Source organism: Eutrigla gurnardus, assembly GCF_963514095.1.
Source record: "Eutrigla gurnardus genome assembly, chromosome: 12".
Lineage (NCBI taxonomy): Eukaryota > Metazoa > Chordata > Actinopteri > Perciformes > Triglidae > Eutrigla > Eutrigla gurnardus.
The window spans coordinates 20,257,784-20,374,744 of NC_139926.1; the positions used below are offsets into that span (position 1 = coordinate 20,257,784).

At 41.5% G+C, this 116,961-nt stretch overlaps 7 protein-coding genes across 9 annotated transcripts; 1 reads left to right on the top strand and 6 right to left on the bottom strand.

Moving 5' to 3' along the window:
* Positions 1–2,504: 2,504 nt before the first annotated feature.
* On the bottom strand, positions 2,505–54,639 carry hs6st3b (heparan sulfate 6-O-sulfotransferase 3b). The gene is made up of 2 exons (XM_084022172.1): positions 54,038–54,639; positions 2,505–5,132 (listed from the first exon to the last, which is right to left on the bottom strand). The coding sequence occupies exons 1-2, from the start codon at positions 54,580–54,582 to the stop codon at positions 4,370–4,372; spliced, it is 1,308 nt and encodes a 435-aa protein (XP_083878298.1). The 5' UTR covers positions 54,583–54,639; the 3' UTR covers positions 2,505–4,369.
* A 2,075-nt stretch (positions 54,640–56,714) lies between these two features.
* On the top strand, positions 56,715–89,983 carry uggt2 (UDP-glucose glycoprotein glucosyltransferase 2). Of its 2 annotated transcripts, none has more exons than XM_084022156.1 (40): positions 56,715–57,055; positions 57,186–57,367; positions 57,936–58,018; positions 58,126–58,256; positions 59,055–59,167; positions 59,355–59,532; positions 61,326–61,422; positions 61,505–61,571; positions 61,707–61,807; positions 62,400–62,499; positions 62,918–62,978; positions 63,258–63,349; positions 63,495–63,645; positions 64,084–64,203; positions 64,515–64,600; positions 64,737–64,872; positions 65,151–65,282; positions 65,405–65,569; positions 66,071–66,194; positions 66,285–66,383; positions 67,149–67,243; positions 67,889–68,095; positions 70,160–70,291; positions 71,322–71,452; positions 71,835–71,930; positions 72,143–72,245; positions 73,974–74,053; positions 75,557–75,746; positions 75,851–76,009; positions 76,168–76,253; positions 78,931–79,015; positions 79,143–79,225; positions 85,018–85,122; positions 85,212–85,296; positions 85,805–85,987; positions 86,146–86,306; positions 86,995–87,109; positions 87,197–87,313; positions 87,831–87,996; positions 88,143–89,983. In XM_084022156.1, exons 2-40 carry the CDS (start codon positions 57,243–57,245, stop codon positions 88,166–88,168), a joined length of 4,566 nt encoding a protein of 1,521 aa, XP_083878282.1. In that variant the 5' UTR covers positions 56,715–57,055; positions 57,186–57,242; the 3' UTR covers positions 88,169–89,983. The 2 variants fall into 2 exon arrangements, with proteins under 2 accessions (XP_083878282.1, XP_083878281.1); XM_084022155.1 differs by having other exon boundaries at positions 57,217–57,367.
* A 199-nt stretch (positions 89,984–90,182) lies between these two features.
* dnajc3a (DnaJ (Hsp40) homolog, subfamily C, member 3a) lies at positions 90,183–99,251 on the bottom strand. Its single transcript, XM_084022171.1, has 12 exons — positions 99,018–99,251; positions 98,438–98,548; positions 98,229–98,353; positions 97,948–98,022; positions 96,719–96,871; positions 96,389–96,570; positions 95,273–95,392; positions 94,945–95,050; positions 94,728–94,848; positions 91,707–91,839; positions 91,329–91,477; positions 90,183–90,732 (listed from the first exon to the last, which is right to left on the bottom strand). Exons 1-12 carry the CDS (start codon positions 99,097–99,099, stop codon positions 90,575–90,577), a joined length of 1,515 nt encoding a protein of 504 aa, XP_083878297.1. The 5' UTR covers positions 99,100–99,251; the 3' UTR covers positions 90,183–90,574.
* Positions 99,252–100,371: 1,120 nt separating this feature from the next.
* Positions 100,372–102,562, bottom strand: LOC311021562 (claudin-10-like). Its single transcript, XM_084022178.1, has 5 exons — positions 102,231–102,562; positions 101,970–102,131; positions 101,799–101,880; positions 101,592–101,699; positions 100,372–101,506 (listed from the first exon to the last, which is right to left on the bottom strand). The coding sequence occupies exons 1-5, from the start codon at positions 102,460–102,462 to the stop codon at positions 101,296–101,298; spliced, it is 795 nt and encodes a 264-aa protein (XP_083878304.1). The 5' UTR covers positions 102,463–102,562; the 3' UTR covers positions 100,372–101,295.
* A 1,272-nt stretch (positions 102,563–103,834) lies between these two features.
* Positions 103,835–105,703, bottom strand: LOC311021566 (claudin-10-like; the record flags this gene model as incomplete). Its single annotated transcript, XM_084022183.1, has 5 exons — positions 103,835–104,031; positions 104,128–104,232; positions 104,319–104,400; positions 104,488–104,649; positions 105,493–105,703. The coding sequence occupies 5 exons, from the start codon at positions 105,701–105,703 to the stop codon at positions 103,899–103,901; spliced, it is 693 nt and encodes a 230-aa protein (XP_083878309.1). The 3' UTR covers positions 103,835–103,898.
* Positions 105,704–106,602: 899 nt separating this feature from the next.
* LOC311021563 (claudin-10-like) lies at positions 106,603–110,004 on the bottom strand. The gene is made up of 5 exons (XM_084022179.1): positions 109,611–110,004; positions 108,432–108,593; positions 108,191–108,278; positions 107,986–108,093; positions 106,603–107,896 (listed from the first exon to the last, which is right to left on the bottom strand). Exons 1-5 carry the CDS (start codon positions 109,840–109,842, stop codon positions 107,701–107,703), a joined length of 786 nt encoding a protein of 261 aa, XP_083878305.1. The 5' UTR covers positions 109,843–110,004; the 3' UTR covers positions 106,603–107,700.
* A 329-nt stretch (positions 110,005–110,333) lies between these two features.
* Positions 110,334–114,943, bottom strand: LOC311021565 (claudin-10-like). 2 transcript variants are annotated; one of them, XM_084022181.1, is made up of 5 exons: positions 114,671–114,943; positions 111,603–111,764; positions 111,437–111,518; positions 111,250–111,354; positions 110,334–111,147 (listed from the first exon to the last, which is right to left on the bottom strand). In XM_084022181.1, the coding sequence occupies exons 1-5, from the start codon at positions 114,882–114,884 to the stop codon at positions 110,991–110,993; spliced, it is 720 nt and encodes a 239-aa protein (XP_083878307.1). In that variant the 5' UTR covers positions 114,885–114,943; the 3' UTR covers positions 110,334–110,990. The 2 variants fall into 2 exon arrangements, with proteins under 2 accessions (XP_083878307.1, XP_083878308.1); XM_084022182.1 differs by lacking the exon at positions 114,671–114,943 and adding an exon at positions 112,358–112,851 and having other exon boundaries at positions 110,337–111,147.
* Between the last annotated feature and the right edge of the window lie 2,018 nt (positions 114,944–116,961).

Genomic DNA, 116,961 nt, shown 5'->3' on the forward strand with positions numbered 1-116,961 from the left:
GTGTTCAAATGTGAAGGGTGCCTTGGAAAACACCAAGTCAACTCAGTTACACTAAATCACTGATCTAATAACAATAAAATAACACATTTATCACATTTCATCTGCTTTTTCAGAGCGCCATTTATCAAAAACATGCCTGAATTTAACAACTCAACGCTTGCATGTTGTCAAGGTATCTGGAGATATATTCTCCACATAATTAATTGTTGTCTGCCCTATAAGTTATATAAATGTCTGTTGCTGATATGAGATGAAATACATTGAAATATCCAACAAGTTTCTAAAACAATAGATGTGTTTATCCTATGATTATTAGGCCTGAAAGCACCTACTTACCTTGTTATTGGCTATTTCTGGATGTGAACAGTTCTTTGTAAGATGGAAAAATGTCAGCAAAGCCATCTTACAGGTGGTTTTGTCTGCATAAGACACTTTTCTAAATGTTTCTCGTTAATTACAGTCTTCTTCTTAATTACAGTCAACACAATTAGGGAATACATCTCACCATGTATACGCCACACATGGTCTAAAAATAGAGTTGAACTGTGAATTTCACACTCTCACTGAAACACCTGTCGGTTTGTGATTTGTATCTGTGTCGAGGAAATAAAAGCAACACACATCATAATGCCACGGCCATTTAATGCATTTATTTCTGATGTCTTAAGCAGAATTTACTTTTTTTTTTTCAGGTCTGACAAAAAAAATGGCAGATTAAATATTACACGCCAAAAGGCTTTTAGACTGTTCATTTCATCACAAGACTTTAACATTGTACATAGAAATTCTTACACTAAGAAAGCGCTCGTTCGTTATCACTGAGGTGTGAGGGAATACTGGTATTCTGGTAAGCCATTCTTTAGCAACAGAAATGATATAAATGAACAAATAAATACACATGGATCAGCGTCTTGGAGATATGAAGTGGTAGTACGAGTTCACACGAATACTCCTTTGACAAAGCAGCATGTCACACTTTTAATGGGAAGATGGGTAAAATTCAAGAGCGAGAATCCGTGTCGGATCACTTTATTTACACCGTGGTCTGCGAGCTCACTTTTACAATTTCAAAAATTGGTAGAAAGTCTTATCGGATCATCATTTGATGCAAACAAATATTAAAAAGTCACAGAAATAATGAGCCTAAAACAATTTATGTATAATTATTCAACATTTGAGATGTCCTAGAGCCTTCATTTTCAGTGTTACAGACCAAGAGGGCTGACAGAAAAGGGGAGTGAGAAAGAAATGAACTCTGACCTCTGTTCAAGATTTGTTTATGAGATAAATAAATGTGAGTTTTCTCTCATATTGTATTTGCTGGTTATGCTAAGGCAATGGATGCACAGAAATTATTTTTCATTTAGTTATTTGGCACCCAACTACATCAGCACCATTCCAAGTAGAAACTTCATTTTCCACGTTTAAAACGTTCAGGTCAAATAGATCTTTTGTACTTTGTCCACATTCAACATCCTACAAATCTAGAATGCAGGAATGAATGTAGAAACCAGAGTTTCAGTCGTGCCTCTGAGCTGTTTCTCCATTAAAAGAACTGTCTGAGCCAGGAGTCGCTCAGCGTGTTATCATCTCCATGGCAACGGATTGCAGGTGGGAACACACAGCTGATTGAGATTGTTAATAAGACCTCTTCTCTGACCTCTGATGTGTCACACTAGATGTATAACACATAACTGCGTGTTTTTTTACATCTTTCAGTTCATTTGGTTGCTCTCTGCCTCTCAAGTGCGAGGCAGAGAGCAACACAGGCGTTAATGAGGACAACAACACGGACACGTGATGAAGGACACACTTAGGGCGCGCTCGCACCAGGGCCAGTTGATCCGTAAAGCATGTCGAAGCACGTTGTCCCCCCTCCTCCTGTCCCCCCGCCTGGACACACCTCAGCGTCAGCTTCCCTGCAGCCAGGAATCCCACCAATATGTTCTTTAGTTTACACACACACACACACACACACACACATAGAATATAATAGAATATAACTTGGGTATATAGCACATTTACAACAAGTGTTTCATCAGGGTTTCACTAATAGCTACACAGCACTTCCCCGCTCATGCAGTGCTTATGCCATCTGTCACTGTGGAACATTGTAGCTCCTGCAGCTCGTCACACAGCAGTGAAGCATGTTGGTTTATAGAAAGAAATGTCCAAACGAGACGCTCTTTTGGCAGTTACTGTTTCAAAAAGATATTCTACGGTAGCCATTGTGACTTAGTCGTGAAAGTACAGGCGTTACTAATATCAACAGTGACCCCAGTGAGAATACCAGGACCCTGGACTGAAGCTAAATGGAATTCAGCCATCATTTGTTGTATTATTTATGTTATGTCCAACATTTTACTGAAAAATGTTCTATTAAATATTCAAATAATGCGTTCACTTTTTATGTAAAGGCCCCTATTGTGAGTGATGGGGCCCCTTCATGAAAACACACTTTTATTTATAAAGTTTACTTACATCTGACCCAAAATCAGAGTGTTAAATTAAGATCAAAATGTGTGTTTGGCTCATATAAATAGAGCAAATTTAGCATTGAGCAGATTATATCAAATGTATTTTATATAATCGGATTCTTGTTAATGATACGTCAACATATAAGCAACTTTTTTATGTTGCAAAGTGCCTTTAAAATGTATAAAGTAGCATAAGATGGGGACAGAAATAATTCAAAATGGCCTTTTATCACTCATTTGACATGGAATAAACTTGATGCTATTTCACCGCTACATCTAGCTGAAGCTCCACTTGAAACACTTGGTGTCATCAACGTGCTTTACACCCAGTCTTTGTTCTTATTCAACCATCCACACGCTCACTGAAACCAGACGTACAGACAAACACAGCCATACGACTCCTGGCAGCTCAAACCTGTATCCCCTCAACGCATCCATGAGCTGGATGAATCATCGAATACAGGCTCTTAAAAAATCAAACAAAACTGTGCCAACTGAGGTATTTTATAAGTAACTGCAATCGCTGAAGAAACATGAGAAATTACTGTTTAAATAGCAGCAGACGCACCACTTCAGCGTTGACATTTAGTGAAACATTTAATTTGATAACCAGGGATTTTTGAGTGAATATGAGATAAGAGGCGTATCGTTGAAGCCTATTTAAGCAGATAAAAAAAACAAGCCTTCTCTTTCATCTTCATGTGTCGCCTCGCTGATTGGATTTGAGATGCTGGAAGGAAGTAATGACGGACATTTTTGTTTTTTATTTGTTGTATTTCCTCGCCTATATCTGCTTTGAGGCCGCTCATCGAGGGGCTGGCATTAAAGCGCCCTCGCTGCCCACAGTGCAGTCGGCGTCAGCTCTACAAACATGTAAAAGCAGCCAGTGTGACGGGGAGGGGCGTGAGAGCTGAATACTGATCAGCTCATTCACAGTCGGGGCCACACACCAGCCACGCCGACACATTTCATCACCCCGACTATTTACCAACTTTTTATCTCTGTGGCCCACTACTTCAAAAAATGAATTACTCACAGACTTGTTTTTTTTTTCTCATGTAAAAAAAAAACAAAAATGTTTTATGTGAATATCTGAAGGGATTTTGCTCGGCAGGATGCCCTCTTTGTGTGACTGCGTGATTGGCTTTGTGTGCACATGTTTTCTTTGGGAGACGTGCTGCAAAGTATTGCACTCATATGAATAGAAAATAATAAATATTGGACTGTAACCGAAATAGAAACACCAGATGGAGTCTATGATTTGGTTTAAAACATGGGTATTGCATGCATACAGCGTGGTCTTTAGAGATTAAAAAATAAAAATACAATAAATACATTGTGTGTGTTTGATTCACTTTGGCTTACATTACTGTATATCTTTTGGAAATCAGTGGGAAACCCCAATTGTCAGTATAATGTGGACGTGTGACATGCAACCATCACTTCCTCTACAGCTACTTCTTTCAAATGGTTTTCTCCAAAGACGTCAATGACATTCATCAAGCTTCAAAAATCAGTATGACAGCTTCTTTTGATTGTTTTTTTCTTCTTCTTCTTCTTCTTCAGTTTGTCGTCTTATTCAACACATGAGAAAATAATGTAGGCAAAAAAAAAAATCAAGTGACAAAAAATAAAAATATACTTATAAACAGCATTTAAAGATTTAAGACACCAAAGGGCACTCCAAGGCAGAGCTGCTGTCACACTCACAGATTTGGCAGTTTTCATAAAGACACAGCAAAGCGCTCGGATCACAAGGAAGCTGAGAAAACAGACAGATGCAAGGAGACGATTCATGGTGAGGCAAAACAAGAGAGAGAGACATAAGATGTGTGAGAGAGAGGTCAAAGGTCAAGTCTGTGAGGAATCTCTCTCTCTTCAGAACCAAAGCCTCACCAACGGGCCACTTGGCTTGTGTAGTCCTCCGTGGTGGCGGGAAAGTCACCTTTCTGCAGCCCTCCCCCCCTCCTCCCCCCTCCGCCGCTTCCTCCCCCTCTGTGTTTCGGCGGCCACGGCCTGCCCTGCTCCTTCTGCTCCCGGAGCCAGCGCCTCTCCTCGCGCCTCTTCAAGCGCACCTCCTGGTGCTCCCTCTGGCGCGTGAACTGGAACCGCTGGAGGAACAGGTCCTTCGCGTACTCGTACAGCTGCACGTCCAAGTAGTTGAGCTCCTCGATGCGGCGGCGCACGGCCTCGCTCAGGTCCACGTTGGCGGCGCGCGTGCTGTTGATTTGCGTGAACGCGGCGATGAAGCGCAGGCTGAACGTCCGCTCGAACAGGTACTGCGTCTTGCGCTGGAACTCGGTCAGGCCGTAGAACGCCATGTTCTTCAGGTTGCTCATGGCGCTGCTCAGGAGGATGTGGTTGCGCTGGCTCTCGTTCATGGAGGACAGGTTGTAGCAGCCCACCAGGCTCAGGTCGGCGAGCATGCGCACCTGCCGGTTGTTGGCCAGGTTGGACGGGCAGTTCATGAACTCCGTCAGGGTCACGCCGGACCAGTCGTCGCCGCTGTAGCAGAAGGGCAGCTCGTCCTGGGTGGGCGAGCGTCCGTCGCACATGTGGAGGGCGGTCTTCCACGTGGCGCCGCGCTGGACGTGCTTCCACTCGCTCAGGTAGCGGGAGACGGGGTCGCGCAGCATGGTGATGTAGTAGAAGTTCCTGCAGCCAAAAACAATCACAGTTAGAGAGCTGTGAGCACATCATCATCACCATCATCGTCATCATCGCCGCCGCCACAGAGGTCTGCCCTGCATCGTGCTGACAGATGGCGACTCTTGTCTGTGTATGAAACTCCAAGGTTGAGTCTCACTAATGACATTAGCAGAGTTTCTATGTATTGCCCTTGATAATTGCACTAGTTATGATTTTTACAAAAGTGAGCTAGAAGCATGTCTGTTCCATAGATCCACACACACACACACACACACACACACACACACACACACACACACACACACACACACACACACACACACACACCTGCCAACACGGAGAATAATTGGGAATCAAGACATAATCCACGGACATAAAGAAAGTGAGTCAAACTGACCCGACTAAATCCCTGAAACGTCACCATGACAACATAACGAGGATTCAGCCTTTGCCCCAATAAACTGGGAACACTGCCAATTATTTGTGACCCAACCACAGCAGAAGAACACACATACAGCTGGTATTTTGGTTGGCGAAGAACTGGTAAATGAGTGCCATTTACAAGCCTCTTCCCCCGGGAGAGACTTTGTCCTCCATCAAAGGACAAAGAAGCTTCACACAGATTCATACGTTTTCCTCTGCAGTGTCAACAGATCTTTGGTTGAAGGAGCAAAACAGTTCTATCTTTCTTCGTGGGTACAATCGCATTGTGAAGCTGGCGTTTTCATTGAAAGTAACAGCACACACACATACAGGGAGGTTTCTGCCCTTAATGCCAAGGTTGAAGACCTCCAAGGAGATCTACTCTGCTGAGACCGAGGCACGTCAACGCTCACTCTGATGGAAAACAACGATTGGGGCAGGTGTCGGCGAGGTAAACCTCCTGGTAGGGTGATGTCCTTGTGAATATTTAATAATGAACCCTCCCCAGAGAACAGTCATGGGGCAGATAAAGTGGAGCGCACCGCTGAGAGGTTTCAGGCTTCCTCCAAAAGCTGCTGTCGGTGCTGCTTCGCTTCTTTATACACAAACAAACAGTCTCATCCAGGAGTGGAAATAAAAAAGGGTACACTTTCTTGTCCTTCAGGGTCGGATTCACTCTGGAATAGTTATTCTTTGTTTGTTATCACGAACTTCACATATCACAACTATCACAACTTCACTGATGAGGACAGAAAGGCCTGTAGGAGTCCGTATCAGAGCTGAAACAACCTTTTTGATAATGGATTCGTAATTTTTTTTTCTTCCAAAAATGATTTAATTCCATCTTCTCCAAAACAAGGATTTCCTCTGAATATGTTATTGGTCTGAAACTGATCAGTCTATCACCTTCCAAATCATCCCGGTATTCACTCTCACTTAAAAATCAAGCAAATGTGTGTTTGATCGCTGCCGTGTCAGGTGATGACGGGCTGTGAGACGTCAACAAGGACACTTCCTCCCCGCAGAAATCACGCCGAGTGTGGTGTGAATTGCTAAAGAGTGAACCTCCTGATTGTGTTCATAACGAAAACGCTATTTTATACATTCTCGAGTGAAACAGAACAACAACGAGGTGTAAAGTAACGCTGTGGGTGGAAAGTTGAGGTGAAATGTGGAAACTTGCTTTGAAATCTGGCAAAAAAAACGGGTTCAATTCCTAACATTTGAGACGTTGTGATCATAATATTTTTCTGCCAGTGTATGGTAATAAAACATCACACAAACATGGCTGGAGATGATTGCACACTGAAAAATGTATTCAAGTTCACAAATACCAACAAGTATCTGTCTGAAGATGTCTTGGGTTTATCTGGGTGAACATCTGTCCTTCCAGGGGGCGTAGGAATGCTGCAGAGTTACCCGATATGAGTCAGGCAAGAGGCTGTGATTACAGCCCTGGTGGCAGCAGCTGCATCCTGGCACTATGCTCCTGGAGTTGGCTGTGCTGCAGCTACATCCTCATTAGACCGTCTCTGGGACATAAACACATGCAGCAAGTGTTGTCTGAGTGCACTCGACATCCCAAAGGTCAGCTGTGTGCACCATCAGTGTCAAAATGCATCAGCATCAGCGGGTCCGCGGAGCTGTCTTGAGGAGTCTTTCCCTGAGTGATACAGATGGCTGTCGAGGAGGGGGGGGGGGGTATCAGGCTTCTCTTACCTCTGGCCTGTGTTATCATCAATACCGCTCTTACAGTCAATTCACAGGCACCGGGAAAAAGTTTATGCGTACAAACAAAGCAGAGAAAACAAACGATAGGATCCTGGAGAATTAGACATCTTAATAATATAGTTTACATGCTTCAATTGGAGGTTACAGAAGCAAAAATGTCAGCTTGAGACGCACAAAGACCCCCCCGACACGGCAATTACGTGCTTGGTTGGAGTCAAGAACCTTCTTGAACTCTGGCTGATCACGGATCAATAAAGAATAGGACACATATCGCAACTCCCTCGCACACTCATCTCTAAAGCATCGGCATCGGAGCACAAACTCAACTCGCCATCGAGCAGAAATCGAAGAGGAAATCAAAAGTGGGGCTAAAAATGGAAACCGAAGGGAGAATTGATGAGGGGAAGCAGAGGGAACGGAGCCGCTGCAGACTGAAGCCGAAGACTGAAGGTTAGTGATATGGTTAGGAAATTGGCCAAAAGAAAAGTGTACTAGCTTTTCCTTAAAATACTGCTGGTTCTGTGGCGTTGGCATTTCTAATCAGATGCCTGCAATGCACCAGAGGAACATCGATCCAGGCTTTCAGTGCGTTTGGGCCACAGATGTGTTTTTTGTTGCTTTTGTCTTGAATTCACAATGTTAATCACGTGTTTGGTGTAATCAGAATGTGTCATAGATGTTGAAGAGAAAGAAAGTGACGGTGAAGGGTTGTCAAGACTTTTCCCCAAAAAATTTCTCATCAATGAAGAGCCTCAATCTGACCTCGGATGTCCATTTCATGACAGTCCATCCAGTGTATCGATGGACAGATGAACGGCCAGAGTGGCGTCTCCATCCCTCCGAGCCACGCCTTGTATGGCTGAAATAAAACAGCCAGCTCCCTTTGAATATCATCATTAAAAAAAAGAAGCCTCTAAACCACAGAGAGGACCGTTTCAACCTCCGCCAATGTCAGAGGAACAGACAACTGGCTTTTAATTGCACCGTAATTAGCCTCAATGACACAATCTCAGCCCATTGCTTCTCTCCCTTGATTGCAGGCTGCTAAGGGACACGTCACACGTTCAGGCCCGGGCGCACGGCGTTTGGAAGCAGATGCGCTGAATTCATGCGCGTGGAAGTTGGATCTCCTTGCTTTCGGGTGGGCAAGAAGACGATGGGGAGAAGCAAAAACAACACGTTTCTGTGAAACGGGCGGAAAGTTGTCGAGAGCAAAAGGCTAACACAGTCGGCGGTAAATAAGTAAAGATAGACGTGTGCGGAGTTTGAAGCAGCTGCTTTTCGTATGGTGTAAAACTTCTACCTGTTTACAGTCTGCTGACTTCTCTGATTTATACTCACAACGTAACAGCCTTGATCTCCCTCCGCTGCTCCTCTGCAGCCCAGGAGCATTGAGAACCTTTTTTTTTTAACATCGTTTTACTGTCATCCTCTGGGCTTTAGTGCCTTTGTACGGTGCATGACAGACATGACTGTGGACGCACATGACATGCTGCTAAACCTGATTTATACATAATATATTCATGTGCATCTGTTCAAAGAAAGCTGTTAGGACTATACACAAGTGTGTAACATTTATAGACTATTTAATTATGTTCTTTCGTTGCTGTTTATTTTGTGTATTTATGCTCATAGTTTTACCGCTTTCCCTCCAGTACACAATGTATTGTTTATTTCCCCAGTGGCATTTGGCTCTAATTATTACAAATTCCTCTGTTTTTCTTCTTTTTTAAATTGTTTTTTTTATTATATTACCATTTTTTTTTGTGGTGTAACATGTAAACCTCGACCAGATTCAAATTAAGAGACATTACAGTTTGGTGTTATGCATCTCAGACCACCCCAACGCCCCAGGATTGTACTTTTAATTCAATTTAGAATCATTAAACGCCGCTGAAAAACAAAGCTTCTCAGTCAGCTTCCTACTAATGGCAAGGGAGTGCTACGGGAACTATTATCAACTTTGAGTATTTTTACATGAGTGTGCAGTTTTTTTGTGTGTGCTCATCTCTCCGCATTGACAAGTTCAGCTTGTAAAGACCAAATAGGTTTGGTGTTTGTTTTCACTGGTTACAGACTGTCAATAGATTATAATAACAACAGAAAGACAAGGATGAGATTGATGCATTTGTCCATTTCTTCAAGATATGTGAAAAATGGGAACTGATCGATCCCCTACCATATTTTCCAGGTCAGCTGATGATGAAATCAGCAGGATGAATATGAAACCTGCTTGTTAAACAAGGGCTAAACAAAACAAGAGCCACTCCCCAACACGTAGTCAACTGACATGGACACAATGTCAGGCTAAACAAATTAGATTAAATGACAATTCAGGTTGATTATCAGGCTATAAACTATAAAATACCTTAATAATGAATATCAAAGGATGTTTTTGTGTTTGTGATAAATATTAAACGTTATAGAGAAATACTTTATATGTTTTCAGGGGCTTTAAGGAGGAAAAAAACGCCACACATATCATGTGTTAAAGCTATGGTCTACATTCTGAAAATCAGTTGAGCCTCTGAGACAGATTTGAAAAAAGCATCCCAACCAAACCCCTCCCCTCAGTGTTCAACGATTGGACGAGGCGGGAGTGGGAGGGGACAAGGCGGGATGATGAGGAGCAGGAGGGTACGAGCCAATGGGAGCCTTCCGGAGCAATGGCTCCCATTGGTCTATTTCTATGAAGGCCTACGGCTGATTGCTGAATGGATTTTTTTTATTCCAAATCGTAGACCATAGCTTTAAATAAGTCCACCTTAACAAGCTTTACTTCCAGGGCCACTTTACTGTCATGTCTAATGTAGAAGTTGTTGCAGAATCCCATGTATATGATGGGCCCAACATACCACAGAATGTTCTCTAAATTAATTATAGTTACATGCAGCATTCAGCATCGGTGTCACTAAAGAGGCAGAAAGGTCGGGATGAATGTTAGGAGAACTCGGTGACGTACCAGAACGGGGTATTCCTGTCATTTTCGCACCTCGCTTGACTCCTGACCTTTTCTCCACTCTGCTTCTCCTCAACGTCCTACATTAGCGTTTGACATTAGTGTTCCCTCCGGATCCATAACCTTTTCTTAAAGGTTGTCACATTAATCATGCTGCTGATTTCACTCGTCAATCTCCCTCTGAATCTTTCCCGTGTTTGTGTCTTGCTATGCTGCGCCTCACCTCTCCTCGCTGCCCTCCGCTCGAGACGCCGCATATAAACAAGCGTCGCTCTCCTTCTCTGCTCTTTGGTGTTGTGTTCTTTAACCGCCCTTTTTTCCGACAGACTCCCACATTCAAGGTAAATCACGGTAATGATGAAATTTATGAGAGCGGAAGGCAACGTGGTGATTTTATCTCAACAAACAATTTCAGGCTGGTATAGTTTTCGTATTTTAAGATGTAAAATCAAAGAGTGGAACACGTTGCAAGCTGTTCCTGAGGAAAACAGTTTGTTTTATTAAAAACCATGGCGACTGTGAAGTATTACAAAACGGGGCTACTGAGTGCACAGAGACAGCGGTATGAACCCAAGGTTTGATCACGATTTCTCAAAACAAAATGAAGATAAGATAACAATTAATTAATAAATATTGTTAATTAACATATATGACATTTATGGCAAGATGCAAAAACATTCATACTCACTGACTATATATTTGATTTGTTTTCAAACAAAATATCTGCTCTTGGAATTCAATATCAGCTACAACATTCTGATGATTATGTTCATGTTTTTAATGGTTTAGGCCCTCGCAGAACTTTGGTAATACTAAGGATAAAATGTGGTCCTGTTTAATTAGGAAAAAGTCTGCAATGAATTGGCTCATGAAACACAAAGCTTTCACTAAAGATACTACAAGGAATTTTTAGTACTTTTTACTGCAGCAGGGTCTGACAGGATGCCCTGTCCCGGTTCTGGTTCTCCTTCCTCCCATCCCTCTAGTGGGCGGAGTCTGTCTGCAGGAGGTTGGAGCTGAAGGAGGTTTTATGAACCTGTGTAATTTCGTCTGATTTCGCCTGGAATCTGACCTGGTGGCACCGAAGACGATCATCATGAATGACGACCAGTGTTACTGCTGACACTGCAGTTTACCTGTGCAGGTCGTATGGCGGCATGGTGGTGTAACGGTCAGTGCCATGCAGCACAGGGGTTCAGGTTTGAATCTGGGTTTGGGTTTGTTCTCTGCTGATTCTCCAACAGTTCGATGTCAGCATGAATGGTTGTCTGTCTCTACGTGTCAGATCCTGTGATAGACCGACGACCTGTCCTGTCGTACCCTATCTTTGCCCCAATGTCAGCTGGGATCGGCTCCAGCTCATTCGTGACCCTGAGCAGGATGAGCGCTTACAGATGATAGATGGACGGTCGTATAAAGACATCAGTATGATGTTTCATAACCAGTGAAAAGTTCCTACCAGTATCCTCTCTCTCTCTCTAGAGAAATCTTTCCACAGCAGGTGTGACTTACCTGTATTCAGCTTTATGTAAGAAGAACAGAACAAATACTAAGCTGGGCTTTCTTTATTCCAAACCTGAGGATGCTGGTAAAGGGCTTTCTACTCTGCCAGCATTCAAGGATTTAACCATTAGTGTGGCCATGTAGCCCGGGGTAAGGCACTGTGAATGCACTCTCCTGCTCCTATTCAGACCCTGTAAGTGAGAAAGTGCAAATACTAAGCGGACTGAGGATAATGGTTCCAAACAGCCGTAACCATTTCTTGTATTCAAATGGCTGAAAAGCCTTTCCAAAAAATGTGTGTGCCAACATCTGATTGTGTACTTTGAGATATAATAGGCCTATGGCACTGGGCCCTTTGTTAGGTTGGGGAAAGCGGGAGTCAGACAAAAGGAGACAAAGGATCGTGGGTCTCTAGAGGAAGTTTCAATTTACAGCCTTCTGAGAAAGAATGAATAACCTTTAAAAGTAAGACGTCGCCTACCAGATGCAGCAATGCTTTATTGTATTGTATGTATTGTTCATTCCTGCCCATTGTAGTTCCCGGGATAAATGATCAGACTTTGGCTGCTTATCTGTTTAGCTTTGCATCAGTGATTGTCAACTTCACCTTTAAAAGAATTCCGCACACAAAACATATTTTTCTTTGGATGCATTTAACAATATTAGAGGTCTTGGAAAACTTGTTAGAAAAGATGCAACACACTGCATATTCAAGTGTACAGCTCATTCAATGCAAGCGCCTGATCCGCACAAGCATCTAATCCAGTCAATCAAATGACAAGAATGCTGCTGTATTGATATACAACTGATCAATCAAGACACTTAAAATAAAGAGACACCAATTTCCCCTCATTTAATGAGGATGAAACATGAAATTCTGCCAAACAGTGCCCCATACAGCTGAGGTCTCGGCATTTAATTAATTTTGAAAATGTCTGCTTGCATATAAACCTCACCCCCCTTGGTAATTTCCTTCCACTCCCATTTTCCATACTCAGCATGTTTTACTGTAAATTAACTGAAAGCCCTACACACCATGACGCTTACAGTATTGTTGCAAATATGGCAAATGGAAGTACAGTAAACCTTGTGGTGATTATGAGCGCTGACAATGATTGACCTTGGTTTCTTTAGTAAGTCAGTGACAGAAGCGCCTACATGTAGAAGAGAAAGGAAACACTTGGATGGACAAATGTTTATTTAGAAGCTAATTATAACACCCAGTGCTGCTTTGTTCATACCAGCTGCATACAATAAGATGATCCTGCATTTTGTCATGTATTTTAAACCAGGCAGATGGAGTACTATGCCCCCCCCCACCATAGGGTTAGGGGTTTGGGTCAGGTTTGGGGTTATTGTTGGGGTTGCTTCCTTTTTTTTATTTTGGCTGTATCTCTGGAACGGTAAGTCGTAGAGACACAGGCTGACGACTGGTGCGTTCAGAAGGGTCTCCTTTCCCGAGATATAAGAAAATGTGAAAATTAAGCTTGGTGTTAGGTTTAGGGTTAGGGTTGAGGTTTGGGTAAGGTTTAGGGTTGTTGTTAGGGTTGGGGTTTGGGTTAGGTTGAGGGTTGTTGTTAGGGTTGAGGTTTGGGTTAGGTTTAGGGTTGTTGTTAGGGTTGAGGTTGGGGTTAGGTGTAGGGTTGTTGTTAGGGTTAGGGTTATTCCCTTTTTTAGGCTTTTTTGGCTGTATCTCCAGAATGGTAAGTCGTAAAGACATGGTCCACTCCCGAATCTCTACAACCCTCCGTTCCCGAGATATAAGCAGAAATGTAGTAAGGGTTAATTCCTGTTATATTTTGGCTGTATCTATGGAACAGTAAGTCATAGAGACATTTTTTAAGAGGGTGATGATATACCCGATCACTGGATGTCAATGTTGGTCAGCGATTTTAGCAATTTTGCTATTGCTGAGTTGTGGATAAAAGCTGTGCTCAGTATTTTTTTTAATCACCCAACTGATGAGTCCCAGATAATAGATCTTAATATCAGCACATGAATGCAGCATAACAGTTATTATGCTTTAAAAGCCACATGGAAAATGATCCGAGGGTTCATGTCCACTAAATTATATCCTAATTGTTTCCTTTCCACATTTAGATAATTCATGCCGGTGAAAACATTATTTCTTGTAGCTTTATTGGCAGAAGAAAAACAACAGAACACTCCAATTATGTTTATTCTTTATATGTTTCTCACAATCTCCCATTAGTTTTACTCCGTTGTCACAGAGGCTGTAGATAGAAGACGTTCCACACTTTGGCCATCTCCATGACAACGGAACAAACTCCATTCACTCGTGATTATTTTGTCAGATAACAGAATCTGTTTGCATCATGACAAGGAGAAGATGCGTCGCTGCCATCAGACAAATAGAGCAGCATGTAGCTGTGAGGAGAACTCAGACTAGAGAGGTGATGTGAGGATCCGTGCGAGTACTAAATAACTGCTAGCCCGCGCTGTATCTGTCAAAACCGCGTCTTAAGAAGTTCTGCTGGTACGACTCGCACCAAAGGAATCCTCCGCCGTGTCTAGTCATTCTTGATCAAAGACTACAGTGGTATGAATATGTGCTACTTGCCTGACTGTTGCAAAGAGGCAAAAATACTTGTCATACAGATAACTTTTGTGGCACGCACTTTTGCATCTGGCTCATTACATTTTAAATAATTTCCAGCAGAGAGTACTGCTGGGCTCTGTCACGTGGTCACCGGCGTGGATCCTGCTGCTGCTGCAATGTGACGATTTGCATTTAGTCGTCTGCTTGACATTCATAGTCGTCTTTCATTTGCACAAAAACCACTGCGTACGAAGTCAATTTAGCTCCCTCATTAAAAAGACATAAACACCTCAGAAGTTAATGGGCAGCTCCAGTGGAAGAGCGAGAGTTTTGACATCACAGTCTTGAGATTGTGGCATCGCCTCTCATCGCTGTTTAAGTGAATACGTCCATCAATACGAGCGTGCTGTCATCCCACTTTTCAGCTGTCAAATTCTGCAGCACTAAGTACTTTTTTTTTTTATTATTGTGTCTGCACAGATATCATGTTAAAGCAATAAGGGGTGATCTTAATCAACCACAAACCATGTAACGTCTGGTTGTCTCCACCTTTCATCCTAAGATCAATCACAAGAAGATAAAGCAGTTTAGTGCGAGCTTCACGAGAATGACTTTGCTTCTCGCCGTGCACGGGAAGCATTAACATACACATTTGATTATAATTCATCTTGATTAGCACATCTTTTTACCACCATGGAGAGTAAGTGCTATGTGCCTAACCATGTGAAAAAAAAAAAAGATCCTGGTGAGAGCTGCTCCAACACCGTGTGATAAAATGTTTAAAGAGAAATGTCTTCTCCAGGTAATGACTTCCTCCCTCCCCGCGGTCTTTAATTTCACGAAAAAAGGAGACGTTGACATTACCGGCGGCAAGGTGATGGAGACTCGCGGTGACGCGCCTTCATCAGTCCGCTTTATGAACTGTGACGTTCCCAAAGCAGAACAATAAACGGTGTGCATTCAACGGCGACACCGTGGGTTTGTTTCAGCTTTAGAGGGAGATTACGAGGCCAGTCCTCGTCTGAACGCTCCACTCGCCATCCGGCGAGGCGATGTCCTTGGTCTGCCAGAGCAAGTGCCTTATTTCGGCACGTGAGGTCTCTGCGGTGCATCTGTACATCCCGGCGCTGTCCCAGACAAGATGAGAATGAGACCGGAGACATGCATTATTTGTAACCGATACCATCCCTTAATGGCGTCTGCGCTCCCCCCGGCAGCCCATAATGGACCGTTTTTGAGGTTCTCGGCGTCTTGTTCGACTTTTTGATGGTGACGGAATGGGGACAGTGGGTGTCACCTGGGAAGAAACGAGAAGAACGATGGGACCTTTCACTTACTTGTCAGGAAGCCCGCCATCGCTATCGCTTGACACGATGTGCATACAAAGAGCGCTTGTACCGGCAGTGGCAGATTACAACGAGGGGGAGAAATTGCCCTTCAAAAGGGGGGAACATTTCTGCCTGTCTTTTAAACAACGGAATAAAAAGGGAAATGTCACATATCTAAGGGAATGGCTCGTTTGTAAAAAAAAAAACTGTAAACATTTCTCACATTTGTAGTCATAAAAGACCCTTAAACACTCTACAAGGAGGAAATGTGCTGATTTTGCACATCGGTCTAAAGGTTTGAGGGACTGCTGTGAGCTTTCTCTGGCTCCAGAGGGAGCTGTGCAAAGTGACGTCGGTCAGAGCTAAAGACTTTGAGTTCCTCATGCCCCTGCTTGAGGACCAGGAGCGAGTTCAGTAGGGAGACGAGGGGGGGCACAGCCGTAAAGAAGTTGGACATATTTGTAAAAATGTTTAAGTCATTACTAGTTGTTATTCGGTGTAATAAATGATGTGGAATAAACAACATTAGAGACTAGCGACTGTGAGCTAGCAGCTAGCATATCACACCATAGTCTGTGGTGGTTCACTGTAATTCAGCCACCAGGAAAGAAGAAAGTGTAAAAGTGCAATATCTTCAATAACCTGTTTCTATATCTGAGACAACAATGCAGCAGCTCTCAGGAGAATCCCCCCCCTGATCTGAGACACCAGAAACCACTCCATGGATGATGAGCGTGGAGTGAAGTTTCAGGTAACCGACCCACTTCACGAAATGAAATGTCGTCGGAGGCGAAATCAGCACGCCCTGTTCAGATATTAAGTCGAGTCGGGTCACCGCAGGCCTCCCTGCTTTTTACGCTCTACCCCCCTTCCTCCCCCCCCGGCCTGCCACAAAGTTCTGACTCAAAATGTGACCTTGCTGCCATGAGCAGCAGCATAGGAGAGCAGGGAGGGGGGGGAAAGAAAATCTTTACCAGGGGCAAGACCTAAATTACAAGCTGCATGCTTTGGGGAGGATGAATGCACCTTGAGAGGAAAATCAGCTGAGGATGCGACTCCGGGACCCAAATCTGGCTGTCTGTGTATCTTTAATGAGATCTGTTGTCTCATTTCAGCTCCTGGGATGGCACCTGTTTGACCTCCTCTCAGGCAGCAGGGAACAAAGGTTTAAATCGGACTCGAGCTGGTATAGTTGAAATGCACACACGTAACTATTCCTGTGAAGCAAGCGTTTCTACGGGGGCGAAAAAATGGGCGCACCATAACCGGACAAGAAGTATAGGTTGGAGATGAAATCCGAACGTCCCTTTACATTGATAAGTGACTCCCCGCTGTCATAATGTGCTTTTATGTAATTTGAGACCAATTAGGCATTGTAATATGACAGCACAGCTTCAATTACAATTGAGAGTGAAAGTCCTCCTGTCTAATTATGTCCTTCCTTTTAATCTTTTTCTCTTTCAGAGATCTCTCCGAGAGACGGGCGGAGGAGGAGACAAGGCGTGTACTCGCGTTGGTCTATGAATTAATAATAGAGCCAGAGCAGAGACGCAAGTACACAGGGTGGCAGTGGAAACCACGGTACGTGTCACATCACATAACACACAGCCGGAGACACTGAGAGCTTCGCATGCCGCCACGGGAGCCTTAAGTCTCTCCCGATACTCTCCGACACACAACTTCAGTCCGGTCATTTAACCGTCCCATTCAAATTCCGCAGTAATAGCTTTCATCCTCAGTATGGAATTGTCATCACCAACATCATAATCGTTGGAGCAATACAATAAATGCTGACATAGCCGTTTCCCTTCTGGGTGAGTGAGAAGAAGGAGAGATGGGGAATTATTAATGGCAAATACAATGTTGTGATGCTACTTCTATTTCTAACTTCTCGTTAGCTCCCGTTAGCATATCGCTACGCACCATTTTTGAGGTTATTTGATCTCGTGACATCGGGAGACTCCAGCTGCTTTGCAAAGTAAGAAATTCGGTACCGGCCCAACGAGGACTTTGGCTATCCGTTGACTTTTCCTCGAGGTTGACATTTTAGTTTTTCTAGTGAAATGACACGATGGATAGGACAGTCATGTCAGCACGGATTCAAATCACTTTTGATGATTCTCTGATTTTTAATGAGTCCACAATCTGAAGCACTTTTTCACTTTTTCATTTAACCAGAACAAAGGATTGATTGCATGGCTGTATTATTTCACCAGAAGTGACCGGGCGTTCGTCTTTATTGAGCTGCGCTGGCCGAGAGCTGCCGATGAGGAGGAGACTGACTAATGAATACTTTCATTGTTATTCTCACATGTTACGATCAATAAAACACGTCTTTGAATAATTGCTTTTATGTGTTTTTTTCCCATATTATAGAATGGCTGTAATCACGATACATAACATTTTTTAATTTCCTTTAATGCACATTTCTAATTAACCGACTCCTCCGCCAGTTTAGCTGTCGGACATGTTGAGAAAATGGGAGGAAAATGAATATGGAAAGATTTACCAGCTAAGAGGCCTGATATTGAATTGAACACATTTTCCAGCGATGGATATTTGCATACCACTCTGTTGGACCGCGGACGTTTGAATACAGATTTTCACTGTTTGTCCTCAATTGTCTCCAAACATCCAGCCCGAAGTGATTCCTTAAGTTTTTCTGTGTAATGAAGTGAGTGGCTTTTAAATATGAGTGTAGCTGAGAGAGAGAGAGAGAGAGAGAGAGAGAGAGAGTCATGTAGATGAGGCTGATTGTGTCACTTTCTGAAGCTCATTTTACTCTCTGCTTGGCACAGAGGATTAAGCCAGCAGCACTGAAAAAGGTTTTAACCATGGCTGTAATTCCTGCCCTTCTGTGTGTGTGTGTGTGTGTGTGTGTGTGTGTGTGTGTGTGTGTGTGTGTGTGTGTGTGTGTGTGTGTGTGTGTGTGTGTGTGTGAATGACTGAGAAACAGGGAGGGCTTGTGTGGAAATACATGCCGGGAACAAAAAAAGATGGGAAAATATAAATTAGATGAGAAGATGAAGTGAACGTTCTGGTTCTGTGGCCAATTTATATAGAATTAGTTGAAAAATGTTGTGTTGTTTATTTATCTAATGATTATTTGTATAGCGACAAGAAATTATAAGGCAGTTGACAGTGCACGATGCTAAAAAAAAATTGAACAAAACTCAATAAGAAAAAAATATAAAAAACTCCAAATCATATTTAGCCTTTATGAGCAGTATATACACATTTAAATGGTTTATAACACACTACCATCTAGTTGTAAGCAGATATACATAAAAATGAATAAAACTGATAAAAAGTGACATTATGGTAAAACACAGTATAAAATGATATAAAATGTAGTTGTAAATGTCTGCACACAAATACTTTTTAACGAGCATTGTTCCATCATATTGTGGACTCTGTGTTTAGTCTGGTGGTTCATATCTTGCCTTTATCACTAATATGATAACTGCAGAGTAAATTATTCATAAGCGTTCGCTGCCCTTGTGTTTAAGGGACCATCGCTACGATAGTGACGGTTTTCTGTCAGCCAACTCTGTAAAAAGCCTTTGATCACTGCAACGAGGAAACTCGTGTCAACACGTTTGTTCCATGCGGCGAGCCATCATCTCAACGAAAAATAGTCTTTTTATGCCGTGAAAATGTGAACTAAAGAAAACTGCATGTGCAGATTTGGTCCTCCTTCACTGAGCGTATAAACGACTGAAATACATAAGAAGATGTAATTGATTTGTAAATTGGGGGCAAACCTTAAAAAAACTCAAGTTTTCATAACATCATTGCAATGTTAACACGTGCATTTGTAAAATATTCCTTGAGGGTTGAATTCCAACAAACAGGATCGATGTCGTCGCATGAAAACATAAATAATTACTCATTACACCCTTCCCATTAAAAGGTAATTACTAATATTCATTGGCAAAAACTAATTAGCCACATTACTCATCAAAGGTGTTTTTAAACATCCTATAGGCTCATGCTGTATGTGTAGAAACAGAAAAGGAGACATTGTGTTTGATCAAGCAAGTCTAAAGGATCCATCCATCGTCTACCGCTTATCCTGTATTCAGGGTCACGGGGGGGCTGGAGCCGATCCCAGCTGTCATTGGGCGAAGGCAGGGTTCACCTGGACAGGACGCCAGTCTATCACAGGGCCGACATGAAGAGACAAACAACCATTCACACTCACATTCACACCTACAGACAATTTAGAGTCACCAATCAAGCTATCTCCATCCTGCATGTCTTTGGACTGTGGGAGGAAGCCGGAGAACCCGGAGAGAACCAACGCTTACACGGGGAGAACATGAAGACTCCACACAGAAGGAACAGAATTAATATTATGTAACAGAAAAAAAATTGCCAATCAATCATTACACGTGTTCCTAATTGATATAATAGGTTTTATCAACCATGTTTGTGGTTATAAGTCCATTTTCAATCTCTTTTCTGACTCCAACCAGTAATTAATTAAATGAGTTTCGTACAGTGGCTCTCCAGAAGCTCGGTCATGGCTTCGTGCCCAGATGCCCTCCTGAGTTCATCCCGGCACTGAGCGAGCAGCGAGCAGCGAGCAGCGAGCTGGGACTCCCGTTGTGTGCAAAGCAGCGACCTGAGGTCTGAATTTACAGACGGCGAACTCCTTCAAGCCGTCAGATCGGCGGGTTAATCAAACAACAGACAGTTATTTGGATCTGAGATAGGGAAGAATGAATTATTCACAAACTGTGACAGTGACGGGCTTTCTGCAGAGAGCTGGCGGTGTGTTAGATCAAGGTGGCGGTATGGTGTGTGTGTGTGTCTGCAAGTTGCTATGTGTCTCTTCAATGGAAGCAAATTGGCTCTTTTCTTTGGTCAGAATTAAGTAATTTTTAATCATTATACTTCCTCAAGAATACTCTTGAGTTATCCGCCAAAGGGGCTCCAGCAGCTCCGAGTGTGATTGGCTGAAGTAGATAAGCGAAGCATTTCCAAAAGGGCAAGGCCTTTTTGTGAGAAGAAAGGCAGAGAATCACAGACTTTCCTGTAACGCACATAATTATTTAAAAAAAAGCTTTCTTTTGATGAATACTTTCCTTTTAAACCAAACGCAAAAAAAATATTATAATTACAAGCTCAAGATGTCTGAAGACGCCCGCGGGGCTTATTTAGCACTCTACTCTATAGAAAGTAGACTTTTGTAACGCACAATATGAACACTGATGAGAATAAATTGACTACCACTGTCACTGCAATGTGCGACGCACTTAATGAAAATGGAAAAGCAAGAGTCTGTTATCTAATGAAATATTTAACAGGTTGATTTCAGTGAGAGGGGTTTTTTAGACACTTGGCCTCCGACTAGGAGAAACATAATAACCACATCAGCATTATTCTCACAGGGAAACAACTGTTTGGCGGTGCAGTGAAAGTACTGGTTTTGACTACTTCTGTGGTTGATTTGTTTATAATGAAATGATACCAGTTAAAGACAGAAAACAGCGATTTCTTCTGGAAGACGGCGTGTTTGTTTCTGCCACATTAGACGATTATTCATACGGGCTTTGAAGCGTCAAGACTGACGGCCAGCCAGACTTCTACGCTCCTCTTTGCTCCGCTGAGTCCATCAGCCAGAAACCTGCAAGCTTCAGTGGACCATATAGCTCTGCACAAGTTCACCACCCGTCTTACTGTCAATCCTTTACAGCCCACAGGTAGAATACGTTCCCACGTAAGAAACCCAAATGTTGCACTTTCTTTGTCACGCGGGAAACACATGCAAATCATTCAAACCATCGGGGAGATTGCCATGAATTTTGCTACACAGTCAAGTTCTCGTTAGGATGCTCTGACATCATCAGGGTGAAACTGAAAGGTTGAGTAGGGGATTCTAGTTCTGAGGGAGCGGCTTTGAACGGATGTCTGAACGAAGGGGGCGGGGTCTTTTGGGTTTCTGCGCGATGCGTTCAAAGTCAAAGTCTCTGTGGTTTTTCCAAATTACCTACTCTGCCTTTAATTTAACAACATTTTTGGCTCTGACTAGGGGTGTGAATCTTTGGCTTCACAGCAATTCGATTAACGATATAGTAGTTGGCGATTCAATTCAAGGACAATTTTTTTTTAACGATTCGATTCTGTAACCAAAATTCTATATCCATGAAATAAACATGCAACAATGCGAGTGAGACTATCTGTATTCTTCTGAAAGGTGAAAAAATAAACAGACCACAGAATTACTTATTTAACATGTTTATTCTATAAAAAAAGTAGTCCTGCATAATATTTTATGCTGAATACAAAAATGTGATGCTCAGTTATTTTTCAATAGACTACATGCTGGTAGGGGAGAGAGTGTCTTAAACGTATTAAAACATTAATCATAAGTAAGAATCACGATTCATACGGTTAAACGCATTTATGTCGATTATTGGTGAAGCCAAAACGATTAATTCTATTTATTTATTTTAACAGATTGATTTAGTTGAATCTGTAGGACTGACAATCGATTCATCGATTAATCGAATGAATCGTTACACCTCTAGCTCTGACCAAATACCTGCAGAATAATGACTTTATTTAACAGGTACAACAATGACATCCGTGACATTTTCATAATCACCTCCAAAGAGTTACATTTGAGACGACGTCAGCAAAAGATTTCAGTATTAATTAAACAGGCAAACATATTTTTCAGTCACACAAAAAAGAGGTTAAAGAAGCAAATTGAAAACCATATCAACGTGCAAAATATATATATATTTTTGCTGTTGCAATAATGCTGAGTGAGTTTCTACTCATCTAAAAAACCTTTGCAAAGGCAAAAAATATTTCTGGCCTGCAGACAGTGTGTTTTTAATGAGTCTCGTCCCCCCCGCTTTGGCGTTGCGGCGGGTGTGATCCCATCGCAAGATGGTATCTAGTTTGGGTTTTTAATTAATATTACATGAATAAACATGACCAGGATGATCAGCGGTACTAGTGTGACTGCACAATTTTTTATTTTATTTTACACACAGGATTGAGGAAAGCGTGGTGGTGTAGCGGTTAGAGCTGTCACCTCACAGCAACAGGGGGCCGCGGTTCGAGTCCGGGGGTCCGGGTTCCTTCTGTGTTTGGAACATTATTTTTAGGCCGTATTGTGCGTGTAATCCTGTGTGTTAAGTTCAGGTATTATTACACCAATCACACAGGTTGATCTCGTTAAATTGAACAACAACTGAAGATGGTGATTTCATGATTCATTTCACAGCACCACCAATCTCTTGTGTTGTAAATAGACTTGTATTGATCGTAAGAGAAGTGTTATCAGGGCTTTAAATGGCTTCTCTATCTGTTCCTCTTGCCTTGAGTCTTTTTTCCAAACAGTGTGCGATTGTGAAATGAAGCCTCTGGAATCAATATTGCCACAGTCAATTTTTACTCATTATAATCAAGATCCTGGGTATTATTAGGAGTCAATAGCAGGGAAATGGCTTCATCAACAAAGAAGAGGAGTGGCACATTGTAGCTCGTGTTCAACCCATAATTAACAAGCTCTGTTCGTGTGAGTGCCCATGGTCAAATGAGAGCAAATGAGAGGAATTAATCTCAGTCTGTCATATAAACATTGCCAAAGACAGGAACTTCATCTGCACTAACAGCTTCATTGCGTTTCCAATGTGTGTGTGTGTGTGTGCAAATATGGAATTTCTATGCCAATGGATTTAAGAACAGGAATAAAGATGCAAGAGAATGATTTCAAATTGAAATGAGAAAGAAAAATGCTTTCCCCCCATTAGACTGGATAATAAACAGAACGTGCTGTCAACACTCAACACAACTGTCTCTTCAGGAGAAAGGAGTTCCAATTAAAATAATTTTATTCCTAAATATTGTTTTTTCAACGCTGCGAGCACCACAAAAGAAATTCCACTCGCCGCTTTTATGTTGGCGGTGGAAGCAGAGCAGCCACATCTGGTAGAACAAATACAGCCAAAACTATCTGCACGCCGCAGGACGCCACCGGGGGTGCCGTACGTGAGGTAATAGGTTTTTTTAAAATTTGTCTTAACTCATCTGGAGAGTTAAATGCAGATGAGACGAGCTATATATACTTAAAGGCAGAGTAGGTCATTTGGAAAGACCACATAGACTTTGAACGCATCGCAGAACAGAAAAAGTCTTTCCCAGAATCCTAAAGAGTGCTCCAGACCGACAAAGTGCGCAATCAGGAAGTAAACATTGCCAGACATGGCAGGCCGTCCAATTATTTTCTCCGGCCCAAATTTATTGATTGGACGGGATTTTTACAGTCCTGCCACGGCCACAGATTAAAAAATTTCTTTTTTTTTTTATGTAGGAGCATTTAATTTATTCATAGCTATTGATATGTTATAAAGTATAGTACATACATAATATATAACAGAAAGTGTTTCTGAATAGAATCACCTACTCAACCTTTAAGTCACCCACAGAAAGAGTCATGTTTGAGTGAGTCGTTGCCAGCTCCTGACTCGTTCTTTACTGTAAAGTGTAACGCTATTCTTTGTGGGCTGCTGTCCTGTGGGTTGACTCAGTTGTCACAACAGCCAAACACAGCCAAAGGATCGACCTCTAGGTCCCGCCTGTTATTTTCTTCCAGCGGCATCAGCTTGGGTCGGGGTGCAGAGGAACATGGCCTCAGTATGTTCAGATGCTGCAGGGGTGGAACACCTATCAAACTGCTCTGGTTTTGAGAGTTTCAACAGCATATTGACACGCTGGTCTCGGACACACTGGAGGTCAGAGAGGAAGCGCTTACAGAAACTATTAGAGGAGCTACCTGCAGCCCATATAGAGGTGCAGAGACAAGTCATGACTGGAGTCCAACAGCATAACTAAAGCTCAGTTTAACAGAAATAAGAAGACATCATCCAATCTGCATAAAAAGCATCACCTAAACAAAATCTTGAAATGACTTAGAAACTTTGGAAACGGTGTGTCTCCACCAAATCCAATGTGACAGCAGGTACGTCGAAATAAGAATTTAAGAGCAATCTCGGTACAAGATTTTCCATTACATACAAACATCAAAGTTAATGAGTCCAATAAGCCTGTGAAGACCTGTTTCTAGCTGCATCGTCGATGTTACGGATCTAGTTCTGCCATGCTCTCGGTTAACAAGAGATGTGAGTCACACGTCTGTCACAGCACATTTCCCAGAGTTAAATTGAGAAGGTAGAGGCCAGACTGATACAAATAAGTACCGCTTCAATTATTTAGGCCCATCGCGGTGAAATGAAGATTGTTCCGCCTTTATTGCATCGCGGGGAGACTGACGAGCTTGGATGAATGACTGACTGCATATTTAATGTCCGCATATTAGCTTCCAGCTCTTTACCTTAAATTGCATTCAAGGATATTTCCCCCCTCTGCTCAGTGAAATGGAATACATAATAACATGACAAACAGATTATTATTAAAGGGTGGATTCTATACCAGGAAATATGCTTCTGGTGAATCCGCGTAACTTATTTTTCACACGGTTCCCTTTTTTCATTTCACAGAAATGATCGCACCGAGTGCACCGATTGGGACATTTAAAGTGAGTCATCTGGAGACAAAATTCTCAAGTTTTTATCACAACGGTGAAACGCTTGGATAAACAGTATGAAGTCTTACATGAACCTGGTTGACTGGTTTTAACTCGGTTCAGAGAATCAATGGTTTATCTTCTGACGTGCTAGCAATTCAATGTTCCCCAGTAATGTAGAGAGTGGTGTCTAACCAGGGAGAATAATACCTGTCTGTCTCTACATGTCAGCCCTGTGATAGACTGGTTACCTGTCTGTATCTACATGTCTCCCTGTGATAGACTGGTTACCTGTCTGTCTCTACATGTCAGCCCTGTGATAGACTGGTTACCTGTCTGTATCTACATGTCTCCCTGTGATAGACTGGTTACCTGTCTGTCTCTACATGTCAGCCCTGTGATAGACTGGTTACCTGTCTGTCTCTACATGTCTCCCAGTGATAGACTGGTTACCTGTCTGTCTCTACATGTCAGCCCTGTGATAGACTGGTTACCTGTCTGTCTCTACATGTCTCCCTGTGATAGACTGGTTACCTGTCTGTCACTACATGTCTCCCTGTGATAGACTGGTTACCTGTCTGTCTCTACATGTCTCCCTGTGATAGACTGGTTACCTGTCTGTCTCTACATGTCTCCCTGTGATAGACTGGTTACCTGTCTGTCTCTACATGTTGGCCCTATGATAGACTGGTTACCTGTCTGTCTCTACATGTCTCCCTATGATAGACTGGTTACCTGTCTGTCTCTACATGTCTCCCTGTGATAGACTGGTTACCTGTCTGTCTCTACATGTCTCCCTATGATAGACTGGTTACCTGTCTGTCTCTACATGTCAGCCCTGTGATAGACTGGTTACCTGTCTGTCTCTACATGTCAGCCCTGTGATAGACTGGTTACCTGTCTGTCTCTACATGTCAGCCTTGTGATAGACTGGTTACCTGTCTGTCTCTACATGTCAGCCCTGTGATAGACTGGTTACCTGTCTGTCTCTACATGTCTCCCTGTGATAGACTGGTTACCTGTCTGTCTCTACATGTCTCCCTGTGATGGACTGGTTACCTGTCTGTCTCTACATGTCTCCCTGTGATGGACTGGTTACCTGTCTGTCTCTACATGTCTCCCTGTGATAGACTGGTTACCTGTCTGTCTCTACATGTCAGCCCTGTGATAGACTGGTTACCTGTCTGTCTCTACATGTCAGCCCTGTGATAGACTGGTTACCTGTCTGTCTCTACATGTCGGCCCTGTGATAGACTGGTTACCTGTCTGTCTCTACATGTCTCCCTGTGGAAGACTGGTTACCTGTCTGTCTCTACATGTCGGCCCTGTGATAGACTGGTTACCTGTCTGTCTCTACATGTCAGCCCTGTGATAGACTGGTTACCTGTCTGTCTCTACATGTCAGCCCTGTGATAGACTGGTTACCTGTCTGTCTCTACATGTCAGCCCTGTGATAGACTGGTTACCTGTCTGTCTCTACATGTCTCCCTGTGATAGACTGGTTACCTGTCTGTCTCTACATGTCAGCCCTGTGATAGACTGGTTACCTGTCTGTCTCTACATGTCTCCCTGTGATAGACTGGTTACCTGTCTGTCTCTACATGTCTCCCTGTGATAGACTGGTTACCTGTCTGTCTCTACATGTCTCCCTGTGATAGACTGGTTACCTGTCTGTCTCTACATGTCAGCCCTGTGATAGACTGGTTACCTGTCTGTCTCTACATGTCAGCCCTGTGATAGACTGGTTATCTGTCTGTCTCTACATGTCTCCCTGTGGAAGACTGGTTACCTGTCTGTCTCTACATGTCTCCCTGTGGAAGACTGGTTACCTGTCTGTCTCTACATGTCGGCCCTGTGATAGACTGGTTACCTGTCTGTCTCTACATGTCAGCCCTGTGATAGACTGGTTACCTGTCTGTCTCTACATGTCTCCCTGTGATAGACTGGTTACCTGTCTGTCTCTACATGTCAGCCCTGTGATAGACTGGTTACCTGTCTGTCTCTACATGTCTCCCTGTGATAGACTGGTTACCTGTCTGTCTCTACATGTCTCCCTGTGATAGACTGGTTACCTGTCTGTCTCTACATGTCTCCCTGTGATAGACTGGTTACCTGTCTGTCTCTACATGTCTCCCTGTGATAGACTGGTTACCTGTCTGTCTCTACATGTCTCCCTGTGATAGACTGGTTACCTGTCTGTCTCTACATGTCTCCCTGTGATAGACTGGTTACCTGTCTGTCTCTACATGTCAGCCCTGTGATAGACTGGTTACCTGTCTGTCTCTACATGTCTCCCTGTGATAGACTGGTTACCTGTCTGTCTCTACATGTCAGCCCTGTGATAGACTGGTTACCTGTCTGTCTCTACATGTCAGCCCTGTGATAGACTGGTTACCTGTCTGTCTCTACATGTCAGCCCTGTGATAGACTGGTTACCTGTCTGTCTCTACATGTCAGCCCTGTGATAGACTGGTTACCTGTCTGTCTCTACATGTCAGCCCTGTGATAGACTGGTTACCTGTCTAGGGTGTACCCTGCCTTCACCCGATGTCAGCTGATTTGTGGATGCGTCTCCTGAGCGGCCTCCATGAAACTTCACGTTGTCCAATTTAAACCGGTCACAAAGTTATGTACATGTCTTCACAGTCACTGCCCAGATGACACGTCCTCCTGATTATGCAGTACCTCTGCATATTTCCATACAGTGGATGGAGCCAACAGAGCAGGTCGGGCAGATTTCTCTTCATTAGGAACGAGCTGGTGGACATCGGGAGCAGAAGGATAGTGCACCCGGTGCCTTCACTTGTCCTTAAATGTTTTGAGGAAAACCAGAAACCATTAGATGTGTGAAACCATTTGAAGTTTCACTGTATTTGCAGAGTTAGAGCACACTTTTTTGGACCACCAGACCTTACTTGCTTTCTCCAATAAATCCACATAATTATTCCAGGTAAGGTGAAAACAGAATTTTTTATGTCTTGAGTGAACTTTTTGTTACATGATCCTAAACACACAAATTGGAGGAAGCATTTGCAAACTTATATGCATTTTTGATATTACATTCCTACACATTTGTTCTCAAAAGTGGGTCTTGTGTTTCTCACTAAAACGTCTGAATGATTACAATTAAAAAAACGTCTGAATGATTACAATTAAAAAAAACCTGCCAAATGTGTTTCTTGACTAAATATATTCAATAATATGACACTTGGAATCGGAGGCATAATAGGCGACGCTATTCAGGTCAATTGCTGGTATATTCTCTTTGACTCTTTGTACAAGTTGACTCTGCAGGACTGGAGGTAAAGGGACTAATGAGACTGGAATAATAGCTTTGACTTATTACCGTGTTTGCCCGTCTTTTCACCTCGGCCCGCCCTGCAATCTAGTATCTGGGACTCGTCAGCCAATTAGTCCTCGTACAGTATACCACTGCAAATCTCTGGGAAAAAAAGGATGTGAGGTCTCCGCCAGCCGTGGCTCGGGATGACAAGGCTTTCTTGTGTAGCTGAGCATCCAGCTAATCCATCTCCTCATGCCTCACCTTCCCCTCAGAGGTACGCTGAGCTCAAAGTGTCGAGCGCTCAGTCTTATTAGAGCAGTCCTCCGAGGACCGGATGCAAAATGAGCAAAAATTCAGATCCTTTTTTGATGTATGTGCTGCACGCCGTATCTCACCACATCTTTCCTGGAGAGAGAAGTTGTCACCGTATTCATGAGAATGCATGAATTTCCCCACATTAATCTTACGCTATCTCTCTCTCTCCGTTTTTCAGTTTCGGCCTCGCAAAAGGCGTTTCGGCGTGCCGCTTTGAACGCGTATAAAAAAAGCAAATCAAGACATAAAGGAGGGTCGTGGTGACGGATGAGATGACCCTCTGTAATGTATCACTCATTTCCTCCGTGCTGCACGGGGGGACAGATTCAATACGGACTGATGTAGCGTTCAGATAAAAATCAAATCATGAAGCTCCGTTTCACAACAATGTCCCCCCAGGCAACATTCGGGGAGAGCGATGGAGGCGTTTGTAGAGGTGGCGTGTGAGAGAGAGCCGGTGATGCTGCGAGTGAGGCAGGGTCACAGCTCTCCGACGCTAATTACCACATTGAAACCACGCTGCTCCGGTTGACGCTTCCTCTCGGCAAAGTGCTGAGATATCAACATGACAACTGGCACAGTCAAAAAGGTAAAAATAACACTATCGACAGAAAAACCTGGGCATTAAATAACCCAGGGAACAAGTTGTTTCAGCGAGATGGGATCCTTTTTACGATTTTTATTTGCACTGCAACGAGAGGGTTTATGTCTTTTGCCAGCCTCTTGAAATTACGATTATATCCTACTAATGCAACAGCAAATACATTTACAAGGAGGATGATTATCAGTTCACTGAATTCACGTTAAAGGAGAAATCCGGTCACTTTTGACTCCATTTTCGTTATCCACAGGGTCAAGACCTATGCAACACAGGTTGGGTTGAGTGGGAGGGACGACAGGCGCTCGGCTATCTACTGCTAATGTCTACGGGGTGATTTGAGGTGAGTAACTCCATGCAAAAACACACATATTTATGTCGTTTCGCCACACTATTTGAGCTAAACGAGCGCTGTCGTGTCTCGTACGGACCCAACCTGTGTTGCATAGGTCTTGGAATTATTTTCTGAGGCCCAGGAAAGTAGATAAAACTTGCCCCAATGGGTTAGCATTGGAGCGAGTCTGGAAGGCTGCCAGGCAGGTACAGATCTCGGGCTAGGCAACGTCAATTTTTGTCGGGTTTTTTGCTTCTAATAAGTCGGGATGACCCTGGGGACAACGAAAATGGGGTCAAAAATGACCGGATTTCTCCTTTAATTAAAGTAGCAAATCACAAAACGTTATGAATCTGTAACCAAATCTTTACTGACAAATGCACGATATCAATGGCAGCGTGACATAAAACAAGACAAAGAGTTTGTGTGTGTAGTGAGGCTAACATGCTCATTGTAAATGATCCATGTGTTCATATTGAAGTGAAGTAACCAGAATTATTAATGATGTATGAGCATGCAAGTGCAAAAGGGAATATATGTTTTGTTCAGTGAGGATCGAATGAGCACAAAAACCATGATGTTGGAGACTTTATTTACTGTTACAGTACAGTTATTGTGTTTTTCTGAATATTTTCCCATGAAATGATGTCTCTGTTTTGTTGACACCCTCTCTGCCTCCAAACATTAAAGAGGGAAATAAAAGTTGAAGTGTAAAACTACTTCTGCTCTGACGTTCAGCTCCAAGCCCCAGACCACAATGGGATGAGTGGCACAGCAGGCCAGATATCTCTGATCCAGTCTCCCTCTGCGTCCCCACTCGGGCCAAGCTGAACCCCGCAGATTTCCTAAAGCTCCACTTTGCCACGAATTAAGCCCTAATGCTACTCTTCTGTCTATTGATTTGTTAGCCATGCATTTCCTGTCCTGCCTTTGATGTCATTGTGGTGTCAGTGTTTGGAAGATTCCTGATAAAATTATGGAGGGTTTTAGCTTTTAAGCTTGTTATTTCAGGGGATTATTCAGCCGCAGTTGAATTAACATTTTTATTCTTATTTATTTATTTATTTTTGGGGGGGGTTTTGGGCCACAAACTGGATTATGTGACTCTGTTCTTCAGAAGTGATATCAAATGCCCATCGCTGATGTGCTACTGCCATGAACCCCCACCACTGTGGAGGAGACCAGTGCTGATGAGCCTGGGGGGGGTCTGTGTAGAGGATTTCACCAGCTTGGCCTACCGGCTGTGTAATACAGTGTAGTAAACTGGGAGCAAAATGAAACACATCCACTAAGTGTAAAACAAAGAGCTCATTCTGTATTATGGTGGAAAATTCACTGAAGCTGCAATTCTGTGTTTTCTGACTGAACTCAGCCCAAATGTCCTGTTTGAATGGGAAAAAGATGAGTTTTGGTTTCTTTTGAGCCCGTCGCAGCTAGCTAAAATGGAGCTGCCCCCCCGTGTTCAACACTGGACGTGGTCCACTGGTCCCTCTGCAGAGCTCAGTACACTGCAGGGGAACAGAGCGAGCCACGGTGTGAACTGTGAAGCACCAAAATACAATACAAACAAAAGGCAGATTAATGGCCGGGATAATCGCAACCCAGAGATGTTGTCCCTATATAATGTATTTGTTTTTATTCTGATTCAATAATTTCTATCCTTCATTTGAACGTTTTTTTCACACATCGCTGTGAGCAGCTGCTGGACTTCAGCTCATCTCTGTCCTTACATGATACAGCAGCTGCAATTCACATTGTCATTAAGGCACCACTGAGCTGCAAAATGGCATTCAACACAATCAAACCAGCAGAGGATTGTTCTATGTGATATGTCTATCTGTATGTAAATTATTAGGGGTCAAAAAGAAGGTACTGGATTATTTTCTCATCCCCAAATCACATTTTTATCTTAGCATTTATTTGCATGGTTAGTTTTACATAAAGGGTTTTATAAAACACAGTATTGTCAGGGTTCATTATGGTGCACTTTGCCACCTGCAGAGAACAACACTTGTGTCTCTGCATCAGGGTTTTATTAATGTGTAAATCCATGGTGCACATTAGAAGTTTCAGCGAGATACTAAAGTTTAAATATCGATGCATGATTAAACTTGCAAAAACGGTTTTATTTCGGCTACTTGGGCGCAGCGGAAACAAGCTGTGAAAAAGAGATTTATACAGAAACTTTGAAGATATTATGAAGAACTTGTTAACAGCTGGTTATTCACACATCCAGCAGCCAAGAGCAACATTATGACTCATTTGAAGTTGTGGTTCTGGACACTCTCCTTTTAGCTCCGTTTTTGGTCCCCACCTTCTCCCGAGGGAAATATTTGTCTTTTTAGCTGCTCAGAGCTTAGTTTCTCTACCATTTATCAGGGACAATGAGCTAAAACTATAAAGGGCTGATTATGCTTCCGCGTAGTGATAACGCAACGGCAACGCAATGGCCACGCAGTTGCTGGGAGACCGTGATGGTTCTGCGTTGGGTTTACGTGTCGAAATGTTTTTTGTAAAGACTGACCGACCGACCGAGACTCTTGACGTATATCGTCGTTAGCCTCGTTTTAGCCTATTTGTTTACTTTCCGGCTTTAAACGTCCACATTTTTTCAGAACTTGGTGTTTTATTTCTTTGTGCAAAAGCGAGAAGGTGCAAACAATAAAACGAGGTGAAAACAATAAAAGTAGCCTTTTAAAAGTTTAAATGGCGGTGTTTATGAGTGGAAACCGGATAGCGGTCTCCAGCGGATGTAGTTAGCGGACCAATCACAGCCAAAGCCGCTGTGTTGGTGCTGCGTTGGTGTTGCGTCGCCTCGACGCGCGTCTAGGATTTTTGGGAGGCACACGTCAGGCACTTGCGTTGGATGTAAGGGGGATCCGCAAGGACGTAAGGGGTCCGCAAGCCCCCTTGCGTTGTGTCGACGCAGAAGCATAACTCAGCCTTAATGCTCTGTAGGAAATGTGCAATGAGTGACACATTTTTATTTGATGGATCATTTTTTAAATATTGGTTGTAGCTATATAATAAGACAAGGATTCAAAGACAACATTAAGCTTGGGCAGGGTGTAGCTTTTTTACAAAGTGAAACAAAATGTTTTCATAAAGTCCTAAACAGATTATTTTTTAATCCACAGCCTGCTTTTCAACTTCTCACAGGTAAGTGGATTGTTTATTGAAACCTGCACTAATAATGCACAGCTACGAACCTTCATAATGCTGGCACTCAAAACGGATTAAATGTATGATCATAATGCTGCACTGTACAAGTCTCACAATGACTTAAACCCTTTGTGTGATATCAGCAAGAAACAATTAGTCTTTTAATTAGAAACTAACTGGCAGCTAACTCGTTTGATAATCAGTTAATTACTAAATTATTATTTTAGATTATTTAGTTCTTCATCAAATGTTATAGTTAGTTGAATCTTGATCCTTAGGCTCTTGGGGAAAACATTGTTTTAATTGTGTCTGACTATGAAAATAAGCATTAGTTGCAGATGTAATATAAATATAATGCCATTATGTTATAGCTTTATAGCTTTAAATGAAGTAAAGGACAATCAGTTTTTCTGCTATTCATTATTTCATGCAGCCATGATTAAGATGCAATTACATAAACACATCTTCATGACTAAATAGTTGTCTGTATTAACCCTGAATGGAATATGAATGAATATAATATGAATGGAAGAGGGAATTAAACTAGATACCAAGGATAAGAGCTGCATTGGTTATAAACCATAAATAAAATGTGTTCGGTCCTGCTGAGCCATTATTCCCACTCAATTAATTAGAGATGTTCCTTCATCAAGGCTGCAGCAGTGCTACTTCACCACACTTTTAATATGAATGTCTCTCTGAAGAAGAGAAAGTGGGCTCTGGTGACGTATATAAATGGCGGTACGTCTGAGATCTACGGTACATTCAGTGTATATCCGAAGACCTTTACTCCACGTGAAGCAGTCTATGAGCTGCCATTAAAGGAGAAATCTGGTCATTTTTGACCCCATTGTTGTTGTCCCCAGGGTCATCCCGACTTTTCAGAAGCAAAAAAACCAGACAAAAATTGACGTTGCCTAGCCCGAGATCTGTACCTGCCTGGCAGCCTTCTAGACTCGCTCCAATGCTAACCCATTGGGGCAAGTTTTATCTGCTTTTCTGGGCCTCAGAAAATAATTCCAAGACCTACACAGGTTGGGTCCGTACGAGACACGGCAGAGCTCATTTAGCTAAAATAGTGTGGGGAAACGACATAAATACGTGTAGACTCATTCTTGATTTCCAGTTAAAACAGCATCCGCTTGCACAAAATGCAGTATATGTGGAAGAAATACTTTTAATATCAGTTTTTTTTAATTATGTATCATATTTTTTGTTAATTTAGCGGTAAGAGCAAAGATCTCCAGAGTTTTGATTTGTGTTGAATTCGCTTTGAACTTTCTTTATTAACATCTACGCAAATAAGATATTTTTTAGTTGAATGAATACAAACGATCCGATCAGTAAGGAAACAGAATAAGAGAAATGATTAAAAAAAAAAAACACTGACAAATAGAAAAGTAATTTCCTTCTGGCTGTGAGTAATAAGTTCTATACTGCGAAAACATTTACAACAGTCATCGTTTCAGAAATTGGTAGACAGCGGGACTGTCAGGTTAATTTCTTATTCTTATGGGCAATATACATGGAAAGTTGTTAGGGTGAAAGGTCAGAAGAAGATAAAATGTCCTTTTTTTATTTATCGGTGTCGCTAGAATGACTGTAGACCAGAGATCTTCAACATGGGGTCCGCGACCCCTAGGGGTCCGCAGAGTTACTGCAGGGGATCACCGAAATTATTTAACCCCAATATTTTTTCTTCACAAATTAAAATATGTCCAAAATACACATTAACAAGAATGCAACATGTAATATGCAAATATACATCTTCCTATTTGTTAAATGTTATGTTTGATCGTTTCAGCCCTAGATTACAGAGTACTTTTATATGAGACACTATAGGCTGCACTACACATTATTATTGGCCTGGTTTAATGCAACCAATGGCAATTTACAATATACAATATATTCACAATCAGAGAATATATCAGCCAATAAAGCAAAGAGGTTCGTGTCTCTGTAAAATCTGTAATTCATCACACACCTGCTTGTCAGGCACCTGCTGTCTTGCTGTGTTGTTGTGTCTGTGTTTATTACACCGTTACTAAATCTAACGCCAAGCGTAGTTATCAGCGTCTGTCTGATACCGACGACCATCACGTCACGCCCTTGGACTGGATTAAATGCCGTTATGCTTTGCCCTCGCCGCCAGCGGATTCCGCCGTTCAGGGTGAAAATATGAGACTGTCAAAATGACCTTTTCCACACGACTCACAGGCACCGCTCTAATTGGCGACTTCTTTTTTATTGTTATCAACTGTGGCAAACAAAAGGTTTCTCCTGTGCTCTGCAATGCTGCCATTTCATAAAAAAAGAAAACAACAACAAAGGGAAAGGTCCTCTGAAACGTCGAGTTAAAGATGAAATATAATATCGCAAGTTGCTCTCCATCGACCCACGTAATGTCTCATAGATAAAAATCCTCACATTGGTTCATTTCACGACTCGGTCGTGAAACGATACGAGATCGATACCAAGGGGAGCAAAATAAACGGTGTGCTTAATGGATATAATGTGTATGGCGATAATCGATCCCATCATGCAACACTATAAGAAAGGTCATACTTCACAAACAGTGAGGCTTCTCCTCAACCAATCCAATCAATACTGACATTTTATCCACAGAAATGGAGTTGTGGAGACGTTGGGCTTCTGCACTGCAGCTAGTTAGCCGGGTATTTATGCACATACGAGAAAACACACTTCCAACCGCAAATACAGTCAAAGCAATCGGATCCTGCTGTTCATTTTGGCTCAAAGGCAGACAGAGAAAGCACAATAGCTGCCCTAAACTGTCCTGAAACCAAATCTGTCACACTTCCAACTCAACTCTTCCACTGTGAGCTCTCCTGCGTTATCTCATGTTAGGTCATGTCGTACCCATAATGTTGATATTTTTTTGGGGGTTCCTACATCCTCAATTATGGGAGGCTCTCAGCTCTGCTTTCATTCCACCGGTTGAGCCAGATGGACCCACAGATGGACTTTCATTAGACCAGTCGGCTCAGTCGCCAGCCAGCACGTCACGCTTCGGTCTATCATATCTCTCCATCCAAATCCCCCCCCTCCAAATTAGATTTTCATTTGCCTGTAAATCACAGACTCGTCGTCCCGGATATACGACGGACAATAAAAAAAAGCTGGGAGAAGCGGAGCGTGCCGCGACGCTCAGCAGATGTCTGACACCTCTGGCACCGGCCCACAACAGCCGAAAACGCACTCTGTTGTGTTTTTGAGAGCCATGATGCTTGTTAGCGTAGCGGAGCTGTGGAGTATGTCGGGGGGGCTCTGACAGGGTCAGGGCCAACCTCTCTCTCTCGCTCTCTCTCTCTCACAGCTCTTACTCTTTGGAGTGATGCCGGTGTCGGATCGTCCTCGTGGACGTCCGCTGAGAACGACTGGAGAGTTTCTCACCGTCATTAAAAGACAAATGTAGCCAGGGTTCAGCCTAGCGTTGCCGCATTTCTATAGTTGCTTTTTGCTTAGTGCCTCTTAGTGCTTACAGCTATCAGTTCAGGGATCTTTGAGGAACAGAGCTGGTCAACTCCCCCCCCCACCCACCCAAATAGTAACCTGATAACATCTGTGATTTATCTTCTTCACGTCCTGCTGCTGTAATAAAGTCTAGTGGGAAACAGCAGCCAGGCTTTTTGTTGCAGCCTGATCAGCTCTGATTACGTCTGCTGCTTCGGAGAGGATCCCAGACATGTAACCTATACTGTAAACAGGAAAGCACATGAGTTGGAGCAGTTTAATGTAAATGTTTGTCTAATTAAGTCGTCACACTGCGCTGCAAAAAAATACTTTGTGGTCTATAACAGGAGTCGGTTTTATTTTGCTCATCCGTTTGGAAGTGGCTCTTAATACTACAATACCCATGAAGCCTTAGTGAATGGAGCATGTAACTGATTTTTTATTTTTTGGTTCAGAAAACTTGAAAATATTCCCTCCTGACTGAAGCCCGACATGGAGTCGTTAGGCTCGCTGACCCACTAGGCTTGCAATAGACTTGCAGAGACCCTGAAGTCAGTAGGTTTCATCCTCTGGGGATCATGAATGTCTATAGTAATTCTTACAGCCATCCATTTCGTTCATATTTCAGTCTGGGCCAAAGTGGTGGACAAACACACCGTTATTTATGACTCCCCGTATGCAAACCAAACACAAACAATATAAAAACATGTAAAGTAGGAAAGCATTCAGGAACGGCCAGAGATTACCCTACAGCAGACACGATTTCACACAAAAACCCGAAGATTCAAAGGGTTTATTATCACATGCAGAGCAAAGAAATGTGTTTCCCTGTTCAATGTAATGGTTTGTTTGCTGTTCCACAGGATGCCAAACAATGTAACATCTAAGTATAAAAAAAGATAAACCTCACAAACAAACATCTCCTCCTTTGTTTGTCATGTATGTGGATCAGTCAGAGACGTGTGATTCGGTAATGCATGTGCACAAGGCCAACATGAATTTAATTTGCCCCACATCTGTTAATCATGCCGCAAACCGGTTAATAACGAACCCTTGCTGCGTATTTTGTCCAATAGCAAGGCGGACTTTGATTGGTGGGCATATATAATGACACGACTGGTTCAATTAAAGTTCAGGTCAGAACCCAAATATTCGTACTGCTCTACCTGCTCAACATCAAATATTTCACAATGAATTACTCATGAATAGTTGAGAACAGCTGCTGCTGATGATCCCCTCCTCCTCCTCCTCCTCCCCCCCCGGTAGCCTCGCTATCATCAGAAGGCAGAGTGTAACTGCTGCGTCTGACAGATGAGTGGGACTTTCAGTGCTTAGCTGGCTCACTCACACAAAGTTTCATTGACAAGACGGGGTGAATGACTCGCGCAATAAACAAAAGGCGTCGGCAGTGCTAGCAAGCTGATCACAGGGCGGCAGGGAGAAGAAGAGAAAGCAACAAGAGACAAAGAAGGAGACTGACATGTCTGCGTAATATCTTTGTTGCTCACTAGCGTCTCTGATCCTCCCTGCTGTTGCTCCACAGATGATGAAACCTCGTCAGCAGCAGTAATGCGGGACTCGCCATCTTTTCCGGAGCGACTGGGGAACCCTCCTCTCCTCTCATTCAGTTCTTGTGCTGCTCAAAGTCTGATGAATCGTAATTACTGTATGTGAGAGTGCCCGAACAAACAGCTGGGCTGATTAGATACAACGCCGCGACGTGAAATAACCTTTGTCGGCGTTCTCACGGCGATGCACGCGAGGAAGCACCACACAGAAGTGACTCCTCCAAACACTCACACCTCACTTTCTTTACCGTGGCTGCACCTTTGTGGCTCTCGTGGGGCTCGAAGTTGTGATTTTGCAGCTCAGCAGAAAGTTTTTAACTGCTCCATACAGTCTATATGACTTTAATCCATACGTACCGGGGCTTGTATCAGCAAATGTCAATGCACTTCTCACCACAGCAGGGTTCTCTGAATGAGTCCATGAAAAATGGAAGTGCAAGTGTGGAAATGCCTGATCCTGGCATTACACATGAGAGCTGAAATCAATTAATTGATTAGTTGATTGACAAAAAGGGGAGTCTGCAACTATTTAGCCAATCAACTAATCGTTCCAGTTATGTTTCAAGCAAAAGTTCCAGTTCAAGCCTCTCTAATGTGAGGATTTGCAGCTCTTCTCCTAACCTTAACCCCAACCCAACAATTAGTTAAAGAAATGCTGAGAATGGAGGTAAAAAGGACCACAGCTAATGCTTTTTATTATTATTTATTCATTTGATGATTATTTTATTAGCCATGGTCTGTGGATTGTCTCAAAATTGTGAAAAAATGCCTCATAATTACTTTAAGCCCAAATGTTATTTAACTTCAGTTTGGCATTTTTGCTCAAAAACGTATAAATACTGACTTAATAATGAAATGTTTTTCCTAAATGTTTTTCAGCTGATTGATTACACAGTTAATCTTTGCGGCTCTAAATGAAAGCGATCGTTAGTTGCAGCCCTACAACCTAAATTGTTTGTAGAACACAGCACCCCAACTAAAATCATTTCACGGCTCACAGAAGAAATTATTAATTTGGTTCACACATTTCAAAGAAGTTGGCACAAACGTCTGTTTCCCCGCACTATGTGTTTTCATTGTGAAGTGTATAACAGTGGGACACTGCAGCGACCGACCTATTCTAATCACGGGTATTTATAAGCTCCAACCAATCTGACACAGGAAGAAAAGAAAAAACAAAAGGCTGTAATATCCCTGTGACTGCTCTGCAACCGTACGAGCTCTGCCAACACACCCGAGCCACGCTGCAGGGACAATATGCCACGGAGAAGCCCGGCCAAACTGTTTTCAGCCAGGAGAATGGAGGTTAACAGTAAAAACGCTGTTATATTTCAACCTTTATTCAATAATGGGCTGAGTTTTAGCCAATTAAGTGGCCTCGGCGTATGACGATTTCAAGACAATAATCTTTACCCTTTCTTCCCTCTGGCATTTAACACCAAGCACAATCCCAAAACAGATTGATCGCGCCTCACAGGGGAGACTTTATGCTACCTGCCTACCAATTACTCGCACAGGCTCCCTTCCTCTGACACACTCTCAGAGAAAGCGCACCGGATTGGCCGCCGGTCATGACAGAAAAGCTTAGCGGAGGTAAATTTGTAGGGCGGGAGAGCTGCCAGCTCCCGAACATGCGCCACACTCGGAGAAGACGGCCAGATTTATCGTCTACAGGCCTCTCAGCGTCCGTCCCGTCTCCGGTGGCTGACTGAAGACCTTGCTCGTCCAACAAAAACACTGTCAGAGATAGCTCAGCCAGCCGTGAAATTGATTTTGTATTAACAAACAAGGGGATCCGTTTCTCCCCGTACTGTTAATCAAATCATTTCGAGGAATGAGGGGAAGATGAGAGTAAAATCATTAACTCCCAACAGTAAATCAGGTCCCACTGCCAACCTGTTGTCCCATTAACCCCGAAACCTGTTCAATAGCTAATTAAGGCAATTACTTCAGGCATGACACGCCAGTTAATCACGAATGACTGGCCCATTTATAGTGGTGGCTTCATTACCATTGGCAGCACTCGCTGATTGTTCCCTCTTTCATTCTCCACACACACACACACACACACACACACACACACAAAAGCAAGAATACTGAGGATAAACGTGTCTGCTGGTCTGTCTCTCACCCATCTGCAGGGCGATTACTGGAATGGATGGATGGATGTAAAAAGTGCACCAGTTGTGTGTTTGGATTCCCGATGCTCTTTCTCACATAAGGCTTTGTCTTCTTCTGTTAAGCTTTGACGACTTGGCTTCCAGGACGCCTGTTAAAATAAATTATTCTCCAAAAGAACCCCAATAAGGTACACTGTTGACCATGAAGTTGGAGTATTTTGTTTTCAGACACAATCCTCTGTTTATTCCAATTTAAATGCACCGGTAATCACTTTTGATTACACTATGTGTCCCAATTACCCAGGTGAAATCAATTCATGCATAACATTCATTTGGCGCCATTAAAGACAAGACATTTGCAAATGATTCCAACTTGAGTGACCCTGTATTATTAAATGGAAAACTGTATCATGCACATGAATAGCTATGTTGATGTTCTATTTTCTCCCTGAAATGTCAGGAGAACACGCTTTAAAGGAGTAAGAAGACGAAGACGAAGAGCGGATGAACCCTGGCACCAACATCTTGCCCTCACCCTCCATCCCAGTCTGTCTGGAGCTGTCCGCGGTGCTGAACAAGACTTCACTCGCTGCCTAACAGTGTGATCAGTGTGCCCTGACACCTCCCTTGTCAGCAGTTCCCATCCCGATCCCGCTTGAGGGACTGACTCTGACGGATGGCGGCGCTGAAGAAGGCCCTTGTAGTGAACTGTCCTGAGTGGGAGTATTGATTTTCCTGTTTGTCTCTCATGACTGCGGCAAGGTGGAGGCTAGAGCTGAAATGACTCCGCTCGGCTCTGAGGGTCCAATTCTCTCAGTCCCCCCCCCCCGTAAACACAAGCTATACAGGACCTCCGGGTCTATTGTATATATATATGTGCAAGGTCATCTTGCTGAGGGAGTACTGGAGCCGGTTAGAGGCCGCCCATCCTCTCACTGTTAAATGTCACTCTCCCCGCTCCGCTGCACATCAATAACTGGCACTGGCACTGCAGGACACCCCCTTTTGGTTTGTTTCATTTCCATTTGCAGCCATGAATATAAATTTCTGGACGACCTGCCACTCTCGTCAACACAAGGGGGAATTTCATTCTGCTGCTCGTTCCACTGAGCAAAGGCCTTCCAAAATGCTCGGTGACATTAAAGCCATACTGTATATTTCCCGATAGCTCTTGCATTTAAAAGAAGAAAAAAAAAAAAGAAGGAAAAAAAATCAAATGCTCACCTTAAATGCACACTGCTGGCACAGCTTTGACTTTGATCTACTCCAGCAGACAACAAAGCAGACACATTTATTGCTGTGATTGCGAGTGCGGCGCGTTAATTAAAAACAGCAGTGGTTACCCTCGCTTAGACGTTGTTTGTCTTCTTAATGTGACAAAACACAGCCGCTCATCAAAGCAGGCGTATAAACAGGCGTCTGTTTGCTCTAACTTATCGAGCATCGGTGCTGCGGTCCTGGGGGAGCGTGATTCTGTGCCTTCCGCTTTTAAACAATTACGCCAGTGAGCGAGACACGTGACCTCGCTCGGTCACACTTTCCATCTCAATGTAAATGTCAAGACTGACGCGTCTTGTGCAAACACTCCCTGTGGACGGACCGGTCTATGGCGTGGCTTTTCACGTTCCGTCCACGCGACGGCGAACAGATGAGATGCAAAGAGAACAACGGGGGCATGAAGCGATGTTGATTAAAAGTCTACGGAGGAAATACAATTACCTCCTTATGGCGGCTTTGCGAGCGGAAACCGGCAGCCCCGATCGCCGGCTCAATCAAAGACGGAGCTGGAAGTCAAAAACCTGCACGCATTCAAAGGCACATGCAATTATAAAAAAAAAAATCCATACGCTGCTGACTATTTTGCAGCTTAACAATTGAAGCTTAAGTGTATGATAAGCTTTTACTTAAGCTTTCACTCGAGACAACCGGAGAGAGCCCTGCTGCACAAAGGCACATTAATGCACACACAGCCTTTAAACACAACCCCCTACTGGGAAAACCATTATCATGGCTAATGTCAGTTGTTAGAGGGTGTAGAGTGCAGCCTGTACATGTGTATCCGGGGGGGGAGAGTGGTAATCAGGGAGAATGTTGTCTGCCGTTTAAAAGTTTAAAAAAAAAGTTTATAAACGCTGTGCACAATTTGGAAAATGTGCTCTTTATTTAACTCAGGATTCATGAGTTTAAAAAGCATGAGCTTTGATTGCCATAGATTCAGCTTGTAGCCTTCGTTCTGGTTCACACAAGGTTTCCTCTCATTGCCCCCCCCCCCCCCCCCCCTGACGAAATATGATTCAAATCATCCAAAAACATTTGCTGAAAGGAAATAAGTGTCACGGGCGCATGGTTTGTGACACCCATGGCTGTATTCAAGCTTAAGGCCTTGTACATTTCAACGGGCAGAGGGCTCTGGGAACAAAACACAGTGGTGTCAGCAAAAAACAAAAAGAAAGTTGGCTCAACTTTTTACGCAACCCAATGAATCGCCATCCCACTGCATCAGCCAATCGGCCTTGTGTGAGGCTGCAAGCACACGTAGATTACTCTGTAATGTGGAAATTACCTTCGCTGCGATGAAAGACAAAATTAAAATCATGTTATTATGCCTGAACAATAGGTCACATATGGAATGCATCCCTTGTTTTAATGCAGGGCTGTTTTAGAAGCTAGATGATGTGACTCCAACACCACACAAGGCTGTGACATTGGATGAGGTAAAAAAAAAAAAAAAGAAGAAAAAAATACACAAAGGGCTTCCCAAGGACTTATTCCAAAGTCTCTCCAAACCCCTCCTCTCGGATATTTTCTTTGCCTCTTACTTTTTCCTGCAGGAACATCCCCTCTTTACAGAGAAAATGGATGTGGGAGCGCTCAACAAGGCTGCTTTTTCGTGGACCTGGATGGATTGCATGTAAGCGATGAGATTGGTTTCAGTGTTCCCCCGTGGACTGAAGCCTTTGGTGTTTGGTGATAAATGCCTCCTGTGTGGTAATACAGTGTGATTAACGGACACAGCCCAAAGCCTGATCCCTCCTCTCCCTGCTCACCGCACCTGAATCAATCATCTGCACCGAAAGGCCACAGTCTGGTGCCGGAACAGCTGCTTGGAGCTCAGCTCCCTCCGTTCACACTGGAGGACGGAGGTGCTCATAATGTTTTTGTCCAGCTGAAAGACCCCGGAACCTTACAAGGCAGAGAACGTACCGGGAACCCCATCATGTATGTTCCTTGGATGTGCTTTAAACATATTTGCAGATTCTAAGAGTTTTAAGATTTGTTTGACTAGATGTATGAACTATTATAGATATTATTCCTCAAACTTTGAAGCATTTTATGAAGAATGAATAAATAATGTTGATGAATGAATTCATTTGAAAACTTTCCACAGATACCCCTGGCATAATACCAGACCCCACTTTGTCAATCTCTGCTTTAGGAGACTTTTAAAGACGGCGAATATGAGCATATTCTGCTCATGCACAATTTTAAAATACTGTAGGCTAATTGCAGTCTAATTGCAAATTAAAAACGCTCTGGTGAATCTTACTATAGTTCTGAATTAAAGGACTGTTTGCAGTGCTATATTTTAAGCCTATACCCTCCATAATCTGTTTTTATTTCATACTCTGAGTGTTTATATGCATGCTCTGTAGTAAATGTGTAAAAACAATGAAATACCTAAACCTATAAGCTTCCACCTTCCTGGTTCATCCCAGGGAACGGACACATCTGTCCGTTCTTGTGAGGCCGGGCTGATGAGGCAGGTTGAATTCTAAAGTACTCGACACGCGGCTACGCACGGATTAGCCGACACGATCAGATTTGATATTACAACCGGCATTCAAAAAAAAAAAAAAAGGGCTGCGGCAGCAGTTTTACAAATAGCCGCGGTGAAACCGTATCATTGGAGGGGAGATGATGGCCGTGGCACAAGCAGTCAAATCAATCCCTGAGTATTTCTGTGCAAGTCGATAGAGGATCCAGGTTGGGTCCATTAGTCATGTTGGCAACCCGCATCGCACTCGAAGGCCCGGAACGACCCTGCACCTTCGCTGCACGTTGTTACTAAAAGCTCTCAATGCACCCAAATTGGCTTTTCGCAGCACCGTGGCTTTAAAAGGTGCGTTAAAAAGAAATGCTAATACATCATATGTCATTTATATACATTGATTCAAAAGGCATAATCTGCTTCTTGATGACAGTGAGAGGGGGGGGAAAAATCCATTAGCTGATCATCCATAGGTACCGCTCAGAAGGAACAACTCCAAGACACTTTATATTGTTCCTCTTCTGCAAACTTGTTATGATTCACAGACATGCCCGGGATTACAATGGAGGCAAATGCCTCCAGTGTTTGGACAGTTTCTCTCTCTCGCCACCGTCGGAGAGAAAGACAACACATTCACGGCTCTGCTCCTCAACATAAGGGGGGGAGGCTTCCACAGAATGATGAATGAAGGAGAGTCCAGCATCCACAGCATTATAGGGTGGAGGGGAGGGAGGGGGGGCTGATATGAGGGGAAGTGATCCCTGGATTTGGGAGTGGGATTTAAAGCTCGGTTTCGTAGCCGTTGATCGAGCACCTCGAGAGGACTGTTGAGGGGGGGGACATTGGATTCCAGTGATGAGGTTGATGTGCTGTATCACAACATGTGCCGGGACATAATGCTATTTGTTCCACACCAGCACTCCGTGATGCCACAAGATGCGACTCCACTCTCGAGGACAGATTTTTTCAATCCATACGTATTACACTGCGGCCCGGGACCCAATTTATACTGCAATATTGTAGGTGGTTGTGAACATAAATTGAATTAAAGAGGGAGATACCTTTCCAGTGGGAAATAAAATACAAAAAACACATGATTTTAAAATATACGGATGTTAAAATACATAATAGTCAGGCATAATTAAAGATAGATGGGAATTCGACTCCCCTAAAGAGTTGCCTTGTTACGCGATTCATTTTCTTCCATAAAGGGTTTTGTATTAAACGACATGTCGAATTAACCAAACAAGTGTCTGTCTGCTCATCGCTGCGCGCTTAATAATTAATGTGACTGACGTGATTAATGTACACCGCCGATCAAATATCCATGATGATTCTGCAAAGTAAAACAGGACCCCGGCACCTATTTATAAATGCAGGAATTTAAGAGGCAATCTGGACCGCAATCTGTTCAGTGAGATTATTCAAATGTCTCCTCACAGCGAGTCTGACTGCCGCCGCAGCATGGGGGACGATGCAGAGGACGCCCTGCAATAAAGATTTTTATTGATTGAATATATTCCATTTAATGCACATGTCGTGGCTGATCTTTACTTCAATGTGCCTTCATCTAGTGAAGCCATGTTGTTACATTTTGACATGTTTCACCTCGACGACAACATCAAACCATCGGGCGCTTTAACCCACGCAGGAGCTTAGTTGGTGTGAAGGTGACTCTACTTGTGCTTACACTTTAAGTGTGCCAGGTGCTCAGTCAACCTCTGAATTCAAATTTGGGAGCGCTGCGAAAGGCAGGCAGCCTCAGCGAGCCTCCCCACAGTATAACTTACCTGTCACCGGCTCGCCCCAGATAAGGACAGATGACCTTTCTCTAGTTTGTTATAATAAATCAACTCCAGGGGTGGTTATTCCTGGCACGGTCCCCTCGTCAGGCCTTAGAGGTATCAATTGAGAAATAACACAGCCAGGTAGCTCATCTTTCCCACATGTTTGATATGTCCATCTGTCAAATAAAGACGTGACATGGACACACAGGCAAGGAAGTTCCCCCCATGAAGGCTAACCAGGTCTGCACTCATTGTTTGTTTGTTGAACCCCCCCAAAAATATGTGAAGCTTTAAGCTTTAAATATGTTAAATTAAGCTTGAATCATTATATGAAGCACCCGCTTCTCCTCTTTTTGCATTTCAAAAGCGGTGACACTTAAAGCCTAACTGGTTAAAAGAGGCCAAATATTTCTGCAACACAAGCACAAAGCTGCACAAAGCCAACAACCAGTATCTTCAAAGCGATATTCATGAGCCTACTGATGAGACAGCTCTTGATCAGCAAACACTAAAGAATTCATGGTAGGAATCTTCAAGTTTTGCACAATTACGTTTTTTTTTTTTTATGGACTGTTTATAGTAGAGAACTAGAATGTTCTTTTCTCAATTAGAGGGGAAACAGAGCCAAAGTTAATTGCCCCTCTGATAATAGGAGCATTTGAGCAGGCCTCTCAGGGACATTGAACACCACATCTCTGAATCGCTGCACCAGCTCATTCACTCCCATCAAACTGATGACTACATTTAACTAAATCAGTGTGAGGGTGCTTTGCTTCTATTCTTTTTTTCCCCCCTTTTTTTAACTTCAGTCTAGGGTGTGATCTCACGCTGATCAAAAGCTGACTGGGATAGGAGTTCAGCTCAGCGACAGCACGCCTGGGATCTGAGAGCTCGTAAAGGCTCGCGGTTCGGAGTTACAGCGAGGAATTCATCATACGCGATGTGCACGGAAAAAACATTTCTGACGCGTGCCAAAAGTGTTCGACAGCAGAATTTCAGTGAGGAAATTGCGCCATCAAAATGAAGTAAAAAAAAAAGTGCAGATATTCCACATTTCTAAGTCTTAAAACCGGGGGTACATCCTTGCCAGCCACTCAAACCAAATGTCAACCTTTAATCACACTATAAGAGCTGAATCAGACAATTGGAGATTCATATTTGCCGGACCAGCAAGTATTTGACAGCGGCCTCAGAGACGCTACAAGCTGCTCTGGCAAGCTGCATGGTTTTCATTACCTAGAGTGGCTTTTAGAGAACGACGGTAAGCTCCGTCCATACTACATCTCAAACAGTTCCCGGCTAAATGGACAATGACAAATACCCATAACAACTCAAACCCGTGCAAAGCTTTTCATTTTGTCCCAATGCTAACATTGCGGGCGTCCTATAAGTGCTGGGTTATTCAATCAACGTGTATCGAACAATAACGTGCGGCGACAACTCGGGCCTCCATGGTTTGGTGCATCGTGTATCAAGCAGCAGATTTCCACATAGAACTAGGGCACTAATCTGCTTTCCAATAGAGTAGACATCACATGGCAAAAAAAAAAAAATTATAATCTTCCTAAAAGTGATTAAAAACTTCTGAAAACTGTGTACACACTCACACAAAGTACCACACATCTTAACGAAGATAAGCATTGTGTGATAAAATAAGAATAACGGAGAAGATCCCGGAAGATTGGAGTCCCAGTTTGTCACTTTATCTCAATTTAATGTCTTCCATCTTTCTTTTTTTTAAGCTGTATTAAAGTGTGCAGTGATTTACTTAAACTTAATCAATATTTATTTAAACCTTTTAGTTCTGTTTTTGGTCTCTACCGACTCCCGAGGGAAATATCTGGCTCGTTAGCTGATAAACGCTCCACTAAGTATCAATCATCTCGTCAAACGTTAATGTATGAGCTCTAAGTAACAAGCTGAGGTGGTTTGAGTTAAGCCTCTCCTCTCCCTCTTCAAATATATCACATCAGTTTGGTATGATGGCAACCAGCATCAGTACATTTAAGAGTTTTAATAGAATTTTAAGAATGGCAATGAGTAGAATTTATTGATTTTAAAATGGCCAGCCGTCTATTATTCCGGGTGCTATGTTAAACTAGTTGACAATTAAGTCTTTCTAATGAATAAAAAGCACTCTACATGTCCTCTTTCTAGGTTTTTGAATGACATATACTTCCTCAATCAGTCATTTTCCTTTGTCATGACGGTGAACAAGTGGGCGACACGCTGTTGCACGCTCCGTGGAGGTACCACTTAATTACCAAACCAACTGGATTACTGCTCAGGCCTCCCAGCAATGACGACTTGAATTAATGGCACATGAAAAGCTATCTCCATGCCTTGGAAGTCCGAGGCCTTGAGGGCTCCCACACCTCCACACATAATAAACACACCATCATTGTGATGAGCACTTCGCCTCCTGAGATACGACGAAAAACTGTAAATCTGCTCAATTTTCCCACCTTGGAGTTCATCTGTGTCCGGAGGGCATCCATTACCCCGCTGCTTTACTGTGTCTCATGGAGGTTGTGCACTTTCTCTTTTTCACTCAGAGAGAGGCTTCCGAATACACAGAAGAGAATGTGTGTGTGTGTGTGTGTGTGTGTGTGTGTGTGTGTGTGTGTGTGTATTTATCTTTCTGGCCACCGGGGGCAGCAGAAACAAGCTGTGGATAACATTAACACACGTCATCACCATTTAAACTGCTATGGATTATAACCGTTGTTTGTTTACACATCCAGATGTTACGGAGAGACATTATTAAACAATAAAATTATTAATATCGTCGTTTTTGTGTCCACCTGATGAATGTAAGCCCAATATTGACTCTCTTTTAGCTCTCATTTTGGTCTCCACCTACATCTAAGGGAAATTTCTGGCTCTTTTTCTATTAAATGCTTCTCGGTTTGATATGTTTGTTGCTAAACAGGCACCTTTTTTTCACGACACTATGAGAGCTGTGTGACAATGATATGACAATTTGTCAAACTCCAATGGAATGAACATAATGAGATATGATTGTTTTCTGCTATTTCCAACTATGACCTCAACCATGACAGACTGGAAAGCACATTAATAATAATAATAGTCTGAGAAAGTACCCACATATCGAAATGAAGAACTAGTGTTGGCAAAATATCAACTACAAATGTGCACCTTTATATCTCATCATGTTTGACACTCCCCCCTATGTATGATCTCAATAGAATATTATTAAAGCGTGTGGTAGACAGAGTGAGAGTGTGGTTCAGTGATCCAAGCTCTACGTGGTAGCCTAATGACCGAGCAGTAATTGCAGCCCTTTCTGCATCACTTATTATGAATAAAATATGATGTGGGGTGTTACTCAGCAAAGGATTAAGGCACGGCGTTGGTGTGCCATGTACGTAATAACAGTCTATTACTGCTCCGGTAGGGTTATTGTAGAAACTAAAGGAATGCAAATGTGTTATGTCTTTTATGATTGGTCGATAAAACATGCTGTATACAGGGGCTTTGATATACAGTCACTGCCATTCATTACTTCTCCAACTATACTGACTGGCGATAAAGCACACCTTCACCTTCCAGAGGACTGACAGCAATTAGCTATATGATCACTGTAAAGTAGCATTAATTTAACGTACAGCAACTTCATATCAAAACAGTTTCTGTCCATGAGGTCATTAAAAAAGCAAATAATTTAGTAATCATCAAAAAACATACTATAGTAATTACCATTGTTTGTTCAATATGCACAAGTTTCACAGCTTTTCAGTGCAATGTGACATGTAAACCTAAACATCCTTATCAGAGGACGTCCTCTCTCTCTCTCTCTCTCTCTCCTCTCTCTCTCTCTCTCTCTCTCTCTCTCTCTCTCTCTCTCTCTCTCTCTTCGAGTATCGTAACAACGTCCATACTGTGTTCTTGTTTAGGCTTTGGTGTCTTTGTACTTGTGAACTGAGCATTCATTATGCATAAGCAACAAGAAAAGCTGCTAATGAAGATTTTATAATTGAAAAAAAAAAAAAAAACTGCAACATCAGCATATGCATAATATTACCACGAGGCCACAGTTAAAAGAGGAACAACTAACAGGAAATGAAACAGGAGCAAAATAAGTAGGTAGATATATCGTCCAACACTCCAGACTTAAAGAGTGTTCGTTCATCTTATTGGTCTGAATGTTTATGGCCTTTATCCAAATCATACATTTGTGGACCTTGAAAGTGAATGAGGGCGAGAAACGAGACTCCTGGGGACACAAATGAGCATTAAATGTTAACTTGGTTTCGCTGCCTCAGCTTCGTGTTTTGAAGTCAATGTTGTTTGTACTTTCGAAACCCAAATTGCAACTAGAAAACGAGCAAAACAAGCATTCTGCAGACTGGCATGGGAGCAGCCTATTTAGGTAGATGTATCACCAGAGAGTCACACAGAGGTTTTTACCATGTGAACAGCGTTTCCCTTCTTTTTCATGATGGTATTTGTTGACTTGGGTGGTCAGCTGCTACGTACAATTGCTTGCAGGGATAAATAAAGTTGCATTGAATTGAACTGCAAAGAATGAATGAATCCAGGGAGGCTCCACACCTGACCATTGAGGAGTTACGGTGGAACATATTCACACTAAAACCTTGTCAGGTTTCCTTGGCCAATGACCTAACTCTCACCCAATTTCATTGAAATCTGTTTTCTGCTATTTGAGGCATCTCGTAACTCATAACCTCCATGTTGGAGGTGATAACATGAATTTGAAGCATTAAAAATAAATGTGAATTTCTTCAGCGAGGAATGCGCCGCCTCGAGATCGTTCTTGAACTCGAACAAATATACATAATAGGTGCGCTGCCAAAGTGAGACATTGCTTTGCTACATTTCTAGAAATGTAGTCAGTAAAACTCAAATCGGTCCAAAAATAATGCAAATGTATTAAATGTCACCACGATATCACATTTTCAGCTAAACACACTCTTAATTCAGCAGCAATGCATAACAAGAAGGATGACATTGATGAATACTTAATTTTCAACAAAAACATCCCTTTTTCACCTTTTTTAGTTTCAATGCATGTCAACCATCTATGAAATATAGTTTTCTAATAACCCTCACCAACTGGGATCCCTGCCGTTTATCTCACAGGTGCTTCATTCCATCCTTCCATTTTTTAATCTTGTCAATCAATCTGTTCCTAATTACTTCACATCACTGTTTCTGCTTTAATTAGTGCTTTTTAAAGAACACATTTTTGAACCAATGTATTTTGGGTGCTCGGGGGGCTCCAGTCAAAAGCACCCAGTTGCAGCGTATTTATAGCAGATAAAACAAAATAGATAGACGGAATGTTAATTTAAAATACCACACTATCAGGGGTGGGGGAGGGGTCACTTTAAAGGAGACGGACATATTTCTTAATTTTCTCTGTCTATTTTTAATTGACCAGTGTTGGGACTAATGCGTTACAAAAGTGATGTAATTACTGTTATGCATTGCTTTTTGCTGTAACACGTTAATGTAAGGCATTAAAAAAAGTCATATTTTACTCGGTACAAATGTCAGTAACATGCGTTGCAATGCATTTTAACACATTTAAGCTACATTTAGAATGCCAAATACATATTTCAGGTTATTTTGGTTACTTTGAGAGTAACTTAAAAGTAATACAATAGTAGTGTAATGCCTTACATTTCAAATACAGTAATATTATAACGTAACAAATTACTTTGAAACAAGTACATAATGCATTAGGTTTTTGAAGTAACTTGCCCAACACTGCGTTTGCCGCAATACTGAAATTAACCTTAACTTCTAAAATAATCCTTTTTTTCTACAGTTGATATTAATAACATAATAAAAAGTTTTGTTTTTTCTAGTTTATTGTTGGGGTCCCTGCACGCTAAATAAGTCATGTGGGATAAACCCCATTTTCAGGGGAGAATGTGTAATAAATAAGAAGCTCGGAATCAGCAGCACGTGTTTCGTCTCGTCTCTGAATTGAACTTAAAAACAAACCAAGCTCACAAAATGTTCTCGCCTCAGCTGTCGCATGAATAACAATGAGATATATTTAATATTATATGACCAGCAGGGGACACTTCCAGAAAAGTGTTGCTGGTCTCATACGCAAATATTCTGTGATTGAACTGATTAAAGTAGCAGTACTGTGATAATAATACATACATTCAAACCCAGACAACACTGTTTTATTCAAAGTGTGTAACGTATGTTTGGACTTCAGGCTGTATAGTTTGATAATCAAATTTCCTCACCCTGTAGCCGTAACAATAAAGCTGTGTTGTTGTTGTTTTTTAATCTCAGTGAGATCCTGTCTGCACCGGGATGGAAAAATAATATTGAAGTGAGAAACCGAATGAGCTAATTTTTATTTTGATGGAAAGCAACATCAAATATCTCTCCGCTACTGACCTACGACCTTTGAATACACATGCATACCAATTCTGAGGACCCAATATATCCAGTCCATGACGTACGTGAGTTCATGTTGAAACCATGGTTTTGTGACCCGTCTGTCTGATTCTATCTGAGTCAGCTAATGAACATGTAACAATCAGCAATCATTTCTAGCTGGCCCTCTCCTGAAACCGCCTGAGAGGGGAAAACAACCTGCTCAACAAGCCGCCGCCATGCAGCAGACAAGGTAACGCCGCGACGCTCTCCGCAAAGCAACTTAAGAGGACAGCACTTAGAGGTATGTTTCTCCGGAAAAAAGCCCCGTTGCTCTGCCCCGCTCCACTTCTCCCCTGAATGACAGCACACTCACCGAGGAGCCGCGCCGTAGGACACACACACTGATCTAGTCTGACACGCCTGACCTTTCCTGAGCCGTACGGGCCCGGCTCGCCGTGCGGCGGTGCCCTGCCCGGTTGAAAAGGCCATGCGATGCCACGCAGGCAATGCCACAGTCTCTCACCTCAGCCTTTCTGCCAACTCAGGAGCTGGCAAGGTGAAAGCCCGGGACTCCTGAAAGACAGCCGCTCTATCTGAGAGGCTCTCAACCACAAAACAAAAGACATGCTGTCTGCATTTGGCAGTGATGCACGATTTGGTATTCCCCCTTAAAAGTTTTTTTGTAACGATTATTTATTGCAAAGTATGCATTCTACTCTACAAGGGGGTACTATTTCGCTTTGACCTCATACCATTTAAGATATCTTAATTTGCGCATTGCTCATACACGAAGCGATTACGACAATAAAATTTCCATAATACTATAAGTCATTGCACTTAGCGAACGTGGCTGCGTGCAGTGGCCGGGCAGCGAGGGGGTCTTGACGTAGTGCGTCTGCCAACAGTCTTGGTGGAAGCCGAATTATCTCAGAATAGACGCTGTGGGAGCCCACTACAGAACAAGGGGCATGGGAGGACCAGTAAGTGCAGAGTAGATGCTGCAGCTGTGAAATGAAGAGCTGTCGCGTCCTGTGAGCACTTTCCTGAGGAAAGGAAACACTTGGCACAGCAGAAATAAATCATGCGCTCGTGTACTCTGGTGTAAGATCGCATTTTGTCAAAACAGAGAATGGGGATTGTGGGGGCCCTTCTGCGACAACACATTTGGTCAGTGCTTTTTTTATATTCTGCATTGCATATTTGAGGATGTGTAACTGACTAATAAGCTTATAAAGCACTATTTTAATGAATAACCCAAACTATAATCCAATTTTAAGGATTGAGTGACTCCAGAGGCACGAACTGCACTGGAAAGTACACACATACACACACACATTGCTCATGCACTGAGTAGCTCATTACAACGTGCCCCCCCCCCCCCCCCCCCCTTCAGTAATTGTACTGCATCTCTATCATATTAGTAGAAGCGATTGCAAACGTCTTTTCTGCCGCAATTACAACAAAAAACAATTGGAGAGATAATCAAATGAACCGGTTCTACTCGTCCGTGCGTGTAAAACATCTTAGGATAATTTGAACCTCAAGACGTTGCGATAAGACAGCAGCGCACCTGTTCTGAAAGTGGACACCTCAAAGGGACTTATGGGAGGGGGGACGCTGAGACCAAGGGGTGCAGCGGGGGGGAAAGGGGGTTTGATTCTACTGCACAAATTAATCGGATCCCTCCTCTAACTTATGTCTGAAGGTCAAGCAAAAATAAAATATTATTAAATGTTGTTACAGCAGTTTAAACTATGATCCCCCCATCTCGCACAGTTGCAGGTGCACACCCACCTGCTTGCAAAGGGAGCCCTGATTGGTTCCTGTTCATGCCTTAAGGCTGTGCAAATTACCAAGCAGAAGCAAATTGGAGCATTTAAATGTATAATGGGGGTGTCTTGCATGCCTGTTGCTCTAGGGGCCCTAATGGTTGTGAGTGGGGGGGGGGATCAGAGCTTGTTTCAGCATATACCTGCGTTCAAACAAAACACACACACACACACACACACACACACACACACACACACACACACACACACACAGAATAGAAATCAAACATGTACCTTTTATTCCTCTGGGCCTCTTTCTTATCCATAATGACGGGCACACAGTTCGTGAGCTCGGTCCAGTCCGCGTGCAGCCCGCAGCTCCAGCCGGTGGAGAACCGCGAGAAGAGCCAGGACTCCTCTTTGCCCGGCCGGTGGCACGTGCACTTCTTCTGTCCCGGCTTGCAGTCGCACGGCTGCTCCAAGCGAATATTCCTCACCAGGTGTCTGCCGAAAGTGGTCCCGCCGGTCTTCTGGATGTGCAGAAACACGATCACGTCGTCCCCCTTGATGTTGAACTCCACGTGTCTGTCGAGGTCCCTCTCGGTGAAGTTGAATTTCGACGGCAGCTTCGGGGGGCTGTCGTCCTCCAGGTCCTGGTCTCTGTAGAAATCATCCGCGTCCTGGTACGGCGTGGAAAGTAGGCTCACCCCCCTCAATTTCTCCCCAGCCTTAAAGTAGCACGAATTGCTGCCGGCGGGACATATGTACTGGTAACCTATCATAACAAAAAGCACCGCCAGGACAGGGACCAAGATGAGCTTGCTGGATCTATCATCCATTATATCGAGATGGTGTCTTCATTCCATTACTGTGAATAATAAGTAGCAGCCCACGGGGCTCTTCGGAGGGGGGGATCGATACCCTTAATGATCCATGCCTCGGAAAGACTGAAGGTGCCTATTGTTTAGGTGCCACATGTTGATCGGATAACACCCTCCGGTAGCGTGGAAGCGCACCTTTTCTGGGGGGGGTTTCTGTCCGCCGTCTGCACTGCGCTGGAGTCCTGGTCCGGAGTCAAGAGTCATGGCATGCAAGTGTCTGTCGGTCCAACTTCTTCTACAGCCGGCGTAGCGCTGCAGCCGAGCGGGCGACTCCCATACTCCGACGGCAAGTTCAACAACGAGGCAGTTAATTGGAGTTTTTAGGTCTCTCCCCCTCCTCCCCTCCCTCCCTTATTTATTCTAGTCTTCTCTCCCAGAGATCGCAGGGTGGCTCACATCGGTGATGGACTTACTTCAGCGGGGAATGTGCACGCGGACTGTCGGGGCTGGATCCTCCTCCGGCAGCATCCTGCAGCGTCCTCGGCGGGCTGAGGCGGTCTGACTGAGCAGAGGATGCTGCTGCATCCGAGCCGAGATCTATATATATATATATATATTTATATATCTATATGCGTTAAATGCTCTCGTCGCGGTTGGGCTGGAGAAGTCTACATCCCCTCCCCGTCCATCCCACAATCTTGTTTAACACTAAGCCAGAAAGCCCCCACACGGACGCTGAACTGTGACAGCATGTATCCACATAGAAATACACAATCCGCTGCAACTTTTTTTTTTTTTTTTGAAGCGCAGTCATTCCAGTGTGACCTTTGATGTTTAAAGAAATACCTATTGAAATAGAAAAATCTTTTCTAGATTTCAGGGTTTTTTTTTTTTAAATAGCCGAATTTAAAGTCTAATATCTGCTCAAAAGACAGACTACTGTTAGAAGAGCCAATTAAAAGTGAAGCAGCTGCTTTCTCTGCAGCAATATAGCAACACAGCCACTGGAACATAAAATATTGGTGCATTGCCTTACTGGCGTGGCAGAGGAAAGTTGAGTTGTTGGCACGTGATGAAATTATTTAAATTAAATTAAGATCTATCTATTTATTTTTATTTCAATATGTATTGTGTTATTCTGTCATTACATCTCCTCATGTACTTAATTAAGCATTGCTATTTTTTTTTTTTTAATGAGTTCAGTTATTTTTTTTGATTAATTGATCAGTCATTTTATGTGTAGACGAGAAGTGTCAACAAGCCCAAATCAAATTTGCTATAAAATGGAGAAGGCTTTAAATTAACTTATTGCTTATAAGTGTTATCTGGCCTCGGGTTTAGAAACTTCAGGTTTTGTTGAAGCCCAATTCACATGCCGAGATCCAAAGAGGTGAGCTTTCACCAGGCAGGCAGTCCAATGAAAGATGCTATAGAATCTGCCTAGTTTGGAAAGTGGGTTTAATTTTTTTTATATATATATATATATATATATATATATATATATATATATATAAATCTAACAGATTATAAACTCAGATTATCCCAGTTTCGGTGCACATTTTCTCACAAATACACAAACGTCATGGAAGCCTGGTAGCCTACTGAATTCCTGTACAACTATTAGTGTATTATTCTTATTCATTAAGTTATGTGTGCTTCATATATTAGCCCATCAAAAACATTACGTCACACTGTAAGTATTAAATATTTAATTGAGACTCGGGCTGCCAGCCATATCAAGCTGGCTACTGACACGCCCGCGCGCACACAAACACACACACACACACACACACACACACACACACACACACACACACACACACGAGTAAAGTGTAGCTGCCTCGCGCGCCGGTGTTTGGTGGGGTAAACGTTTGAGCGTCATGCGTCTGCCTCTTTAGCTGTCTCCCGCGTTGCCAGAGTAAATTCCAACTTTGCCGGCGGGTTTCCCCAAACTTCACGCTCACCGTCGCCCATTAACGTCCCCGTAAACGAGTTGACAAATCGCGACTCAAAAATAATGATACGACACGATTTATTTTTTTCATTCGACGACACGAATAACGGTCAGCGCGAGCCGTGACAAAAATACGCGGCTTCCCAGCCGGCAACTAGCTGGCTAGCTAGCTGTACTAACTGGTCGTTAGTAGCCCCAAAAATACCGACCCCTTGCTTTGTATGGAAGCGCTCAGCATCACTAACACGGGAAGGATTTATTATTGGCAACGCAGGGACCAAGGAGATATGTATTGCTAATGTACGAAACGCTGTTACGTGTTCGTAGCAGGCGATATCTGTAGACTTTGTTCGTTAATGTACGCTAATGTTACGTTATTGTTTTCATTCACAACGAATGCTGTTTTACTTTTTATGCTACGGCTACGTTAACTCCAGTGGACTCTGTATATGCCCCCCCTCCTCCCCTTTGAACGTCCGTTCAACGTTATCTTATGAGTTAGTCTAGCTAACAAAACGCTCGACACGATTTTCGCAGGTAGCTATCATCTTCTGTTACGTTATACTCTTGGATTTCTGGTGGTTACACGTCTGGCGTCGAGTGCTGCGGTTTTGGGATAATAACTTCCAGTAAACTACGTGGCACTGGCACTGGCACCTCTCTCAAGGAACGGTGCTGTTTGCTCTCTGCCACTGTAGGTTCACGTTACGTGTCGTCGGGAATTATGAGGAACGTCATTGTTCTGTCACTGCTGCTGCTGAACGTACACCGTGTCATATCAGCACCCAAAGGCGTCACTGCCAGTCTAACTGCAAAGTGGAGCATGACGCCTTTCCTCCTGGAGACAAGGTACTCACCCCGGATATGCATACTGGTGTTCGGTACACACATCTGCAACGAACATGATTTTAATGGTCATAATTCCAAGCCCCCCTGAATGCACCCTAAACTCCTCTCTCCTGGGAGTATCTACCTCTATCTAAAATGTATTTATTAATCATGTATTTAATTAGTAGCCCATCTTTATTGTACCTAAATTCAACTTTCTAGCATTTAGTCATTTTGTGTTCTACTGCCAGGACTAGAATCCATGACATTGAATAATTTCTTTCTTTTTTAAACAAATCTTGAAATGAGTCTTTCATTTAAATGGTAACCATGTGTACTTTTTTAATGGTTGAAACTGTTGAATCTACACTAGAACATGTCTTCATCGTCCTCGTTGGGCCTAGGCAATAAATACAGAAATAATTTGAACATAAAACAATAGAGTTGTAAACTGATGGTTGTAAAAAAATAATTACAAGACAGTATATAATTATTATGTGGTTTGTAGCTTTAAGAGCGTTACTTAGGTACATACTGTGGTTACTCAATAATGCATTGCTGACTAAAATTTTCATCTACTCTTGTGCAGCGAGTTTATTGGAGAAGATGGGAATGAGAAATTCTGGCAGTTTGTCGACACTGTGAAAGAACTCACCGTGTACAAGCAAGGAGGTATGTTGCTTGGATCCAAAATTAGATTTTAAATAGATTGCTCTCTCGACAGGTGTGCTTCTCCCTCTAAGAAACCTCATAATTACTAATGTTGCTGTGTCTCGCAGAGTCTGTACGCTCCTACTACAACTTGATCCTGAAGAAGGCTGGCCAATTCCTTACGGATCTTCAAGTTAATCTCCTCAAATTTGCTCTGGCCCTACGCTCATACTCGCCAGCTGTTCATTCATCGCAGCAGGTATGTGGTGATCGAAATGGTACGGACTATTTTAAAACCTTTTCAAGAGCAGTGAGGGAATATTACAGTAGACAAGAGAGCCAGGCCCATTTCTTGATAGAGAAATTATATTGTCTGTTTATCTTATTCCAGGTTACTTCACAGGCCTTACTTGTAGTTTGGCTCAATTTCTTTGGCACAATCTGTGAAATACTAAACATCATTTAATACATGTCTCACAAAAGTTTTTGTATATCACTGTGGTTTCTCACATAATTCAAAAGTGGAAAGTTGTATTAATCGCCAAAGCATTTATCAACATGGACGTTGGGTATATTCTTGTTACTATTCAAGTTCTTTCATTTGATATTTTCTATTAGTTTTAAGTGCTTACTCTTATTTAGGGGAATATGTGAAAGGTACAGTGCTGAGAGACCTTTGACATTTTTTTTATTAGAACTAATATATTATTATATCATTATTATATGACGTACATTTTATATGGATAGTTCTCAGTTGGCTGTGAACTAAATTTGACTTTAATAACTGACACTTCTTTAGCCTTTCCATTGTCATGAAATCAGCAATGACAAGGAGGAATTTCACTGGTTGATGAAGTTCTCTAATTTAGAAAATGTGTTAAACATTTAAATGATTAATAGCTTTTTGCAGCTGAAATGACGGGTTGTGCTGTCGAGTGTATGCTCAATTGTTGGGGGAATGCTGTAGAAATCTATGATTTACCTTGGCCCATGTTAAACTAGTCCTGACCCTGGAAGTTTTGGCGTCATCTTGTTCCTCCTTCATGATTTTTAACAGATAGCCAGCGATGAACCTCCGCCCGAGGCTTGCCTTGCCTTTGTCTCCATCCATGGTCAACATAGCTGCAGCACCAAGGACATCAAGAAGCTCCTGAAGGCAGCTGCAGGCAGGTAACACAGAATGGCACTTTCTTCCCCTTTGTGGAAAAACTCAATCCGTAGAAAGACACAATTACACAATTATTAAATTTTGCTTTCACGGACTCCATTTTTGCCAGTAATGAATGTTTTTTTTGTTGTTGATCCAAACCAATTTATTTATGAAATTACTTTTACGCACTTTCTGAATGTTTTTCAGGCCAAAACCATATTTGTACAAGAACGATCACACATATCCAGGCGCCAACAAAACAGATGTGCCAGTTGTTGTCCTCTATGCTGAGATTGGAACCAAGAAGTTCACCGTGTTTCACAAGTTGCTGTCAGAGAAGGCCGGAGAGGGCACGCTTATGTATGTGCTGCGGCATTTCGTAGCGGTGAGTAGCAATGCTTTTGCAGCCTTTTTAATGGAATGTTCCACTAACTGAATGTTTTTTACAAATACGGTGGGTTCCTGTTAGTCTGTGAAAAATGCAGCTAGTGATCTAACTTGCGTTTGTACCTTCTGTTTTTCCCATGGAACAACTCTGTTAGGTTTTAAAGGATAAGTGATATTCTTTAAAGGCTTGTGATATTCTATATATTTTTTACTGTCAACAAATCCGATGAAAAGATCAAAACAAACAATCTATCCTGACAAATATTGCCTGTGCAGCCAAAGCCAAATATAACTTATCCCTCTAGGCCTCTGTTGTTTCATCTTTATTTTCACGGATTGCACTTTTGCAGTGACATTATATTCCTTTTGGTAGATTCCTCCAAATCAAACTGAAAAACAGTGAATCTCAAAGAGATGCAGCTACCCTTTTAATGCAGCAAAAGGTGCTTTGCTTTAAGATGCTGTGATGTTGAAGAAAAGCAGAGTGTGTGGGTGTGAAACACTTCTGATTGTGCCTGTGAAAGCATGAGGCAGTGCTTTGAATCTGAGTGACATCGGTGTCATGGTTCAATGTCAGTGAATCTGCTGCTGGATGTGCGTGTGCTTCTTGTTCCCTCTGTTAACACGTGTTATAGATTGTGACTTTCACTGTGGTATTAAAAAAAAAATCCCTTCTCGTAAACAGAAGAACATTACTTGCTGATCTGTGCTCAGTGTTAGAGGATATTATTGAAAACCATTGACACTCTGTTCTGCAGATCTTTAACGTTATTTAATGCCTTTTATTTCTACAGCTGATGATCATTTCATCAGCTGCGGTGTCGGTAATCCAGCCCTCTGCTCTGCCCTCCGTTGTTCAGGCGGCGCTTTGATTTCCCTTAATTTACTATCGGAAGATTCTTATGGAATAGTTATGGCTCACTAGCACAAATAACACTGCTGGTTTCGAATGTTTATGATGGGGTGGGAAATAAAATTTAATGAGAGTAATCCTCCATTTTATTTCTACAATCTGGCTACAATTCACCACCTTACCATCTGCGTTGCCAGTTTCCCCTGCCTTCATAACGTGCGTACGCATGGTTTCTGTACAGGTGCACACATTCTCCTGTCAAATTTGTTTTTGTAGATCACAAATTTGGCGTGAGAAGTGGCGTACGCACTCTTAGGGCCCCTTTGGTGTGTTCCCAACGGTTATAAATGAGAGTCCAGGCCATTACTCCTCTCTGCTGAGCTGTGGAGTTGGTACTGTCCAGACCAACATGTATCCTCTGTTTCCAACACGCTCCAGAGTCATGCTCTAGTATACACACGGAGACCCATGTGTGTATAAATATATATACAAATATATATTTAAAAAAACGACGTTGCTTCCTGAGGCATTTTTGGAACTAGGTAGTGACTGCTGTAACTTGCAAGTTAAGATAATTTTTCAGACATCAGCACTGGGCCTCCTGCTGTGCATCTAAGCTGTTGTTGCTTCTAGGCTATTCCGTTTCACAATAACAGAACTTGCAGCATAATGTCGCAATATCTACTCGACCAGAAATCTCATTAACTTACTGGAAAGATGGCATCCTATCACTGTATCACGCTGAAAGTCACCCACTGATGTTTGTGAATGGAAGTAAACACATCTGTATGCTTTGATTATATTTGCCTTTTTTTTGTCATATATTGTATGAAGGTATAGGCAGAAAGCATCCCCCCATTGTATGCATATGCAGTCTTGATTATGACAGTACTTAATAACAAAATTGAAGCATTTTCTCTGCTTCCCACTGCTTGCAGGATCCAAAGCCTAAAAAGATGCTTTTATCTGGGTATGGTGTTGAGTTGGCTATCAAAAGCACAGAATACAAAGCTGTGGATGACACCAAAGTAAAAGGTGAGTTAGTGACTTATCAACGATCATTGCTGGACATTGCTGTGTCAAAGGCAATAAAAGACTGATCTTGTGTATTTTGTAGAATCCGCTATAAACGCTGAGGATGATAATAATGATGAAGTCCAAGGGTTCGTATTTGGAACATTAAAGTAAGTAGCTTACTTGTCATTTTCCGTAAATATTTTTTTTTCATCTGTTATATTTTTCTTTTATTGCTGCTGATAATTCTCTATGTGTGACAAAAGAAATCCTTGCTTTCTGTTTTTTAATTTTCCTCTCTTAAGGAAATCTCATCCTGACCTCCAGGAGCAACTCGTCGAGCTTCGCAAACATCTTTTGGAGAGTAGCAATGACATGATTCCTCTCAAAGCGTGGGAAATGCAAGGTATCAATTTCAGTTCTTCAATGTTTCGTTAAAAACAAATCAACACAGGAATATATAACTACTACAATGTGGAATTTAGTTGTTTTAGCTTTGGACTTCTGCCCATAACTAGGAATACTATCTCAGCAGATGGCTAAACAGCTTCAGTAGACATCCAGGAGACAGCTGGTTCGTTTAAGGATGTTTATGTGAAGTATTCTTTGTGAAACTGAAATACAGAAACAATGAACAAATGTTCAAATTATAGTATTTTTGCCTCCTTCTCATACACCAATAACACTGTATCAATGGAATGTGCTAAAATGTTTCCTTCATTCGTAATTACAGAAAAATAACAATTTGCATGAATGCTAACTTAACATTGGAAATCCCATTTAATGTCTATCGTTGATTATATGTATATATATATACCATTTGTGGTTGGAGAAGCTTTTATCTTGTATCGTTGTCTTTGACTCACAGTTGTCCATTGAATGTCCTGTTAATCCTGTCCATCTCCTCTGATTGCCTTGCATTCATTACATGTGTCTAAACATGGTGTGTGTACGTAGATATAAATGTTGTTGATGATTTTATTATTTCATCTCCACAGATCTTAGTGTCCAGGCAGCTGCCAGAATCATGTCCGTGCCAAAGTTCGATGCTTTGAAGCTCATGCGAGACCTCAGTCAGAACTTTCCGAGCGAAGCCAGGTCAGAAGATTTGTCCTTTTTTTTTGCCTTCTGGCTCACTTACTAACACATTTGGTAACCTTCCAAAAACCCAATATTTTTTAAGAGCTCCTCTTTGTGTGAATCCAGGCACACAAAAATGCTGTTATTAAAGTGCACATGAAATATGTATTTTATAAACCCATTTGTTTGTACATTAACCACAATAAATATACATTTAATACAGAGAACTAATCAGCTTTTTGACGTCTGCTTATTTCTGCTCGGGCAGCTTGTAATAACACCAAAAAGTGCTGAGTCGGATGTTCATAGGGAATTGACTGAAAATGTACCCTCTTGAGGGCCCATGGGTTTTTGGAGATTAAAACTGGCATTTTACTGCCGGCTTGGGATGTGGTAAAAGCTGATGGTGACTGTACATGTTTTACTGTTCCCACAGATCACTGACAAGGGTGGCCGTAAAGCAGGAAATGAGAAAAGAAATTGAGGAGAACCAAAAGGTGGGATATGATAAGCAGCGTTTCCACATGCTTGGGCGGGAGGTTTTCTTTGATAGCATCCGAAGCCATTGCAGTTTTATTTAAGACAACGGGTTTCTAATCTGTAAATACATTTCATAACGACGTCAAATGTTACACCTTATTTGCTCCCAGTCTCTGCAAACACTCTATTCCCTTCTACTAACTGCTGTAGTCTTGTCTTGTCGAAATGATCTGACACTAAAAATAGAATTTAGGGGCTTTGGCTTTCACTTAAAAACTTTGAGCTTTTCCTTTCAGCGTCTCAGTGAGACCATTGGTGTACACCCGGGAGACGGGGAGCTCTTCATCAACGGATTGCACATTGATCTGGACATTCACAACCCTTTCAGGTAGGAACCCAGCGGGAGGGAGCAGTGGTCTGCCTGTGCTCTCCGCAAGAAGCCTCAGACCTGTGCTTTAGTGCACCACCAAAGCACTGCCACACTACACAGCTAATATGTATAAAACACTAAACCCTTGATATTATATTTACAGCATTTTGGACATCCTCCGAGGAGAGGCCAGGGTGTTGGAGGGGCTTCATAACCTAGGGATAAAAGGAGAACATCAGGGCAAGCTGCTGAGATTACCTGTGGATGCTGCGGATGACAGCTATGCCTTAGATATCAGACATCCAGCTATAATGGTGAGTCCTGTCCAAAAGCATTTTCTTTATCGGTCATCAGGCTATTTCTACAGTCCAGAGCTCCAAAAAAAGCTATACAATTAAAAGCATTTCTTTTCTGGCCCCTCTGGCCATTTTAATATTCTTGGTACTATAAATGACAGAGAAATGAAGAATTTAAGCCTTTCCACATTCAATCAAGAGGTCTCTCATTTCAGCTTGCATTTCCCCCCTTTTTAGATTCCAGCATATTTCCGTCCACAGAATTGTTCTCTTATGTTGCGCAACAGCTTTATGTTTAACCATCATAATGTGAAATAGTGAGGTGAAGAATGTAACTCCCCAAATGCCGATGCCAAAATGTCATCTCAACTTACAGATCCTACGTGCGAATGTGGAATCTGTTATCGTTTGTGTATATTTTTCTGAAAAGCCCTCTTTTTGTCGTGCATATTCCAGTGGATAAACGACATAGAGAATGACCCGGTGTACCGTAGCTGGCCGATGGGTGTACAGGAGCTCCTCAGAGCCACCTTTCCTGGAGTCATCCGGCAGATTCGACGCAATTTCTTCAACCTGGTGAGTCGCCAGAAATGCTTCGGGGTAGTGTTGATAAAGGGAATGGAATTGAGAAATGTCTCTTTCATTGTAGTGAACCTGTGAAACTCTCTGGATGCTTCCGTCTCTTCTCTGCTAGACTAGATTCAATGCAAAAGAGAATACTGAGTACATTTTGAATACTTTACATTGCCTCTGATTGTCAGAAGTGTCAAGGACTGCGTGAATTGTTGTATCTGCTAATCTCCTATTCTTGCATGTTCCAAGTCAGATAATGACTATTCATAAATGTATTATGACTCAGATTCAATAACGTTGCCTGTTGTTGTTAGGTGTTGTTCCTAGATCCAGTACGGGAGGAGAGCGTTGAGCTGGTGAAACTAGCAGAGCTGTTCTACAAGCACAAGATCCCCCTGAGGTTCGGTGCTGTTATTTCTAATGTAACCTCCACATCTGTTTATATGGTCCACTCCTGGCATTTATAATCTTAAACAGGTAGTGTTTCTCATTCCACCTGCAAATTGAATACTTGTTTCTGCCCCCCTTCTTCATAGAATTGGATTTGTGTTTGTTGTCAACACCAAAGATGAGATTGATGGCTTCTCAGATGCAGGGGTTGGATTTTTCAGACTGCTGAATTACATAGCAGACGAGTATGATTTATCACAGGCTCTGATGGCCATGGTCTCAGTAAGTATATCACATATATAAATCTCTGGCTGTTTTAGAAAGCACTTCTTTAAGAATAACTAAAGCACACTCCTCGCCAGCTCATATCTTTGTTCCTCCGAAATCTGTTTTTTTTTTTTTATATTGTGTTCCCATGGTTTGAGACATTATTGGAATAGATGAGTCAGTGGGATTTCGCCTCTGCTATCAGCTCTTTCAAATAGAGCTGGGAATTATTGACAGTCGCAGGGACCCGGAGACAGTGATCAAATCTGATCTGACTTGCCACTCTCTTGCAGTTGTACAACAAAGTAGATGTAGGGGAGACGCTGTCTGTTGATACCATCTCTGCTTACCTGAAGAGAAAATTCCCTAAAGCCAATGCTGAAAGGATTCTCGGTATAGAATCCGAGTATGATGACAAAAGGAAGGTAAGGAACTAAAGTAGCTCTCTTGTTTTTTTCCCATTTATCGGAAATAAGAATAATTGCTTTCAAAAAAAAAAATTAATTAGGAGCACCCAAGGATTGAACCCTGTTTTTGCATGTTCCAGGACGGTGCCCTCTTCTACAAAAAAAGTGGCCTGGGTGCCCTGCCACTGGCTTTATTCAATGGAGTTCCTCTGAGCGCCGATGAGATGGACCCAGATGAGCTGGAAACCATCATCCTGCAGCGCATAATGGACACCACCACCACCTTCCAGAGAGTTGTCTTTATGGTATGAGATGTGCTTCATATTCACCTCGTCAAAAGGCCCAGTCGTAGAAACCTTGAATATACATATACTTATGTATGAGTGCATTGAAGTAAAGAAACTCTCGATAATTGTACCAAACGGAAGTATATTGTCAGCATTCAAGGATTATTCCACACAAGGCTGCAGTCATTTAAAGATGGATATTAGATGGTGGTTTATTGCAACAGCAGAGTGTATGATTAAAACTGAGGTAATACTGTATGCTTAACATAATGGTGAATCATTAAAAACCTATTAACTTATAGCATAGTATAATATTTGCTCGATTTGCTAGGTAGTAGGACATTGCGGTTCTACAGTTTATAGTGTATAATTATTCCTCCCTGGCCGTCTACAATCTTGCTTTTCCAGACACGTTCACTGTTAGCTGTTGAGAAATATGGCATACATAAGTATGTACCAGTATTTCCTTATGGATTGATGTTGTCAGTGACTCTCATCTGCTGTGTCCTGCGCTTACAGGGTCAGTTAACTGAGGGCTCAGATGTGGTGGACTATCTCATGGAGCAGGCGAATGTGGTCCCCAGGATGAACCCTCTTATTCTAAGCACAGACAGGAAGTACCTTGACTTCACCTCCAAACCAGGTGACCTCCTCATTTTAAACTATACATTATTCATTCACTGTCTATATTCCTCTCATTTTTACCCCTCACCTTTTCTTTCTTGCTCTGCAGTTGTAGACGATTGGGAGGATACAACTATGTTTTCATACTATGACTCCAGAGACAAAACGTCTGTGGTGGCTAAGAGGATGAAGTACTTTACAAATAGTGGTAAGAAGTCCTTATTTTATGCCTTGTTTTCCTAATCAACACAGTTTTAAATGAATCCCTGCCATTCCATTTACCACAAAATAACTTGCAAATATAAATAAGTTATTCAAGCATCTGCATTTTGTCATTTTGTATTTACTTGTTGGAAATCTGTAAAATGAACAGTATCTGAACAAAAATGAATCCTACGCTGCTTTTCTCATCTATGAACATGTGAAATTGACCTTTGTTAAAGCAGACAGGCTGCTCCTCCCAGCAAGATAATTGCTGGGTCTGCTGACTGGCTTTTGGCCAACAATCCAAATGGTCGTCAGAGCTGCATTTCACTGTTGAGGCCCGGAGAGTAGCTTTCTCTCTGAGTCTGAGGAGGCTGATTGCCATCCTCCCTCCTCTGAGGACTAGTTGACCCGCTGACTGCCTGCTTTTCTGACTGACTTACTGGGTGGGATATCACTTTGATGGGTGGCACAATCCTCCACTAATATACTGAGCTCTCTGCCAGAGTCTCTCTCATTTCTTACACACAAACAGAACACTGAAGTAACTGTGGATAATTGTCCTTCTCACTTTCATGAGATTCTCATCAGTGCGTATGAAAAAGTTTGCCCTCCACTGCTACTTCTCATTATATAACCACTTATTGTCAGGAAACTGTAGCGGGCGGCAGGGTGGACTGGTCATAATAAACTTTAATGCTTGACGTGAAATACGATGTGATGTATGTAAAGTTTACAGTACATCAGAGTCATTGCTCTCTTACCTTAGATGAGGATGGGATGAGTGCCGTGACCATGTGGATAGTTGGAGATTTTGAGAAGGTCTCTGGAAGAAAGCTGTTGCTCGGTGCTCTGAAACGTTTGGTGAGTAACATCTACTCTCTCACCTCATGATTTACAAATGTACGTATGTCATGTGTTTATGTGTGTTGTTTATTATGTTAAAAGCCTAAATACTAATATCGTTGTGAAATGAATTGAGAATCCCAACACCATGTATGTGGTCTTGACGGTAGATACTGTAACAAAGCCCTACTTTCTTCAGGAATTAGTATTGACTCAATCAATAATTTTTCTTGGTATTGGCCTGTCTTTGGCACAAATCCTCCTGCAGCTACAAACCTGTAAATCTATAGCTCACATAATAGCAGAAGAGAAGTACACTGAGCAACTTTTTACTGATTAGGGCAGGCCCGCATGACCTATAACTAAATCAAGTTAATCTGAAAATGAAGTTTCTGCATGTATGCCCTTCCAAAAATCATCAATACAGATCGCTCTGATATTGAATAGTCGACAGATTAATTTAAGTGTGACACAGCAGGCAGGCATTTCACGATAATAAGATTCCTTGCTGGTAGAATAAGTAGAAACGGAGAAACCTTTACTGTCACTGTTAGGCAATCAACACACTCTTCTCCCAGTTCTGTGAGTGACTCTGGAAATATGAGACTGTGTCACTGCTGTGTGTGTGTGTGTGTCTGTGTGTGTTTGTGTGTGTGTAAGCAGAAGGCCAGCCCTGGAGTGCGTGTAGGGGTGATAGATAACCCCAGTGGAAAGCCAAGCGAAGATAACACTGTGCTGTACAGGGCTATCTGGGCGTCTCTCCTCACCCAGAAGAATAAGGCTGCAGCAGAGTTTGTGCAAAAACTCCTGAAAGAAGAGAGCAGCCGGCTCCTGCAACAGGGGACCAAGATGAAGGACTTAGTGATGCAGGTAAAGGAGTGATTAAGGGATGCACTTCTGTTTTTATCAGAGACAAAAAAACAAACTTTTGATTTGCATTTTTAAGTTGATATGTTTTCTGGATTTTAGATACAGCATCACTGTATATTGATTTGCTGATTATATTGGAATATAAGACTAGATGAGGCCTAAATTGTCATTATTGTGACCAAAATGGGTGCTTAGCACCGAATATTAACTGAAGACTGACATCAAATGTGGGATCAGATTCATGACCTGTTTTTCTTATTATTAGAACATTTTAACTCCAGTATTCCAAAATGTGCAAATGAGTATAGCTGTATGAATGCTCAAAAACAAAGCAGTCTTTGGGAGAAAACATATTTAATATGTCGATGTTGTCGTTGAGGACGTTCTTCAGTGTTTGAAGAAATCATCGAGCTCACAGTCCTCCTTATAATGGAGGTTGCATTGACTTGTATCATGATGCCTTCAAGCGCAATTAGTGTAGTGAGTATTGAGTAAAAGTAAAACATAACGCTATCATGTTGTGTTCAACGATGCCATTTTGCTATACGAGGTCTTTGAAGGAGATGTTTTTACAGCAATATAAAATGGATATTAGAGAGGTAATCAGGACCCGTTTAACTATCCTAACGTAAACTCTAAGCAACGATATCTGTATATTAGGCATAGTTTTTTCGAGAATTTTTCAGATGGAAATATCTGTTTTAGGCTAAACCAGTGGAAGAAGTACCTGAGGTACTTCATCCGATTGCTGCCACACGTTATAAATCCAGCACTGCCATAAAACAGTCGTGCTCACTGATTTGCAACACATTTGAGATTGCTTAACATTTTAGGCAGATTTGATGAGCATAAAGGCAAAAAGGAAAAAATAAACAAAAGGTTGGATTTAACCACTTGCAAAGATTTGTCTGTCACTGCTTTGTTGATTCAAGTGCACTGTCGGGGAAAATGGTGATTGATGATCCCATCCTCTCATTTCCCTCCTGAACAGCAGCTAAAAGAATACATTTAGAGCATGCATGATGCTTCACCACAGTCTACTCACTGTCAGTTCCACTTGATCTGTCACAGGGGCCGGCACACGGCAGGCTGCGCATGCTGAATCTCTAACTGTAAAGTGCTGGTGGATACCTGGTCTCCAGGACCTGATTAATAGCCGAGCTCCTGCTCAGCCTTCATGGTTGTGTAAGCCACATGTGTTCAGCCAAACCTGACCATCACTCTGCTGCTGTAAGCAGTCTGCAGCCACCGGCGTTCTCCATCATGTAGTGTGCAGTATCTACCCACACAGCATTGCACACACGAAAACAAATTCCCAGGCACTAATCAACAAACCAGCTGACGGGAGAGCTACCATCTCTTCCATCAGGAATAAGTCATACCGTTCAGGTTACATTGGGGACCGACCAGCCATAACTGCCAACTGCCCTTCAATTATACTAGCCTTAAACAATGTGGAGAGACTAGGCTGGAAATAGCAATGAAAAGATGGGTAGGAGTCGGCTGTGTGAGTTGAGACCCGGAGTCGAGGGATATGAGTTTATTAATGGCTGCCAGACAGACTTGCTGACTAGATTGTGTGGACATTATTGCTATTTCACCTGTTCTCCTGAGGAGAGGTGTTGGAGAAACTAATAACCTGACTCCACAAACCTCCTCCTCCCCCCACCCCACACACACACACACACTCGCCATCCTAATTTGTTATAGACAAAGAATGGCCGAGGCTTAATTAAGAGTTTGGTATATTAATTACAAATTGATTAACCTCATTTTCACATGTGCATTTCTGACAGCTCGGGCCTCTGGCTGAAATATTTCATCTTTAAAAAAACCACAGTGATTGTGCTGATGCAAGGCATCAATGATGATGTGAATAATTTGTTTAACTCCAATGCATAATTCTTTACACTAATGCATCACTCAGATTTCCTTTTGGACAGGCCGTAAAGGGGGGGGAAAAAGCTCCATGAGCTCGTCTATTGGTTGTTGCAGTGCAAATTTCAAATGTGAGCCAACAATGCAATCAATTTATCCAACGCAACTGTTGTTATTCTGCTCTAGGGCATGGACGGAGATGCCTTTGAGAAAAAGTTCAACACCCTGGAAGTGGATTTTATTCGTAGTCAGCAGCTGTTCTGTCGAGACGTCCTGAAACTGAGTCCTGGACAGCAAGCGGTGATCAGCAACGGCAGGGTGAGTGGGCTTCGATGCCGACGCTGCTCAGTTATTATATTCTCAGTTATGTCAGGATATTGATCCATAGTTTTCTACATAAGAAGTTGAAGAGGAGACTTATGTTGTGACAAAAAGATACGCTGCTATTGTGTGGTGGAGTGGAGTAAGATCCTCTAAGCCACTGCACTTTGGAGGATTCATGCTCTTGTGTTTTCAGAGTGCTTCCTTAGAACTGTCAAATCAGCATGAATGTTTCTCAAAGGTCACAGGTTGCACAAACTGCACTGTGCATGTGTGAGTGTGTGTGCTGTTGTGTGTACAGAGCTGATTTCTCAGCAGCAGTGTTGCTGACAGCTACGGCTGAGGAGGCTGGCCTCTGACATGGCATTAACAATTAATATCATTGTGTGAATGCTGATTCAGCAGCATTCAAACTATTGAGGTCCAAATATTTCTTGTGTGAATGCCGATACACTCGAGCCAAATCTTTATTCTTGAACGTATTTCCACTTTTCAGTTTTACGTCACTTTTACGTGTTTGGACTCTTAACTACTTCTGCACACTCTTAGCTAGAGAAAACATTCAAATATTAAAATGTTAAGCTCTTTAAGGACATTCATGCCTTTATTCAATGTTTTCCTACAGTTTATACTTTTTTAAATATTGAGCTTTTTTCACATTTTGTACAATGCAACGTAATAGCGTATCCCACTTTGAACTTCAAGTCCTTCCACATATTTTAAAATACAGACACCATTTAATATTTTAAACAAGTCTAAGTGAAACCTAGTATATGCTCCATGTGTGGGCAATGCTCTTAATTACAGATTAGCTTAATTTTTCAACCTCAACAGTATAAAATCCATCTCTCTCTCGACTCCCGGCTACTATCATACAGTTTTTGAATTATCACAGTTTAAGTTGTATGCTTTTTTCTGTTCTGAGTTTATAAAGGATGTGTATTGGACGCAATGTTCAGAGCTGGTTTAAACTCCAGCTGTTCCGTTTTTACACATGCTCAGTGTTCTGGCTGCATTTTCGTCTTAGATCCTCGGTCCATTTGACGAGCAGGAAGAATTCACTGAGGAGGATTTCCAGTTGCTGGAGAAGATTACACTGGGCGGTTCTGCAGAGAAAGTCAAAGCCAAAGTTAAACTGATGGGGATGAAGGCGAAGCAGTACGTTTGTATTTTTCTTTCTTGTTATGTGAGAGAACCTGCATCTGTGAGTGATTAGAGGAGATAATGGCAGTAGCTGTTACGTGTGATGTCTTATGCCGTTTTCCTGTCAACACTTCTCTTTGTGCCACTTTAATCTTGTGTAAAAGGTTCTATAACAACTCGTATTTCCCTCTGGAAAAAAAAATCTTCAATCTCCAGCTACATCAAGTGTAATGAATAAAGTCAGATGTCAGTTTGAAGGTGCAGTCGCTTTAATTGATTTATGAGCAGATCTCGTTAACAACTTGACATTACATTATGTTAGCACTGTTTGACGTTCCTCCTAAAACACAGGATTAATAAAAGATGGACTGACCCTGTCGCACCTCTTTTCGCTCAGAGCCAGTGACTTAGTCATGAAAGTTGATGCCCTTCTCACTGCAGCCCCCAAAGGAGAGGTCAGGAGGGAAGTCAACTTTATCAAGGACAGCCACAGGTAGGCAACCTTTTTTTTTTTTCCTCGGTTTACTATGTTGTATGCTCTGCGGTCTCACAAGGAAGTGTTTACTCTCCCTTTGTTAAAGTGGATTTGAAAATTGTCAAGCAGTGCAGAAAAGGTAAATCTTTCGATTTACAGTCCTGCTGAATGCAGGTCATATAACCTTACGTTTCTGAACACGCTCCACTTTGTGCTGTTCTCCTCCTCAGCGTGCTCCATCTCGCCCCACGTGAAAACGAGGTGTTCTATGATGTTGTGGCCGTCGTTGACCCCCTCACGAGGCAGGCACAGAAGATGTCCCCTCTACTGATTGTAAGCTGGATTCCTTTTCTGTCTTCTGTTGACTCCTAATGCAGCAGGGACATGTTAAGAATCACTTCCACGAAAAGGAAGGGTACAGAAACACAAAGCTAGCCAAGGTGCAGAAGTTTGGATAGAATTTTGGTTTCACTATATCCTTACATGGTGCTATGGTCACATTTTCATATTCGTGCACATAGTTAATGCAGAAAGATGCTGTATGTTACGGCCACCAGGTCAAACTGATCACAGGTGGCCAAAAACTTAAAACAGAAACCAGTTCAAAGTGAAAAGTATTGATTTAGACAAAACACAAATTAAATCATGAGGGGGGCTCAGGCCAACCACGCCATGTGTCGTCAGACATATAAAACAAAGCTGCGAAAAAAAAGGTCTCATCATTATCAAACAAAGCATAAAGAAGAAAAGGTGCAAAAACTAACTAAATGAATAAACCCCAAGAGAAACCACAGGCTGCTGCCACCGGTCAGGGAGAGAGAGACTGTAAAGAGAGTTCCATGTGGCCTTGGTGAAGGTCGTCAGACCACACGAGCTGCAGCTTTAGGCAGCCAGGAAGCCAAGCGACCAATCAAGGCAACTCAGGAGCACCATTAGAGCAGCCAGGCAGGAGCACTATGAAAACAAGACAAATGGTCAGCACAATGATAAGAATAGTGGGAGAGCATAACCCTGTATAGCTTCCAACCCTAAACATTTATTGAGTCCATAAAATTGATCAGAAAAATTGAAAAGATTCCGTTCTTTGTGAGTTACTTTTTGAATGGTATTAGTTTAACCCAATCCCTTTATATCTCTACTGCATCTTGCATGCAGCTCCTCTGTGGTGAAGACTTGTGTGAAAATATGACTCACCGTGTCTTTACAGACAGCCAGTCAGAAAGCAGTTGTTTGCAGTGTACACCTTTCAGTAGCGTACTGCAGTGTGCTGTTGAAATTATGATGACAGCACATCATTATCACAGCTGATTTTAAAGTTATGTGCTCATAACCACTTATTATGTTTTTTTGCCACTGTCATGATATGTTATGTTAGGATATGTTTTCTTTATCATTTGAGGACCTCTTCGAATCAGTATAATAAGTGTAACGGGCAGTGAAACTATAGATAAGCTAAGTCAAGCCCCTTTCAATGGACCACTATGGGAAAAAGATATGTAGCAGTCTACGGCAAGAGACAACAGATTTTTGGATCTCTTATGAATTGCGGCAGAAATTACACATATAATGTTTGCCAATCTACAACACAAGAAAGAAACTTCTGAATTATATGGAAAACCATCATTCGAGAGACTACACACACAAAAGTTGCACAAGCAACTCGCTGAAGCTACCATGCTTGTGTGTGATGTACTATTTAGCTTCCCGGCTAAGTCGCTGGATAAAACACAGCAGGTAAAATAATGTTACATTTGTGTCTGGGACATACGGTAGCTAAGTTGGCTAGCTAGCTAGCAAGCCATGGTGACGTTCAACAAGAAATACAGTTCACAAATCTACTATAACGTGCTACTTTCTTGACATGAAAAATTATCTTTTTGTGAATGATTTAACAAAAAACATGTCTCTCGTCCTGTAGATTGTTTTTGCTAATATAAGGTGGAAATGCCTTCAGTCCTTTTGGCCAGCGAGAGGCTGATGTGTTTCTTGTCCCTCTCCGCTGGGCTGGGCTCTACTTTGCTCTTGTTTTGTATAACCGACTCTCTTCTTCTGTGACTCCAGGTGCTCAGTCAAGTGGTCAATGTGAGACTGCAGGTGTTTATGAATTGCAGAGCCAAGTTGTCCGAGATGCCCCTCAAGAGGTAAGCTCTAGCTCCAACAGTAATTAAATTTTCCTCTTTGGCTTGTTTGTGTATCCTCTGACCGCTGCAGACTTAGCATCTCTGCCCTTTGTAAGATTATACTGCACAGATGCAATCTGCTTAATAACACCACCTTATTGCTTTGGGCCTCCCCTTGCATCTCTAGGCAAATTGCTTACTGCTTGCATTGTTGCGATTTAAGACATGCAGTAAAAAAACAACAACAAAATGTTATTTTTTTAAAGCAAATGAAAGGTTTAAATTGCCCATTAACATTCACACCACTGAGTGAGTGTTGGTCATTATGTAATATGGGGTGTTTTCTTTTTTTTTTATTTGTTCCATAATAGGTTGGTTTTAGTGGTCGTATACTTACATAACTCAAATGTTTTTTTTTCCAAAACCAATGGCAGAATATTTCCAGGAAATGTTCCCTCACATTGAAGCAGGCAGCAGCCCCGGTTCAGAAAAGTAAAGCCAATGTGGAAGTGCCTTAAACTTGCATTCTCTCTAATGGTTAGCAATCCTCAGATTGCAAAAGTCTGTCAAAATTTTGATTGATTTATAACATTGATTTATAACATTTCAAATATGAGTATGGTCTCAATCACTAGTTTCATGTCTTCTTCAATACAGCATGGTGTTTATTTTGGTCAGGTGGTGTTCAATAACCCTAACAACTTCCTCTTTGAAGAATTGATAACCTTTTAAATCACAAAACAATGTTATTTAAAAAAGGATCGGAAAAAAGTGACAATGCAGCTTTGTTCTATTTTTGGGGGTCTGCTAATCTTTCATGCACTTTTCTGGTGGAGAACTGGAACCAGTCCGGTGAAGTAGGAGAAGCGGTGTGCCGGATTTCTCCTTCTTAACTATTACCTTTCCCTCAAGACTTTCCTGTGCTGTGCTAGCAGCTCCCATCCTGGAATCAGCAGCCCCTCTGTAACTGCTCTATTCTGTGGTGATAAGTTCCCTGTGGATAAGAAATAATGCTCTACATTTGAAATTCAAAATCCAAATAAATAGCATTTGTACTGTTTATCGCCTGCCACGTTATCCACACTGATTGTGACTCCTCGGTTTCACAGGACACACTGAATAAAAGCAATTAGCTTTGTGTCAACTCTAATAACAATGAAGAAAGGGAAGATTTCTGGTGACTACCCCACGTATTTCTGTTATTGGCCGAGCAGGAGCACTGGCAGTAATAGTATTATATTCCTCACTTTGAGGAGATTGTGTATATACCCAGCTGTCACAACAGAGCCCATCTCTCCCATCCTAGAAAAGAGACTATTGCACAACGTGTCATCATTTTAGTGCTTGCCGAAGAGGACTGCGTGTGTTGGATGGAAGTGTTGACTCGGTCCAGTGGCAAAAGGTTCTGCAGGATAGCCACAATTTCAGGGCTTTAAAATCTCTACTCTATTGCTGGATATTATATCAATTTGCAAGGCGAAGCACTTACATTTAGATCATCTCTCTGTATGTCTGTCTTCACAGCTTTTACCGCTTTGTCTTGGAGTCTGATGTGAATTTCTTGGCCAACGACACCGTGTCTCCAGGACCAGTTGCCCGCTTCATGGATCTCCCAGAATCTCCCCTTCTCACCCTTAATATGATCACTCCAGAGAGCTGGATGGTGCAGGCTGTCCGCAGCCCCCATGACTTGGATAACATCCACCTGCAGGAGGTATCCTGCTCGTCACTCGTTGCTCGTTATCATTCTCTCCTTGCAATTAGGATTGCGGTGCATTCGATTAATCCTGTCTCCTGTAACTTGTGATGGTGCTCCAGGTGAGCGGGGTTGTGACAGCAGAGTATGAGCTGGAGCATCTCCTGCTGGAAGGCCACTGCTTTGACCTGTCAACCGGCCAGCCTCCCCGAGGACTGCAGTTTACCCTGGGTATGAGTCGGGACCCACTCATGTATGACACTATCGTCATGGCTAACCTGGTCAGTAGACTTATCAATCCTTTAGTTACGAAGACAGTTTTCTTGCACAGTGTTAGATATCTAGGTATGTTGGATGTTTGTGTTAGGTAGCATTAGGAGCGAGTTTGAATGTAATGCTGAAGTGAATACACAGACTCCAGCTGTTTCCACCACAACAGGGATATTTCCAGCTGAAAGCCAATCCTGGTGCCTGGGTCCTGAGGTTACGTGAAGGGAGATCAGAGGATATCTATCAGGTTCTCATGTGAGTATTCACCTGTGTCTACAGACTACTTTTAATACAATTGCTGTCATTTCCCATCTCAGTCCTCGCAAGACTTTGGGAAAGAATACCTCTTAAGTAATGATGCAGCTTCATCAGTAGCTCAGCATGAAGCTTCTTTTCAGCTACCTTTTCCGTTTCATGCTGCTAGCTATGAAACCCGTCACTATGGTAACATAGAGAGCTGCTGACACTGTAGCAGTTCAAGGTTTTGATGAGTACAGGGAGTTCTGCTCGCTACAGAAGGAAGGGGAGGAAAGTAGGAGGAGAGGGGTGCTATTAAAGAGAAGACAGAGTGGAGGGATGATTCAGCTGGTCACCTGCCATGCCATCTACCCCAGACAGCAAAATATCAGCAGCAGAATGTGTTTTAGCTCGGACGGCGTAGGTGTCAAAGGCTGTATATACTAGACAGAGTGCGTTGGCGTTGTCTAATTTCCCCGGACGAATAGAAACAGTATTATGCTTTGGTTGCTTTGATGCAAAAAAAAAACGATTTTCATTGCCCTTCCTTAAATCTGCACTTTTACTTTAATTAAAACGTGCTGTGGTACTTCCTACTTTGATCTAAAAGAAATCATTCATTTTTCGTTCAAAGGACCTTGTTGCTCATCATATTAATTCTGCCTAACATAACAAAGATATGGTAATCCCTTCCTATCAGGTGGGGATAATTGCTCGAATCCCCATCAATGTGAGTCTGCGTGGTCAGCGAGATGTCCCTACAATCACAGATATTGTCCTCTCTGGCTATCCCCACATAAGATTTAGGACACATACAGCCCTCGGTTCCTCTGAAATCATATCAGACAACCAAGATTTATTCCCCAATCCTCCAGGTGAAGCTAAGAGGTGATGTCATTTTTCACCTTGGCAGTGTCATTATTCTTGTGGTTAGCGGCACTCTGCTCTGTTTAGGTGGCCGATCAGAGTCTGGTGGGAGTGCCTGGTCTCTCCATTCCCAGAGCCTGCGTTTTCCTCTTCCATCCCGTGCTGCCACCGCGTCTCACCCTGACAGCGATGAATGAGATGGCCAGCGCTCCTCTTCTCAGAGCAGGGATACAGATTGATCTCTGGTGCTGTCTAACACAGCCCTAAAGGCTGAGTTACATCAGTGACAGCAGAGGGGGCAAAACACAAGCAGCACTTTGGGCTCAATGAGGAGGGAGCATTTATCATAGTGATAAGGTTAGGTATTTTTTTTGCCTTTAGTAAGCATTGGGGTCATAATGGCTCGCAGTGCATCATCGCCTATTGCTCATCTCTTTCCTAAAGTTTGCTCTCTGGTGTTTCGACATGAGAGCCTGCAGATCCTGTCTGCCAAAAGACGTTCTCCACCGGGCAAATCAGTCCTAAAACAATTACAGTGAAAGGCCAGTGTTATGCAATCAATACTGTACAGAGTTTCTCATTAAATCCACCCGTATATACAGCAAGGCTGGGAAGTAGTGATGGATAAAATAATGGTAAGGTGAATCTTAATGATGATGGAGGGTAATGACTATGATCAGAGTGTGACCCTGGCAGCTGTCCCAGCATCCGCTTTTAAGTGCATGCTTTCACTGTCCGTCAGTGGTCTGTCCATTAGCGGCTGTTGTCTCCTTCATGAAAGGAGCCTTTACTGTATATTTTTCCCCTCCTGTTGCCATGGCTAAAGCATGGGAATCAACATCAGTCACGAAATAATGTGTTTCACACTTCGCACTATTTCACCCCACTAAAACGGAAATCTGAGACTGATTGGTTAAGTAGTTCTGTAAATGCTCATATAATGTATATACAGTACATTATACAATGTGGTACTTCAAATACATATAGGCGGTTTATACATTATACATTATATAAGCATTTTAGTAAGTGGTAATTGAGGTATTTGTATACACACTTAAGTGATTGACCTGAAGGTAGTTTGCTGTTTCACATTGAAATGTCTAAAAACCTCAACTGCAAATATCAGCATTGGTTGGATTTAGAAGCTACTTGTTCTGTTCCCGGTTCACCATGCCGTCTGTCCTTGGCTTGTGTAGTATAGTTACCAAAGATGATCTCAAATCATCGTTTTTTTCCTTTCTTTTATTAATAAAAAAATAATATAAACCTATACATTTGAAAATCCCGTCACCACTTATTATTTGTGAGAGAGGACGGCTTTTGAGATTTCCGTTAGACGTGCCTGTACAGAACGTTTTTTGACCAACCTATAGAATTTAAACTTGTATGACATTAAAGTCAATTGAATTTTATTATCAAGACATTATTGACCTCTTTTCATTGCTAATTAATAAGCTTCATTTAACCTACTACTGATTTCATGTTCAAAAGATTTGTAAAAGTTTAGTCAAACATGAGAAATTATTTTATCTCACATTTTTCATGTCTGTGGCTTAGCCTTATATTTTGATTTAATACAAAAACAAGGGGCTAATCCGACCTCTTTTTCATGTGGAGGGTTTGTGTTGCACTGAATCATCTAGGCTGCATCGCTATTATTTTAAAATTCAAAATTTAGATTATTGATTGGTTTATGTGTCCCGTCTCCAAATGGGGCCTCACCGGTGTCGGACCAACAAGCTGCAGATCCCTTGTCCAGATTTCACAATCAATGATTTTATCTCTCGGTGTCAGTAATCGCTTTCTGTCCTTTTATACACTTTTTTAGGCATGATGGAACCGATTCCCCTGCAGACTCTGGTGATGTCGTTGTTGTGCTGAACAGTTTCCACAGTAAGATCATCAAAGTCAGAGTGAGTGTGTTTCTTAGACATGTGTAATATAAATGAATTTCTCATAGCAATAGACAATATTCAAACCACTTTAAAATGCCCTTCAGCAAGTCACATTATGAGGATTGTGTGTCTTTTGTCATTATAGGTGCAGAAAAAGGCAGAGAAGATGAATGAAGATCTTTTAAGTGAAAATAGTGAAAGCAAAGGCATTTGGGACTCCATAGCAAGGTGTGTAGTCGATTCTCACAATTTGATTGGTTTCAGCTGACTGGCAGTAACACCTGGAAGCTCTTTGATTGGTGGGTTTGCTGACGTGCCTTCTCTTTCTTAATCATACATTGTGGTTTCAGGAGATCTTATGCCTCCCGTCAGTCCCGACTGCAATATTATGCTGTAAGATCTATTCTTGCAAAAAATATGTGCTTCTGTAGGTATGTGTGTGTACGGATTTGTGTGTTTTTGCCCCCCAACGCTTCCTAACTGTGTGATCCTGTCTCCTCACTTACTGCTTGCTGTGTGAAGTGTTTGGAACACTTTTGAGAAAAGGTAGGCAGTGTTGCTGCAACCCATTAAACACCAAAAACTTCGTCATATTCATTAGCATGCAGTGTTTTGGTTGCGTTTTGTAAAGTCGTTTTGTAATGAATGAGAATGACTTATTCACATATTATAACAGGATAGGTTAGCGTTCTTTTTGAACATCATTTACATTTTCATGTTTTCTTTTGCATTCATTCATTTATTTATGTGGCTAGAATATCAACAAGCATATATTGTAGCCTGTTTATTGTACACCTATGTGTCCATGCAACTATGTACACAGCACACGTACATACACTCGTAGATATACTGTGTTTTAAAACTGGAGTATGAATTCAAATATTGCCTCTGAAAGAACCGTGCTCTCGGATTTTATCTCCAGCCATGATGTGTTGCTGACGGCAACAGATAAATGGGGGGCTTTCCTCGAGTTGTTGGGTCTGGATAATGGTCTCAAGGCCACTTTTTGAAGGTCTCTGAATTTAGCGCATCTTCACACAACTGCAGGGATATCACTAAATTGCCTGTGCAATGTCTGATAATTTTTTTTTCACATGATTAATGTGAAAATTCCCACATAAAATTCACTTCTGCAATGTGTCTTGATTATTTTACTATGCAAGACATTTATCATGGTGTACACATACACATCCAGTATATATGGCAATAAAATAGGTTAACGAAGAGGAATCCTTTGTTTTCTCTGGTTCTATAGATCAATTTGAGGAGTGCATATGGTTTGCGTATCCTACATTTTATAAGCAGCATGGGACTCTCACTGGTTTGGTCTGGTCTGGTCTTTGTCTTGTCTTGGTCTCGCCCTGCCTTGGTCTTTATCTTGAATTGGTCTCAACCCCTCAATGTCTTGGTCTTGTCTCTGCTTTGCTACACTCTGGTCTTGGTCATGACAGGCTTTAGGTGGTCTTGACTACAACACTGCTTAGTAGCATGCTTTCCCCTAGCTACAAAACGGGTTGTTGGAACATACTGTAGATTACCACCTGATTGGAGGGGAAGGGGCCAGAACTCGAGTAGAAAGCAGAACAATACCAATTAGCTACATATGTGCTGGTGTCCAAGCAGTCAACACAACCCCTCCCCGGTAGTGCAACAGTGTTGGAAACTAATTGGTGAACAGACCTGGTCATCTCACAATAGACCAGCTCTGTACTCTTGCTATGACATTAGAGAGGTCTTGGTAGTGCAGTCTGTCTATGTGTAATTAGGGGGCATTGTGATCGTGTATATTGTGGTGTCTGTGGGGATATCTGGCATGGTTGGCCGCTGCTACAAGCCATCCAGTCCTTGTGTAATGTGTGGTAAGAGCTGTATTGTGTGGAGTAGATAAAGCATGTTCTTGGTGTGCTCACCCTCAAGGATGAAGGCTGAAGTTTACGGAGTAGAATGGCTGCTCCTTCAAAGGAGCTCATTCAGGCGGTTCGGCTGTCTGATCAGGATGTTTTCAGTAGAGGTATTCTGGACTCGTCTAACTGGGAGGACACCCTGAGGCTGACTCGGAACAAAGGGATTACAGATCCCTCCTGGCCTTGGCATCTGCTTTTTAGGAGCTCTAGGATGTCGTTGGGAAGAATGACATTTGTGCTCCCCTAAATAAAACCATCCATTACCAAAGACAAGCTGAAAGTGCAAAGATGGATAAATAGATTTATAATTGAATGCAATTTTAAGACCATTTGCCATGGTATGTTTGCAGAACATGTAAAGGTTAGATAAGATGGTTTCAAGAGACATAACTGCTTACATTTGATTACTTAAATTTGTCTGCATTTAGAGAGAAGATAACCTTATTTTGGCTTGATTCCAACATATCCTCTTTTTGAAAACACGGGCAGATATATCTCAAGACTTGAGAGGCTAATTAAGTTGAGCAAAAAAAAGTCTAGAACCATACGCTTTATCCCACACTGTGCTTAAATATTCTCTTTCCAACTTGAATAAGCATGCTCTGGAGAGTATAACCATAATGTTCCCACTCAGTCCTATTAACATCCAGTGAAGGCAGCTGCTTTCAGCTGAAATTTGGAAATGATGACTAATTAAAAGACAGAATGAAAACACCGAAAACCACCAAACGCAAATTAGTCTGATTAACGGATGACACAAAATGTTGAAAAATGTTTGCTTGTCTGACAGTTAAATCCTCACAAGAAAATAATTCTTGTTTCTCAATTTTGCACTGATGATTGATGCATAGTGTGGCAGGATTAGGAAATCATTAAGTAGTTCAGCAAACATTGTGTAGACCTTAACTTACAATATAGTGTTGGTTTCAAAGTAAAGATGTCTTTATACCCGTTACTTTATTTATAACATTAGAATGCTTTGAGGGTTCCATGTAAAGGGACTGAACGTGAAGACTTAGTGGGGTGGATCCAGGCATTATCTCTGTAGAGTAATAATGAGCCTGATTGAATATAGATTTCTCTCCTTTTCTTTCTTGCTTTATTTCTAACTTGCTCTCCGTCATCGTGTTGTAAATTTTATTCTATGTTATTCCATCCTCTTGCTCGTGTCTTTGTCCATGGTTGGGAGGAAGATGAAGAGACGTTTCCTCCTCCTTCTACCGTCAGCCTGGGGAACGTTGAGGGTTTAATGTCCTTTTTTATGCTGTGCTGAGAGATCAGAAACTAAAGGGTCACGCAGTAAGAGAGCATCAGCAGCTCTGTTACCTGAGGGATATACAGGTTTTAGGTTGAGGGTGCTGGAAAAGCCACCTCTCCACTAGTACTCATGAGACCTTGGAGGGTGTTGGATGGAGGGTTGTTCTATAGCGTGTATGTGCTTACTCTCTAAGATTTGAGGAAAGTTGATGGTGGTTTTGTCTGTAGCTTTTTGTCAAAAGCGAAACCTGTGATGCAGACCACAAAGTAGTAGTTAGTTGCTGTGATATGCTTTCCATGGTGGAGAACCTGGTTGTGGGTATGTCGTGGTGACGTGGTGTGCCGTGTGGGTAAAGTGTTATGTAGGTGCAGTGTGAATAAAGAGGTGAGACTTTTCTTTATTTATTATAAGTAGTGTAGCATCTTTTTCTTCGGTGAACATGTTTGTGATGAAAACAAATATGGCAACATATTGTCTTGATTAATCATTTTTTATCTACAAAATTTGAAATCAACAATGACCCCAACAATATGCTGCACTTTCCTTCATACCTGACCATCTGACATGTCATCAGTTGCTTTCTGTGTAGTGATGCCTACCCAATTGGAAGTGAGCTTTGTCTGCTCATTATTTATGTCTTTGTGTGAACGCCACACGGACATAAGATAATGATTCTGCTCAATCTACAGTTGGAGGAAAACTAGAAGTAAGAGTTTTGCCCAGTTGTCGTTATCCACTGCTCGCGATTTACCCAGAGCCCCGTGGATCCTTCCAGAGGTCCAGATTATCTCCAGTGAGTCAGCCAAATGGGCTATCACCTGACCCTCTAAAGCTGCTTATCGAGGGGGCCCCACTGTAGTGCCGGAGGCCCTTCATAATGACTGGCTTAGTCATGGCAGGCAGCCGGTATCCCCAGACCCTTCGGATGTGTGCTGACTCCCCAAAAGCCAACCTCAACTTGAGAGAGCGGCGCTTTGGTTTGAGAAAAGAGATAAATCCACAGAATGTTTTCAGAAGAACAGACAACACGATGAAACAGACTACCAAATTATTTAAAAGGGAGTTTTTGCAGCATCCTGGGCCACCATTGAATTTGTGTTGTATGGTTGTGATAGCTCGTCTCTTGTATGTGTTCGAGTCGGTTTTAGAGGACATGTAGAGACAAACAGTATGCTCCCTTCACACCTCTCTCTCACTCACTGGTGTCTTCCTGGAGCCTCGGGGCTGAGGCTGTGGTTGTGATTTGAGTGTGGGAGAGACACCTCATCAGCAGTCTGTTACAGACAAGGACACACAGTTTGACTGCAGACACATCCACCCTCCAGCACGGACTCCGGATTTCTGTGCGCTAAATGCATCACGAGCCACTTCTGTTCAGGGTGTGGAGATTGTCCTTTGAATATTCTGGCCTGTGCTGTGCTGGTATCTCAACATAAAAAAATAAAAAAATTGTTAATCTAGTTAGATTTTCTATCACAAACTTACTTGCATGAATGTAATTGACTGATTCGATAAGCACTATCTTTGAGCTTGCAAGTAATGTGAAGTGACGCTCTGGGCTATTTTTCTCCCCTCAGGTGCAGTGAGGTGTTTTTCTTTTCTTGCTGGTTTGATATTTATGTGGCTCACTCTTTACCAAAGTGGGAGGAGAGGCTCTACGATTAATCTCATTTGATGTTGTCTGCTTCCATTGTGTTTGGACCTTGTCAAAAGCACACTGTGCACCCATGTTGTGTGCTATTTTCATCACTTTAATTAGCGTTTACCTCTGATATTACTGCATTACACATCACCCCTTCTTTAAGTTCCTTGTCTGCACATTTGAGAAACTGGAAGTAGCAGATATGGCATTTTTTTTTATCAAATTAAAAATAAATTATTATTATTTATAATTTTTTTATAACATCTTTGGGGCACACATGGAAACATTTAGAGATTTTAAAACTTCTCTTTCCTCTAATAACTTAACTCCCTCGCGGTGATTCATTTTCACAAGTTATTTTCTCTGCATCCTCATCTAACAACACCAGGTTACCAGGACAACAGCCGTCTGTGTCTAAGGGTGAGGCAAAATGGCACCTGAAGCATCACATTTTTAATTGGGACCTGATGTGTCGGAGCAGAGTCATGACTATTCATAAATGTTTTGGTTAAATTATGCAGCATTAAACAGCAGTGTTTGGTTTAGTTTTCCAGAAGCAACATCGGCTGTGCAAATATTCACTTTACAAGAGAAGCCTCGAAACACTAGAGCACATTTTTCTTTCCAACCTGTATTTGTTGATTGCGGTGTAATATGTTTGTATGCTATTTACAAGCGGGTGTGGATAATGTGGGGTGCCAAAAATTCAAATTAAATCCTGAGAAGACACGGTGACTATAAGACTCTCAGTGAAGTATTGAATATGAATGAAACAAACGGGCTGCTGTATATATTTACCTACAACTCTGCACATCCCACAGGAGAATGTTAGTCTCTCCTCAGGCAGAGCTCCTCCAGACTCTCTGCACCATTACCAACCGTTTGTTTTTAAAGTGGATGAGAGGAGCTCATGTGATTGGACATGATTGTCAGCAACCCCTAACACACTTATCCATCCTGTACTATCGATATTGTCTTCGTATGCCCTGTATCTATGTGGGGACATACGTTAGGAGTTCCAGCAGAAGATGTGATCTGCTGTTAAAATCACCTAAAAGTCTTGGATTTCTTTCATCGCATGGTTTGTTTGAAAAGTTCTCCTGCCGGCTGTAATTTCGTATAACTCCTGCTTCCAGAAAAGCATCTTGGCTCAGTCCTGATTAACTTTACGTTCCTAACAATGCAAGAGTCTCATGTATTATGGTTTCATTTACAGCATCACGGGTGGTGGCTCCAAGAAGCATGATGGGGAGAAGAAGAAAGAGGATGTTCTCAACATATTTTCCGTGGCCTCGGGCCATCTGTACGAGCGCTTTCTGAGGTGGGTCCCGCTCACAAACACCTTTTTCCTTTCAGACACATTGCATACCTTTTTTAGCGCAGGTCCTTCACGCTTTCTGCCTATTTCAGAATAATGATGCTGTCCGTCCTTCGGCATACCAAAACGCCTGTCAAGTTCTGGTTCCTCAAGAATTACCTCTCCCCATCTTTCAAGGTACTTCTGTCACTTCATGAGTTTTTTTCTCCTGCTTGTTCAAAATAAAGCAGTTAATTTCTACTAAGATAAGGAAGTGTCTGTGGGTGGCTCCCTCCTTTGTAATGGTCTCTGTTCATCTACAATCTACATGAGTGTGACACATGTTGGGTTGTAAACATGGCTCAAAGGGACAAGAAGAACAGCAGTTTACATTGTGTGTGTGTGTGTGTGTGTGTGTGTGTGTGTGTGTGTGTGTGTGTGTGTGTGTGTGTGTGTGTGTGTGTGTGTGTGTGTGTGTGTGTGTGTGTGTGTGTGTGTGTGTGTGTGTGACATACTGTAGTTTCCTCAACAGCTAGTGATTATTGTCTTTAATGAAACCTCACTTCTTATTGAATTTTGTGAAGCTTTCCACTTTATTCTTGACAGAATTTTGCATATTTCTCAAATGTATATTATCTACCAAAAAAAGAATGTGCTCTTGTGTTGGATTTAATTAACATCTGGTGTTGATTTCTGGTGGGGATAGGAGACCATCTCTCACATGGCAGAGTCGTACGGCTTTCAGTATGAGTTGGTACAGTACAAGTGGCCCCGCTGGCTCCACCAGCAGACTGAGAAGCAGCGCATTATCTGGGGATACAAGATCCTCTTCCTGGATGTTCTGTTCCCCTTGGCGGTGGACAAGATCATCTTCGTGGATGCCGATCAGGTGAGGATCAAATTGAAGATACGCAGGCGAGAGCTATATGAAAAAGTGTGACTGCAAGTGAGAGCCTCGTCTCTGTATCAGTCCCAAGATTGGATGACAACCCCGCTGAGGTGTCGTCCATCCTCAAACCTACTTACGATGTTCTCACTCTCTCACAGATAGTTCGGGCTGATCTGAAGGAGTTGAGGGATTTCGACCTGGAGGGTGCTCCTTACGGCTACACACCATTTTGCGATAGCCGAAGAGAGATGGAAGGCTATCGCTTCTGGAAAACCGGCTACTGGGCCTCACATCTAGGACACAGGAAATACCACATCAGGTGAACTTCCTTCAAAAACTGTGAAGCAGAACAGAAGCAGCACGACATTTTTTGAATGCTTGGCGAGTGTATTTTAACCGATGTTCTACCGTATACTCAATAACCCCATAATTGGCTACATTATAGTGTTCCTCCAGTTTCCATGGCGATTGGACCTCACAAATAATAGTTGCATTTCCTGTGTCTATTTGTGGTCCATATGAAATAAAGCAATAGGTATGGAATAAAAGGATCCCCGCCATGCTGGACAAGTAGCAACGAGTTCTCCCTTTGTCAGGCAGCTAGAGCAGAACTCTACATTCTACCGCTGGCTCATGAGGAGGGTATAAAGAGAAGTCTGAGGACTACAGTGATTTGAGTGGATCACAGTGTGCCGCTTAGCTCTTTTGGGCAGGAAGAATGATCAAGGTTGAATGATCCGCATCGACCCAAGGAAAACATAAGGGAGTGAATACCCTCTGGCAGACTTAAATCTAATAAGTAATAAGTGAAACTACATAGTCTACACAGTTGGCTATATTAATACTCCATGTTAGGTACAATTATCTTGAAATGCCTGGGGTATTTATCTTTATTGAGTCATTATTTTTATTTTATGAAGTCATTCTAATGGGCTTTCCCTTTTAGGAAATGGTTTTCTCACGCCTGCCTTTTATGTCTTCTCTCTCTCCTCCTATCTTTCAACCAGCGCTCTCTATGTAGTAGATCTAAAAAAGTTTCGCAAGATTGCAGCTGGGGACAGATTACGAGGCCAGTACCAAGCCCTGAGCCAAGATCCCAACAGTCTGTCCAACCTGGACCAGGTAGGGAACTCGGAGACGACGTTGCATTTTATCATCTTGAACTTTGTCAGTTTTTTTAATGCACCTTTTTTTTCTGCTCTTTGTTAGGACCTCCCCAACAACATGATCCACCAGGTGGTCATCAAGTCTCTTCCACAGGAGTGGCTATGGTGTGAGACGTGGTGTGACGACACCTCCAAAGTCACAGCGAAGACTATAGACCTGGTGGGTCCCGGCGTGATTAGATCTGCTACATAATTCATCATCTAATCTAATTGTTCCTTTTTATTTAGATAATTCAATGAAATCATTTTGTGTTGAAACATGCTGATGATTTTTAGAGTTCTATAATCACTTTGTTTACACCACATTGGCAGGTTTTTGGTTGTGGCAGTGAACTGTAGCGGCTGCAGCATGTTCCCAGCCACTTGTGTCCACGAGGCACTTGGCATTTAAGAGACAACTGAGGAGCAATCCTGTAGTCTCCTAAACTAATTTAGTGAATTACTGGATGGGCTCCAGTAGACTGCAATAGGAAGCATTGCCTCGTTGTGGTATAGGACACCACTTGGTAATTCAGACACAAGACATGGGCTAATGTCCTTTTAACAGAATTGGAAATCAAATTAGGTTCAAATGCCTGCCACAGACGGTGCCGGGAATGACGATATGACTTGCTGGGGCAAAGTGTCACTGGGTGGCGCGAGTGATTTGTGTTTTTGTCTTGCTTCTTCTGCTGCAGTGCAATAACCCAAAGACCAAGGAGCCCAAGCTGACGGCCGCAGCCAGGATTGTGCCCGAGTGGGTCGAATACGACAACGAGATAAAACGGCTACTGAGACGGTTCCAGGAACAGGAAGACACAGCGACGCGAAAACAGACTCCCTCTCCATCACAACATAAAACAGGTTAGAAAAAGACTATTTACTGGCTATTACCAGTATATAATTATCTGTTATACACAGCTTTCTTGTTGGCCAAATGTTTGCCTCTCTCAACACTGTGCTCATTGTCTTTATTTCATTCCACACTCCGCCCGACCCCCCCTGCACAGCGGACAATCGACGTGATGAACTTTAGCGCCCGCCAGCGCCGCTCTGAAGAGGAAACGGGCAGCACCTTTGGCAAGCAGGACACCTGTGAAGCTTGAAGAGCGACAATTCCATCTAAACATAGCCATAGTGTTGCATCCTCAGCCGGAGACGGATGTGATATTTTCAGAGATGCCATATCTGCTCCCGCAGTCAATACGTCTTACAAAATGAACATGTGATGCAACCGTGAACTCGTCTATCAGCACTACAGTCTTGATTAGTGTCTAAGTTACCAGGGAATGAAGTGAACGCAGAGGGAACTCTGAGTGTTTGAGATAAATAGCTGTCATATATTGCACTGATGATGTACGCAAAGAATCTAATAGAAAAGGCACATCGCTAGGAATCTAATCTCAATGTTTCATTTTTTTTTATTATTATGGAAAGCTAATGCATTTAACATTGACTGAAATGCCCAAACCAAAGTTGTGACTGACACAAAGCTAGTTTTTAAAACCCGTAACTGCCTACAGAGTTGTTGCATTAGAATTTGGGGACTGTACAAATATATTATATATATTTTTTTTTTATATAAAAGAGAATCACGTCCAGTTACATCAGAAGATAGCTAAATTTTACATGCAGATCCTGCATCACATGTCCTGCCTTCATATCAGTGCTTTACTTCCCTCATCAGCATCAAACAGGTAGCTAATATCCGGTTGAAAAGCAGTACACGCAGATCACATTGGCTATTTGTTATCCAAATGAGCGAATCTCGACAGAAAGATGAACCAAAGTGAAATTAAATTAGTCATACAAAGTTTGAATTCAACGTGATGCATCATGGATTGATCAAGTTTGAGTCCACAAAGTGATCTGAACACGGTGATTAACTTGTGTTTTCATATATTCGTGCTTTGTTTGGCTCAGGAGGAAGAAATACTCCAAATCAACACTTCAACATCAGATGTTATTCATATGAAGTTTTACTATTTAAATGTGGCGTCGGGGCAGAAAGTGTTTATAAGTTCTTCTGGTGCGACGAGGAACAACGCACATGGTTATTCAATTCAAGCATCATGTATTGACGACATTCAGATATCTGATCTCATACAAGCTAATAAACCTGATGGAATTCATATTTATTTTTAGATTATCTGATGTAATTCACTGTGACGTGAAAATGTTACAGATGTTAAGGTTTTGCAAAAATGACTGAAAAATGGTTTATTTAGTAGCTTTAATTAAAAATTGTGAGCAGCTGTATTTCACCTCCCCCTCTGATTGCCATAATTGTTTGTTTTTAAATCTTTGCAAATATGAATCAGGCTGATTCTGCCCACCACAATAATTTCTCTACTGTCCCTTAGAACAGACAAGTTAACCATTTCCTGACCTGATACCTGAAGCAGACAGTAGCTCAGCAACGGTCTCAGGGACACTGTATTCGATGACTTTGGTTCAGCAGACCAGGCGAGGCTTTTATTATTGCCAAATTGTGGATCAAAGAATCTTCATCTGCACATTAACATGGTTTATGGGTAGAATATAGCATTTTAACTAAATGCAGCATGTTTACATCTTGTGTCCATTCTGCTTCACTGTTTTGCATTTTTAGATATCATTTTTCAACATTTGAATTTCTCAATGAACCAGTGTTTGATTTTTCCTCTCAGGAATAGCATGGCTGTTGCTGCTCAACAAGCCAGCAGCAGTTTTTTTTCTTCTCTCCCTCGTCTTAAATCAATAAGAAATGGGTGCTGCTCTCAAGACACCCATCTTTCACTGTGCTACGTCAAGTAGAAATGTTTATATTACCGTCTGGTGGACAAAATAAATCTTTGCTACAAAACCGTAATTAGAAAATCTGTGGTGAATTCTGTGGTCCCCTCGTGAGGTCAGTGGAACTGTGATTCATGCTCCAAAAGGTCCATTTCCTCATACTGTAATTGGTTTCTCACCATATATACGATTATTACACGTGTGAAAATGCATGTATGCACTCTCCAAGTCAACCACTCCACACTATTCCTGCCCATCAATTAAAAAAAAAAAGGTACATAAATAAGTCTTTATTTACATTTCAGGAAGAATTCCATTCATATAAAAATAGTACTGTACCTATGTGCAAGTTAAATCTCGACAATGGATGTGAATTATAGTGTACAATACGTGGAAAAGATGCAAATGTCCGAATGAACCACTTACATGTGAAAGATAAAAGCTGCTTCACACGTAGCAGGTATTTGTTAGCATAGCAACAGACCTTTCCCCAAAACGGAATTCAAAGTTGTGTCATTCAACAACAAAAAGATGCATATTTAATTAAGGTCACTGAATTAAAGTCCCAATTTGTGAGACTTTTGACATTCCTTATGCCAGTGATCTCCCTTTTAAATAGGGAGGGAAATATAAAAACGGGCTCCAGCTGTGCTGGATGTGAGCTCCCTCAGTTGAAGTTGAATTTAAAGTTGAAGGGTCCAGAGCCGAAGGGATTGAATCCTTGGAATCCCTGATGGCCTCCGTGGAAGTGCTGATGATGATGGCGACCCTGCTGGCTCTCCGGATCCATGGGATCCTCCCCCTGGTCAAACTTATTTCTCATCTCTAGAAAAAAAAAAAAAAAAAAACAGAGGAACAAAATAATATATATTGAGGTATAGCTTTTGAAATAGAAAGAACATTCTTTTTTCCCCCCATTATTGCCAATAAATGACAGCAGCCAGTTAGTTTTTGGAAAAATCATGAGAAAATGTATTTTCTCCCCACATTCAGCAACGCATATAATATACAATGCACATGATATATTATAAGAGTTAAAAAAAAGAGTAATCAGACATCCTAACACTTTATATTGGCCGATGATCAATACGTTCCCTACATGTTGTAGGAGGTTTGAATCGTTTGTGGGTGAGATTTAACTGTATTTCCCAGGCCTCCTTAACAGATTTACTGCTATTCTGAATTGTAATCAATTTATGCCGGATTAACAAAAGTATGCACAGTCTGTTTGGCTTGCTTTTAGTCGAGTTGCTGCAAAATTGCAATACATACGTTTTTACTGGTTAATCAAACACTGGTGTGTGGTTCTGTAGGACTGTGTAAATAAAACCATGCTGTTCCCAGCAGCCACTCAGAGGCATTTACTGGGAGACTGGCAGCAACAACTTTCCTCCGACTCTGCAGACAACACAACTTTGTACCTGGGTCAGTGAGGACTTCTTTAGCCTGAGCGATGTCTATGAACTTCTTCTCAGCCTTCTTCTTTTCTTCTGGATTCTGGAAGTTGTCCGGATGCCACTGCAGCGCCAGTTTCCTGTAGGCTTTGATGATCTCTTTCTTCTGGGCAGTTCTGTGATACACAGAAAAAGCATTATCAGCACATTTCCATGAAATTAAATGGGATATGACGGTTTCCTTCTTTGTAGAGCAATGGTTGTTAAACTGTCTCTAGCTAGCTACATTATGATCGCTTTCCAATTTGTAAAAAAAAACTAAACAATTCTTCCGAACTTCCCCTGTCTGGAATACGCCTGCATTCACAGAAAGGAGTATCCCAAACTCCAGTGATAAGTGCCCACCTCTTTACTCCCAGGATCTTATAATAATCCCTCTTCTGAGACTGTTTGAGAAGTCGCTGAGCTCTCTCCAGGCCTTCTTTTATCTGCCGGTCGTTCTCGCTGTGTTTCGCAGCCGTCTCATAGTCCTGAATAGCTGGGGGGGAAAAAAATGGAGGACAGAATCAGTATCACTTAGTCATCCAAAAGCAGTAATTGGGAAGTGAAATACAGTATTGGAGGCAGGTTGAAGGAAACACAGGTCCTTGCTGTGGCGGGCACCAACCACGCTAAAGCGTCTGGGGATTTTGAACTGTTGATCAAGTTAAAAGAAATGACTGCACGGTGAAATATTGCACTTTAAGAGCTAGCGCTGCACCGAATGTCCTTGTCCTCCTCGAGTGTATTTTCATCAACTGTGACCATTGTGTTAAACATATGAGAAAGTAAGTGATGAAATATTTAACAAAATAGTCATGGTCAAAAGACACTTATGGCCATTTCAAAAACATTATTGTGGGCCAGAATCGTTGATATTACTGGCTTTTTCTTCATCTTTTTATACATAGATCGCCAACAATATAAGAAACATTCTTCAAGTAGCGTCCTTAGCGATCCCACCTTGGAACACGCTTGATCTTATGCTGTTAAATAAACCACTTCATTCATCACCAGCTTCAGATCATGTTGCAGCAGCAGCAGCAGCTCCAGGCTGTTTGTGTGCACGTCTGGGTGCTTTGAGGCTTGTTTACCCTGTGGGGCGCACTGAGGCAAATTTAACACCCGTGGGTTCAGACAGTTTAAAAGCCCATATGAGGTCTGGCATTTCCCCCTGTTAATGTATTCATGCCATGTTGATGACCACATACACAACCTCAGCATGCCGACCTCTGTGGAGGGGCGGTGATGATAATCGTGGGTCCTGCATATTTCCTTTTTCCTGTTTTAATTTGACACATAAGGGACTTTTCTCCTCTCATTTAAAATAAACGATAAAACCATATTTTGGGGTTATACACAAAACACTATGTGGAAACATTATGGATAAAGCTCAGACATTATTCTCGTTATGCATTGCAACTGTAATAGGAGACATTTTGATGGCCTCAGGGTCCTTGTAATTATTTTATGAATGAGCATATAAATAGCCTTTTCATCTCTTTTCTATCTTATTGCAAAATAAAGACAGACGTGACTCAATAAATACTGAACAACCAAACAAACATGTGCTTATTGATGCAACAATGAGAGCTTGATTCTAACTTGGATCCTCTCTACAGCAGCGAGCCTGCACTGCTCGACAGCCTCTGTTTAGGCTGATTAACTGCCTGTACAGCCATGTGAAAGTCTCAGGTATTAGGTACAAATGTTCCCATCATCCGCACTAAGTTGAATGATGCACACTGTCAAAACGCTGGACACACACACACACACACACACCCACACAGAACTGATTTACTGCAGTTACTTCGATTCAGGCTTCAACTCGCAGCACGCTTTGCAAAATAACCACAGCAAATCTCTACTCCCGTGTGCATCACACTGATTGGTTATGAGTCATCCCTTTACAGTCTTTTAGTTTATGTAGCGCAAATCAATACAAGTGTGGGAGCCTGATGTTCTGAAACAGTTCGAAACAGGCAGCTGCTCCCCTAACGGCTACACCACCATTACGTGATGATTGAAATGTATTTGTTTGTATGGGATTATAGAGTCTATATAGTCCGACTAGGGGGCGGAAGAACGTCGGAATACCTCCGCAACGAAAAGGCAGTCTAAAAAGGGCTTGTGATGACCGAGTATGGAATGTGTAGAAATCCTTTCTATAGGAAACGAGGTTGGACGTTGCATTGGCGTCTGTACACAAAAGACACGGAGCTGGGTGGGGTGGCTTACATCACATTTCATCCTTAATTGACAGGTAAACATAAAAGACATCACACAAACATCCATCTGCTGTTTGCACGGCGGAGCAGAACATCAGGCGACAGGTGAAATGATGGCTGGAACACAAACTATTCCTGGGGATTTCACCATCTGCCATCACTGGACTTTCTATGATTTGACAACAGATAAGGGGGGGGCATTGTTTCAGCCTAATCCACCCTCTACCAGCAAAGGCTTTATTGAGATAGTAAGTGCTGTGTGTATGTGTGTGTGTGTGCGTGAGCATTGGCACTGCCACTGAAGAATGGCTTAAGGCTTGATAAACAAAAGAATCCTGCATAATTTCAGCCAGCAGTGCAGGGCAGCTCTACATCTTGCAGGCTTTACTTCTAAAAAACACTGCACTTCACACCTAATTCTAATTATACTGTATGACAGATGACATTTCAGACTTTAAACAGGAGTTAAATGCTTTAACCAAATTAGATGTGGTCATGGTTGTATTCATCGACATGAAGCCATTGTTGTGCTTATTTAAATTCAAAGTGGACTTGGTGACGAACAGAAAGATTGTGTTAAATGAGGCGTAATTCAGTTGGATGTGAGCATCCATTCCCTTTTCGGGGTATTTGCTTTGAATGTTTACACTGAAATTACATGCATTGTCACTGATATTTTAAACTTAATTTCACTGTGTATTTTTTGTAATGTTGCAAGGACCCCATGTGTTAGAGTCCTGCCATGACACCAGTGTACAGTATAATAGAGTGAGGATTATTACAGCATACACTCACCTACATGAAGGTAGGATGCATCAGAGGATTGTTATATTAGACAGCATTAGTTTTAACTAGGTGTATATGATAAACTGGCCTATGAGCTCAGATTTCAGTAACTTTATTTAAATGGCTGTGTTCTCATCACCAAAAAGACACAATTTGGATGAGAAGAGGAGAGCTATTTAGAAAAAAACATCCTATTTGGTGTTAATACATCTATATTTTTTTCCTAACAACTGCCATTTTCACAAAACCTGTGTCAAAATTCACATTCTCCACTGAAATGACTAAATTCCTCGCGTGGGTCGGTGGAGTCACTCAACACACAAACTCCATTATGTAGAAAAAATGAATCGATGTGAACAACACACTGGCTTACCTTCCTCATACTGTTCCTCTTGGATGTAGGCCTCAGCCCTGTCCTTCAGCACGTTAACGTTCTCCGGCTCCGACTGGAGGACCTCGCCACACAATGAGATGGCTCTGCTGGGCTGCTGGCCCTGCTCATCACACCGAGGCAACGTGCTGGTTAGATCTATTGTTTGAAGACGTCAGAGTGAGTCGATGCATCTCATGGTAGCAGGAAAGGGTCTTACCTGAGCCAATGCGTGGCACATTCGCTGCTTGACAAGGAGAGCGAGATGGTGCACGTTGGGCTCGGTCTTCATCACTGCCTCATATTTGCTCACTGCGTCTTCGTACCTAGAGCAGGAACCAGGAGTGTTTTAGAGCAATGCTGGGACACAGTCGATACAGCAGACTCTCATACATGTCAGATACCATGTGACAACCAGTCTCATTAAGATGGGTTTTGAATGCCTGCTTGAGGGAAAGGAAGGCATCTTTCGCCGATGCAGTCCGTGGTGTTCCGAGAGGATATTATTTTATATTTACAGGGACATACACTTTCCCAAACACACACACCTCTGCTCTTGGATGAGTTCCTCTGCAGACCGAATCTGTTTGTTCAGCTTCTTGACCTGCTTGTAATGGCTGTAACACTGTTTGTGATCAGGATCAAGCTTCAGACACTCACGCACCTCACTGCAGATGAGACGAGAGCAGGGGGAAGGTCAAAACAGGCCAATATTCCATACTACCTCATGTACATGCTATACTGCCAACTACCAGGGAGTGGACCAAAATAACAAGAACACTTTATATATCTGATTTCAACTATGGTTTGTATTTATGTTAACAAATATCCTGTTGTTTATTGGTCAGGTATGAATGCAGATACCAGGAATTTAAGTCAAATACATAGAAATTTAAATACTGCAGAAAAATATGGATATACAAAAAATACATCAAGAAAGATACACGTCATAAACTGTTTCTTCTGCAATGGTGCAGATTGCAAATATGCTGGAATAAACACTGAATGATTAATGTAACAGTTTTCTCCACATGTACTAATGTAGTTTTTCTGTGTTTAGCATGTCTTTTTTGGGGGGGTTTATTGCTTGCCATATTAGATTCAGTAGTTTGACAGTGCTGACACTGACATGGACACGTAATAATGAGCCGTTTACCAATTAGCAGTATGAGCCAGCTATCAAAAATCTAGAAAAAAATAATTTTGATGTGGCATTTCAATGCAACATAAGACAAGGTATGGCAGAGGTACAACATGACAACATAGGAACTGTTTGTGCATGTGGTTCACTGCAAATATTTAGAAGTTTGTGAAGTGAAAGTGTCTTAGTCGTGACTGAAAGATATTTGAATATCTTCCAACAGTATCAGTCTCAACAATAAAGTATATGGAGGCATTTTCTGCAGGACTATCACATTGTATTGTAAACTATCTTGTTATTTTGTCCACCTCCTTATCACATAAAAACAAATGCAAGAAATATACATTCATAAAAATCACAAAATCAGTCAGCCCTACACAGATAAAAGTCCATCTAATCAAATGAATTTACATGGATTAAAAAATAATATCTTGAGATGGACAATGTTAATTAAACATTAAAAATAATGTCCGTGTAATCTTGTTTGATTGAAGTGTGGAGCCTTTATGAAAGTGGGTCTTACTTGAGGGACATCTCATGGTCTCCTAGATTATAGTAGATGGTGCTGAGTTTGTAGAAAGCCTGGGTATTGTCACTCTTTAACTTGGATGCAGCTTTGAGGTCACTGATTGCTTTCCCCATCTCTCCCATTTGAATAAAACACTCTGCTCGCATCTCACGGGAGGTCACGTCCCAAACGCACGTCTGTAACAGGCGGACAATATCCCTTACAAAACGGCAGCACTAGTACTAGCTACCATACAAAGGCTCTGTCAACTCTGCAGTGATGACAACATGGACAATGTCCTGCTTGCAGGGAAAATTAGCAATGCTGACAAGGTGGGCATCTTACCTCAATGATAGTGTCAAGCTGGGCAGCAGCCGTCACATAATCCTGACTGTTGAAGCTGCTGCGTGCCTGAGCCACCAGTCGCTGAATTTCATCCGCCTTTGTCAGCTGACTCTGGGCTTCACTCTCCTCTTTGTTGCTAGGGTTGGATTTCAGCTGGAACATTGCAAAGCAAGACATTATATTGCATGCTTATGGTCATGATTTCTATTTAAAAAAAAAAAACAAGAGTGATGAAAGAGGATTGTGTTCAGTCCTTCACCAACGTGTTTTTACTTTCTGAAGAGGTTCTTATGTCGACTTTGCCTCTTAAAAGCATTGCCTATCGCAGCATCAGCAGTGCGTACCATTCTCTACGCCCATTACATTATCATCGTCCTCATCATAGAGGTCATCGTATTCACAAGAGCAATCTCAGCTAACAACACATCCTTTTCAAATAGGCCTGGGTAGCTAAAGTGTTTCCTGCAAGCTCAGGAAAAAAGCGTAATGCATAAATGTGATGCATTAAGCTCGGTGAATGCTGTGGACTGTTAAAGTGGCAGGACAGCACATACTTCTGACCAGGTCCCTTGACATTATACCGGCATATGTTGCCCACAAAAAACTGTACAAGGTCAGGTGGCCATCGCCCTCTGTTGGAAATGTGGATCCATAACCTCTACTTTCTATTCCACACTCCCAGGAAGTGACTGTTTAACTTTGATCATTTATGCTATTAAAAACAACTAATTATGCAGTTTAGCAGCCACATCAAACTATCACAAGAATATGTGCATAGAAATAAATAGAGCTTAGATTCACCATAACACCACTACAGATCAACACTGACACCTCCTGGTGATCTCTGCTTATCTAACAAATAGTTGCTTCTCAGTCTTGCTGCTGTGGAGTTTACACTTGTTATTCCTATACTTACTCCTAGGGATGAGTCGATATAGGAATTTAATTTGCACATCGGGATAAAAAAAAACAAATCGATCGTGGTGAATTTCCATTATCCGGATAATTGTAAACATCACCAAGAGTAACTTGAAAAAGCTGTCTAGCTTGCTATCATGGTAGAGATGTTTTTTAATGCTGGGACCTTATGATTAATCAAATTTAAGATTATTCAATTGTTTTTCACAAAAAACGTGTCCATTGCACCTTAACTGTGATGCAATAAAACATTTGTTTGAACAAAAAGTAAAGTTTTAAGCACATTTTCATACCGCCCCATGCCTACTTACCACCTTCTTAAAGTCACTCTCCGCCTCATCTAGCCCCCCCTGCTTCAGAAGGAGATTTCCTCTCTGAAGGCGTGCCTGTTGAGAGAGGGAAGTCGTTTTGCAAATAAAAAATATACTGTTGACTTATCAACACAGTTGACATAACTGACTGGTTTCCCCAGCACATACTGTAGCATTAGATTCAAACTGTAGCATTTGCACGCATATTGCACACACAGATAGTGTCCATGTGCAACTATGTGAAACTACATGATTTCGCTGGTGTAAAAGCTGAAACTCACAGATGTGAAGTCAGGTTTCAGTTCAATAACTCTGCTCAAATCTGGCAGTGCAGACTTGGACTTCCCCATCGCTAGAAACACCGTGGCTCGTCTGTAGAAGGCCATGTAGTTCTTGGGATCTCCATCTGACACAAGGGCAAATTACAGGTTTCAACTTGTATTTTCTTCAATACTACAACTACTTTTTGAAGCATGTTTCTGTCACTTACCCACAGCAGCATGGAAATGAGAGAGGGCATCGGCTAGCTGGCCAGCGGCGAGCAGTTTCTTCCCCATCTCCATGTGACTGTCCACACTCCCATCCTTGCCACATTTCACTCCTGAAAAACAACGTTGACCAGCAGCGTAAACATGACTGAAAATACTGCAGACCAGCTATGACGTTAACGTACCCCCATATTCTTGACGTCGACGTCAGGCGGCGGCATATGACACACGTCAAGTCGACACCGCTAAGAGCGATTAGGTAAGCTAACGCTAGCTGTCACACTGAAACGCGTCGTTCAGTTAAAGTGAGGTTAGTTTACACAAAGACAGCGTCACTAAAGAGTGAGTTGACTTAGGTTTTAACTTCGTTAACCGGCTACCTCAACAAACGACACTGTAATACGCGTAAATGGTTCGATATAAGTTAACACGCTATTAGCTAGCTAGCTTAACGTTAGCCAACTGTTATAAACTTCACCAACCGACAGTTACGAGTGACATTCGCCATATGACGAACCGTGGATATAAAGTTATACATTCCAGCGACCGTCAGTTAGCTAAAACTAAGTTGCCAAGTCTTACCTTCATATCTCATGTCAATCAAAACAAGAACATATGGGATATAAGTCATTAGTTTGTGAGCGACATGGTCGACGGACACCATTGTTAGGTCTGCACGTCCAATCTCGTTGTGTCCCACAAACTTCGGCCGATGTTATGTTAACTAATGTGTCGTTTATTGCTCCCAAAAGTCCCATGTGTTGACTGCTATCTATTCAGCATTGCTTCTCCTCCCTTTTCACCCAGCCACTGCAGACTGTAATAAGCGAAGTCAAGCGGCCGGTCGTGGGTGACTGTGATTGGCTGCATTGTTTGGAAAACCCCGCCCCCCTCTGTTGGCTCAACTGAGTGGAGCCACGGCAGCACAAGAGCGTGTCGCCACTGTCTGCGTGTGTGTGAGTTATTCTTGTTCTTGATTTTTGGGGTCCACTGACCAGCTTTGAGGGGACCAACATACTGGTCCCCACAAGGTATCCATGTAGCACGAAATATCAATTTAGCTGCACTCATAATGCGCACAGGAGCCAAAGTGAGCTGAAATGTGCTGGCCTCTGGCACGATGTTTGCCTACCCGATTGTAATTATGTAGTTTAATATTATGGAAGATAATTAGGCTTGTGCACTTTTGCCCACACAGTCTGCAAATAGCTATTAATATCTAAAACCACACCTATTCCTAACTGAACTTTTTAAATTAATAATCATTAGGCCTTATCTTTTCTTGATATTGACACCTTCACTGAGGATGCCCCATCTTTTTTTTGCCATCAATTATTTTGCTAATATTTGTCAAACACTGAAGACAACTCCTGGCTCTTTACACAGCAAATCATCTCTCAACTGAGCGTGTGCACTCAAGCTTGTCCCCCTCTAATGCTCACATTTTGGAAATGGAAGCTTGTTCATCAAAACTATTTCATCATAAAAAAATTACATAATATAGTAGGCTGGCCTTAAATTAATATCTTCTTTGCAGCCTTGTAAACCATTTGGGCTGTTCACACAGGAAACACCACGGCACAGAGGTCCACAGCTGTCACTATTGTTTTTCGGCGCTTCTATTTTTTTTTTACAAGAAAATACACTTATAATCTACTTTACCTTACCTTTTCTACTTTGCCTTTACCAATGATATACATTATATTATATAAATAACCTAATTCTGATAAATTATAATATATAACCACCGCTCAATTTGCCTAACTGCCCTTCCCTTTTTTTAAATTATATATTAATTTAACATATTTGTCTTTGGCTCTAAATAGAGAACAAGCAGACACACACAGACACACACACATACACACACACACACACAAGCAGACAGACAAAGAGACAGAGATTATCTTTATGTAAAACATCAGCGCAGAGAAGCAGAATCACTTGTCACAGTTGTTGACCTACAGTAGCACGGCACTTTCACATCCAGTGTGAACCCAGCATCATACTCATACTACGCATACAATCATTATGATTATGGTATGGCAGCATGGTATTTATCCGGACACACCCATGGCTACGCTGCTGTCAAAAAGTTAACAGTTTAAATTAAAAAATCCCCAAAACCATTAAAAAAGAACTGGTGGCTCTGGTGTATGTGAGTATAAGTATTTAAATCCTCTAGTCATGCAAAACATTACCACAAAATAATTTATATAAAAGTTATGATTTCAGTGTCAAATGAAAATACAAGATACTTTATCATTCCAATCAATGGTATTCAGATTACTGACTTAATAAAGTAAGCGCGATTCCACTATGTAAACATATTACAAGTTAAAGTCCTACATTCCGTACTTAAAAGGCCAAAATGGAATATAATATTAATATTTCCTTTAGTGTATAATCACCTTAAAATAAAAATCTCTGTGTTTTAGTCACCTTAAATTAAGTCATTAATTCTAATATGTTGCACCACCATGCTTCTTCCATAGCCCAGAATGGAGAAGCAAAACACTGGCTATAGACAGGTCCATTTTTGCATAGTTCTCCTTTACACACACGGAAAACATTTCAGTTGGTCGGAGTCTGCAACCTCACCACTAGATGCTGCCAAATCCTACACATACATGTATTCTTCTTCTTCTTCTTCTTCTTCTTCTTCTTCTTCTTCTTCTTCTTCTTCTTCTTCTTCTTCTTCTTGTGGTTGTTGTTATCAACATTACTATTTAAAAAAATAACTACAACAACAGCAAAACATCTACAAGCTGATATAAAAGTATGGACTTAAGGAATATCAAATAACCACACATAAAGTTCATGAAGGACAGACACACAACTATATTCCACCTTTGAAAAGAGGTCACACATATGCATTTGTCGCTGACGTCTTGGTGGACGTGGTGATGCCAGAGATGCTGCTGCCTCTGCTGCTACCGGTGGTTCCTGTGGTTCTTGATGTTCTTGATGTTCTGCCGTCACTCGTCTCTGTACGATCTGAAGACGCAATGCTCTTTTTTGTTGGAACAACTCCGTAGACCTCAGCATACTTGTCGTCAGGGACTCTTTTTGAGCTGTTGGGATCAGATTCAAGAAACGGATGGTTATTTTTCTGAATAAATAATAGAAATGCTAGAAAAAAAAGTTGCAGTATTTCACCTTGAGCGACAACCTTCCCTCCCTGCAAAGATACTGTAAATAAGGCCTCCAACAACGAGTAAAGTGGAGCCGCCCCAGCCGACAAAGACACCAACGCCTAATTCAAACCTGCAGAAAATATAAAAAAAAAAAATAATAAATATAAATGTTCACTCTGTACTTCATAGAATCATCTTGTAAATGTTGATATATGATGTTTGTACGTACTTCTGAGCTCTATACGTAGGGTCTTGAAATTCTGATCTTATTTTGTTTCCATAATAGGAGAACGATATCATAGAACACATCCCTGAAACAATGAGCACATTTTCAATATTAAGATTAATCATAAAGGTATTGCAAAGTGACTTCTTTCAAATAAACTGTGAAATGTCTTACCTCCGATAAGGTAGTTCATCCCCCCAGCAAAGGTGACTCTTGCATTAGCAATCTCTGACCCCCCAAGCTTAGTGCACTTCATTCCCACCAAGACCAGAATCGATCCAAAGAAGGCGAGGATAATAGCGATGATAATGAGAGCACGGCACATGTGAATGTCCCCTGCCGAAGAACAGCACACATTACACGGTGTAGTTGAAACAAATACGTAACTTGTTTTTATTTATCATCATGCCTTGTGCTGAAATACATTTTACTTACAATTTAGTGCGAGCATTGATGGAATTCCCTTGCAGTCAGATACTCCAGTTGAATCAGATATACAGTCCTTCCACAGGTTGGAGAAGTAGTTTGAAGTGGTCAAGACGATGCTGTCTACCTCAGACCATGTCCAGATCTCTGTGGGCATGGTGGAACACACAAGGATCCATCCAGATACACAGGAAATAAAGCAACCGATCTCCATGTACATCACCACAGTCCTGTAACTCATGCTTGCCTTCAAATTGCGCGTCTACACAGAGAAAAAAGGCAAATCCAACAGCTCTTGAGCCCAAACTGTGACTCAGCTGTGTCTGGCTCTGCAGGTAACACACCTTTCTGCACACACAAGAGGCCACACTTTGTTTGTGTACATCATCACATGTTTTGCCTTAACTACGATTCCACTGTTTTGGGATGATCACTTTGGTTTTTGTTGTTGGTATAATACACATGAGCCTACCAGCATGGGCTCTGTCTTTATTTAAATCTTAGAAGAGATGCTGCGTTCAGGTCTAGAAATGTGAATAAGGCAATGGCACACACATGAAGTTTTATCTCTTGCTTGAACACTATTTTTGCTACACATTGATGGTTTTGACAGAAGAGTAATACATAATTTGAACTGAAAACATGGTGGTGCAAAAAATGATGAGGACTATCATGAGTAATGTGATAGTAATACAATTAGTTGATTAAAGGAAATAATTGTAGACGTTGTTAATACATGCCTTGACTGATGAAAGAAAGTTAACAAAGTGTATAAACATGTATTGCTGTTTTACCAAAAGATGACAGGATCATGAACACAACATCAACCAAAAATTGTGCCTCCTCCACAGGCATACCACTCTGTTGTAAGACCAAAACATTGCCACAGTTAATAATGTGGTATGAACTCAACAGTCAAAAGAAAAAGGGTGAAGATGGAAACATTTGAATACCTTTCAGGTCAAATAACTTGGCAGACTGTCACAGCATAAACCACAGCCCCATAGTTTATGTCTATTGGTCCTCTGCACTAGTTGTTATCCCTAGTTTAGAATGCTTCTTGTAATATTAAAATGATATGCGTGTCACTGCCAATGAAGGGGCAATCATACTATTTATTTATTCAATTGTAAATAATTGACCTCTGACTATTTAATGCTAATGGGGTTTGATAATATTTAATGTATAATGGCATTGAATATGTTCTTTGACAAACCAAGACTTTTGATCATGTTTTATATTCCCTTTAAATATCTTTTTTCTCTTGTAAATTCACTTGCCTTGTCTAATTTTATTTTATTTTTTTTTTACTTTTGGGGGAGTTTTTAAATAAGTAATTAGTAAATTACAGTTATTTAAAATGTCTAAATTAAGAATTCATCAGTTAAACCAATTTCAAGTCTTCTTATTGATAATTGGTTGATCGTGGCAGACCCACTCACACACACACACACACACACACACAGGAGGAGAGTTAACTGCATCATAGAACTTTGAATTCGGACCCCTGAAAAAACATTTGAATATTCTAAACTTAATTCCTGGTGAGCCACAGATTATTATCAACAAATATGCTGCTATTAGACAGAAACCACCAAGTTTAATACAGTGTGAGTATTCTGCAGCTTTTTTAAGACTCACCAGTGACCTCAACCAAGTGTTTTATATTTATATCGGTCACACATATGCATTCTTATCAAAATGCTGCATCCTGGAGGAGTTGCTGTAGTCTGGAGGTGGCCTTTGGATGACAGGCTTCGCCTGCCCTCTCGGGTAGAAGGCAGCACTGTTTGCTTTTGCCTGACTGTGGCTGCAAAGAGAAAACAAGTTATTTTCATGAACGAAACACCTATATGATTCAACAGAGTTAGTTAAGTTAAACATGGCATGCGTTACTTAAACAAACCTTTTGGTAAAAGAACCTACGATGGAGAAGCAGAGCATGCTGCCTCCGATAATACAGAGGATAGAACCTGACCAGCCGATATAGAGAGCAGCTCCCATTTCGTACCTATAGACAAACACCAATATTTAATATTTATTTCTTTATTGGTTGAGTCATAAAACCTTATGGCTAGAAAGTCAGATGGTTCTTACTTCTGTGCCACAAACATTGGGTCAAAAAACTCCGTTATTATCCGGTGTGCATAGAGGGAGCATGCTGAAAGTGAGCAGAGGCCTGAGAAGAACAAAACATAAAGGGGGAAACGTATTATTCACACAGATAATTACACTGACATTACACAGACAATTCCACTATACTTACCACTAAGCATGAAATTTACACCAGCAACGCAGGCAATCCTGCCTTTGTTTTTGTCAGTTCCTCCTATTTTGGTGCATCTCATTCCAACGAGGGCAAATATCGAACCAAAGAACCCCAAACAGACGGCTGCAATCATCAGTCCCCTGCATGCTTGGATGTAGCCTGTAAACATAAAACAGAGGTCACCTGGGGAGCCTTACATTCCGTGGCTCTATTGACCGTCCTATATGCACACTACAAGGTCAATGAGTTTCCATATGAAATAATAATTACAATACGCCACAAGCACATTGTCATATATTGTCACTGAGTTAAACCATGATACCCAGCCATGGAAGAAACAATCTGAGGTTCTCAGTAAATCTCCTTCACAGCTTTCAAGCTCAAAGAACACAGGCTAAACATTGACATATTTGGAGGTAAATGAGTTGTTCCTTGAAATATATAATTTATTACGTGATAATATTTCATGCTACTTATGGTATTACTTCAACCTGGCACGAGTAATTGATTAAATGTTCGAAGTAACATTCCACCACTGTTAACTTTTTTGTTTTTTCAACTCCAACTGCGATAGCTAGTATTCTGTTTCTACTCAATATAATACTTACTTTAATTACTTACTGCTAATATTTTAAAATCACAATTCATAATAAACCTGGCAACTAAATAAACACTTCATTATTTTACTTTGTAAAATATATAAAGACATATTTTGAATGTGAATAAGATGCCAGAGTACACAAAACAATTATCAAAATAGCTAGATAGAATAGAGCTCAAATAGAATGTCCTCGAATCTTAGTCCTGATAAGCAAGAGCTTCAACCTGAATTTTGCAAAGTCAGACAGAGGAGGTAACTGAGAATGAATCAGCAGTCTAAATATGCAAAAGTAGGTTAAAAGAGAAATCAGACCAAACTTGTATGACCAAAACCTTTCAAAAGTTCAAGAAATAAACACAATCAACAGACATGCATGTAATAGAGGAGGGGAAAGAGCAGACCGTCCAGTGCCAGCATCGATGGAAAGTCTTTGCAATCGGAGACTCCGGTTAAATCTGTGACACAGATCTTCCACAGATTGGCAAAGTTGACAACTGTGGTGGCGATTGCTCCATCGACGGTATAAACCTTCCAGTATTCTGTTTGCAAGGTAGAAGCCTCCAGCGCCCACCCTGAAGTGGTAAAAATAATGGCCAAGATCTCCAGAAACATTCTGATCATTTTGTTGAGAGACTTCTTCTGTCGCAGTTCTGTATTCAACCCAACTAATCCAGTCATCTCAGTGTTGGAAGGGAGAAGTCCAAATCAGGGCCAGAGTCTGGACCACTTCACCAACACTTAAACTACAACAAAACTGAATACCTATAAAAGACAAGACATTTGCAAATTTTCATGGGTGCCCCTGTATATAACTTTACCTCTGCAACATCTCCAGCCTCCGCCCCTTCTTCTCCCAAGACAAGACACAAGTCATTGACTACTATAACACTCTCCTCATTGGCAGCACAAACAAACTCACCCCTCCTCACTCAGCTCCACTGGCCTGCTGTGCACTCATGGGATCAACTACAAAATTCTTCTGCTAACCTTCAAAGACCTCCATGACCTTATGAGTATGGGACAAACTCCTGGACATCCCTCTCTCTAAGAACAGCTCCCATTAAGTGACTCTTTGACATGAAGTCTTTCTGCAGCTTGGACAAATTATTCTCTCTAATGTCACATGGTAGCAGGCATGGAAACGTTATGATTTCTTGTAAAAGTAAGCATGAGTCATCTTTCAGCTTCTTGAGCTTTCATCCATGATACAGTGATAAAACAGATTCTCTCACCCCAACTCCCTCTTTCACCCGCTTCGGTGTCAGTAATACTAAAATTCAGCCACGGAAGAAAAATCTTTACCACTCATTTTATTTATTTAACATCTATTTATCCAGCATAGTCCCATTGACATTTTAAAACTCCTTTTTAAAGGGATACACCACATATTTGCACGAAGCTTTGTATCGTTAGAAACATGGTAGTATTTTTCAATAGTCGTGCATCATTTCCTCATTTTCACCATCTCCGTCTATTCTGAAAAGGAGCCTCCGATGATGCAAATATCGTCATTTTGGATCATTGGAGGCTGCTTTGGTAAGAGGGGATAAGACTACAACACTACTTCCTCATGTTTTCAACCCCCCTAAGGGGGGCGGGACCCACTTCAGACTTGGGGTGTGAGCGGAACTGCACCGGTCATTGTGCATTGTGGGAGTTGTTGTCTTTCATCCACATACGCCAAAAAGTCAGTCTGCCTTTTCTCAGTCAAGAATGCACCAAATTATACATTTATTTTACATTTCGACTACATATATGACCCACTTTCAATACAGATTCATGTTTCCACCGGTGAAGTATTCCTTTAAGGAAGTCCTGGCCAAAATGGCAGCATAAAGGTTTCATAACATAATAGCACAAATAACAGAACAAACAGCAAAAGCTTAAAAACGGCATACAAAAAATCCACATGAAACATACATAATTGACTTCAAACAAACTATTAGCAGAGTTGTTCCTTAACGGGACATGTATAGTCAGTGTTCAGATAGTCATTTATCCTGTTTTTAAAAATCATGCATGCTTATAAAATAATCTTGTTTAAAATGGGTTGCAGCTAGGTAGTTCTAGGCATCAGTAGAAAAGATGGAGGCAGTTCATGTGATGTAGCCTTAAACTGGAAAAATGTACCAATGTTCCTACTATTGTATAAGACTAAAATGTACACAGGGCAAGTGCAGAGGTTAACATCCAGTACATATCACTTAAAGGATAATTTCATTTTAATACAACTTATTTTTGAAGTCACCAAGTAATTACTCATACAAACTAAAAAAAAACCAATGCAAATTCCCATTGCCACCCATATTAGCAATTTTAGCACATATCAATTAATAGATATTTCATTGACATGGTTGATTGTTTTACCTGCTTTGGATAACAACTTTAACAAATGATGAGTAAACACAACACAGCATATTCAGAGTACGACCTGTTTTACCAAAACAAAACATGACATCAAAATAAAATTGTACGATGCACTGAAAAGCTGATTCCTTTCATCTTGTCTAGAGCAGGCAACATGCTGATTGTTAATCAGATTTGTACTATATATATATATTGTGTTTGACAGTCTGTTTCAATAAAACTATTCTGAAAAAGGAGAAGTTTTACACAAATGCATCCCTTTCTGAGTTTTTGGTGGGTGTTGTCTGTGAAAGCTTTGAGATCTTGGAGCTGCTGGATGGATCTGAGCCCATATATGATCCATACTGCCTGGAGGGTCTGTAGTATCCGGTGTACAGGGCTCTCCCTCTGGAACGAGGGGTCATGTATGTGCCTCCTCCATTGGCATATACCACATTACTGTAAGACCAAAACATTGCCACAGTTAATAATCTTGTATGAACGCCGCAGTCAAAAGAATAAGGGTGAAGACGGATGAATTTGAATACCTTTCAGGGCAAATTACTCGGCAGACTGTCACAGCGTAGAACAAAGACCCTAAAACGATGAAAAAACATCCCACCAATCCTAGAAATATGGGCGGTCCGAGGTCATACCTGGAATTAGATCAATTTAAGAAAATATGATATTGTACATACTGTAAATGCATCAGATATTACACTGTGGAAATAAGGTAGACTTTTCAGTTTTTACCTTAAGACTCCTGGATCTACGCTTTGAGCAAACGTTGTTCTGGCGATCCTGTTGATGTACAAGCAGTAGCCAGAAACATCTGACACACCTGCACGCAGAGGTTTCGGTGATATTAAGAATGAGGGCAAAACATCCCTGGCATTTACAGAGACAAACCGGTGTGTGTGTGTGTGTGTGTGTGTGTGTGTGTGTGTGTGTGTGTGTGTGTGTGTGTGTGTGTGTGTGTGTGTTTTGTACTCACTGCCAGCAATATGAAACACTGCTCCTGCGAGAAGCAGTTGGTCCTTGGTTTTATTAGCTCCGCCAATATAAGTGCACTCCATCCCGAGAAAGCAAAGGACCACACCAAAAAACCCAAGCGTTAACCCGCACATTAGCAATCCTCGTACTCCCTGGATAAAAGCTGTCAGAATAAGAAAAAAAGTAGTTTTAAAATTAGAGTTCAACTTCTCGGGCCCCTGCTTAATTTCTCTCAGACAGACAAAAATAAGCTGATAAATGAAATGGAGGACATCTAACGCTCCTTATATTCACCAGACTTCCCAATAATGTTTTTTATTTTTCAATATTTTGCTGAGACTTTTGGCTAAGCTGAATGATAACTTTTAAAGCAGGGATGACAATATATGTGTTGCACTTTTCAAATCTAAAAACATAAAGAACACCTTAGAATGAACATAATTAACCAAATTTCCTGTCAAAATTGTAACTCAATTTCAACTTTTAACTTTTCCTCTTTACAACTTTTCATTGACATTCATAAACTCCATTGCTTTGTTCTACCTTTTGAAACATGGGTTTTTTCTCAAAATGTTCTTTTGATTTAAATTGTAAAACCTTGATTTCATTATAATTCTACCTTAAGCCATAACATTGAGTTGATGGGGTATAAAGTATAACATTTCCTCCTGAAATATGATTTCAAGTGACCAAAAAACTCTCACAAAACTGAGGATTGCCTTGATTTCTGTCATGAAATTTTCTGAAAGGTTTCACTGGTACAAATGAAGCTACTGTCCAATGTAAGTTTGTGACATGCATAACATTAATCAAACCACATATCAATGTAAACATGCAATAGGAATTCCATTAAAAATTGTTTTTTCTAAAATGCTATTGTATAGACACCTTTTTGACAAAACGTTAACAAAGATTTAACATTACGAGATGTTCATTTCATTGTATTGACCTCTATTCTTTAAAATCTATATGACCTTTTCCTCAACAGCGACCACTGTGGCCACAGGAAGTAACACAAATGAGATAATGTCACATGGTAGAGTTAAATAAATGACACATTTATGTTATTTATATACAGTTCAGTGCTAATATCTGCTTGTTGAATTACAAATCTGTCCATTAAAAGTGGAAGACTAACACAGAATGTAATAGAAGGATAAACAACGTGTGGAGCTCTTACGGGTGACAGTCCAGAGCACAGGAAAGTCTCTACAGTTGGTGACAGCTGTGGAATCGGTGAAACAATCCTTCCACAGGTTGGACCAGTACCACGCCACTCTGATGATAAAGGAGCCTCCTTGCCCTCCTAGTTGGGTGATCCTCCAGTAGTCCATGGCCATGGTGCACAGCACAAACGTCCATCCCAGTGATGAAATGACGAAGCCAAGCACTTGGACCAGACGTTTCCTCATATCTGAAATCTCTCAATAAAACCAGGTTGCGTCCACTTGGTCGGCTAGACCACTTGTCTCCTCAGTGGTAAACAGAATGATGGGTCGTTTCCTGTTTAGGGAAAGGATGACGTGTGTGTCTGTCTGTGTGTCGTGTGTCATGATTGTTGATGAGGGCATTGTACAATTGTGTGAGATGTTTACTGTAAACATTTGGGAGTGTGCCACCCACTGGAGATAATTCACATCAACTCTAGCTAACCCTTTTTTAAGACTTGCATTCATTTTTTGCATCCACTACTATGTACAAACAATATATTAAATATGTATTTACAGTAAGAAAGCCCATGCTTGGAACCACCTCAAAACAATTGAATATTTTATAAACAAACTGTGACTGTCAAGTACCTTAAGAGAACAAAATAGTGCAAAACTGCTGCCCTCTGCAGACATGATGGTATCACTGATGAGATGTGATATAATCTGTTGATAAAAAAGACCTTAATAATCTACTAAAATTTAAATGTTTCTGTTTTATTTATGTTCACATGCTCTTCTAAAAAAACATTCTTATAATTTGCCACACATTACAATCAGACAATGACAAGTTGCAGTCCTTTTCTGACCCTCTTCAATTTGCTTATTACAAAATCATAGTTATTTCATGGAAAACAAGAGAATCTGTGTTTGACACAGTTTTAAATATTGTCCAACACTTGCAGGTTACTTACAGTTATCGATACAAACCAACAAAGGGACATGTCTTGCACAAACATTAAACTTAATTGCTTCATACATTAAAAAAGAAAATTAAGTGAAAAATGGATTAGAAAAGCCCATTCTGGACCTTTTTTTCTGTTTAAACATAATACATACACAATCCTAACAGTCAATGCACAGTAATATGTACAACTACTTGTCTGTTGTATAAATAATATAATCCCCCAACATCAGAAAGTTGCATCACACAACTTTAAGTGAAGACCCCTGGAAGAAATATTTAAGTATTTGAAACTGAATTCCTGGTGAGCCACAGATTCATATCAACACGGTAACATGCTCTTGAATAGAAACCACCAAGTTGTGCTTTATCTTTTAGAGTTAGTATTCTGTAGCTTTTCTAAGACTCACCAGTGGCTTCAACCCAAAGTGTTTTATATTTACATCCGTCACACATATGCATTCTTATCAAAGTGCTGCATCCTGGAGGAGTTGCTGTAGTCTGGAGGTGGCCTTTGGATGACAGGCTTCGCCTGCCCTCTCGGGTAGGAGGAGATATGAGAATGTGAGGCGGTGCCGTTGTAGATATAGTTTGCGTGAGTGTGGCTGGAAACAGACACAGATTAGACACCTATATAATCCAACAGAATTGATTCACACGTATATCTTCTGTACAAGGTAAACATGACATGCATTACTTAAACAAACCTTTTGGTAGAAGAACCTACGATGGAGAAGCAGAGCATGCTGCCTCCGAGGATACAGAGGATAGAACCTGACCAGCCGATAAAGAGAGCAGCTCCTAGTTCGTACCTACAGACAAAGACCAATATTTAATACTTATTTCTTAATTGGGTGATTCGTAAAAACTTATGGCTAGACAGATGGTTCTTACTTCTGTGCCATAAACATTGGGTCAAAAAACTCTGTTGTTATCCGGTGTGCATAGAGGGAGCATGCTGAAAGTGAGGAGAGGCCTGGGAAGAACAAAAGAAGAGGGAATCTAATCATCCACACAGATAATTACACTGAATTTACACTGACAACTCCACTATACTTACCACTAAGAATGAAATTCACACCGGCAAAGCAGGCAATCCTGCTTTTGTTTTTGTCAGTTCCTCCTATTTTGGTGCATCTCATTCCAACGAGGGCAAATATCGAACCAAAGAACCCCAAACAGACGGCTGCAATCATCAGTCCCCTGCATGCTTGGATGTAGCCTGCAAGCGTAAAACAGAAGTCACCTTTCCGTGGCTCCATTCCCTGTACTATCTGCACACTACAAGGTCAATGGGTTATTGACCTTGTGGCAAATTTACACATAAAGCAAGGAAAGCAATTTGTCAGGGGTAACCCTAATTGTTTTCAGGCACTTCGCAGTCAGGTGTGATTTTGAGGCAAATATTACCTGGGCAGTTAACCCCACTAAGTAGTCAGCCATGGCAGAAACCGCCTGAGGTCCTCAGTAAATCGCCTTTACGGTTTTCAAGCTCGGAGAACACAGGCTAAACATTGACATATTTGGAGGTAAATGAGTTGTTCCACAAAGACTCGTCTTAGACCTTCAGGTTTCTATTAGTCATGAGTAGCAATGAGCTTCAACTTGAATTTCGAGAAATATTTAGACAGAGAGGGAGTTTGAACACTTCAGAGGCACTTAGAAACTGAGCATGAATCACCACGATTCTGTACATACAAGCATTACAACAACTGGCATTTAACATCGGCTCTTTTACCGTAAAACATACAGAAAATTAATTCAACATGAATGGCCAAAAAAGGCAAAAACCAAGAATCCAATAAGCAAGCTGACCCTCCAGTGCCAGCATTGAGGCAAAGTCTTTGCAGTTGGAAACTCCGGTTGAGTCAGTGACGCAGGCCTTCCACAGATTGGACCAGTAGGTAGCCGTGGTGATGACAGTTCCATCCAGTGACGATACCTTCCAGTAGTCTGTCGGCAAGGTGGAGGAAACCAGAACCCAGCCCGAAGTGCTTAAAAGAAAGGCAGCGATCTCCTGAAACATGCTGCTGATTCTGCAGAGAGGACTCCTCCACACTAACTGTGTGACACGGTTAATTAAGTTGGTGAGACCTGGAATTGATGAATGGTTCCCTAAGTAGTTAGGCCTGTTGAAAATTTAGCTATGCTCCACACTAGCGGGTTCAATGGATAGGCTGAGATTGATAGTTAATGTGTCGTGGTCAGTTATATTCTGCAGGGAGGAGTTTGGCTCTAAACATCAACAAGTGGCCAATGGTCAATGGTTTCACAGTGTTTTCCGTCCCCTCATCCACGTGACTCCCAGTCACAGATGATTGGAACTGAAAGGTGTAGATGTAGAAAGTGTCATGGTGACATCAGTAGAGACATTTAACGTTAAAGCGATTGCAAGCGTACACAATCAATCCTTTGCTCTGTTACTTATTATTTTTTAGTAGGTAATATTTACACTGGGAACACTCAAACTCAGCAATAACAATGGAATGAAAGAATACCTTGTTAAAAGCGGAATCTTTAAATTAAAATATTTAGTATATTTATAGTATTCATCCTGAGGTGTGTTACATTACTAATGTATTCATCTGTAAAATGGTGTCAAACCACTCCTACGACATGGTAGGTTAAACTACAGCATTGACGTATGAGCCAATGGTAAATTGCAATGGCTTCCTGTTATTTTGTCCTTCCACACCACAAACTATGTGAAAATTTTTAATTTTTGCTTAACATTTTATTTGTGAGTCAAATCTGTGTTGAGGAACCACAGCAGACATTCGAGATTGGATACGGTACAGTGAATGTATGTCCTTCTGCCTTTCACCTTGCACAGCCACCGTTCAAACACAGTGCTGTTACTTCCTTAAAGACCTAAAATAGCAGGATTTAGATAACTTATTAACAGCATGTCACTTACTCTCATATGGAAGCCCCGAGAAGCAAGTCAGAGAGAGAGAAAAAGAACAATTCTGCCCATCTAAATCTGTTTTCTACGACAGCGAAAGAAAGTTGAAATTTGCGAGTTTATGAAGTCAATAATTTGTGACTTTTTTTCTCAGACTATTGCCCCCATCTCAGCACTGTTTTTGTTTTTTTCCTATAGTGGCCCTAATATGCCGTTGTAGTTTTCTCTTCTGTGTTCGTGACTGAAGAACAGGTCGAAAAATATTTTTTTAGCAGTAAAGTATTTGTTGTTGTAATACATATATCAGCCACAAGAGTACAAGCACAGTCATAGTAAGAAGCAAACAAGAGGGTCATCACACCTAAATAAGGAATGTATTTATATTATTATTTTTTAATGTGACGTTAACATCTCTGTTAACACTCTACTAAAAATAAGAGCAAAATCCCTTCAATATCAAGTAAGTAATGCAACTGCACATAACATTTGGGTGAAAAGGGTTCACAAACAAAAATATTTCCGGTGCTAGTTTACTTCCACTTTAGAAACGGTGACTCCCACACTCTCAGTTTAACATTTCCAACAAATGATTACACATTTGCACTTGTTGACACATGAACCATAATCTTGAACATGAATGATTCATTACACATCTTTTTCAGCATTACTTTTTTTCTCGCTAAAAATCTGAAACAATAATTGTCAAGGTAACATCTCATTTGTGATTTTATAAGCAATTTTGTCCATAGTAAAAGAAAATATGTCACCATGGAAACTGACATAACAAAAAACATTGTGAAAATTGACAGAATATAAGATTCATTCATGAACATTGGGGTCATTTTTAAAAGATAAAAGATGATTATTTTACTGACAAATTGTATCTGAGAGACCTAATGCCAAACCTTAAGTAAAAATGTATTTCCAAAACAAGAAATCACCTCAAAATGCTGTCTTTCATAACAATTTACTCTCATTTAAACCCTTTGAAAAGTGAAAACTAGCAGGAAACAAGAAATAAAAAAATAAATATATGCACAAAATATGCACTGAATTTACTCTGCTAAATGTGAGTTTTAAAAGAATTCAATTTCATTGGTTCTTTACCTCACACATGCTTGTGAAACCAAGGTGATCCATTTGTTTTGGTGGTGAAGAGAATTCAGATTATTTAGGAACATTTCATAAAGCCTTTAGGCTATATTCACACACTAGACGCTTACCTTCCAGCTGAAGGATAGTGTGATGTGGTCTGCAGTGCAGAGCTCCGATGGCATTTCCAGCACAGTTGTTCCATAAACCCTGGAGCACCCAGGTAGCTGTGATGACCGAGGATGCCCGGCTGGTGGCCCTCCATTCATTGGACACCGTGGCACCAATAGTGGCCCCCAACCCGACCAGGCCGCTGACAAACGCCAGAATCTGCAAGCCTGACATTTGGAGTTTCAAGCTATGTATACAATCGTTTAACACATTCAAGAAAATGAGAAGAAAAGAGATGTCCCCGGGCGGGCAAATTACACTGTGGACATGTGTTTCATCGTGATGATTTACAGACCGGGACTTCTCCCGTGCATCACTAGTGACGAGGGATAGACACCGGTGTCTGTAAGTGAATTAGGAAGGAAGTGTGAACTGGCAGTTAGTTATTACATTTAGCCAAGCGGTGTTTAAAATGCACGTTTTGGTCTACAAATAAGGTCAAGTATCATATTAACATAAAAATAATAGAGGAGTAATCAGTAATCCCCAAAATCAGAAACCATGTGACAAAGTCCAGTTACTGGTTCATCTATTTCTGCACAAAATATTTAGCAACTGAATGACTAATGATTACCAGCTCATATGTGAACATGCATGCTGTTTTTTTTTCACATTCACTGTTCTGTTTGTGTCAGTTTGTGAAAAATAGAAAAGTTGCATAAGTGGCATCAGAACTTCATCAGCTGTAATGTGAACCTCAATGCAGTTATATGCAAAATCATTAGTGAAACTAAGACCTGGTAAGACTGCAAATCTGGACGTTTTTTGTAGTATTTTTTTATTTATTTATTTTTATAGGAAAAACAAAACCATAGAGGTAATAAAAAATGTGGAGTCAATGTTTTAAGAATAAATCAACATAAAGTTTGCAAATGCCTTATTTGAAAGTTGAAAGAGGGATTCAGTGCAAAAAAATGTTACATTTTTTTACCTTACCTTTTAGAAAAGGAGTTGTTTTCACGCTTCACAAATAAGAAAGTTTTAAGTGGAGTTCCATCATTTAATCTTTTGAAAGGCCACATGAAAAAGAACTTTCCTGAAGATGTCACTATATTCTTTCCTGGAAAAATAGAGAGAAATATGTATCACATTCGCCTCTCTGACTTGACTTCTGTTGAATATTAACCTTGTGCATATGAAGGGACCTTTAACTAACTGAGGACCTGAGGAATTTCAAACAGAATTAAATGGGACAAATTGTCCGTAGGAATAAATACCGTCTGAACTGTCTAAGAGATTAATAATTCAATGACATTATTTGGTCCATCAGTGAAAATATATTAAAGGTTAAAAGGGTCAAATATCACAGTAACACAAACATGTGTAGGAGGATAACATTTAGTACATTCACATAAGTACTGAGTACAATTCATTACAAAGTTCTGCTACTTTATACTTCTTCTCCACTACATATCAGAGGGAAATATGTTAATTGGGGTATAACACCACAACAGTAAACTGACTAGAATTAGTGGTGACTTTGTATATGCTTCCTGCAGCAGAGATCTTTACATTACCAAGGAGTTTTTGTATTTTTATGAGTCCTATAAATTATATTTTCTTTGAAAAATAAAACTGCTCTTTCAATAGAAGTCAACTGAATTTTCTAGAATACGTGACCTTTTCTTTTGTTGGCTCTCGGGAAGGGATAACGGTGTCCCTGAGAGCTCAAAGCACTGTAAGAAAACACTTAATTATAAATGGAATGAAAAAAGAAATATCGACTTCCAGTCTCAAAAGTGTTATGTACACTTTATGATAAAAGGCCTATTGAGTTGTCTGAGATATGCAGAAGGGGTCGGACATATACGTGTATTCTTCCTACTCCTTTTTGGACATGTAAAATGTTTTTATATTAAATATTTTTTTTTCACATTCAAATTAAATAAAAATTAAGTGAAAGGAAATGGTTGTCCCTGTCCGCTCATATCCATTGGCATGCATCCAATTAGTACATGACTGTATGAAACACATTTGTTAAACGTACAGGCATCTTGTTTGTTTTAATTAAAACATTAAAACATTGTGTCGCTTAATTTCAACCGCAGCCTCGACTATCATTCACATGTGTGTATCATTTTTCCTCCTGGAAACAGTTTCTGTTGTGTTGTGAGATTTTTTCATTTGCATGTGTTTTCTTAGAGCCACCATAAGGTAACGTATTTAAAGATTCTCACATAGTTATGGAACATTCTTGAAACAAGACTTACATATAACATATATTATATATTCACATTAATATCCAAAGAAA

Excerpts from the sequence above, each read along its gene's own strand:
- dnajc3a (XM_084022171.1), bottom strand. The coding sequence starts at position 99,099 with ATGGTGTCCGTCGACCATGTCGCTCACAAACTAATGACTTATATCCCA. Across the intron at positions 91,478-91,706 it reads AAGATCCTGGGAGTAAAGAG|AACTGCCCAGAAGAAAGAGA; the intron begins GTGGGCACTTAT and ends TGTGTATCACAG. Across the intron at positions 90,733-91,328 it reads AGAAGTCCTCACTGACCCAG|AGATGAGAAATAAGTTTGAC; the intron begins GTACAAAGTTGT and ends TTTTTTTTCTAG.
- LOC311021563 (XM_084022179.1), bottom strand. The coding sequence starts at position 109,842 with ATGAGGAAACGTCTGGTCCAAGTGCTTGGCTTCGTCATTTCATCACTG. Across the intron at positions 108,594-109,610 it reads TGTGCTCTGGACTGTCACCC|CTTTTATCCAGGGAGTACGA; the intron begins GTAAGAGCTCCA and ends TTATTCTGACAG. Across the intron at positions 108,094-108,190 it reads GTAGATCCAGGAGTCTTAAG|GTATGACCTCGGACCGCCCA; the intron begins GTAAAAACTGAA and ends ATCTAATTCCAG.
- LOC311021565 (XM_084022181.1), bottom strand. The coding sequence starts at position 114,884 with ATGTCAGGCTTGCAGATTCTGGCGTTTGTCAGCGGCCTGGTCGGGTTG. Across the intron at positions 111,519-111,602 it reads TGTGAATTTCATTCTTAGTG|GCCTCTCCTCACTTTCAGCA; the intron begins GTAAGTATAGTG and ends TGTTCTTCCCAG. Across the intron at positions 111,148-111,249 it reads GTAGGTTCTTCTACCAAAAG|CCACACTCACGCAAACTATA; the intron begins GTTTGTTTAAGT and ends GTCTGTTTCCAG.
- LOC311021562 (XM_084022178.1), bottom strand. The coding sequence starts at position 102,462 with ATGAGTTACAGGACTGTGGTGATGTACATGGAGATCGGTTGCTTTATT. Across the intron at positions 102,132-102,230 it reads ATCAATGCTCGCACTAAATT|GGGACATTCACATGTGCCGT; the intron begins GTAAGTAAAATG and ends GTTCTTCGGCAG. Across the intron at positions 101,700-101,798 it reads CCTACGTATAGAGCTCAGAA|GTTTGAATTAGGCGTTGGTG; the intron begins GTACGTACAAAC and ends TATTTTCTGCAG.
- hs6st3b (XM_084022172.1), bottom strand. The coding sequence starts at position 54,582 with ATGGATGATAGATCCAGCAAGCTCATCTTGGTCCCTGTCCTGGCGGTG. Across the intron at positions 5,133-54,037 it reads GAGGCCCAGAGGAATAAAAG|GAACTTCTACTACATCACCA; the intron begins GTACATGTTTGA and ends TTTTGGCTGCAG.
- uggt2 (XM_084022156.1), top strand. The coding sequence starts at position 57,243 with ATGAGGAACGTCATTGTTCTGTCACTGCTGCTGCTGAACGTACACCGT. Across the intron at positions 62,500-62,917 it reads AACTTTCCGAGCGAAGCCAG|ATCACTGACAAGGGTGGCCG; the intron begins GTCAGAAGATTT and ends CTGTTCCCACAG. Across the intron at positions 74,054-75,556 it reads TCCGAGATGCCCCTCAAGAG|CTTTTACCGCTTTGTCTTGG; the intron begins GTAAGCTCTAGC and ends CTGTCTTCACAG.